Below are 113,716 nucleotides of genomic sequence, written 5' to 3'. Positions count from 1 at the left end.
TAGAGCAAGGAAGAAGAAAATTACAAATACATAAATTCTGAAAAGAGGTCATTGACTTTGTCCTTGAAAGAGCTCTTACTGAGCACATATAGAAAGAAAAAAAAGTAATACAAAGGTGATGAATGATTAAACATTAAGCTATAAACATAGCCAGAGATTTCTACTAAACTTAAGAATGCTAACTCACTTACTTAAAGTTGTAGGGATACTGCGCAATACAACTGATTCAATTGTGAGACCTGGTCCAAACCCTAACAACACACCCCATTCAAAGCCGTCACCAGTTGTAGTTTTTCCTTCCTCCATGGACCTCTTTCTCATCTCATTCATGATAAACAATACTGTGGGGCTAGACATGTTACCATATTCACTCAATATTTTCCTTGATGCTTTTAGCTTGTCTTCTTTCAATCCAAGTGTCTTCTGGACGAGGTCCAATATTGCAGGGCCACCGGGGTGGCTTACCCAGAAAATGGAGTTCCAATCAGTAATGCCTACATTGCTGAATGCTTCTTCCAAACATTTCCCAATATTAGCAGCAATAGTTCTAGCGACATCCTTGGTTAAACTGATTGCAAGACCTGTTTGGCGCAAGTGACCTGCCACCATTTCTTCTGAATCTGGAAGAATTCGGGTCCCTGCTGAGATGAGTTGGAATAATGGACGTTCGATTGAGATATTAGGGTCAGCACCAACTACCAAAGCTGCAGCACCATCTGCAAAAATAGCCATCCCTAGTAGGGCATGTAAGTCTGTCTCATCGGGTCCTTTGAAGCCACTAATGGAGTTCAGCTCTGAGCAGACAACGAGTACACGAGCTCCTTTGTTATTCTCTGCAAGATCTTTGGCTACACGGAGCACTGAGCCACCACCATAGCATCCTAAATGGTACATCATCACACGTCGAACAGTTGGGGAAAGGCCAAGGAGTTTGATAAGTTGGAAGTCAACACCCGGTGCATCAACACCAGAAATGGTAGTGAATACGATGTGAGTGATCTTTGATTTTGGCTGCCCCCACTCATTGATAGCTTTGGTTGCTGCTTCCATGGCCAGCTTAGGTACCTCAGTCACCATAATATCTTGGCGTGCATCAAGGGATGGAGCTGTTGGATCATAGAGTGAAGGATTCTCTGCGATCATTTCATCACTGAGGAAAGTGTGGCGTTTTATAATTGTCGAACTTTTACCTATTAACAACACAAAAGAAAGGTTATCATTTTTAGAAGATTAAAAAGTCAATTTATACGAGACTATAGGAAGTGCAATCACTGAAAGAAATATGTTCTAGGAAACGACAGTACTTACAGATACGTTTGAACTTCTCCTTCAACTCAACCTTGTCTTCACTTTTGGTGGTTCTGAAGTAGAAATCAGGGAAATCAGTCTGGTACATGATGTTGGATGGATTGGCAGTGCCAATAGCCAGCACGGTTGCTGGACCCTCGGCATGCTGAGCTTGATAGATGTCTCCAAGGGAACCCATTGCTTTTTGTTTTGGTTTGCTGTGAATTTTGAATTGATCGATCACAAGAGAACTGTGAAAGACCAGGAAGAAGATCGGGAACAAAAGAGAATGCGATGATGAAGTAGCAGAGCTATTGCATGGGTATTTATAACGAATGGATGTTTGGATGGATTTCCTTAGTAAATTGATTAAATGGTCGCTGTGATGACTTGAGCCAGTTCCTGGATGACTAATTCAATAAAGGCAAATAAGAATGAGATTTTAAAATGGCTAGTCTTCATTAGACTTGGCGGGGTTTCCAAAGCCCATATTAAAAAGAAAAAAAAAATCAATCGAAAGATTGAGATGGAGTCAATAAAAAAGGCAAAATCTTTCTTTGACCAGAGAGGTTACTGTGAAAGTTCTTCAGAGTTTACGTAGTTGTTTCATACAGGACAGATAACCCCAGAAAACTTCTGTGGATGAAACACCAAAAAACAATGAATCTTGATTCTCTCCTACGTTACACTTCATCTTGACTGAAATTCTTTCTTTTTTTTTTACGTCACCTTTCTTTTTTAGAGGTTTTTATATGAATGGGGTGACTTAGCATCTCTCAATGGCAGACCATGAATGGGTCCGTTTCATTTTCATTGAGAAAAGGAGAGATGAAAAATATATCTTAATTAGTAATCCATTGTATGTGGATGAAGGTGATGAAGTATCCTCTCTAAAATTATATTTATTAATTGTTTCCTGAACCGGCTGACAACTCCACGGGATTGAGGACCTCTACAAATTTTTTAAATTATTTTCCCACACATTGAAGCGTAGTAATATTAATACCGCCACCTCCGTTGGTCAGTCACCCTCATATTCTGTAACAACTAGCTAATTAATTTAAGCCTAATATGCTCTATTTTGTATTTGTTTTCAATTTTTTAAATTTCCATGAAGAATTCTTCACATTTTATGAGTTTTTCTTTAGTAAGATGTGACAATAACAAAAACCAAGGAATTGAGATTTTTAGTTAATAATAGTTATGTGATAGGAGACACAGAAAATAATAGAGTATATTACCAATAAAAACGAATGAGCTATATTTTCTTTAATATGCATGCATGAGATGCATTTAATTATTGTTAAAAATAATTATGTGATAGGAGAGAGAGAGAAAATAATAGAATATATCACCAATAAAAACGAATTAGCTGGAGTTTCTTTAACATATATGCATGAGACGCATCTTATTTTTTTAACAAAGATGAATGTGATTTATATTCGTAGGAAAACTGGAAACATATCATAAAATCCGAAGACAGTGATATCTAATCCATTTTGAAATTTGAATAAATAAGAATATCTTCAGAAATGCAAGTAAAAAGGAAAATTGACATTGGATCGGGTAAGGCTGAGCTAGGTTGGCTCAAGGGCTAACCTAAAACCAGCTGACCTTTTTGTCATTTTCCATCTTTTATCTGATTCTCTTCATTTATTTCTAGGGTTTCAGAGTTGCTTGATGTTTTCATTTTTCATTTCATAAGGGCTATTTGTAAAACTTACATTTATTTTTTCAATCTATTAAAAGTAAGCATTTTGCATACCTAGCCTTTAGATGTGACATTGACCAAAATAAATATACAGTTTCTTTTCTTTCTTTCTTTCTTTTTTTTTTTTTTTTTCTAATAAACTGATTTTATTCATTGAAGTAAGTTGAAAAAAAATAATAAAATACTAGTTGATTTCCTTCAAATATGGAGTGGAAAAATAAAACTACAATGTTTTATTACCGAAACTCTAAAAATATGAGAGAAATTAGCATCAAGTAATTTTATTAGTGCAAGTGTGAATAGGGTTAACTTTCCTTGTCCCCTAATTCCTATGAAGGAATTTGAAGGTGTACCAAAGCACTAATCATTAAATAAAAAATAAAAAAGAAAAAATAAAAAAACAGAAGAAGAAGAAACAGATAGAATTAGACATGATTTGCATTGTTTCTGTTCCCCAAAAAATTATAGAAAAAAAAAAAAAAAAGAAGAGGAAAAAAGGAAAAAGAAGATATAAGAACATTACCATAAAACCCCTTTTACTTCCATGTTTGCGGACTTTACCCAAAAAAATGCATATATTTTACCCACAGCCTTAAATCATGTATCAATTAAAACTAGCTAATACAAAATAAATACCTCAAACAGGTAAAAATATCAGCCGAAGAAAAGGAAAAATACTATTAAAAAAGAAGTCCACCCCAACCAATGAAGCACTAATTAATGAAGGGATTTGAATATTTTTAGCTGAAGCAACGTGACAATTCCTGGGATAATTCATGCACTTAAGGGTATCGTCACATAATTAAGTCAAGTGGAAAGCCCAGATACAACAATCTTCACTATACCATACCAAAGTGTTTTTTATCAACAAAATTGAAATTTCCACGCATAAGAAGATATCGATCCTTGTGAAGCTGCATGCATGGTAGCGTCTGCAGTCAAACAAAGATATTGCCCTATTTCGTTGACTGTATCGATCTACCAGCCTCTTTTGACTGGACTTCAGAAAAACAATAAACAATGACAGTAGGGTCACCTTGCCAACATATCAAGGAAGTCATCTGATCTTCTGAACAGGTTAAGATAAGGCGGCCATGACTTGGTTGTAGAATTATATTGTTCTCCTTGTCTTGTCTGTACAACACATGTTAAATTGTAGATTAATGAGACGAAGTCGCGTTATTGTTAAAGAAATGGTTGTATTTGTCAAACCTTCAAACCATCCTTTCATTATATATACCCAAGCGTTGGGTCTTCTACTTCATCATCGCCGCTTGCTGTTGGGTTTTCATCTAGCTTCATTCGTCTTTCCTGTCTTTCAGAGTACTTCTCTTGTGATCACCTCACAGCAAAGTAATGGGTTCTGTTGGAGACATCTATCAAGCTCAGCATGCCGAGGGTCCAGCAACCGTGCTGGCTATTGGTACTGCAAATCCATCAAACACCATGTACCAGACTGATTTCCCAGATTTCTATTTCAGAACCACCAAGAGTGAAGACAAGGTTGAGTTGAAGGAGAAGTTCAAACGTATCTGTAAGTACCATCATTTCCTTCCCCCGTCTTCTTCAGATTATGGCAAAGCCGATAGTTTTGTATAGACTTAATTTTTGGTTTTCTAAAAATGATGAGACTTTTGATGTTGTTGATACAGGTAAGAGTTCCACAATTATAAAACGCCACACTTTCCTCAGTGATGAAATTATTGCAGAGAATCCTTCACTCTATGATCCAACAGCTCCATCCCTTGACACACGCCAAGATATTATGGTGACTGAGGTACCTAAGCTGGCCATGGAAGCAGCAACCAAAGCTATCAACGAGTGGGGGCAGCCAAAATCAATGATTACTCACATTGTATTCACTACCATTTCTGGGGTTGATGCACCGGGTGTTGATTTTCAGCTCATTAAACTTCTTGGCCTTTCCCCAACTGTTCGGCGTGTGATGATGTATCACCTTGGATGCTATGGTGGTGGCTCGGTGCTTCGTGTAGCCAAAGATCTTGCAGAGAATAACAAAGGGGCTCGTGTACTCGTTGTTTGCTCAGAGTTGAACTCCATTAGTGGCTTCAAAGGACCCGATGAGACAGACTTACATGCCCTACTAGGGATGGCCATTTTTGCAGATGGTGCTGCAGCTTTGGTAGTTGGTGCTGACCCTGATACCTCAATCGAACGTCCATTATTCCAACTCATCTCAGCTGGGACCCGAATTCTTCCAGATTCAGAAGAAATGGTGGCAGGTCACTTGCGCCAAACAGGTCTTGCAATTAGTTTAACCAAGGATGTCGCTAGAACTATTGCTGCTAATATTGGGAAATGTTTGGAGGAAGCATTCAGCAAAGTAGGCATCACTGATTGGAACTCTATTTTCTGGGTTAGTCATCCTGGTGGACCTGCAATTTTGGACTTGGTCGAAAAAACACTCGGCTTGAAGGAAGATAAACTGAAAGCATCAAGGAAAGTGTTGAGCGAATACGGAAATATGTCTAGCCCAACAGTACTATTCATCATGGATGAGATGAGAAAGAAATCCATGAAAGAAGGAAAACCCACAACAGGTGATGGTTTTGAATGGGGTGTGTTATTAGGGTTTGGACCAGGTCTTACAATAGAATCTATTGTTCTGCGTAGCATCCCTGCAACCTCAACTCCTTGACTTGGCAATGAATGATTGAAATGTAAAGAAACTTTGGTTTCTAGTTATACCTTCATGGTTTTATTTTTTTTTATTTTATGTAATTTTATTAAATGTTGCTATCTAAGTACTTTGTAAAGACATAATCTAAATAGATTAAAATAAAAGAAAAGGCATGGTACCATACTTCACCCCATTTTGTATTTTTGTTACTCTCCGAATCATTTTATGTGCTTCTGGTTTCAAAATCTGGTCCTCACCACAGATCTTATGAGTACATCTATTAGATTCTGAAGTATAAGCCCTTCTATTAGGTTTTGTTTACTAATTTTGGTCCCTATTTTTAACTCTTAAACCAGAATATTGCTCTCCTGTTTAGATCTAACTATTTCTCTAAAGTTTGGATTCATTGATTTTGTGAAAATCCCTATCTTATATTTGATGCTTTTGTGAAAACCCTTAGACTTTCTAGGTTTCAAGCACTGGTTTACGTTTGGTGGGAAGCTCAATCTGACAACGATAAATCGATGCTTTATTGGTTTTGGGTCTTGAGTTCAGAGTGTGATTATTCTTTATCTCAGTGGTTACTCTTCTTCTTCTTCCTTGTTCGAATTCCTATCTATTTTGTTTCTCTTTTACTTTTTCTTTTGTGCGTGATTCTTCTGCTCGAACTGACGTATGCCTTGTACCCTCCCCTTTAAACCCTTTTAGAGACCTATCTATGAACAACATTGATGGGGACATTCAATTTTCAATCTCTAAGTTGAAACAAATTAGAAAGCCTATAAGTTTCACATTTTCAATACTAGGTTGTTGGTTTGCTAGTCCTCCCTGCAATATCTATATTTGATCTATGTTTCAGGATTTTGAAAAATAATCAGTTGATAGGCCCCATTCTGTTAACCTTGTCTCATATTCCAAGCCTGAAAATCTTGTAATTAAGTTGATTCTCATGGCATCTTTTTCTCCTTTTATTTCCGTTTCAAGTATATATGGATGAGAGTCATGAATTCCATTGCCATGCACTGTTCAGAGATCTAGCCAGAATAACTTGACCGGTGAAATTGTACCTAGACTTATCTACTAGAATGAAATGTTACAGTATATATCTTCGAGTATCTTAAGTTAGCATTAGGGAGATTCCTGTGGGGAAAACATTCAAAGGCCTTACTAGCAGTAACTTTTTTTACTTTTAAATTTTGCATTCATATTAAACAATTTTTTTTCTTTCCTTAGTGTCATTTCAGATATACTGGAGCCCAAACTTTCATAATTAGTGACGGTTATAACCATTGCCCAAACTTGCATCTTTCACCACAGTTATTTCCGTTGCCCAAATATTCATTTTTTGTGACGGTTGTAACCATTGCCAAAAATGTTTTCCCAGTGAGTACCAAAAAATTGTCGCCCATTTTTTGCGACAGTGGTATAGACGACAGAATGGAAAGTGTAGTGCTTTATTTTGAGCAACTATTTTCGTCTTTTGGCGACATTTTTGCACCATCACAAAAAAACAACTTTTTCAAATTATGATTATCGTTCAAGTGCAGATTTTTTTTTTTCCTTTGGAAAAATTCTAGGGACACCCAAAAATGAATAGCAAAAAGCATAGACACCCCATAACATGTCAACTTGGTAAACACACTCCAAAATGTCTCTTAAATTTGCATAATGGAACAAATTCCGTTAAGTTATGATTGCATTATCTCTTAATTCCTAAGTTGCTCTTATTGTCTTGTGAATTTACAATATTGTCCTTAACCTTGGATTTTTATGTATTCATTTCCGAACATGTTTAAAGTATTCCACAATACGATGATTTGATATATTCTCGTGATAATTTTTACTTGTATGTCACTCATCTTAAATGAAATGATCATCCCAAGCAAGGCTTACTATATTTCACGATACAACACAATATTAGTCTTATATGTTTCCATATTGGATACAAATAATATGATATATCTATGTACATCTCTCTTTTCCTAAAGGGCACATATTGAATTGCACTAGAATATGTTGAGCAGTACAATAAAATACTCGATACAAGATGATACGTTTCTTAAAATCATCTGACCAATATAATACTCCACAACGATACTTTAAACCTTGATCACAAAGAAGTAACCTCCTATTAGGTGAAGCGCAACAGCACCCTTTGACATGAAAAGCATCATTCTCAAAGATCAAAGAATAAAATATGACCAGCATAGCGTAACAGCACCCTTTGACATGAAAAGCATCATTCTCAAAGAATAAAAGCGCAACAGCACCCTTTGACATGAAAAGCATCATTCTCAAAGATCAAAGAATAAAATATGGCCCCCAGTGGGTTTTGGGTTTTTTTGAATTTTTGCTTCTCTAGTATAGTTCAAACTAAGTTCAGAAAATATTATGCCGACTATCCTTTTGTCTTTGCTATCCTCTTTCCCTTTATTTTTTTTTTTTGGGGGGGGGGGGGGGGGGGTGGATGTTAAAAGAAGTGTTAATTTTTGTAAAATGAGTTTAATTTATGCGGTGAAAATTTAAGAATTAACTACACATAGCCCTTTAAAATGGAAAATAAGAATTCGCATGGAATCAGTGTTCAAAATTTCAAAGGGAAAAAAGTCTTTGAAAGGTAGACGGAAATAGAAGGAAAAAAAATAGAGGATGTGCTGGCAAGAACCTATAGAATCTCTTTTTTTTTTTCTTCTTCTTCTCTCTTCTCCTTCTTCTTCTTCTCCCTTTTTTTTTTTTTTTTTTTTTTCGGAAATTTAAACTTGAAAGGCTCGAAAAATTGTTCCACAACTCATGTTCTGACAAATTTTTTTCCTTATTCAAATTGTGATACATTCTCTCCATTTTTCAGAGTATTTTTGAACGAATGCTTGGTGTACTTTATTGAATCACAAGGAGGAAGAAAATTACAAATACATAAATTATGAAAAGAGGTCATTGACTTTGTCCTCGAAAGAGGTCTCACTGAGCACAATATAGAAAAAAAAAAAAAGTAATGCAAAGGTGATGAATGATTAAACATTAATCTATAAACATAGCCTGAGATTTCAACTAAACTTAAGAATGCTAACTCACTTACTTAAATTTGTAGGGATGCTGCGCAATACAACTGATTCAATTGTGAGACCTGGTCCAAACCCTAATAACACACCCCATTCAAAGCCGTCACCAGTTGTAGCTTTTCCTTCCTCCATGGACCTCTTTCTCATCTCATTCATGATAAACAATACTGTGGGGCTAGACATATTACCATATTCACTCAATATTTTCCTTGATGCTTTTAGCTTGTCTTCTTTCAATCCAAGTGTCTTCTGGACGAGGTCCAATATTGCAGGGCCACCGGGGTGGCTTACCCAGAAAATGTTGTTCCAATCAGTAATGCCTACTTTGCTGAATGCTTCCTCCAAACATTTCCCAATATTAGCAGCAATAGTTCTAGCGACATCCTTGGTTAAACTGATTGTAAGACCTGTTTGGCGCAAGTGACCTGCCACCATTTCTTCTGAATCTGGAAGAATTCGGGTCCCTGCTGAGATGAGTTGGAATAATGGACGTTCGATTGAGGTATCAGGGTCAGCACCAACTACCAAAGCTGCAGCACCATCTGCAAAAATTGCCATCCCTAGTAGGGCATGTAAGTCTGTCTCATCGGGTCCTTTGAAGCCACTAATGGAGTTCAACTCTGAGCAAACAACGAGTACACGAGCCCCTTTGTTATTCTCTGCAAGATCTTTGGCTACACGGAGCACTGAGCCACCACCATAGCATCCTAAATGGTACATCATCACACGTCGAACAGTTGGGGAAAGGCCAAGGAGTTTGATAAGCTGGAAGTCAACACCCGGTGCATCAACACCAGAAATGGTAGTGAATACGATGTGAGTGATCTTTGATTTTGGCTGCCCCCACTCGTTGATAGCTTTGGTTGCTGCTTCCATGGCCAGCTTAGGTACCTCAGTCACCATAATATCTTGGCGTGCGTCAAGGGATGGAGCTGTTGGATCATAGAGTGAAGGATTCTCTGCGATCATTTCATCACTGAGGAAAGTGTGGCGTTTTATAATTGTCGAACTTTTACCTATTAACAACACAAAAGAAAGGTTATCATTTTTAGACGATTAAAAAGTCAACTTATATGAAACGATAGAAAGTGCAATCCCTGAAAGAAAATATGTTATAGGAAACGACAGTACTTACAGATACGTTTGAACTTCTCCTTCAACTCAACCTTGTCTTCACTTTTGGTGGTTCTGAAGTAGAAATCAGGGAAATCAGTCTGGTACATGATGTTGGATGGATTGGCAGTGCCAATAGCCAGCACGGTTGCTGGACCCTCGGCATGCTGAGCTTGATAGATGTCTCCAAGGGAACCCATTGCTTTTTGTTTTGGTTTGCTGAGAATTTTGAATTGATCGATCACAAGAGGACTGTGAAAGACCAGGAAGAAGATCGGGAACAAAAGAGAAAGCGATGATGAAGTAGCAGAGCTATTGCATGGGTATTTATAACGAATGGATGTTTGGATGGATTTCCTTAGTAAATTGATTAAATGGTCGCTGTGATGACTTGAGCCAGTTCCTGAATGACTAATTCAATAAAGGCAAATAAGAATGAGATTTTAAAATGGCTAGTCTTCATTAGACTTTGACGGGGTTTACAAAGCCCATATTAAAAAGAAAAAGAAAAAATCAATCGAAAGATTGAGATGGAGTCAATAAAAACGGCAAAATCTTTCTTTGACCAGAGGGGTTACTGTGAAAGTTCTTGAGAGCTTACGTAGTTGTTTCATACAGGCCGGACAGATAACCCCAGAAAACTTCTGTGGATGAAACACCAAAGAAACAATGAATCTTGATTCTCTCCTGCGTAACACTTCATCTTGACTGAAATTCTTTTTTTTTTTTTACGTCACCTTTCTTTTTTAGAGGTTTTTGTATGAATGAGGTGACTTAGCATCTCTCAATGGCAGACCATGAATGGGTCCGTTTCATTTTCATTGAGAAAAGGAGAGATGAAAAATATATCTTAATTAGTAATCCTTGGTATGTGGATGAAGGTGATGAAGCATTCTCTAAAATTGTAGTTATTAATTGTTTCCTGAACCGGCTGACAACTCCACGGGATTGAGGACCTATACAAAATTTTGAAATTATTTTCCCACACATTGAAGCGAACTAATTCTAATATCGCCACCTCTATTGGTCAGTCACACACTTGCGGAAAGATTAGATTAAAACAATTTCCCAAACTTCATAAAAGCCTCCAACAATCAATGTAATTAAAAAACGATTTCCCATTACTTCTTGTTTTGCTTTGCTGTGAGGTGATCACAAGAGAACTGTGAAAACCTGGAAAGAAGAATGAAAACACAAGAGCAAGCGATGATATACTAGCGGGGCTAATGCATTGCTGTTTATAATATAAGAATGATTGGATGTATTGGGAAATACATGCATTTCGTCAATAATTATGGAATCGTCTGATTAAATAATCATTTTGAGATGAAGAAATGGTCATTGACTCATTGTGATATGTGCTGCTTTCTGCTGGAAGATCAATTCAATAAAGGCGTACAAGAATAAGTTTTTAAAATCAATGTCAGTGCAAAAATCAATCTTGTCGGTTCTCCAAAGCCTTTATCTTTATGATTTCTTCCAAAAGGTTGGTGAGTGAGTTGAAAGTCATTATTTATAAAGTCCATGCATATATTTGGAAGTCCAGTCTGTTGGAAGGACATTTCTATAATTATTTTATTGCTTGATGGGTGGTGCTTCTCCATCTTTACTTAAGACTGAAAATAATCAGTCAAGAGGGGGAGGGTCAACGAAATATGGCAAAATCAATCCATGATCATGGAGGTTAGTGTTGGTTCATGGAAAGATGTTGCCTAGCCATTTGAATTATTTGGATTATTTTGAAGAAAATTAGAGGTGAACATGGTCAAGATAAATCCAATACAATTGTAGACATGTCATTGAACTTTTACAATGGAAAGGATTCTATTTTAAGGGTTACTAAAGGGAATGTGAAATCAAAATGCTTACAATTGTATCACACCTCCTAAGAGATTAGGGCACAATTAATAGTAACAAGAAATTGTTGGAAATTAAGCTTCCGCTGCTAGTATATAATGCATCCTTTCTCTTTTCTTTCCTCTTTTATATATATTTTTTTTTTAATTTTTATTTTGAGTGAAAGAACAAGAATTTATTGCTATAAGGAGAATAACTAAGCACCAGATTATTTGAAAAAAAATTAGCAGCAAGAGAGAGAGAGAGAGTTTCAAGTGCAAATGCTCCATGGTCGCGGCTGATCCAACTTGCTTTGAAATGGGAGCCAGCAGGCAATTCCAGTTTTCAATTTTGCTACAAGGGCTCATTCTATTAAGTGTGCATGGAATCCACTACAGAATTATGGTGAGTTTGGTTGTATTGTGTGCAACTACCGTTGTGGGATGAGTGACAGTGGTTCCTTGACATGGTGTGATTATTGTAATTAGTAAATTTTTTTGTTCCGCTCTATTAATACAAAAAAAAAAAAAAAAAAAAACAAACAAACAAAAAACAAAAAACAAAAAACAAAAAAACAAAAAAAAAAAAAAAAAAAAAAAAAGAAAAAACAAAAAAACATGATTTTATTAAGAACCCAAAACTTTGCATTGTGACATTTATATTTTTGGTTGAAAGATATTATTTCAAAGAAGATATTCCATTATTAGGTGCAAAGGGTATTATAGAGACAAGGTGAAAAAAACTTACAGGGAGGGGAGGTGAGAGTATCTCTCTTTGTCAAAAGAGACCTTTTAAGCTTGGCCTTGGTTTCTCAAAAAACTTTTGAACTTTGGGGTATTTCTGTCGTTTTCTTTCAATTTTGTGACTCTTTATCAACATATTTTCCAGATTATTACCCTTTTTTTTTTTTTTTCCCTTTTTGTCGTTTTCCATCTTTTATCTATTTCTCTTCATTTATTTCTAGGGTTTTAGAGTTGCTTAGATGTTTTCATTTTTCATTTCATAAGGGCTATTTGTAAAACTTACATTTTTTTTTTTTCAATCTATTAAATGTAAGCATTTTGCATACCTAGTAGCCTTTAGATGACATTGACCAAAATAAATATACAGTTTCTTTTCTTTCTTTTTTCCTTTTTTAATAAACTGATTTTATTCATTGATGTAAGTTGAAAAAAATAATAAAATACAAGTTGATTTCCTTCAAATATGGACTGGAAAAATAAAAATACAATGTTTTATTACGGAAACTCTAAAAATATGAGAGAAATTAGCATCAAATAATTTTATTAGTGCAAGTGTGAATAGGGTTAAGTTTACTTGTCCCCTAATTCCTATGAAGGAATTTGAAGAGTGTACCAAAGCACTAATCATTTAGGGGGAAAAATATATATATAGGAACATTACCACAAAACCCCTTTTACTTCAATGTTTGCTGACTTTACCCAAAAAAAATGTACACATTTTGCTGACTTTACCCAAAAAAATGCATATCTTTTACCCACAGCCTTAAATCATGTATCAATTAAAACTAGCTAATACAAAATAAATACCTCAAACAGGTAACAATAGCAGCCGAAGAAAAGGAAAAATACTATTAAAAAAGAAGTCCACCCCATACAATGAAGCACTAATAATGAAGGGATGAATATGTTTAGCTGAAGCAACGTGACAATTCCTGGGATAATTCATGCACTTAAGGGAATTGTCACATAATTAAGTCAAGTGGAAAGCCCAGATACAATAATCTTCAGTATACCAAACCATAAGTGTTTTTTATCAACAAAATTGAAATTTCCACGCATAAGAAGACATCGATCCTTGTGAAGCTGCATGCATGGTAGCGTCTGCAGTCAAACAAAGATATTGCCCTATTTCGTTGACTGTATCGATCTACCAGCCTCTTTTGACTGGACTTCAGAAAAACAATAAACAATGACAGTATAGTAGGGTCACCTTGCCAACATATCAAGGAAGTCATCTGATCTTCTGAACAGGTTAAGATAAGGCGGCCATGACTTGGTTGTAGAATTATATTGTTCTCCGCCTTGTCTTTCTGTACAACACATGTTAAATTGTAGATTAATGAGATGCAAGTCGCCGTTATTGTTAAAGAAATGGTTGTATTTGTCAAACCTTCAAACCATCCTTTCATTATAAATACCCAAGCGTTGGGTCTTCTACTTCATCATCGCTTGCTTTTGGGTTTTCATCTTCATCCGTCTTTCCTGTCTTTCAGAGTACTTCTCTTGTGATCACCTCACAGCAAAGTAATGGGTGCTGTTGGAGACATCTATCAAGCTCAGCATGCCGAGGGTCCAGCAACTGTGCTGGCTATTGGTACTGCAAATCCATCGAACACCATGTACCAGACTGATTTCCCAGATTTCTATTTCAGAACCACCAAGAGTGAAGACAAGGTTGAGTTGAAGGAGAAGTTCAAACGTATCTGTAAGTACCATCATTTCCTACCCCTGTCTTCTTCAGATTATGGCAAAACCAATGGTTTTGTATAGAATTAATTTTCGGTTTTCTAAAAATGATGAGACCTTTGATGTTCATACAGGTAAGAGTTCCACAATTATAAAACGCCACACTTTCCTCAGTGATGAAATAATTGCAGAGAATCCTTCACTCTATGATCTAACAGCTCCATCCCTTGACACACGCCAAGATATTATGGTGACTGAGGTACCTAAGCTGGCCATGGAAGCGGCAACCAAAGCTATCAACGAGTGGGGGCAGCCAAAATCAATGATTACTCACATTGTATTCACTACCATTTCTGGTGTTGATGCACCGGGTGTTGATTTCCAGCTCATTAAACTTCTTGGCCTTTCCCCAACTGTTCGGCGTGTGATGATGTATCATCTTGGATGCTATGGTGGTGGCTCGGTGCTTCGTGTAGCCAAAGATCTTGCAGAGAATAACAAAGGGGCTCGTGTACTCGTTGTTTGCTCAGAGCTGAACTCCATTAGTGGCTTCAAAGGACCCGATGAGACAGACTTACATGCCCTACTAGGAATGGCCATTTTTGCAGATGGTGCTGCAGCTTTGGTAGTTGGTGCAGACCCTGATACCTCAATCGAACGTCCATTGTTCCAACTCATCTCAGCTGGGACCCGAATTCTTCCAGATTCAGAAGAAATGGTGGCAGGTCACTTGCGCCAAACAGGTCTTGCAATCAGTTTAACCAAGGATGTTGCTAGAACTATTGCTGCTAATATTGGGAAATGTTTAGAGGAAGCATTCAGCAAAGTAGGCATCACTGATTGGAACTCTATTTTCTGGGTTAGTCATCCTGGTGGACCTGCAATTTTGGACTTGGTCGAAAAAACACTCGGCTTGAAGGAAGATAAACTAAAAGTATCAAGGAAAGTGTTGAGCGAATACGGAAACATGTCTAGCCCAACAGTACTATTCATTATGGATGAGATGAGAAAGAAGTCTATGAAAGAAGGAAAACCCACAACAGGTGATGGTTTTGAATGGGGTGTGTTATTAGGGTTTGGACCAGGTCTTACAATAGAATCAATTGTTCTGCGTAGTATCCCTGCAACCTCAGATCCTTGACTTGGCGATAAATGATCAAAAATGTAAAGAAACTTCGGTTTCTAGTTATAACTTCATGTTTTATTTATTTTATTTTTTTATGTACTTTAATTATATGTTGCTATCTAAGTACTTTGTAAAAGAGATCATATAAATAGATTAAATAAAAGAAAATGCATGTTACCATACTTAAAGGCTATATGTCATTATGTCACGCAAATCAAGCCATTACTCAGTTTGTTGAGAAGTGTTAAATTGAATTTTCACAATACTTAGTTTGTTACTTTGAATTTTCTTTGGTTTTTTTTAATTTTATTTTTAATTATTGTTTTGATATGGCATAATTTTCTTATATGAAAGCTATTAGTGTACTTTACATTCAACCCAAAGTTACAACTTTTGAGAATATCATTTGAGCGAACACTACTAGAAAAGGGCTTTTCGGTAATGGTTTTTTCCTTGATAGTTACAAAAATGTTGCAGAAAATAATATTCACGGACAGTTTTCTCACAACCATCAGGAATGAAAAAATAAAAAATAAAAAATGAAAGAAAGAAAGATATGGCAACAATCCTAAAAACTGTGGAGAAATATATATAATCGGCGACACTTAATGAAAAGCGTTGCAGTTTGTGTGTCTTTTCAACAACGCTTTTTGAACCATCGGAGAAAACAACATTTGGTGATGCTGATGGATAACCGTCGGGGAATATTGATTACGGGGACAGTTTTAGATGAACGTCGGTAAAAATGTATAAAGGAGATTGTAAAGGCAAAACATTTTAGGCGACGGTTCTAGAGAAACATCGGCGAAAATGTTAAAGTAGATTGCAAATGTGAATATTTTTTACAACAATTTTACTGGCAATAATTGTGAAATCCATTGGAACCCCCTCCCCCCCCCCCCCCCCCCATCCCAAAAAAAAAAAAATAAAAACCTGTTTGATTCTCCTGCTTTTTTTTTTTCTCTCTCTGATGTTTTATTGCTCTACATATCTTATGCCATATATATGTGTACAGGTGAAATAGTACGCAGTCTTCCCAAATAGATCACAACACCAAAACAGAAAGAACTCTCGTAATCTAATAAGTAGAAGGCAAGCAAATAAAACAAAATCTGGACAGAACAAAATCAGATTTAATCAAATTTAGAGTGGAACCACATAGTATGATTATGAGTTATCATTATCACTGAAGTGGTCGGTCATGCATATCTTGACAAGTTCTTCATGTAATTTTTTCCTATCTAATCTTTAGGAATGACATCAGCTCAAGAACTACTTTGAATTAATTGGCAAACTTGGTTTGGTTGAAATTGTCAATACTTCAAATTCTCCCAATCTTTTAAGTCCCCAAGAGACAACAATGAACTTGTTCCTGTTCCTGGGGTATCAACAAATGGGGGGTGGAGAAAAGAAAGGGGCTTTTGTTGTCTTTGGTGTCTTTCATTGGTTAAAAATGACTTGTTCTTGCACTAGAAAGTTTTTAAGAGATTTTGGCCTTGGCTATCTAAATGAACATTTATTTCATTTGGGAACAGAGGTGGGCAATTTTCACTCAATGCTTCACAAAGTTTGGTCTCTTTTGAGATATTTCTTATTCATAATACTAGGAACTAGTTGCTTAAATTTTCAACTCGTGAGTATTCTCCCATGCTGGTTGGAAGGCAATGATCCATGTAGCAAATCCCATTTATTTGGGACGAAGCTTCTTGTTGTTGTTGTTGTTGCAGTATCCTTCACTGATGTCATGTAATATGCATATAATATCATTGAAACTTTTTTGCAATTTTATACATCATAATATCTTTGTTCAAGTAGGAAATCCATCATCAGATCCTGAGTTATTGTGTGTTCTTTTTTGCAGTTGTTTGGATTTTGAGTTACTGAGGATCTCATCATGTTTGCATTTTTAGGAAATAGGGGATGTTCTAAAATTGCTAAGCAAACTGAGACACTCAGCTGTGTATTTTGTTTTTGGATTCTAAATTATTTTGTTGGGTGTGGTGTTGTACAACATGTGTTGGCTTGTTTTTTTGTTTAGTTCTTGAAATAGCAAATAACATTGTATATAACCAGGTGGATGAATGAGTTTAAAATAGGATTGCAGGTTCTTGGCCATAATTATGATTATTGTTTTTTTTTAAAGATTATGTATGTTTTGTGAAGGTTCCGAAATTGTCGCCAAAGGTCTAGACGCTTCCAATACACTATTTTTGACGATGATTCCTAAATATGTGTTGCTAAAAATGTTCGATTTGCCCACACATTGGCCATCGTCAGGAACAAGGATTTTTGGCGTTGGTTACCACCATCTCCCAAACTTTCATATTTAGTGACGGTTATAACCATCGCCCAAACTTGCATCTTTTACCATGGTTATCTCGTCGTCCTAACACTCATTTTCCGTGACAGTTATAACCATAAACGAAAATGTTTTCTCAATCAATACCAAAATGTTGTCACCCCTTTTTCACGACAGCAGTATAGACTACGGACGCAACAACGGAATGGATAAGAGTCGACTTTATTTTTTGTGACAATTTTCATATTTTTTGCAAAGCTTTTAAACCGTCACCAAAAAATGACTTTTTTGGCAGTGGAATTAAAAAGTGTGAAAGTTTTAAATCGGAAAAAAAAAAATTATGTTTCAAAGCCTCCCAATGTTGGACCGAGGTGGGCCGGATTTCTCCAAACCTAATACTAGTCTTGAATGCTCCCAACTAAGCCTTGTCTTGTCTTGATCCTAACTTAGGTGTAAAAATATTGTCCTTGACCCTAAACCCTAATAAGCAATGCGAGGCCCAATGCCATCCTGATTGTATACAATTGGGTTGGGTCAAGAAGGATTGTCTCGACCCTGATTGGCCATGTCCTCGTCCCTAACCCTATTGGAACCTTGGCCCTGACATTAACCTTTAATATGAATCCTAACTCTTGCAAATCTGATATAAAAAGTATATATCTCAATTAAATTGAAAACGATATACATAGTCACACAATGAAACTTCCAACATCTCACCTATTATATAACCAGTAATAAAATATAAAAAATAATAAAAACTATTATTATTATCCATGTATTGCATAGCAGGAAATTAGAACTTTTATCGTCTAACTTGTTAAATCTAAATCATTTACTACAAAAATAGAAAGAAGAAACAGATAAATAAATTACAAAAAGAAAAATTCCACCTACAAATTTATTTTTTTTAAATTATGATTATCGCCCATGAGCGGATTTTTTTTCCTTTGGGAAAATTCCAAGGACACCCCAAAATGAATAGCAAAATGCATAGACACCCCAATAACATATCAACTTGGTAACACACCCCAAAATGTCTCTTAAATTTGCATAATGGTACAAATTCCGCTAAGTCATGATTGAATAATCTCATAATTCCAAAGTTGCTCTTAATGTCTCGTGAATTTACAATATTGTCATTAACCTTGGATTTTTATGTATTCATTTCGGAACAGATTTAAAGTATCCCACAATACAATTTGATATATTCTTGTGATGATTTTTACTTCTACGTCACTTGTCTTAAATGAAATGATCATCCCAAGCAAGGTTTGATGTATTCCACGATACGACGCGATACTAATCTCATACGTATCCATATTGTATACAACCAATACGATATATCTATGTACATCTCTCTTTTTCTAAAGGGCACATATTGAATTGCACTAGAATATGTTGAGCAGTACAGTAAAATACTTAATACAAGACAATACGTTTCTTAAAATCTTCTGACCGATATAATACTCGGTAAGGATACTTTAAACCTTGATCACAAGGATGTAACCTCTTATTAGGTGTAAGCACAACAGCACACCCTTTATTATGAAAATGGACCGTGCATCATTCTCAAAGATCAAAGAATAAAATATGACCATTAGAGCCTTGAGTTGATTTAGAAATTTCGACTTCTTCCAGTATCAGCTCAAACTTGTTAGATTATGTTCAGAAAATATTATGCCGACTAACCTTTAGTCTTTGCGATCTTCTCTCCCTTTTGTTTTTTTGGTGGGGGGAAGTATTTAACGAATTTTGACACAATGGCTGATTAAAAGAAGTGTTGATTTTTGTAAAATGAGTTTAGTTTAGGCAGTGAAAATTTAAGAATTAACTATGCATAACCCTATAAATTGGAAAATAAGAATTCGTATGGAATCAGTGTTCAAAATTTCAAAGGGAAAAAAGCTTCTGAGAGGGGAAGGGAAAAGAAGAAGAAAAAAAAAAAAGGTTCTTTAAGACCTTTTCTTTCTCTTTTCTTCTTGTCTTTTTTTTTTTTCTTTTTTTTTTTTTTTTTTTTTTTTTTTTTTTTTTTGTATATTTAAACTTGAAAGCCTCAAAAAATTGTTCCACAACTCATGTTCTGACAATTTTTTTCCTTATTCAAATTGTGATACATTCTCTCCATTTTTCAAAGTATTTTTGAACGAATGCCTAGTGTACTTTATTGAATAGAGCAAGGAAGAAGAAAATTACAAATACATAAATTCTGAAAAGAGGTCATTGACTTTGTCCTTGAAAGAGCTCTTACTGAGCACATATAGAAAGAAAAAAAAAAAGTAATACAAAGGTGATGAATGATTAAACATTAAGCTATAAACATAGCTAGAGATTTCTACTAAACTTAAGAATGCTAACTCACTTACTTAAAGTTGTAGGGATACTGCGCAATACAACTGATTCAATTGTGAGACCTGGTCCAAACCCTAATAACACACCCCATTCAAAGCCGTCACCAGTTGTAGTTTTTCCTTCCTCCATGGACCTCTTTCTCATCTCATTCATGATAAACAATACTGTGGGGCTAGACATGTTACCATATTCACTCAATATTTTCCTTGATGCTTTTAGCTTGTCTTCTTTCAATCCAAGTGTCTTCTGGACGAGGTCCAATATTGCAGGGCCACCGGGGTGGCTTACCCAGAAAATGGAGTTCCAATCAGTAATGCCTACTTTGCTGAATGCTTCTTCCAAACATTTCCCAATATTAGCAGCAATAGTTCTAGCGACATCCTTGGTTAAACTGATTGCAAGACCTGTTTGGCGCAAGTGACCTGCCACCATTTCTTCTGAATCTGGAAGAATTCGGGTCCCTGCTGAGATGAGTTGGAATAATGGACGTTCGATTGAGATATCAGGGTCAGCACCAACTACCAAAGCTGCAGCACCATCTGCAAAAATCGCCATCCCTAGTAGGGCATGTAAGTCTGTCTCATCGGGTCCTTTGAAGCCACTAATGGAGTTCAACTCTGAGCAAACAACGAGTACACGAGCCCCTTTGTTATTCTCTGCAAGATCTTTGGCTACACGGAGCACTGAGCCACCACCATAGCATCCTAAATGGTACATCATCACACGTCGAACAGTTGGGGAAAGGCCAAGGAGTTTGATAAGCTGGAAGTCAACACCCGGTGCATCAACACCAGAAATGGTAGTGAATACGATGTGAGTGATCTTTGATTTTGGCTGCCCCCACTCATTGATAGCTTTGGTTGCTGCTTCCATGGCCAGCTTAGGTACCTCAGTCACCATAATATCTTGGCGTGCATCAAGGGATGGAGCTGTTGGATCATAGAGTGAAGGATTCTCTGCGATCATTTCATCACTGAGGAAAGTGTGACGTTTTATAATTGTCGAACTTTTACCTATTTTAACAACACAAGAAAGGTTATCATTTTTAGAAGATTAAAAAGTCAATTTATACGAGAAGATAGGAAGTGCAATCACTGAAAGAAAATATGTTCTAGGAAATGACAGTACTTACAGATACGTTTGAACTTCTCCTTCAACTCAACCTTGTCTTCACTTTTGGTGGTTCTGAAGTAGAAATCAGGGAAATCAGTCTGGTACATGATGTTGGATGGATTTGCTGTGCCAATAGCCAGCACGGTTGCTGGACCCTCGGCATGCTGAGCTTGATAGATGTCTCCAAGGGAACCCATTGCTTTTTGTTTTGGTTTGCTGTGAATTTTGAATTGATCGATCACAAAAGAACTGTGAAAGACCAGAAAGAAGATCGGTAACAAAAGAGAAAGCGATGATGAAGTAGCAGAGCTATTGCATGGGTATTTATAACGAATTGATGTTTGGATGGATTTCCTTAGTAAATTGATTAAATGGTCGCTGTGATGACTTGAGCCAGTTCCTCGATGACTAATTCAATAAAGGCAAATAAGAATGAGATTTTAAAATGGCTAGTCTTCGTCTTACTTTGACGGGGTTTCCAAAGCACATATCAAAAAGAAGGAAAAAAAATATTAGTCGAAAGAGTGAGATGGAGTCAATAAAAACGGAAAATCTTTCTTCGACCAGAGAGGTTACCTTGAATGTTCTTGAGAGTTTACGTAGTTGTTTCATCCAGGACAGATAACCCCCAGAAAACTTTTGTGGATGAAACACCAAAGAAACAATGAATCTTGATTCTCTCCTGCGTGACACTTCATCTTGACTGAATTTTTTTTTTTAATATGCATGCATCTCATAAAAATAGTTATGTGATAGGAGAGAGAGAAAATAATAGAATATATTACCAATAAAAACGAATGAACTGGCTTTTCTTTAACATGTATGCATGAGATGCATCTCATTCTTTTAACAAAGATGAATGTGATTTATATTCGTAGGAAAACTGGAAACATATCATAAAATCTGGTGACAGTGATGTCTAATCCATTATGAATAAATAAGAATATCTTCAGAAATGCAAGTAAAAAGGAAAATTGACATGGGTCGGGTAAGGCTGAAGGCTGAGCTAGGTTTGCTCAAAGGTTAACCCAAAACCAGCCGACCTTGTCAAAACTAATTATTTTATAACCCAAACCTTTCTTCAAGTTAAAAAGTCAAATTGGGTTTGGATTTGATTAAAAGCAGATTTGAACTAGTTTAGGTTGACAGAGTTTATTGACATTCTATGTTAAGCTGCCATTCTCTGTAAAAAGATGTAGAATTTTTCATGATCTTTATTAGAAAAATGAAAAGAAAAAAAAACTCTAATCGGATTGAATTTTTTTCTTCTTTAGTAAAAAAAAATTGTAACATTTTGAGGAAAGATTAGATTAAAACAATTTCCCAAACTTCATAATACCCTCCAACAATCAATGTAATTGAAAAACAATTTCTCATTGCTTCTTGTTTTGCTTTGCTGTGAGGTGAACAAGAGAACTGTGAAAACCTGGAAAGAAGAATGAAGATGAAAACACAAGAGCAATCGATGATGTAGTAGCGGGGCTAATGCATTGCTGTTTAAAATATAAGAATGATTGGATATATTGGGAAATACATGCATTTCGTCAATAATTATGGAATCGTCTGATTAAATAATCATTTTGAACTGAAGAAATGGTCATTGACTCATTGTGATATGAGCTGCTTGTTGCTGGAAGATCAATTCAATAAAGGCGTACAACAATAAGTTTTTAAAATCAATTTCAGTGCAAAAATCAATCTTGACGGTTCTCCAATGCCCGTATCTTTGTGATTTCTTCCTATAGGTTGGTGAGTGAGTTGAAAGTCATTACTATAAAGTCCATGCATATATTTAGAAGTCCAGTCTGTTGGAACGACATTTCTATAATTATTTTATTGCTTGATGGGTGGTGTTTTCTCCATCTTTACTTAAAGACTGAAAATAATCAGTCAAGAGGGAGAGGGTCAACAAAATATAGCAAAATCAATTCATGGAAAGATGTTGCCTAGCAATTTTGAATTATTTGGATTATTTTGAAGAAAATTGGAGGTCAAGATAAATCCAATACAATTGTAGACATGTTATTGAACTTTTACAATGGAAAGGATTCTCTTTTAAGGGTTACTAAAGGAATGTGGGAATCAAAATGCTTACAATTGTGTCACACCTCCCAAGGTATTAGGGCACAATTAATAGTAACAAGAAATTGTTGGAAATTAAGCTTTCGCTATTTATTTATTTTTTATTTTGAGTGAAAGAACAAGATTTTATTGCTATAAGGAGAATAACTAAGTAACAGATTATTTGGAAAAAAATTAACAGCAAGAGAGAAAGTTTCAAGTGCAAATGCTCCATGGCCACTGCTGATCCAACTTGCTTTGAGATGGGAGCTAGCAGGCAATTCCAGTTTTCGATTTTGCTACTAGGGCTCATTCTATTAAGTGTGCATGGAATCCACTACAGGATTATATTGTATCGTGTGCAACTACTGTTGTGGAATGCGTGACAGTGGTTCCCTGACATGGTGTGATTATTGTAATTTTTTAAATTTTTTGTTCCGTTCTATTACTACAAATGACATTTTCACAAAAAACAAAAGAACATGATTTTATTAAGAACCCAAAACTTTGCATTGTGACATTATATTTTGGTTGAAAGATATTATTTCAAACAAGATATTCCATTCTTAGGTGCAAAGGGTATTATAGAGACAAGGTGAAAAAAACTTACAGGGAGGGGAGGTGAGAGTATCTCTCTTTGTCAAAAGAGACCTTTTAGGCTTGGCCTTGGTCTCTCAAAAAACTTCTGAACCTTGGGATATTTCCGTCGTTTTCTTTCAACTTTGTTACTCTTGATCAACATATTTTCCAGATTATTATCCTTTTTATTTTTTCCTTTTTTGTCGTTTTCCATCTTTTATCTGTCTCTCTTCATTTATTTCTAGGGTTTCAGAATTGCTAGATGTTTTCATTTTTCATTTCATAAGTGATATTTGTAAAACTTACATTTTACTTTTTCAATCTATTAAAAGTAAGCATTTTGTCAACACAGAGCTGTTCTAGTGATGAAACCAACACCTATTAGTGAAGAGATTGTGGGTTCGACTCTTACTGAGGCATATGAATATCCTCATCCCCGGCTTAATAAAACCCGCTTGTACCCAAAAACGGTGAACAATACTGTAGGGCTAGACATGTTGTCATATTCACTCAATACTTTTCTTGATGGCTATTGTTTATCCTCTTTCAAGCCAAGTGTCTTTTGGACCAAGTCCAATATTGTAGACCCAATAGGGTGGCTTACCTAGAAAATGGAGTTCCAATCTGTAATCATTTAAAGTCAGTTGAAGAGTGTACCAAAGCACTAATCATTTAGAAAATAAAGAAGGAAATGAGATATAAGAACATTACGATAAAACCCCTTTTACTTCAATGTTTGCTGACTTTACCCAAAAAATACATATATTTGTAAATCATGTACCAATTAAAACTAGCTAATACAAAATAAATACCTCAAACAGGTAAAAATAGCAACCGAAGAAAAGTAAAAATACTATTAAAAAAAAAATCCACCCCAACAATGAAGGGATAGGAATATTTTTAGCTGAAGCAACGTGACAATTCCTGGGATAATTCATGCACTTAAGGGTATTGTCACATAATTAAGTCAAGTGGAAAGCCCAGATACAATAATCTTCACTATAACATACCATAACTGTTTTTTATCAACAAAATTGAAATTTCCACGCATAAGAAGACATCGATCCTTGTGAAGCTGCATGCATGGTAGCATCTGCAGTCAAACAAAGATTTTGCCCTATTTCGTTGACTGTATCGATCTACCAGCCTCTTTTGACTGGACTTCAGAAAAACAATAAACAATGACAGTAGGGTCACCTTGCCAACATATCAAGGAAGTCATCTGATCTTCTGAACAGGTTAAGATAAGGCGGCCATGACTTGGTTGTAGAATTATATTGTTCTCCTTGTCTTGTCTGTACAACACATATGTTAAATTGTAGATTAATGAGATCAAGTCGCGTTATTGTTAAAGAAATGGTTGTATTTGTCAAAACATCAAACCATCCTTTCATTATAAATACCCAAGCGTTGGGTCTTCTACTTCATCATCGCCGCTTGCTTTTGGGTTTTCATCTAGCTTCATTCGTCTTTCCTGTCTTTCAGAGTACTTCTCTTGTGATCACCTCACAGCAAAGTAATGGGTTCTGTTGGAGACATCTATCAAGCTCAGCATGCCGAGGGTCCAGCAACCGTGCTGGCTATTGGTACTGCAAATCCATCAAACACCATGTACCAGACTGATTTCCCAGATTTCTATTTCAGAACCACCAAGAGTGAAGACAAGGTTGAGTTGAAGGAGAAGTTCAAACGTATCTGTAAGTAACCATCATTTCCTACCCCTGTCTTCTTCAGATTATGGCAAAGCCAATAGTTTTGTATAGAATTAATTTTCGGTTTTCCAAAAATGATGAGACCTTTGATGTTCATACAGGTAAGAGTTCCACAATTATAAAACGCCACACTTTCCTCAGTGATGAAATAATTGCAGAGAATCCTTCACTCTATGATCCAACAGCTCCATCCCTTGACACACGCCAAGATATTATGGTGACTGAGGTACCTAAGCTGGCCATGGAAGCGGCAACCAAAGCTATTAATGAGTGGGGGCAGCCAAAATCAATGATTACTCACATTGTATTCACTACCATTTCTGGCGTTGATGCACCGGGTGTTGATTTCCAGCTCATTAAACTTCTTGGCCTTTCCCCAACTGTTCGGCGTGTGATGATGTATCATCTTGGATGCTATGGTGGTGGCTCGGTGCTTCGTGTAGCCAAAGATCTTGCAGAGAATAACAAAGGGGCTCGTGTACTTGTTGTTTGCTCAGAGCTGAACTCCATTAGTGGCTTCAAAGGACCCGATGAGACAGACTTACATGCCCTACTAGGAATGGCGATTTTTGCCGATGGTGCTGCAGCTTTGGTAGTTGGTGCAGACCCTGATACCTCAATCGAACGTCCATTGTTCCAACTCATCTCAGCAGGGACCCGAATTCTTCCAGATTCAGAAGAAATGGTGGCAGGTCACTTGCGCCAAACAGGTCTTGCAATTAGTTTAACCAAGGATGTTGCTAGAACTATTGCTGCTAATATTGGGAAATGTTTGGAGGAAGCATTCAGCAAAGTAGACATCACTGATTGGAACTCTATTTTCTGGGTTAGTCATCCTGGTGGACCTGCAATTTTGGACTTGGTCGAAAAAACACTCGGCTTGAAGGAAGATAAACTAAAAATATCAAGGAAAGTGTTGAGCGAATACGGAAACATGTCTAGCCCAACAGTACTATTCATCATGGATGAGATGAGAAAGAAGTCTATGAAAGAAGGAAAACCCACAACAGGTGATGGTTTTGAATGGGGCGTGTTATTAGGGTTTGGACCAGGTCTTACAATAGAATCAATTGTTCTCCGTAGTATCCCTGCAACCTCAAATCCTTGACTTGGCGATAAATGATCGAAATGTAAAGAAACTTTGGTTTCTAGTTATAACTTCATGGTTTTTTATTTTTATTTTTTTTTATGTAATTTTATTATATGTTGCTATCTAAGTACTTTGTAAAAGAGATCATATAAATAGATTAAAGAAAAGAAAATTCATGTTACCGTACATAAGCCTATATGTCATTAATCATGTCAAGCAAATCAAGCAATTACTCAGTTTGTTGAGAAGTGTTAAATTGAATTTTCATAATACTTGTTTGTTACTTTGAATTTTCTTTGAATTTTTTTTTAATTTTATTTTTAATTATTGTTTTGATATGGCATAATTTTCTTATATGAAAGCTATTAGTGTACTTTACTTTCAACCCAAAGTTATGAACCTATTTATACCATTATCTTGACAACTTTTGAGAATATCATTTGAGCGAATACTACTAGAAAAGGGCTTTTTGGTAACGGTTTATTCCTTGATAGTAGTAGAAGAAGAAGAAAGATATGACAACCGTCCTAAAAATTGTGAAGAAATATTTATAATTGGCAACACTTGGCAACGCTTATGGATAACTGTTGGGGAATATTTATTACGGGACGGTTTTAGATGAATGTCGAAAAAAATATATAAAGGAGATTGCAAAGGAGAAACGTTTTAGGCTTCGGTTCTAGAGAAATCCAACGATGAGATATGTTAAAGTATATTGCAAATGTGAATATTTTGGTAACGAGTTTACTCTAAGCGAAAAAGAAAAAAAAAAACTGTTTGATTCTCTCTCTCTGGTTCCCCACTGCCGCATCAACCTCCTTTGCCATCGATCAAAAAGGTTGAGAGAAGCTTTTAGATTAGATTCCAACACTCTCGGTTTTTTTTATTTTTCTCCTCCCAAGCCTCTTAAGAGAGAACAGGAAACGGTTCAGTGGATGTGGAAAGAAAATACCAGAAAATCTATTCCTCAATCAAGTGTTTTTCGGAGAATCCAGACTGGAATTGGTTCATCTGTTTTTTCCTTCTGTCGTCAGCTCTTTTCGTTACTTAATCTTGGTCAGTAAGTTATCATACTTTCCTACTTTTGATGGTTTGCATTTTGTATTTTTGTTACTCTCTGAATCATTTTATGTGCTAGTGGTTTCAAAGTCTGATCTTCACTGCAGATCTTATGAATACATCTACCAGATTCTGAAGTATAAGCCCTGCTATTAGGTTTCGTTTACTAATTTTGGTCCCTATTTTCAACTCTTAAACCAGAATATTGCTCTCCTAGTTAGATCTAACTACTGCTATAAAGTTTGGATTCATTGGTTTTGTGAAAACCCTATCTTATATTCGATGCTTTTGTGAAAACCCTTCGACTTTCTAGTTTTTAAGCACTGGGTTTATGTTTGTTGGGAAGTTCAATCTGACAATGATAAAAATCATAGGGTGATTATTCTTTATCTCAGTGGTTACTCTTCTTCTTCTTTCTCATTCCTCTCAGTGGTTACTCTTCTTCTTCTTTTTCATTTCTACCTATTTTGTTTCTCTTTTACTTTTGCCTTTTATGCGTGATTCTTCTGCCCGCACTGAAGTATGTGTTTATCCCCTCCCCTTTAAACCCTTTTAGGGACCTGTCTACGAAAAACATCAATGGGGACATATATACCATTTTCAATCTCTAAGTTGAAACAATTAGAAAGCCTGTAAGTTTCACATATTCATTTTCAATACCAGGTCCTTGGTTTGCTAGTCCTCCCTGCAATATTTATTGATCAAGTCTCAGGCTTGAAAATAATCAGTTGATAGGCCCCATTCCATCAACCTTGTCTCAGATTCCAAGCCTAAAATCCTGTGTTGTTCTCGGACCTTTCCCTTTGTTTGTTTCGTATTTGGATGACGCGGTTCCTTGCTCGTTCAGGTGTGCCGAATCTGCCGGTGACCGTTTCGGTGGTCGTCGCTGCGTAAACATTTGATGTCTGTACAATTCATATATTTTCTTCTGAAACCATTGGATTTATTCATTTGGTGTCTTCTCTCCCTGTTTTCTTTTCTCACTCGGTGCTTTTATGGTATAGCATCTTCTGATCCTGAGATGGTCTTAATACAGGGAGACAATTTGATAGGTTCACTCTTTCCTGACATGTGCCAATTGACTAGGTTATGGAATTTGTAAGTCATTTCATGTGCTCTCCGATGTTTTTTGGTGGGGAGAGTATTTAACGAATTTTGACACAATGATTGATTAAAAGAAGTGTTGATTTTTGTAAAATGAGTTTAGTTTAGGCAGTGAAAATTTAAGAATTAACTACGCATAGCCTTATAAATTGGAGAATATGAATTCGCATGGAATCAATGTTCAAAATTTCAAAGGGAAAAAAAGCTTTGAAAGGTGACGGAAATAGAAGAAAAAAATAAAGGATGGTCTGGCAAGAACTTATAGAATCTCTTTTCTTTTTCTTTTTTTTTTTTTTTTTATAACTTTAAACTTGAAAGCCTCGAAAAATTGTTCCACAACTCATGTTCTGACAATTTTTTTCCTTATTCAAATTGTGATACATTCTCTCCATTTTTCAAAGAATTTTTGAACGAATGCCTAGTTTACTTTATTGAATAGAGTAAGGAGGAAGAAAATTACAAATACATAAATTCTGAAAAGAGGTCATTGACTTTGTCGTTGAAAGAGCTCTTACTGAGCACAATATGGAAAAACAAGTAATGCAAAGGTGATGAATGATTAAACATTAAGCTATAAACATAGCCTGGGATTTCTACTAAACTTAAGAATGCTAACTCACTTACTTAGAGTTGTAGGGATGCTGCGCAATACAACTGATTCAATTGTGAGACCTGGTCCAAACCCTAATAACACACCCCATTCAAAGCCGTCACCAGTTGTAGCTTTTCCTTCCTCCATGGACCTCTTTCTCATCTCATTCATGATAAACAATACTGTGGGGCTAGACATGTTACCATATTCACTCAATATTTTCCTTGATGCTTTTAGCTTGTCTTCTTTCAATCCAAGTGTCTTCTGGACGAGGTCCAATATTGCAGGGCCACCAGGGTGGCTTACCCAGAAAATGGAGTTCCAATCAGTGATGCCTACTTTGCTGAATGCTTCCTCCAAACATTTCCCAATATTAGCAACAATAGTTCTAGCGACATCCTTGGTTAAACTGATTGCAAGACCTGTTTGGCGCAAGTGACCTGCCACCATTTCTTCTGAATCTGGAAGAATTCGGGTCCCTGCTGAGATGAGTTGGAATAATGGATGTTCGATTGAGGTATCAGGGTCAGCACCAACTACCAAAGCTGCAGCACCATCTGCAAATATTGCCATCCCTAATAGGGCATGTAAGTCAGTCTCATCGGGTCCTTTGAAGCCACTAATGGAGTTCAGCTCTGAGCAAACAACGAGTACACGAGCCCCTTTGTTATTCTCTGCAAGATCTTTGGCTACACGGAGCACTGAGCCACCACCATAGCATCCTAAATGGTACATCATCACACGTCGAACAGTTGGGGAAAGGCCAAGGAGTTTGATAAGTTGGAAGTCAACACCCGGTGCATCAACACCAGAAATGGTAGTGAATACGATGTGAGTGATCTTTGATTTTGGCTGCCCCCACTCGTTGATAGCTTTGGTTGCTGCTTCCATGGCCAGCTTAGGTACCTCAGTCACCATAATATCTTGGCGTGCGTCAAGGGATGGAGCTGTTGGATCATAGAGTGAAGGATTCTCTGCGATCATTTCATCACTGAGGAAAGTGTGGCGTTTTATAATTGTCGAACTTTTACCTATTAACGACACAAAGAAAGGTTATCATTTTTAGACGATTAAAAAGTCAATTTATATGAAACGATACGAAGTGCAATTACTGAAAGAAAATATGTTATAGGAAACGACAGTACTTACAGATACGTTTGAACTTCTCCTTCAACTCAACCTTGTCGTCACTTTTGGTGGTTCTGAAATAGAAATCAGGGAAATCAGTCTGGTACATGATGTTGGATGGATTCGCAGTGCCAATAGCCAGCACGGTTGCTGGACCGTCGGCATGCTGAGCTTGGTAGATGTCTCCAAGGGAACCCATTGCTTTTTGTTTTGGTTTGCTGTGAATTGATCGATCACAAGAGAACTGTGAAAGACCAGGAAGAAGATCCGAAACAAAAGAGGAAGCGATGATGAAGTAGCAAAGCTATTGCATGGGTATTTATAACGAATGGATGTTTAGATGGATTTCCTTAGTAAATGGATTAAATGGTCTGTGATGACTCGAGCCAGTTCCTGGATGACTAATTCAATAAAGGCAAATAAGAATGAGATTTTAAAATGGCTAGTCTTCATCAGACTTTGACGGGTTTTCCAAAGCCCATATTGAAAAGAAAGAAAGAAAAAAATCAGTCGAAAGAGTGAGATGGAGTCAATAAAAACTAGCCATTTTCTTTGACCAGAGAGGTTACCGTGAAAGAGAGTTTACGTAGCTGTTTCATACAGGACAGATAACCCCAGAAAACTTCTGTGGATGAAACACCAAAGAAACAATGAATCTTGATTCTCTCATGCGTAACACTTCATCTTGACTGAAATTCTTCTTTTTTTACTTTACCTTTCTTTTTTAGAGGTTTTTATATGAATGAGGTGACTTAGCATCTCTCAATGGCAGACCATGAATGGATCCATTTCATTTTCCTTGAGAGAACGAGAGATGAAAAATATATCTTACTTAAGTAACCATCGCATGTGGACGAAGGTGATGAAGCATTCTCTAAAATTATATTTATTAATTGAGGAGCTCTACCAAATTTTGAAATTAAATCACATTCAAATCCAGTTTAATTATTTTCCCACACATAGAAGCGTAATAATACCGCCACCTCCGTTGGTCAGTAACACTCATATTCTGTAACAACTAGCTAATTAATTATTTAAGCCTACTATGCTCTATTTTGTATTTATTTTCAATTTTTTAAATTTCCAAGAAGAATTCTCCTCGTTTTATGAGTTTTTCTTCAGTAAGATGTGGCAATAACAAGAACCATGGATTTGAGATTATTAGTTAATAATAATTATGTGATAGGAGACACAGAAAAACGAATGAGCTACCTTTCTTTAATATGCATGCATGAGATGCATCTAATTATTGTTAAAAATAGTTATGTGATAGGAGTGAGAGAAAATAATAGAATATATTAACAATAAAAATGAATAAGCTGGCTTTTCTTTATGCATGAGATGCATCTTATTTTTTTTAATATATCATAAAATCTCAAGACAGCTTTGATGTTTAATCCATCTTGAATAAATAAGAATATCTTCAGAAATGCATGTTAAAGAAGAAAATTGACATTGGATCGGGTAAGGCCGAGTTGGGTGGGTTCAAGGGCTAACCCTAAACTTGCCGACCTTGTCAAAACTAGTTATTTTGTAACTCAAATCCTTTCTTCAAGTTAAAAAATCAAATTGGGTTTGGATTTGATTAAAAGCAGTTTGGACCAGTACGTTTAGGCTCACAGAGTTTTATTGACATTTTATGTTAAGCTGCCCTTCTATGTAAAAAGATTAAACTTTATCATGGTCTTTATTAGAAAAAAAAAACTCTATTCGGATTGATTTTTTTATTTTTAATATAATAAATAAATAAAAAGATGGTCACATTTTGAGATAAGATTGGATTAAAACAATTTCCCAAACTTCCTAATACCCTCCAACAATCAATTTAATTAAAAAACAAACAAATTTTTGTTACCCAAAAATAATTAAATAAACCCATTTTTTTATAGAGAAAGAAAGATTTGGCCCCATTTTGTTGACTCCATCTTTTATTGACTTGCCAATAATACTTTTGATCCACCCACCAAAATAGAAGAAGATATCACAAAATTATGTGCCTTGGAAACCCTTCAAACCTCTCAAGGCCTCCTTGACTTAGCTGTAGAATGGTACCAACCTCCATCCTTTTGTCGGGCTAGTTTATCATCACTCATATTCATTCTTAATTTTCTCCAGTCTTCACAGTATTTGCTAACAATATTTCTAGCACTTCTCCAACAACCTTGGTTGACCCCAAGGTTGCCCTAGCCGCCACACCATCTCCGGCCATCAAGAGTATTTTTCAGAAGACACATGGATAAACAACAACCCCAAGTGAACCCTATTCCTCAGAAGCAGATAATACTCGGTGTTTAACTCTTATCTAGAACATAGGTAATCTTAGAAGTCTATATTGTATCCAATATAGTTTTAGCTTCAAAAGTCTATATTATCTCAAAAACAAACGGTTTTCAGAATTGTAACTTATCACAAACATACGAGAAACACAGTCAATGCAAAATCTTAATACCTAACTACACTTGTGTAAATAGAACTCTACTAGAATGTAAGATTCTTAGACTCATGACAAACAATGACTCTAGTTTATATATATAGAGATGTATCAATATCACTGAATCAAGGAAGCACAATTATTATCTCCGTAAACATAGGTTGCACAAAACAACCAAACCACATAACCCTAATAGGGAAAACACTATCCGCAACATCTCAACTTTTCCTAAAAATCTCTTGGACAAACTTAAGGACTGAAGGATTCTCCCCTCTAGGATGGGATCTAACATACATAAGTGATTGGACAGATGAATGATTTATGAAAATTTTCATGCAACCTACCACATGACCGGCCAAAGCCTTTGATCTAAACTGGTTTAGAAGAATTCTAGCTTCCCCAGAATCTCAACACCGGTTCCAATCTCTTCAGCTTCATCAGAAATAAACAAGAGAGGGTAACATGATCACCCCCAAAATGGTGAAAGTCAGAAGAAATATCTTCTAGTTTGGAGAATATCCTTGAATTGATCACTAATAGTGCATGATCTGAATATAAGAACAATAAAAAACACGTCGAGAGAAATCATGAAACTGATGCAGCTACCTTTTAATTTATTGCAAACACTATGAACCAAGCATGTCTAGTTCCTGTGTTTAACACATCTAAGTACATTTATTTCCCAAAAAGGGAACACAAATCGATTCAAAAGCATCAATCATAGTTCAAACTCTTGCGGCCAAACCTAGATTAAGATTATTTTCGATCTTGATAAAAATAAATCTAGCTTTTATTGAACAAACAACTATTATGTAAATTACAACTGTATGAATCCAGGAATTAGGCCACTGGGTTTGTCCTTCAAATGAGGATCAAATACACGTAAACAGAGAGCTCTTACTGAGCATAGTAGAAAGAAAATAATGCCAACGAAATGGTTGGTTATAAAGCCATAAACAGAATCTGAGACTTGATGTTTACTGAGCTGTGGTTGTTGGAATGCTTCGCAATACTATTGATTCTATTGTAAGACCTGGTCCAAACCCTAATAGCACGCCCCATTCAAAGCCATCGCCAGTTGTAGATTTTCTTTCCTTTATAGACTTCTTTCTCATCTCATCCATGATGAATAACACAGTAGGGCTAGACATGTTACCATATTCATTCAACACTTTCTTGATGCTTTTAGTTTATCCTCTTTCAATCCAAGGGTCTTCTCAACCAAGTCCAATATTGCAGGCCCACCAGGATGACTTACCCAGAAAATTGAGTTCCAGTCAGTAATGCCTACTTTGTTGAATGCTTCCTCCAAGCATTTCCCAATATTGGCGGCAATAGTTCTGGCCACATCTTTGGTTAAACTAATTGCCAGACCTGTTTGGCGCAAGTGACCTGCTACCATTTCTTCTGAATCTGGAAGAATTCGTGTCCCTGTTGAGATAAGTTGAAACAATGGACGTTCAACTGAGGTGTCAGGATCAGCACCAACTACCAAAGCTGCGGCACCATCTGCAAATATTGCCATTCCTAGCAGAGCATGCAAGTCTGCTTCATCGGGTCCTTTGAAACCACTAATGGAGTTCAACTCTGAGCAAACAACGAGTACTCGAGCTCCTTTGTTGTTCTCTGCAAGATCTTTAGCTACACGGAGCACTGAGCCACCACCATAGCATCCAAGATGGTACATCATCACACGTCGAACAGTTGGGGAAAGACCAAGGAGTTTAATAAGTTGAAAATCAACTCCTGGAGCATCAACACCAGAAATAGTAGTGAATACAATGTGAGTGATCTTCGATTTGGCTTGTCCCCACTCATTGATAGCTTTGGTTGCAGCTTCTACGGCCAACTTAGGTACCTCAGCCACCATGATATCTTGACGTGTGTCAAGTGATGCAGCTTTTGGATCATAGAGTGTCGGATTCTCTGCAATCATTTCTTCAGTGAGGAAGGTGTGGCGCTTTATAATTGTCGAACTTTTACCTGATCAATAGCATAAAAAAAATTATCATTTTGAGAAAGTTAAAAATCATTTTCTATTTTTTTGAATGAAATGAGAACATTTGCGTTGGGAAAAAATTGCATTGTTGGATTAAAAGGAAAAACTTCAGCTAGATTATCTAATATATTACCATAGGAAATGATAAGTGGTACTTACAAATACGTTTGAACTTCTCCTTCAACTCAAGCTTGTCCTCACTCTTGGTGGTTCTGAAGTAGAAGTCAGGGAAATCAGTTTGATACATGGTGTTGGATGGATTTGCAGTGCCAATGGCCAGCACTGTTGCTGGACCCTCGGCATGCTGAGCTTGATAGATGTCTCTGACCGAACCCATTGCTTCTTGTTTTGCTTTGCTGTGGGGTGATCACAAGAGGAGAACTGAACTGTGAAAGCCTGGAAAGAAGAGTGAAGATGAAAACACAAGAGCAAGCGATGATGTAGCAGCAGGGCTAATGCATTGCTATTTATAATATAAGAAGGATTAGATAGATTGGGAAATACAAGCATTTCGTCAATAATTATGGAACCATTTGATTAAATTATCGTTTTACATGTGCGACAAGGCAAGAACTGAAGAAATGATCATTGACTCATTGTGTTATGAGCTGGTTTGCTGCAGGAAGACCAATTCAATAAAGGCGTATAAGAATGAGACTAATGAGTTTTAAAAATCAATGTCAGAGTGCAAAAATTAGTCTTCGTTTTCTTTTCTATAAATTTGACGGGTTCTCCAAAGCCCATATCCTTGTGATTTCTTCGTACAGGTTGGTGGGTGACTTGAAAGTCATTATTATAAAGCTCTCATGCATACACTTGGAAGTCAAGTCCGTTGGAAGGACGTATTCACTCTTTCTTTCTATAATTAATTTATTGCTTCATGGCAGGCGCTTCTCCATCTTTTCTTAAGACTGAAAATAATCACTCAAGAGGAAGAGGGTCAACAATGTATGGCAAAATCAATATTTGACCATGGAGGTTAGGGTTCGTTCATGAAAGGATGTGGCCTAGCAATTTCAATTGTCAATGAAAATCATTCAGGGGTACTTGTTGCTGAAATGGTTAGTAAAACTGTAATTGTAGTCGAGGGCAAGGTATCAAACAGCTTCTTAACAAAAATGGTCGAAACGACTCGTAGAAAAATTATTCACCCCCTCCCCCTCCCTCTTTCAAGGCTTTGTTTATGTAAAAATTTCATAATCTTAGAAGGGATTTGTGAGCCTTAAGGTAGGGATGAACCATCATCTACGAATTTACCCTTAAAGAAATCCTTCACAGGTTTTATCAACTATTTAGGTCAAAACTAGTGCAATCCAACTAATTGGACATCCATCGCTCTGATGAAGAAAGATTTTATTTCAACGGCTGTAATTGGTTCCGAAATAATATGAGGATTCTTTTGGAGAAAATGGGAGGTGAACATCATATATTTAGGTCAAGATAAATCTAATACAATTGTTGACATGTCATTGAAATTTTACGAAGGAAAGGATTCTATTTCAAGGATTACTATTGGCCAAAGGGAATGTGGGAATTAAGATGCTTATAATTGTGTCACTATCTACACCCAGGGGATTAGGTTGCAATTAATCATACCAAGAAACTTTGTTGGAAAACTTCTGCTGCTAGTATATAATGCATCCTCTTTTCTTTTTTTCTTTTTCTTTTTTCTTTTCATTTTATTTATTTGAGAGAAAGAACAGAATTTTATTAAGAACCCAAAATTTTGCATTGTAACATTTATATTTTCGTTGTAAGATAAAAATTTTCCATTATAAGGTGCAAAGGTTATTTTAGAGACAAAGTGGAAAACAAAAAAAAACACTTATAAGGGAGGGGAGGTGAGAGTTTTTCATTTTGTCAAAAGAGACCTCTGCAGACTTGACCTTGCAGACATGGCCTTTAAGGTCTCTAGGAAAACTTCTGAACCCAAGGGTAAATTTGTAGTTTTCTTTCAATCTGTGACTCACTGACTCTTTAACAACGTATTTTTCAGATTATTACCCGTATTATTTTTTTTTTTTTTCCTTTTGGTTGTTTTCCATCTTTTGTCTGTTTCCCTCCATTTATTTCCAGGTTTCAGAGTTGGATGTTTTCATTTTCCGTTTCTTAAGGGCTATTTGTAAAACTTACACTTTTTTTTCAATCTATTAAAAATAATCATTTTCCATACCTAGCGTTTAGATGTCATTGACCAAATTATATATACAGTTTCTTTTCTTTTCTTTTTTAATAAACCGATTTTATTCATCGAAGTTCAAAAAAAATAAATAAAAAAATACAAGTAGATTTCCTTCAAACATGGAGTGGGAAAATAAAGTATAAAAATAAATATACAATTTTTATTACCAAAACTTTAAAGATATAAGAGAAGTCAACATCAAATAATTTTATTAGTCCGAGCGCGAATAAGGTTAAGTTTACTTGTCCCCTAATTCCTATGAAGGAAGTTGAGAATAATTCTTGTTTAACATGCAGTTTACATGGCCGGAAAAGTAATAGAATCTATAACAAATGATGAATGGTTGACATTCACTTTATATTGATAACCACTAAGTTATTAACAGAAATTGAGCCATTGTCTCATTTTTAAGCTACTTAGCCTTAACTCAATAAGCTGAATGTCTAGGGACACTACGCAACACAATTGATTCGATTGTATGACCTAGTCCAAACCCTAATAACATGCCCCATTCAAATACATCACCAGTTGTAGCTTTTCCTTCTTCAATGGACTTCTTTCTCATTTCATCCATGATGAACAATATTGTAGGGCTATACATGTTTCCATATTCACTCAATACTTTCCTTGATGCCTTTAGTTTATCCTCTTTCAAGCCGAGTGTCCTTTGGACCAAGTCCAATATTGCAGGCCCACAAGGTAGCTTACCCAGAAAATGGAGTTCCAATCGTAAATGCCTACTTTGCTGAATGCTTCCTCCAAGCATTTCCCAATATGGCAGCAATAGTTCTTGCCACATCCTTAAACTGATGGAAAGACTTATTTGGCGCAAGTGTCCATCAATCACTTCTTCTGAATCTGGGAGAATTCGAGTGCCTTCTGAGATGAGTTGGAATAGCGGACGTTCGATTAAGGTGTCAGTTAGCACCAACTACCAAAGCGGCTGCACCATCGGCAAATATTGTCATCCCTAGTATGGCATGCAAATCTGTCTCATCAGGTCCTTTGAAGCCATTGATGGAGTTCAGCTCTAAGCAAGCCACGAATACTCGAGCACCTTTGTTATTCTATGCTAGGTCTTTTGCAACTCGAAGCACAGAGCCACCACCATTGCATCCAAGATGATACATCATCACACGTCGAACAGTTGGGGAAAGGCCAAGGAGTTTAATGAGCTGAAAGTCAACTCTTGGTTCATCAACATCAGAAATGGTAGTGAATACTATGTGTGTGATCTTCAATTTGGGTTGTCCCCACTCATTGATGGCTTTGGTTGCTGCTTTCATGGCTAACTTTTGTACGCCAGGCACCATAATATCTTGGTGTGTGTCAAGTGATGGAGCTGTTGGATCATAGAGTGAAGGATTCTTTGCTATCATTTCATCAATGAGGAATGTGTGGCGTTTTATAATCGTCAAACTTTTACCTGTTTCAGCAACATAATGAAAGGTTATCAATTTGAGAAGAATAAAAATCAAATTTATACGAAATGATAGAATTTGTAATCACCGAAAGATCAAATATGTCGTAGGAAGCCATGTTACTTACAAATACGTTTGAACTTCTCCTTCAACTCAAGCTTGTTCTCACTCTTGGTGGTTCTAAAGTAGAAGTCAGGGAAATCAGTCTGGTACATAGTGTTGGACGGATTTGTTGTGCCAATGGCCAGCACCGTTGCTGGACTCTCAGCATGTTGAGCTTGATAGATGTCTCCTATTGGGTTTGTGATGAAAATCACTTTATCTTTTGAGTTCAAAATTGAACTTGGTGGATCCCACTTAGTGTTAAACATGGGTTAGGTGTTTGGTATCATTAAGAAAGCATTGGGAGAGGTAAATGGGGTGAAAAAAAGAGAATTTCTAGTAAGTTCTAAAGTGGATTTTGAACAAAAAGGGGATTGAACTTTTGGGGTCTTCTTCTTGTGGTTTTGCAAGAAAGGGATTTCTTCTCTCTTGTATTTTTCTCCATTGCAACTCCATTGAAACTTGAGCTTGGATTGAAGGGTTTTCTCGAAGAGCTTGAAGGTGGAAGGGCAAAGAAGTTTGAGAGGTGGTGTGGCCGGTTGAAATAAAATAGTGGCTTCCCTCTCCATGGATATAGTTAATCTCAAACATTTCGGGTTAGTGAAACACATAAAATTATTGTGTGTTGTTTGCATTTCTCTTTCATTCTTGTGGTGGTTTGTTGTTATTTGCTTTGTGATTGTCTTCAACTTATTTGCACTAGAACCTTGGTTTATTTTTTTTTAATTTGGGTGATTCGTTCAATTACCCGGATTCTTGAATTGGGTTTTGTCTTCTACATCTCCAACCAAACCCATTGCTTGTTGTCTTCTTTGCTATGAAGTGATCACAATAGGAGAACTGTGAAAGACTTGAAAGGAGAAAGAAGAGGAAAACACAAAAGCAAGCAGTGATGAAGTAGAAAACAATGCATGTTTTTTTATAATGAAATGATTGGTAGATGGATCGACAGTGTTAAGGAGATTACATAATTGTCACTAAGTATCTTTTGTATGCCCATATGGATAATTTTATTGTAAACGTGTATTGGATTTATTATAAATAAAGGTAGTTGTGAACTGGTTAGTTCACATTTCACTAACATGGTAGTTGTGACAACCATTTCTTTAATAATAACGTAACTCTGCCTGATTATTAATATGAAGCACCAAAATAATTGCTTCATATAACCCTACCTGTTAGTATGTTTTTTGGGATGAATAACAGGTAGGCTTATATGAAGCAATTATTTTGATGCTTTACGTTCCACACACGTTAAATAATAAATAATCAATTAGTATTAATCAATGCTGAAATGTTAATCTCCAAGAACACTCGGACAAAAGACGTTACGTAAGCATTTGTATCTCTAAATAAATTTGACGACTTCTCCAAAGCCCAGCTTCCTTGGTGGTTTTCTTGTGAAGACCTGAAGTTCATTACTGTGAAGTCAGTAATGAACTTGGGAAAAGAGGAGAAAAAAAATCCTCGATCACTAGCCATTGTTGACCGTCACTGAGGAATCTTTTGTTGGTATTCGTTAAATCCATATTATACAACAATCATATATCACTGCACACGTTAAGTGATAAAGAAAACAAATCTGAAATCTTTGCATCTGCCAATCAATTCAATCATTCTGTCTTTATAAATACCAATGCATCAGCCTTGCTACTTCACCATCTTCTTCAATCATTCTTTCTGATCTTTCATCACAATACTCTTCCGTCTAGCATTACTTCACTGCTGTTGCTCCAAAATCTGCCTGCATGCTGTTTGGTCCACTGCTGGCCCGAACCAGATTCCTGTGGATCAACTCTTCTTCTTCTTCTTCTTCTTCTTCTTCCCAAAGGATATTACTAATATAGGTGCCGCCAGATGGGTGCAAACTCAAGACTTCCCCATGGGAGCCCTCCCCATGGGAGGTTGGGCTTTTAACCGCTAAACTAAACTACCATTGGCAATGTGTGTGTGGATCAACTTCATACCTCTGTTATTGTGAAGACACATCTTGATCGTAGGATCTCTTTTATTGAGATGAAAGGTTGAGATTGACGGTGGTAGATAACTTAATCAACAAGTTATGAACTCAAATCTTCCTAGAGAAGCTTTGAGCATGTTTCACCTTCTCCCACATTGATCATTAGTTCAGATTCATGTGGGCTCAGATGTGACATCTATCCCTTTAATCTCCAAACAAATCGTAAGGGAACAACACTCGAAAAGACCTGAACAAATGGGAGGCTTCCTGATGGGCGTTGGGCATTTAATGCACCTCAGAGCTTTTAATGCTAAATTTAATGTTCTGACTAACGTTTGGATAAAGATGAGCCGAATCCCTTCGCAGTGTTACTTTTTTCAAGAAGTGACATTTCGAGCGCCACGTAAAGTCTATGCTGAGAAGTCCCAATGTCACGTGGCATTCACTGAAGGACGTTCCTCAAGGCCAACATTATTCCGAGAAGTGGCTTACCAAAAAGTGCTTGAGCAACTCTTCAAACCGGGTCTATGTAAAGGTCCCCAACCGACCAGTTTGTACCGGTTTTACAGTCTAGACCATAGTGTCCATAAAAACTGCCAAAGCGAGGAAAAACAAAAAGCAATGGGACCTAATGGAGATGTCTATGAATGTCAGCATGCCGGAAGTCCAGCAACTGTGTTGGCTATTGGCACTGCAAATCCATCCAACATCATGTACCAGACTGATTTCCCTGACTTTTACTTTAGAACCACCAAGAGTGAGGACAAGCTTGAGTTGAAGGAGAAGTTCAAACGTATATGTAAGTAATTATCATTTCGGCAACATACTTTCTTTTAGTGATTGCAAATCCTATCATCTCATATAGAATGATTTTGAATTCTAACCTTTTTGGTGTTCTTGCTATAGGTTTATTGATTGCAAATCCTATCATCTCATACAGAATGATTTTGAATTCTAACTTTTTTGGTGTTCTTGCTACAGGTTTAGTGATTGCAAATCCTATCATCTCATACAGAATGATTTCGAATTCTAACTTTTTTGGTGTTCTTGCTACAGGTAAAAGCTCCATGATTAGAAAACGTCACACCTTCCTTACCGATGAAATGATTGAAGCAAATCCTGCACTCTACAACCCAACAGCTCCATCACTTGACACACGCCAAGATATTATGGTGGCTGAGGTACCTAAGTTGGCCATGGAAGCTGCAATCAAGGCTATCAATGAGTGGGGACAACCCAAATCAAAGATCACTCACATAGTATTCACTACTATTTCTGGTGTTGATGCACCAGGAGTTGACTTCCAGCTCATCAAACTCCTTGATCTGTCCCCAACTGTTCGTCGTGTGATGATGTATCATCTTGGCTGCTATGGTGGTGCCTCTGTGCTTCGAGTTGCCAAAGATCTTGCTGAGAATAACAAAGGTGCTCGTGTACTCGTTGTTTGTTCAGAGTTGAACTCCATCAATAAATTCAAAGGGCCTGATGAGGCCGACTTGCATGCCTTACTAGGAATGGCAATATTTGCAGATGGTGCAGCAGCTTTGGTAATTGGTGCTGACCCTGACACCTCAATTGAACGTCCATTATTCCAACTCATCTCAACAGGGACTCGAATTCTCCCAGATTCAGAAGAAATGGTCGCTGGGCACTTGCGTCAAACAGGTCTTTCAATCAGTGTAACTAAGGATGTGGCCAAAACAATTGCTGCAAATATTGGGAAATGCTTGGAGGAAGCCTTCAGCAAAGTAGGCATTACTGATTGGAACTCTATTTTCTGGGTAAGTCACCCTGGTGGGCCTGCAATAATGAACTTGGTCCAAAAGACACTTGGACTGAAAGAAGACAAGCTAAAGGCATCAAGGAAAGTACTAAGTGAATTTGGTAACATGTCTAGTCCTACTGTATTGTTCATCATGGATGAGATGAGAAAAAAGTCTACGGAGGAAGGGAAAGCCACTACCGGTGATGGGTTTGAATGGGGTGTGCTATTAGGGTTTGGCCCTGGTCTTACCATTGAGTCAATTGTATTGCGTAGTGTCCCTACAACTTCAGCTCAGTGAGCAATCATTAAGTTGCCTACAGATGAGAAGAAGTCTCACCAATTTCTATTTGTTTCAAATGTTCACCATTTCATTGTAATATTTTTGTTTATTTCCCAATATTGGCAGCAATAGTTATTGGCACATTCTTAATTAAACTGATGGAAAGACCTATTTGGCGCAAGTGTCCACCAACCATTTCTTCTGAATCCGGGAGAATTTGAATGCCTGTTGACATGAGTTGGAACAGTGGGCGTTCGATTGAGGTGTCAATTAGCACCAACTACAAAAGCAGTTGCACCATCAGCAAATATTACCATCCCTAGTATGGCATGCAAGTCTGTCTCATCGGGTCCTTTTAAAGCCACTGATGGAGTTCAGCTCTGAGCAAACCATGAGTACTCAAGAGCACCTTTGTTATTCTATGCTAGGTCTTTTGCAACTCGAAGCACAGAGCAACCACCATTGCATCCAAGATGATACATCATCACACGTCAAACAGTTGGGGAAAGGCCAAGGAGTTGAATGAGCTGAAAGTCAACTCTTGGTTCATCAACATCAGAAATGGTAGTGAATACTATGTGTGTGATCTTCAATTTGGGTTGTCCCCACTCATTGATGGCTTTGGTTGCTGCTTTCATGGCTAACTTTTGTACGCCAGGCACCATAATATCTTGGTGTGTGTCAAGTGATGGAGCTGTTGGATCATAGAGTGAAGGATTCTTTGCTATCATTTCATCAACGAGGAATGTGTGGCGTTTTATAATCGTCAAACTTTTACCTGTTTCAGCAACATAATGAAAGGTTATCATTTTGAGAAGAATAAAAATCAAATTTATACGTACGAAATGATAGAATTTGTAATCACCGAAAGATCAAAATATGTTGTGGGAAGCCATAGTACTTACAAATACGTTTGAACTTCTCCTTCAACTCAAGCTAGTCCTTACTCTTGGTGGTTCTAAAGTAGAAGTCAAGGAAATCAGTCTAGTACATAGTGTTGGACGGATTTGCAGTGCCAATGGCCAGCACCGTTGCTGGACCCTCAGCATGTTGAGCTTGATAGATGTCTCTTATTGGGTTTGTGATGAAAATCACTTTATCTTTTGAATTCAAATTTGAACTTGGTGAGTCCCAATTAGTGTTAAACATGGGTTAGTTATTTGGTATCATTAAGAGGGTCTTGGGAGAGGTAAATGGGTGAAAAAAATAGAGTTTCTAGTGAGCTCTAAAGTGGGTTTTGAACAAAAACGGGAATATTGAACTTTTGGGGTCTTCTTCTTCTTATGGTTTGCAACAAAAGGATTTCTTCTCTCTTGTATTCTTCTCCATTGCAACTCTATTGAAGCTTGAACTTGGATTAAAGGGTTTTCTTCAAGAGTTTGAAGGTGGAAGGGTTTCTTCAAAGAGGTTTGAGAGGTGGTGTGACCGGTTGAGGTAACATTAATGTATTATTCTCAAATCTTGTACTAATTTAAAGATTAAAATGGTGAAATTCCCTCTCCGTAGATATAGCTAATCTCGAACATTTCAAATTAGTGAACCACGTAAAATTCGTGTGTGTTGTTTGCATTTTTCTTTCATTCTTGTGGTGGTGTGTTGTTATTTGCTTTGCGATTGTCTTCAACTTATTTGCACTAGATCATTGGTTTATATTTGTTAATTTGGGTGATTCATTCAATTACCCGGATCCTTGGATTGGGTCTTGTCTTCTACATCTCCAACCGAACCCATTGCTTGTTGTCTTCTTTGCTATGAAGTGATCACAAGAGGAGAACTGTGAAAGACTCGAAAGGAGAAAGAAGAGGAAAGCATAAAAGCAAGCGGTGATGAAGTAGAAGAGACAATGCATGGGTCTTTATAATGAAAGGATGAGCAGATGGATCGACAGTGTTAAGGAGATTACATAATTGTCACTATCTTTTGTATTACCATATGGGTAATTTTATTGTAAACGCTATATTGAATTTATTATAAATAAAGGTGGTTGTGCACTGGTTGGACTAACATGATAGTTGTGACAACCATTTCTTTAAAAATAACGTAACTCTGCCTGATTAATTATTTTATTATTTAACATGTGTGGAGCATGAAGCACCAAAATAATTGATTCATATAACCCTACCTGTTAGTATTAATCAATGCTGAAATGTTAATCTCCAAGACACTAAGATAAAAGACGTTACTTAAGCATTTGTATCTCTAAATAAATTTGACGACTTCTCCAAAGCCCAGCTCCCTCGGAGGTCTTCTTGTGAAGACCTGAAGTTCATTACTGTGAAGTCATTCAATAGATCATGCAAGGAGACCTGAGTCAATAAAATATGGCACCGCGGAGTTTACTATGACTTGAGAAAAAAGAAATCCTCGATCACTAACCATTGTTGACCGTCACTGAGAAATCATTTGTTGGTATTCATTAAATCCATATTATACAGCAATCATATATCACCTCATTTGAATTAGTCGTCAAGGATCGCCTCACATATCTGACTCGGTTTTACAGCAATTAATATTGTTTCTGGTGGTTCCTATACACTGCACCTGTTAAGTGTTTAAGTAAAGAAATATGAAATCTTTGCATCTGCCAATCAATTCAACCATTCTGTCTTTATAAATACCAATGTATCAGCTTAGAGACTTCACCACTTCAATCATTCTTTCTGATCTTTCATCACAATACTCTTCCTTCTAGCAATTACTTCACTGCCAAAGCAAGGCAAAACAAAAAGCAATGGGATCTAATGGAAACGTCTATGAATGTCAGCATGCCGAAGGTCCAGCAACTGTGTTGGCTATTGGCACTGCAAATCCATCCAACATCATGTACCAGACTGATTTCCCTGACTTTTACTTTAGAACCACCAAGAGTGAGGACAAGCTTGAGTTGAAGGAGAAGTTCAACCGTATTTGTAAGTAACTATCATTTCGGCAACATACTTTCTTTCAGTGATTGCAAATTCTATCATCTCATATAGAATGATTTTGAATTTTAACCTTTTTGGTGTTCTTGCTACAGGTAAAAGCTCCACAATTATAAAACGTCACACCTTCCTTACTGATGAAATGATCGAAGCAAACCCTTCACTCTACAACCCAACAGCTCCATCACTTGACACACGCCAGGATATTATGGTGGCTGAGGTACCTAAGTTAGCCATGGAAGCTGCAACCAAGGCTATCAATGAGTGGGGACAACCCAAATCAAAGATCACTCACATTGTATTCACGACCATTTCTGGTGTTGATGCACCAGGAGTCGACTTCCAACTCATTAAACTCCTTGGCCTGTCCCCAACTGTTCGACGTGTGATGATGTATCATCTTGGATGCTATGGTGGTGGTTCTGTACTCCGAGTTGCCAAAGATCTTGCTGAGAATAACAAAGGTGCTCGTGTACTTGTTGTTTGCTCAGAGCTGAACTCTATCAGTGGATTCAAGGGGCCTGATGCAGCAGACTTGCATGCCTTACTCGGGATGGCAATATTTGCGGATGGCGCAGCAGCTTTGGTTGTTGGTGCTGATCTTGACATCTCCATTGAACGTCCGTTGTTCCAACTTATCTCAGCAGGCACTCGAATTCTCCCAGACTCAGAAGAAATGGTAGCTGGGCACTTGCGTCAAACAGGTCTTTCAATCAGTTTAACTAAGGATGTGGCCAGAACTATTGCTGCAAACATTGGAAAATGTTTGGAGGAAGCATTCAGCAAAGTAGGCATTACTGATTGGAACTCTATTTTTTGGGTAAGTCACCCTGGTGGACCTGCAATATTGGACCTAGTCCAAAAGACACTTGGACTAAAAGAAGACAAGCTAAAGGCATCAAGGAAAGTACTAAGTGAATTTGGTAACATGTCTAGTCCTACTGTATTGTTCATCATGGATGAGATGAGAAAAAAGTCTATGGAGGAAGGGAAAGCTACCACCGGTGATGGATTTGAATGGGGTGTGCTATTAGGGTTTGGCCCAGGTCTTACGATTGAGTCAATTGTATTGCGTAGTGTCCCTACAACTTCAGCTCAGTGAGCAAACATTAAGTTGCTTACAGATGACAAGAAGTCCCACTAGTTTCTATTTGTTTCAATTGTTTACCATTTCAATGTACTATTTTGTTTATTTAGCACTATATGAGATTAATAAATTTTACCATGTAAAAGCATGTACAACAAAATAAAAGTAAGTTTATTTTATCATCTTAAACATATATACTCAATTCAAGAGAAAATATAGGTACAAAATCAAAATCTAACAAGATGGATACCTAAATCAGATACAATCACCAGAATTTGGGAAGCTGCTTTCTTCAAGATCACTGCAATAGTTGGTGTCTTTTTGTAATGCAAAGTGAGGTGCTGGTAAAATGAGGCATTTTTACATGGAGTAGTTTGGAAAATATAATGAGGTTTTTTTATTCACTTTCTTAAAAATAATGAGATATTAAGCTTTTCAACATTCAAGTTTTTGTCCTTTTGATAGAACAAATTCTTCCAATGTAAATAGTAATGTAATTTCGCATATATACTCACAAAATATGCATGTAATAACATTTTTTTAATATTGACTGGATGAGTTCATTTTCAACTTCGTTTTGAAACCCTATTACTTTCCTTTCTTAAAATCATTTTTAGAATAAAATATGTAACTAATAGAAAAGGGAGAATTTGTATGTCTACTTTGTACTTGTTATTCTCTATTTAGTCTTTCCTTCCCTTTCAACAGTTTCTCTCTTGATTCCCCCAAGAAAAATATCTCTCATTCTTGCCTGATATTTTAAAATGGCAAACTAGCCTTTGTTTTTAGGAAAAAAAAATCATCTGTTGTGCAAATCGTCTTCAGTGCACAACGGTGCACTCTCTTGGAGTGCCACATGTAAAATTTTAATCGTACGGTTAAAATTGTTTGGGAGTCATTTTACCCAAACAGACCCATTTTCTTGGTTACCTTTTACACCCGAATAAGAAAACATTTTAGACCCGAATCAAAACAGGAAGTTTGTGTCACAAGGGTTCCAAAGATCAGTCTCAGGGATGTTTTCTTCCTCGTCGAAGGCATCTTCGTCGTCAACAGGTTTTATTTATTCTGGTTCGAGTTTCTCCACAGGGTCTACTGGTCTATTCCATTTAGCTTTTTGAGACATTGAGAGGGAACTTTCTCTATGCTTGAAGCCTAATTAGAGAGCGAAGGAAAGAGGGATTCATCAACCCCTAAAAGCATGAATTTTTTTTTTCCCTTGTTTTTATCCATTTAATCGATTATGTTGATTTTTATTTTTTTAACTGTTTTTTTTTTGTTTTTTTTCTTCCTTTCACCCCTCTTTGTAGGAATACATATCTAGAGTTTTGGATGCATTTTTTTAATGTTTTGTATTTTTTTCTTTCATCTTCTATTATAAAAAAATTTTATATTTTTTCTATGTCTTTTATAGGAAGCCATTAAATGTGATTAGATGTATTTACTTTTTCTTCTTCGTTTACCAATATCCACTAAACATGATTAGAATTTTTTTTTTTTTTAAATCTCTCTTTTATATGAGTGCATCAAATGAAAAATGTAAATATAAATAAATAAAAAATAAAAAAAACTTCTATGAAAGAGAGGAAACACATATAATGGATTCTTCTAAACGAGAAAGAAAAAAATGGAGAAAAAATTGATCAAAAAAGAAAGAATTTATTTTAATAGGCTAAAGGGACAAAATATAGGGTAATTAGACCATTTAAAAATATCAGGGGAGAAGAAGAGGCAAGATTCACCTTTTGCAAGAGTTCACCTTTTTTCAGGAAATCAGATGTGAAATTTTTGAGAAGGGAGGTAAGAATAAATAGAGTGGAAGCACAAGAAAAAGATAGAAATTTTTCCAACAGAAAATTAAGAGTAAATAGAGTGTAAGTAAAAGAAAATACAGAAACTTCCCAATATCCGTCCATATCAGTCCATATCGGTGTCTTTTAAATTCTTTTAAACATAATAAAGTTTGAATGTGCAAAAATTCTCCTTGGCTATTTTTTAGTGTTTCTTGGTGTTTGATTTCTTTCCTATTCATGGCTTTGTCAAAGATGGACGAAGAGGCCAAGGCAAATATGACTACAAATAGTTTCTTAAATGTTTTATTTTAGGCAACCAAAAAAAAATGTTTTTTTATTTTTTTCCTCAAACTTGTATACAATATTTATCTATTTTTTTAACATGAAGCATTGGTTACCAAACGAGAGATAAAAGAATGATTTTGTTGAAGGGGAAGACCTATTACATTTTTTCCACATAAAGATTTATTTTTAGGATATGACCTATTACATTTCAATTTAGGATATGACCTATTACATTTTTTCCACGTAAAGATTTATTTTTATTACCGAAAAATAAAAACAAAAAAACTACACATGATGATAGACATGAAACTGAAACAAAAAGAGGAAAGTCGACTATTTCTACTTTCAGCATCGCCATCAATGGGAAGGTTAACTTACAAACCAAACAAAGCAAGATAAAAATGAAACAACAGCGGAATTTTCTGAATTAATTCCACAAAAGACAACAGTAAATATTCAACATTATCCAAGAACAAAATGAAATACACAGAAACACCTTCCAAAAATCTTAATTTTTATGAGAAGTTATTAAAACAGAAGAAATCCTATACATTTCACATATACAGCCAATCCAAACTTAGCCCAGTGTCAGGAACCATCGCAGAACCGGATTTTCCTCCAAGACAATAATAAGCTTGTTTATAGCTACAATAAAGATCTTGCCATACATTGTTGACTCACCTTTCTCTTCTTACTTTGACTGACTACACAACGATGACTTCTAGGGTTACCTCACTAATAACTTATAAAAAAATTCATGAACTTTGGAAAATCCGTTAAATTTGGAAACAGAAAATCATGGAAGAAAAAAATGCCATCCTTTGTTGTTGTATGGTTCGTCCTTGATTGTATCGAAGTGTGAATACAATTACTCAAAAATTAAGATTGCAGTTAGAAATTTAGTGGAAATTATGATTTTTAAATTGGTTTGTAATATAATAGGGACGTTTGAGGTGTGAACCCTCACTAAAAACAACCACTCTTCGCCTTTATTGAGTTGGTCTTCACGAACTGCCTCACATTCTTCTTGTGCAAAGATTAAAAATTGGCTGCTTGACCTTGGAATAGGACACATGGTGAGTAATAAAATAATCAGATGGAGCTGCATTATTGTTAACGAAATGGTTCTGGGTCAAACCATTCAACCCTCCTTGAGTTATAAATACCCATGCATCGGTTCTTCCACTTCATCATCGCTTGCTGTTGTGTTTGTGTTTTCCTCTTCGTTCTTCGTTCTGCGTTCAGGTTTTAAACAGTAATCTTCTTGTGATCAACTCAAAGCAAAGCAATGGGATCAGTTGGAGACATCTATCAAGCTCAGCATGCCGAAGGTCCAGCAACTGTGCTTGCCATTGGCACTGCAAATCCATCCAACATCATGTACCAGACTGATTTCCCCGACTTCTACTTCAGAACCACCAAGAGTGAGGACCAGGTTGAGTTGAAGGAGAAGTTCAAACGTATTTGTAAGTACTATAGTTTCCTTCAACATATTTTCTTTCGATGATTGCAAATTCTATCACTTCTTTCTTATAAATTGGATTTTTTTTTTTTTTTTTTTGGAAGGTTATAAACTTGATTTTCAATCTTCTCAAAATGATAATGTTTCTTATGTTGCGCTAAAACAGGCAAAAGTTCAACGATTATAAAACGCCACACCTACCTCAGTGACGAAATGATTGCTGAGAATCCTTCACTCTATGATCCAACTGCTCCATCACTTGACACACGCCAAGATATTATGGTGACTGAAGTACCTAAGTTAGCCATGGAAGCAGCAACCAAAGCCATCAATGAGTGGGGACAACCCAAATCAAAGATCACTCACATAGTATTCACGACCATTTCTGGTGTTGATGCACCAGGAGTCGACTTCCAACTCATTAAACTCCTTGGCCTGTCCCCAACTGTTCGACGTGTGATGATGTACCATCTTGGATGCTATGGTGGTGGCTCTGTACTTCGTGTTGCCAAAGACCTTGCAGAGAATAACAAAGGTGCTCGGGTACTTGTTGTTTGCTCAGAGCTCAACTCTATCAGTGGATTCAAGGGGCCTGACGCAGCAGACTTGCATGCCTTACTCGGGATGGCAATATTTGCTGATGGCGCAGCAGCTTTGGTTGTTGGTGCTGATCCTGACATGTCCATTGAACGTCCGTTGTTCCAACTTATCTCTGCAGGTACCCGAATCCTCCCAGATTCAGAAGAAATGGTGGCTGGACACTTGCGTCAAACAGGTCTTGCAATCAGCTTAACCAAGGATGTGGCTAGAACTATTGCTGCTAATATTGGGAAATGCTTGGAGGAAGCATTTAGTAAGGTTAATGGCATTACTGATTGGAACTCAATTTTTTGGGTTAGTCACCCAGGTGGACCTGCAATTCTGGACTTAGTGGAAAAGACACTTGGCTTGAAAGAAGATAAATTGAAGGCATCAAGGAAAGTATTGAGTGAGTATGGTAACATGTCTAGCCCTACGGTATTGTTCATCATGGATGAAATGAGAAGGAAGTCAAAGGAGGAAGGAAAAGCTACAAGTGGGGATGGATTTGAATGGGGTGTACTCTTAGGGTTTGGACCAGGCCTTACCATAGAGTCAGTTGTGTTGCGCAGCATCCCTACAACTTCAGCTCATTGAGTATTGATCCAACAACTTACAAATGAGAAGTCTCACAGAGTCAGTCTTTTTATTGAATTCTACCTTCTAGTCATATAGATGCCAAAATCCAAAATCCCTAAAATTTGGGAACCTATCTCCTTCAAGATTACTGCATTGATTGGTGTCTCCAACTTCTCTATTCCATGGGTAGAGTCTCTTAGGACTCTTCATAACATTATTCTTGTAATATGCCTATCTTTATATGGGGTTAAATCTTTGATGTATTTTCCCTTTAATTTTTTTCTTTTTTAAGCCTATCTGTATTGTTTATTTTGCATTCTCAAAGTTTATTGAATACGTGATTTATTCTTTGGGGGTGGAAATTGTATTTCATGTATTTGTACTAAAATAAGTGAGTTAAATGCACTTTTTTTCCGTAGAAAAAACATTTATTGTCTAACAAAGGCATTACAAGCAATGGCATCCTCATCACATAGATTTTGGAGCCATAGAGTTGTGATATCCCCCACTTGGCTAACTCAAAGGATATTGAATACTCAGGGCTTGAAACAACTACGGTTGCTAAGGTGTGGGCCCCCAAGTGAAAACCCATCCTGGGTCATCTGACTCTATAAGGACTTCACAATATAGGAGAATACAAAAGAGATTAGTAACATTAATAAGGAACCCTAACAAGCCCCAATGAAAGGCCCATGGCCCTAGGGCTTGGGAAAATAAGAGAATTGAACCATGAAACTACCAAGCCAAGAAAGGTGAGCAATACTGGAACCCATAGGAGGCAATTGCCAATAGTAAAACCAGCCAGTTGATAAGGGGGTTGATACACACTATCTTACTGCCTTATCATCCCGGTCGATGGCAACTAATGCATGCATGGTGAAAAATGGGAAGAGACACCTTGTCTTTATATAACCCTAATACGAAGAAAACTGCATTTTCATCATTTTGTGTAGACCAGAATTGAGCTTAAGAAAGAGAGGAGAGGAGAGCAAGGCTTGGCAGTTGGCTTGCCAGATTGGGAGCTTAGAGGCTTCTGGATTGCTAGGAAAACAGTGGGAAAGGTAAATTTCACTCTACTCTATCTCAATGTATTATTTTCATTAAGTTTGGGTAAGATGGGCCCATTAACAGGACCATTGATGCTAGAAAATGGTGGGAAATAAAGGGGGTTTTAGAATTAATAGTTGCTCATGTTTACTACTCTTAGAATAGCCTATTGATGTGTTTACCATGAGTGAGCCTAGGTGGACAGGAATAGAGTCACGCTAAGCATGCAACCTGGGAGTTTGGATCCTCTTCTGGAGGGGCTAAATGAGTTGGAGAATCTACCCACATGAATTTTCTGATATCAAACGCCTAGGTAAATCTAATGAGTTTCGGGACACATTTAGAGGGAAGTCCCACAATACCCTCGATCAAGTGCCATGCTCAAGTATAGTGGAGAACCTTCGTTGGAGAACACACACAATAACACAAAAATTTTACTTGGTTTGGACTTGACCCTAGGTCCGGGGTGTAGAATCTTACCATTATATACTCAATACAAACCTCTATCTTAAAAAGCATTTATTATTTTGTCTTCTTGTACTTATTTGGAAGTGCACTTTTTTTTTCTTTGGGATGGATGATTTGGAAGATGGAGTTGCACCAACATATTAGGATTGGCATCCATACCCATTTTTAAGAAATCTATGGTAGAGCGGACCCATCATTGATTTGAATCCTGCAGAGGAGAAGTAATACATATTTGGATGGCATAACATACATGTTGAATGTGATTGTTTTCCCCTCAAGAGTTCGGTGGAACACATCCTTTGAGAGTTCTATCTCTCTCTTAGATTGATACTACTTATTGAGAAATTGGGATTGTACCGAGGGTGTAGAGAACTGCAACCAACGTCTGGCTAGGTTGTGAATTGTTGAAGCTTCCATATATGAAAATTCTTCATCGCCATTAAAAAACATGATACGTTGTTTTTATACATTTTCTTTCATTTGATCTCATGTGGCATATGTTCAAACACATTAACTAAGTAAGATAGAAGCTTGAAATCAAATATCAGAAACAGCAACAAAGAGTTGAAGCACTCATGAAGGGAGAGAGAGGAGAAAAAGAGAGCCCATTCAATCCAAACAGCAGCTCTAATGCAATATGATAAAACCCTGAACCAATAAACCTGTACAATGACCAATAACAACACACGTAAAGCATGTAAATGATAACTATGACCCTGAACCAATTAATGTATTTTCCAAAACGAACCTAATACACGTGATTTTAAACCACATTACAACAAAAATATTACATGTGATTGAATCCTATAACCTGCGGATGCGGTGTTAACAAGAGTCCCTTTGACCAAACAGGGTCAAATGCCTCAGGCTGACAAACTACAGTTTAGCTGGGCTGCAACCTGACTGAATTGCTTTAGCTGGTAGTCATAAATGCCTACCGTTAAGGCAGTCATGTTTGCTTGTGGTTGTTACTTGTACTCAAAATATATAAGAATATCTATCATTCCCATATACTAACACTTATTTATTATTACTCTCTTCCTCAAACTTCCGCACCTGCCTAACCCAAAAAGACATAGGTTTACCCACCAGGCCACCTCCCTTTGTATTTTTTTAGAAACCAAATCACCTCTATTTTCCTAACCAAATCATCTCTAGTTCCCTGGTTCTCTTTCACACTGCATTGGTTCACGTCTTTGGATCAAACCAAATAACCTGAATTTTCCCAGAATTTCACAGAACTGAAATAATTAATGTTCCCATTATGAATCTACGTCCTTCAAATTCAATAAATTCAACTAATCAACCCTGCCTTCTCCTAGAACAAAAACTTTGAATCATAGAAGGAAAAAAGAAAGCGTGGGAAAGGAATTACTATGACTTCTACGGTTCTACCTCCCTCTAAAACCTTCTGTTTCAGTTCAATATTCGTTCAGGAATTACATCTACTACCTTATTTGTTTCGATTAAGTTGTCTTCTTGTCTGATGATTAACAATTAACCCAGCTTGCCAATCTCTACGGAAATGAACCATCTTGGAAGTCCTCATATAAGAACAATTTCTCCAGGTTATAGACGTAAGCATACACGTAACAGCTTTAATAAAAATAAAAATAAAAAGCCCTGCCTTTCTTGACTATATTTTCTATTTGACTTTAGAGTCACCGACCGACCTACAAAAATATAAGACACTGGTATGGGCTTTGGAAGCCCCGTCAAATTTAGATATAAATAAGGTTTTGATTGGAAGTTAAGTAGAGATTAGCATTTTGAAATTGATTTCTTACCAAGTCCATCTTAGAAACTTTCTTGTACGTCGGTATTGAATTAGTCCTTCAGTGGCTCACATTCTTCTTGCGAATGATTAAGATAAGGCCTTTGTTTGACTATGTTATTCAACTATACTATTCTCTTCCTTGCTATGACACATGCATAATGTTAACTTAATCAAACGGAATTGCATTATTATTAACGAAATGGCTGTATTTTCCATTCCATCCAACCTTCCTGTCATTATAAATACTCATGCATTTGCTAGTTATACTTTCATCTTCATTCTTCTCTCTGGTATTTCACAGTAGAGCTCTTCCATTAATCGCCTTGCAGAGAAAGAAGAAGAAAAATATAAAAGCAATGGGTTCAGTTGGAGACATCTATCAAGCTCAGCATGCTGAAGGTCCAGCAACCGTGCTTGCCATTGGCACTGCAAATCCATCCAACGTCATGTACCAGACTGATTTCCCTGACTTCTACTTCAGAAGCACCAAGAGTGAGGACAAGCTTGCGTTGAAGGAGAAGTTAAACCGTATTTGTAAGTACTATCATTTCCTGTGAAAATATATATATAGGATAATCTTGCTGTAAATTTTTTTCATCCTATTATTGCAACAACATTTTTTTGCGAAACTTATCATTTCATATGAAAAGATGCATGTATTAAATGATCTTCAACTTTCTAATGACTATTTTGATGTTGTTGAAACAGGTAAAAGTTCAACCATTATAAAACGTCACACCTTCCTCACCGAAGAAATGATTGCTGAGAATCCTTCACTTTATGATCCAACAGCTGCATCACTTGACACACGTCAAGATATTATGGTGGCTGAGGTACCTAAGTTGGCCATGGAAGCTGCAACCAAAGCTATCAATGAGTGGGGACAACCCAAATCAAAGATCACTCACATTGTATTCACTACCATTTCCGGTGTTGATGCACCTGGCGTCGACTTCCAACTTATTAAACTCCTTGGTCTTTCCCCAACTGTTCGACGTGTGATGATGTATCATCTTGGATGTTACGGTGGAGGTTCTGTGCTCCGTGTTGCCAAAGACCTTGCGGAGAATAATAAAGGTGCTCGTGTGCTCGTTGTTTGCTCTGAGCTAAACTCTGTCAGTGGCTTCAAAGGACCCGATGCAGCAGACCTACATGCCCTATTAGGGATGGCAATATTTGCAGATGGTGCAGCAGCTTTGGTTGTTGGTGCCGACCCTGACACCTCTATTGAACGTCCATTGTTCCAACTCTTCTCAGCAGGGACCCGAATTCTCCCAGACTCAGAAGAAATGGTCGCTGGGCACTTGCGTCAAACAGGTCTTGCAATCAGTTTAACTAAGGATGTTGCCAGAACTATTGCTGCAAATATTGGAAAATGCTTGGAAGAAGCATTTAGCAAACTGGGCATTACTGACTGGAACTCTATTTTTTGGGCAAGTCACCCTGGTGGGCCTGCAATTTTGGACTTGGTCCAAAAAACACTCGGCTTGAAAGAAGATAAATTGAAGTGTATCAAGAAAAGTGCTGAGTGAATATGGCAACATGTCAAGTCCCACAGTACTATTTATCATGGATGAGATGAGAAAGAAGTCTCAAAAGGAAGGTAAAACTACAACTGGTGATGGTTTTGAGTGGGGCGTTTTGTTAGGGTTTGGACCAGGTCTTACTATAGAGACAATTGTGTTGCGCAGTATCCCTACAACTTCAGCTCATTGAGAAGAAAAGAAATCTCATCTCTATGCTATTTAAGAGCTGTATATCAAATGCTCGTCCTCTGTTTATTAGTAGTTGTTCGATCCACACTTGAAGGTTAAAGGCTTCTTTTGTTGGATTCATAAATTGTTGTAATTTTCTTTCAATTTTGTTTATTCAATAAAATATTATGTTAAATTTTCTTAAGAAAAGATTTAGGTTCTTTTATTCTCTCAATCTTGTTGTAAGAACGGAATATGTGAACCAGGGCCTCCTGGCACCATCATGCTATAATGATTGCACTATGCTGGAACAATACTGGAAAATGGTAAAAACCATTTACTCCAAAGACATCAAAAAACACAAAGAAACAAAACTTAAGCAAAGATGACACAAAGATATAGCATTGGTTCAAAACCAATATGATAATTCATCACATATTGACATCTTTCTACTCTGATTTCTAAACAATGTTCTCATTGTTAATTAAGAATATATTTTTGTATTTTAAAAATAAGAATGTTCACCAAAGGAGACTTAATAAATGAATATAAGAGAAAGTCAGAGATCTAACAAATTCAAACATTAATAATTCATCTCCAAAAATTAAATCTGGGTAGTTATAAATCTTATTAATTATTATTTAAATCGTCTAAGAATGAATTATAAACTATGAACATTTCAAATATGACAGTGGCATGTTTGATCACCTATTCTAAGAAATCTTACCAAACAATAATCTCAATATAAAATGAAAACTTTTAATGATCCTAAGATCCCAAGTGGAAGGTTACATTTGTTATGATTTGTTTGAATGCATTATCAACAATGCATTCCAAAATATATACAAAACACAGCCCTAATTCCAAATTAGAAAATAATCAGTAAACAAACTATTACTTTTTCTTTTCTATTTTTTTTGGGTCAAAACCAAACAAACTAAATTGGTTATGAGTCCGCATACTTGATCTAAATTGGATCTAATTTGATCGATATAAATATCAAGACATCCTCTGGGTCTTTTATAGCTGTTCGTATGAAAGCAGGTTGGGCTCTATCAGCACCGCAGTCAGAACTGGAAGAGATGTATGACATCGTTCAACTTGCTTTTACTATAAGGATAAAGAATATCAAGGTTTTTTCTGATTATCAGGCCGTGGTCTCCAATTTACATGGTGCACCTAGTGCTTTGGATTGGAATTGTTCAAATTTGGTTCAGTTCATTAAGAACTTTTTGCTGGGGTTTGACACTTGTGTAGTAGTCCATATTTTGAGAGTAGACAATGTTTCTGCCGATTTGTTAGCTAGAGGTGCTCATTATTTGGGTATTTCTAAAGTTTGGTGGATGCAAACACCATGAGGCCTTGATCCTTTGTACTCTTCCTACTAGGAGGATTTCTCCATACTTGTTTCTTTGAATGAATTTCTTTTTCTATGTTTGGTCCAAAAAAAAAATTTGTTCTAAATAATGGAATTGAAATCTAGATCTGGATCAAGTCCCAAAGTGATTCTGGTCAGCCGATTTGGACCTTGTTACAATACGGTTTCCTTATACGGTTATTATGTCCAATTTAAATTTGACCATACCATTTAGTTCTTATTGGATTATTTCACGAGATAAGTTAAAATACCATATAAAGATCAAAATATATAATTTACTAGGATGAAATACTACAATCTTAATTGACATTATTAGATGGGTCTTAAGTTGTGGAGTCACTTCAAGGAGAAATATGAATCTCTCCTTTTTACAAGTCATTTGTCAAGCATTTGATTCATGAAGTTAGATATATATATATATATATATATATAGTGAAGAACAAGCACTTGATGCGTAGGAAGCTTATATTTAGTAAGAATCGGATTTTTTAGATATAGGAGACTAAGCCCTAGGGAGGGTAAGAAGGGGTTCGAGGCGGATCTAGTTGACATTAGTCTCATAACGATTCAATGTAATGTGCGGAGGAGGCCCCCCCTGTTTCCGCTGGCTGGGTTTTGACATAGTTTGATATAGGGTGGCGTGGGAAGGCTACGTTGGAGGAATGGATTAAATGATGGAAGGATAAGGGTAGGAATATGGCTTAAGAGAAGGCATGGCTGAGATGTTTTGTTCTGGTCATATATACAAATGGAAGCAAGGTATTTTTGGTAGTTATGCTCTTATTCTGGTTGAGGTGGAAAAGGAGGTGGAGTGTGTGTTTGAAATTCAAGTCAAATGAAAAGTACCTGACATCGGAAAAGTTTTCAGTCTTACTCAATCTATTGAGTATGAAGATGCATAAAATATGTGTGGATCTTGCAGACGCACATCTAGCAGTGTTATGTTCGTTCAAAGAAAGAAAGAAGAAGAAAAAACCTAAAAATCTTGTGGTGAAGGAGAGGTTGCTAGCACTGGAGAAGTTAACGCACGACAAGTCCAGGAGGTCTCGAGATTTTTCTAGAAGAATTGGTAGAAACTCCAATTATTTCAAAAATCTTTGGAGCATAAAGGCCATCTGATTCGTCTAGGTCCTATGAAGAAGGGTTTGGGCACGAAGCAGATTTAGGTGAGTCAAATTTTTTTAAATTTAAATATTGTAAAAAAATGCAGAGTGAGTTGTTGCCTACTCAAGGACTCACACTCCTCAAGATAAGGGGAGTCAAAGTTTGTCCCTTGTAGAAACTTTGATTCCCTTATCACCTAATCCAAGAGAGGAGATGAATTTAGGTGTCATGGACTCTAATAATTCACGGGAAGAAATGGATGATGAAGCGAACTCCAAATATTTAAATTTTGAAAATGCAGAATATTTAAATTATGGAAATTTAAAATAATGATAAAGCAATAGACATATTGCCAAAAGATGGGCCCACACATAGGAATTTGTGCAAGAGGGGGAATCTCAAGTTCGGTTTATGGGGAGAACTTGGAGTCTACCAAGATTTAGGGGTTGATCCAACGGTTGGGTCGAACGTTGCAGCGAGGCCAAGACGTTCTAGTCCAAATTATGGGATTAACCAATGGGAGAAAAAATAGAGCAATAACTTGGTGGGTAGGGGGGAAGAAATAGTCTTGCTTAGTGTCTGCGGGTGCAGATGAAGAAAATGTAATCTCAAAAAGTAGGCAAAAGGAGATGGATTTTGAAGAAATTACAAAAATTGATTGAGTCTTTATGGAGAAAGAAAACAGTAGAATGAACAATCAAACTTAGATAATAGGCTCTTTGATAAGGATGGGTTTTTTTACTTTTAAATTTTTTATTATGATATGTTCTTTTAGAATATCTAGGGGTGTGAGGAAGAAGGCAGAGGGATCAATGCTCTGCAAATGTAACTTTTCCTAATGTAAATGTTTCTTTTTATTTTGTTATTCTTAATACAAATGACTATTTAGTGAAAGAAAAAAAAAAAAAAGGGGAAAATTTAAACCAATTGAATTATTGACGGTTTTGTGCCTATTCATGTTCTTTCAATTTGCTTTCAGGAAGGGTTGTGAAGATCAGGATGCCATCATGGCAGAAGCCTTAGCAATTTGTAAAGCCATACAGTGGGGAGCTAATATGCAGATATCACAGCTTCTAATTGAAAGTGACAATCTATTTCTAATCAACATCCTTAACAGCGGATCTCAATCACCATGGAAGATCTATCATATTATTGATGATATTCAACGATGATACCTATCTATATCACAAATTCAGTTTCACCATATCCATCAAGAATGAAACTTTTCAGTAGATTCTATAGCCAAACATTTTGCCCTTCAACAGGAATTTTTCATTTCTCTTATTCTTCGACCTTGTATTAAATGATTTTTACTTTTAGATATTCTAGACTATAATATTTATGTGATTTCTCTCCCTTAATATCAATTTCTTTTATCAAAGAAAAAAACTTGATCCGAATTATAAAACTATTTATAAATCCAATACTTACCCATTTTTAAATTCTCCCCAAGATTATCCAAAATATTCTATTTGTATCGAGATTTAGATTACTCATTGACTTCCTCAGTTTGATGTCATATCACAATTCACAAGATTTTTATTTTTATTTTAAATTCAGTATTTTCTTGGCAAAAATAAAAAAATTCAGTCTTTCTTTTTGTAGAAATAAAAAAAATTCAGTATGACTGCGTGTTTTCCATGTACAAAGCAATGCCATCCCTTGTTGACTCTCTCCCACTATGACTGACTTCAGTCACCCCACCAACAGCAAGACACCACAAGGATGATGGCCTTCGACTTTGGAGACCCCGTCAAATTTGGAGATCAGAAAAAATAAATAAATAAGAAATTTGATTGAAATGGAGATTCACATAGCCTTATAAGATTACGTGAGTCACCTTTGTTGAATTATTCTTCCGTGAGCTCCTGTTTCTTCCGTTCCTTGCTTTCCCACAAGTTGAAATGATAAATTAATCAAGTGATTCCATTGATATTAACGATTTCTTGTTTTTCCCAATCCATGCAACCATCCATTCAGTATAAATAGACATGTATTAGCCCTGCTACTTCGTCATCGCTTGTAGTTCTATTTTCATCTTCATTTCTTGTCTCCTGCCTTCACAGAACTCCTCTTCCGATCACCTTAGAGAGAAAGAAGAAAAGAAAACCAATGGGATCCATGGAAAACATCTACGAAGCTCACCATGCTGATGGTCCAGCAACTGTTCTGGCCATTGGCACTGCAAATCCATCCAACATCATGTACCAGACTGATTTCCCTGACTTCTACTTCAGAACTACCAAGAGTGAGGACAAGCCTGAGTTGAAGGAGAAGTTCAAACGTATTTGTAAGTAACCATAATTTCTGCAACATAGTTTCTTTCAGTGATTGCAAATCTTATCATCTCATATAGAATGATTTTGAATTTTCAAAAACTAATAAGCTTTGGTGTTCTTGCAATAGGTAAAAGTTCCACGATCATAAAACGTCATACCTTCCTCTCCGATGAAATGATTGCAGCGAATCCTGCACTTTATGACCCAACAGCTCCATCTCTCGACACACGCCAGGATATTATGGTGGAAGAGGTACCTAAGTTGGCGATGGAAGCTGCAACCAAGGCTATCAATGAGTGGGGACAACCCAAATCAAAGATCACTCACATAGTATTCACTACTATTTCTGGTGTTGATGCACCAGGAGTTGACTTCCAGCTCATCAAACTCCTTGGTCTGTCCCCAACTGTTCGACGTGTGATGATGTATCATCTTGGCTGCTATGGTGGTGGCTCTGTACTTCGAGTTGCCAAAGATCTTGCTGAGAATAACAAAGGCGCCCGTGTACTCGTTGTTTGCTCAGAGTTGAACTCCATCAGTGGATTCAAAGGTCCTGATGAGGCTGACTTGCATGCCTTACTAGGAATGGCAATATTTGCAGATGGTGCAGCAGCTTTGGTAGTTGGTGCTGACCCTGACACCTCAATTGAACGTCCATTATTCCAACTCATTTCAGCAGGGACTCGAATTCTCCCAGATTCAGAAGAAATGGTTGCGGGGCACTTGCGTCAAACAGGTCTTTCAATCAGTTTAACTAAGGATGTGGCCAGAACTATTGCTGCAAATATTGGGAAATGCTTGGAGGAAGCATTCAGCAAAGTAGGCATTACTGATTGGAACTCTATTTTTTGGGTAAGTCACCCTGGTGGGCCTGCAATATTGGATTTGGTCCAAAAGACACTTGGACTGAAAGAAGACAAGCTAAAGGCATCAAGGAAAGTACTAAGCGAATTCGGTAACATGTCTAGTCCTACTGTATTGTTCATCATGGATGAGATGAGAAAGAAGTCTATGGAGGAAGGAAAAGCTACTACTGGTGATGGGTTTGAATGGGGTGTGCTATTAGGATTTGGCCCAGGTCTTACCATTGAATCAGTGGTATTGCATAGTGTCCCTACAACTTCAGCTCATTGAGCAAACATTAAGTAGCTTTCAAGTGAGAAGAAGTCTCATCAGTTTATATTTGTTTTACCATCTCAGTGTTAGTATCTTTATTATACTCAGCATCATATGAGATTAACTTACAAGATTTACCATGTAAAAGCATGTACAATAAAAGAAAATTAAGTTATTCACCTTCAAGACCTATGGTAATATAAAAAGAAGTGCCCGTAAAATGACGCATTTTTACATACAGTAGTTGAGAAAATATAATGAAATGTTTTTATTAGTCACGCTCTTCAAAATAATGAAATATCAAATTTTTGGCCATTTGATAGAACAATTTCTTCCAATGTGGATAATACTCTTTGTCTCATTTTCTTACAAAAGATTATGTAGACATGAAATTCAAACAAAAACAGCAAAGCAACAATAGCTCAATAAAGATGAAGCAACAGTTGAATTTTCAAATTATTTCTATCAAAGATATCTCTAGACAACAATAGATATTCAACCTTACCCTAGCAGAAGATGAAATGCACAGAAAAACCGCCAAAGAAAATCTTAATTTTTATGAGAAGTCATTACTATTCTGTAAGAATTTAACACAATGGAGATCTCAGTATATTCCACATATACAGCCAATTCAAACTTAGCCCAATGTCAGGAACCATTGCATCACTGGATTGACCACCAAGACAATAAGTTTGTTTGCAACTCCGACTGACTACGCAACCATGACTTCTAAGGTTTCTACACCAACTTGTAAGAAAACAACCCATATTCGGCTTTAGAAAAATCTGTCAAGTTTGAATTAGAATATCATAGAAAAAAGAAATGTATTCTCTTCGGTTTTAAAAAAGAAAGAGAAGAGAAATGTCATCACGTTGTCCTGGATTGCATCAAAATGTAAATTACAACTAAGCACGCAGTCACTCAAAATTAAGATTCTAGTTTTTTTTTTTTTTGTTCAAATAAAAGATTTTAGATGGAAATTTAGTGGAAATATTTATCATTTTTATATTGGTTTGTATTATAATAGGAACGTTTGAGGTGCAAACCGTTAGGATATTTTTTTTTTTTAAATCATTTTTCGCATTTACTGGATTAGTCTCCTCGGACAGCCTCACATTCTTCTTGTTCAAGAATTAAAATATGGCTCGTTGACATAATAAGGTTCATTAACAAAGGTATCCAATTTTATAATTTGATCCCATAATCAGATGGAGCTGCATTTTTTTGTTTTTTGATGGATTAAAAAAGGTAAGAAGTAACAACCATAAGGGAGGTTAACCACTGGGACCAGTAGGTCCACATCGTGGCACCTACACTTCCAAGAGGAATAGTTCTTAGTATCAAACCATTCAGCAATCCCTTCGTTATAAATACCCATGCATTGGTTCTTCTACTTCTTTATCGCTTGCTGTTGTGTTTGTGTTTTCATCTTTCATTCTTCTCTCTGGTTTTAAAGAGTGATCTTCTTGTGATCAACTTACAGGAAAGCAATGGGTTCAGTTGGATACATCTATGAAGCTCACTATGCCAATGGTCCAGCAACCGTGTTGGCTATTAATGGAGCTGCAAATCCATCTAACATTTACCAGACTGATTTCCCTGACTTCTACTTCAGAACCAGCAACAGTGAGCACAAGGTTGAGTTGAAGGAGAAGTTCAAACGTATTTGTAAGTACTATGGTTTCGTTCAACATATTTTCTTTCAATGCTTGCAAATGCTGTCATATTTTCAATCTTCTCAAAATGTTCGACAATTATAAAACGCCACATGTATATCAGTGATGAAATTACTACAGAGATTTCTCCAATCTATGATTTAACAGTTCCATCACTTGACATGCGCCAAGATACTATGGTGACTGCGGCACCTAAAGTGGCCGCATGGAAGCCGCAACAAAGGCTATCAATGAATGGGGACAACCCAAATCAATGATCACTCTCATAGTATTCACTACCATTTCTGGTGTTGATGCATCAGGAGGAGTCGACTTCCAGCTCATCAAACTCCTTGGCCTTTCCTCAACTGTTCAACGTGTGATGATGTATCATCTTGGATGCTATGGTGGTGGTTCTATACTACTGCATGCTTCCAAAGACCTTGCAAAGAATAACAAAGGTGCTTGTACATGTACTTGTTATTTGCTCATAAATCAACTCTATTAGTGGATTCATGGGGCCTGATGCAGAAGACTTGCATGCCCCACTAGGGATGGTAGGGATGGGACTATGTGGAGATGGCGCAGCAGCTTTGGTAGTTGGTGCTGATCCTGACATCTCCATTGAACGTCCATTATTCCAACTTATCTCTACAAGTACCCACATTTTCCCAAATTCAGAAGAAATGGTGTGGCTGGACACTCGTGTCAGGCAAGTCTTAAAATCAGTTTAAGCAAGGATTGGCCAAAACTACTACTGAGAATATTGGAAAATGCTTGGAGGAAGCATTTAGCAAAATTGGTATTAATGATTGGAACTCAATTTTTAGGGTTACCATAGAGTCAATTGTGCTACGCAGCATCCCTACAACTTCAGCTCATTAAATATTAATCCAACAGCCTATAAATGATAAGAAAACTCATATGCTAAAGTCCTAAATCCCTAAAATTTGGGAATATCTCCTTCAAGATTATGACATTGATTGGTGCCTCCTTAATTCCATGGACTAAGTCTCCAAGGAATCTTCTTCATCACATTTTTCCTCTTGGAATATGCCTTCCCTTTATTTGGGGTTAAATCTTTGATTTGTTTTCCCTCTAATCTTTTTCTTATTTTTGCAGCCTATTTTTAGTGTTTATTTTGTATTCTCAAAGTTCGAAGAAAAATGATATTTTCTAGAAAAACGAGAATTGTATCCTTGTGTATCTATGCAGAAATAAGTGCTCCACGAATTGATTCTATCATATATTATCCCTTTATAATTTGCATAGCAAAAAATTATTATCGTTATCACAACATTAGTTCTCATCCAAGAGCTATTCTTGTATGGATGACTGAGCCACTTAGATGGAATCCATGATAAATAACTCTCATATAATAGGTTGTGGTGGCTTGTACCTTGAGGGCTAGCCTGGACCTTGTGCAAACTAGCATGCAATGTGTGTACCCATGAATGACCCAGGTGGACAGGAGTACGTAGAGAGCCTCAAGCGGCATGCAAGGCATATGCAGCGCTAGCCAAGGGTTTGAGTCCTCTCCCGAGGAGGAGGTTTCCGAATAAGTGCCAAATGAGTTATGGGACTTTGTCACATGAAATATTCAAATCCAGGGACTAATATAAATCCAATGAATGCTCTTAGATTAGAATACTACTCATGACTAAATCCTAACTCATTGGGCATGGTAGTTTCCCTCCAAGGAGAGAAGCTGATGGATACAGCTTAGCTGGGCTGTAACCTGACTGAATTGCTTCTGTGGGCAGTTTATAGACCATGGTTGCCTCCTTAAGGGTGTAACTCCAAATTGCCAATCTCTGCAGAAATAAACCTCCTATGATATTCTCATATAACTAAGAATAACTTCTCTAAGGGGATCTCCGCTCCAAGTAAATTTGAGCCTAATTAATGTAGAAATGACAAAGTTCTCAAATTCATCAATGCCAAAGCGATCTCACCCATCAAAAGGTTATTAGAACTTGTAGTGAACCCTACAACCCATGCAAGTGGCGAAGGTATGCCCTCGGTTAATTCATTATAAATACCCTGTTAGAACAAACATCATGAAATCACGAATTGAAACAGAAATGAAATGGAAAGAACATTGAGAATTAACGTGGTTCACACAAATGTTGTGCATGTGCTACATGCATTCCATTATGTAGAAGAAGAAGAAGAAAAATGGAGATCTCTCAACCAATCGCCAAGACTTTACAAAATTCTTACCCGAAAATCTAAGGCAAAATTCCAAATATCACAATATAACCTCATTGGAGAACGTTAAATTACAGATATAGATTTTAATCAAGTAAACGGATCAATCCATCAAGTCAAGTTGTCCATACCACAAGGGCTATGTGCTCATGGATTCAAATCCTTTGCAACACCCAAGTGAACAACTATCTAGCAGCCAACTCTCAATGAGCAACATGTGTCCCCTATCTATTTCCAACCCTTGGATTATGAAATTTTCAATCCAACATGACAACTTTGGTCATCAATCAAACCAAATAATGAAGAATCCAAGGGTTAAAAATAGATAGGGTACACGTGGTACTCATTGAGAGATGGTTGCTGGATGGCCGCTCACTTGGGTGTTATAGAGTATTTGAATCAATGTCCCCACACCCCTACCGAAAACCAAGATCAGCGATGAGCTATGGTAGGCTGCTTCTATCATAGATCCCCAAATCGGGTCATTTAGGTCGCCGCCAAAATATATATATACAAGTCCATCTTCAAAATGAGGTAAAAAAGTTTGAATCATAACATAACAAACCCAAATGCAAGGTTCAAAGTATCCCACGATACGATACTAACCGATACATATCCATATTAGATACAATCTAGACGATATGTATCTCTATTGGATTGCACTAGGGGTGTCAATTTACAATTCGAACCGTTAAAACCAGACCAAATTAGCATGTTATAGCCCAAACCGGCCCGAACCGAACCTTAACAAGCTGTGTTTGAGTTGAGTAGCCCCAGCTGTGGTCCGCTAGCTAGAACCAATTGACTCCAAAACCGAACCAGCTCGTTAAACCCATTATAAATAAAATAAGTTAATATGTGAAATGAAACCCAATTCATTATTCATGTCACTATTCCCTCCATTATGAAGAAATTCTGAGTCGTTCTATTTTATTTTTTGTTCTCCTAGTGGAAAAGGACGAACTTTGTTCCCAGATTTGATAGATTTTGGTCACTTGTGTAGACTTGCTATTTCTCAATTGATAATCTCATAATGCAGAATGATCACAATGATCTGAACTTGCCTGTGTTCCTTTGTTTTATTCCATTGCAGATGTTACTTATAATATATGCTAATATGTAATTCTATGAAGACCTAGGGCTCATATTGTCTACATTGAATCCTTTGCAGAAACTATCTTTTCAATTAGTTACAACCCAATTTGGACCTTTATTTCTTGCAATAATTAAGAGTAACGAATTATTCAGGGATTGTCTTCAAAGCCAAAAATAATAATCCTATATGATTAGGTTACAAAAGTTTTAATTTAGTCCAAACCATTAGTCCAAACCGAGTTCAAACCGATTCCAAACCGTTAGTCAATCGGAACTCAACCACACCAAACTAAAACCGGTCTGAAACTGTTATTTTGCTATGGAACCGTGTTTGGACTGAGTGTTTTTCAACCCAAAATCGTTAAATTCAAGCCAAAACTACCCCAAGCCACACTGTTGACACCCCTAGATTGCAGTAGAACACATTGACCAGTATCATATAATACTTAATACAAGATGATATGTCTCTTGAAATCATCCATACCGATGTTTTGAACTTGCCCAAATGTGTTGAGGATTTACTTTTGTTTCGGTTGTATTTGCAAAGATTTTGTAATTGACGTTCAAAGAGCCAACACCACCCCCAGCTGATTTTATGATATAAACGTAGGCACACACGCAACAGGTAGAGCCTAGAAGCCACCGCCTTCCACGAAACAACTAACAACTTCATGGGCACCTCCACGGTCAAAGTAAGGTTTTCGCAATATTTTGTTGACTCTATCTTCTCTTTGAATTTAGAGTCACAGCCACTGACCAAACTACAAGAAAACAGAACACTGATATGGGCTTTGGAAGCCCCGACAAATTTAGATATAGAATTAGATAAGTAAGGTTTTGATTAGAAGTTAAGTGGAGATCAGCATTTTGAAGTTGATTTCTTGCCAAATTCATTTTAGAAACTCTTTCATGTTCGTCATTATTGACTTAGTCCTTCAGTGGCTTGCATTCTTCTTGCGGGTGATTTAAGATAAGGCTTTGTTTGACTAAGTTACTCAATTATACTATTCTCTTCCTTGCTTATTCCACACATGATAAATTTTAAATTGATCAAATGGGTTTGCATTATTATTAACGAAATGATTGTCTTTTCCACACCATTCAACCTTCTTGTTGTTATAAATACCCATGTATTGCGTTTGCAAGCTCAACATCACAGGCAGTTATCTTCTAATCTTCATTATTTTCTCTGGTCTTTTACAGTAGTTTTCCTCTTCCATTAATCAGCTTGCAGAAAAAAAAGAAGAAACATATAAAAGCAATGGGTTCAGCTGGAGAGATCTATCAGGCTCAGCATGCTGAAGGTCCAGCAACTGTGCTTGCCATCGGTACTGCAAATCCATCCAACATGATGTACCAGACTGATTTCCCTGACTTCTACTTCAGAACCACCAAGAGTGAGGACAAGCTTGAGTTGAAGGAGAAGTTAAAGCGTATCTGTAAGTACTTTCATTTCCTATGATAATATATAGGATAATCTTGCTGTGATTTTTTTCATCGTAGTAGTGCAACAACTTTTTCTTCCAATGAAGGCAAATCTTATCAAATGATTTCCAACTTTCTGAAATTGATGATTATTTTGATGTTATTGAAACAGGTAAAAGTTCAACAATTATAAAGCGCCACACTTTCCTCACTGATGAAATGATTGCCGAGAATCCTTCACTCTATGATCCAACAGCTGCGTCACTTGACACACGTCAAGATATTATGGTGGCTGAGGTACCTAAGTTGGCCGTAGAAGCTGCAACCAAAGCTATCAATGAGTGGGGACAACCCAAATCGAAGATCACTCATATTGTATTCACTACTATTTCCGGTGTAGATGCACCAGGTGTTGACTTCCAACTTATTAAACTCCTTGGTCTTTCCCCAACTGTTCGACGTGTGATGATGTATCATCTTGGATGCTATGGTGGTGGTTCTGTGCTCCGTGTTGCCAAAGACCTTGCGGAGAATAATAAAGGTGCTCGTGTGCTCGTTGTTTGCTCTGAGCTAAACTCTGTCAGTGGCTTCAAAGGACCCGATGCGGCAGACCTACATGCCCTATTAGGGATGGCAATATTTGCAGATGGTGCAGCAGCTTTGGTTGTTGGTGCCGACCCTGACACCTCTATTGAACGTCCATTATTCCAACTCTTCTCAGCAGGGACTCGAATTCTCCCAGACTCAGAAGAAATGGTTGCTGGGCACTTGCGTCAAACAGGTCTTGCAATCAGTTTAACTAAGGATGTTGCTAAAACTATTGCAGCAAATATTGGGAAATGTTTGGAGGAGGCATTCAACAAAGTAGGCATTACTGATTGGAACTCTATCTTTTGGGTAAGTCACCCTGGTGGGCCTGCAATTTTGGACTTGGTCCAAAAAACACTTGGCTTGAAAGAAGACAAACTAAGTGTATCAAGAAAAGTGTTGAGTGAATATGGTAACATGTCAAGTCCCACAGTATTGTTTATTATGGATGAAATGAGGAAGAAGTCTCTGAAGGAAAGAAAAACTACAAGTGGTGATGGTTTTGAGTGGGGTGTTCTATTAGGGTTTGGACCAGGCCTTACTATAGAGACAATTGTGCTGCGTAGTATTCCTACAACTTCAGCTCATTGAGAAGAAAATAATCTCATCCCTATGATATTTAATAGTTGTATATCAAATGCTAGTGCTTTATTTACTGGTATTTGTTCCTCACTTGAGGGTCAAAGGCTTCTTTTCTTGGATTCATAAAGTTGTAATTTTTTGAATTTTGTTTATTCAATAAAATATTTTGTTAAATTTTCTTAAGAAAAAATTAATTTATCTTTCTGTTCTAGATCTTATTCTAAGAAGCAAGGGAAGATGTGAATGAGGGCCTTCTAAGCACCAGCAAGTTATCATGGTCCATTAAATGAAAACAATAGTGAAAATAGTAAAAAATCATTTACTCAAGACATCCAAAACACAAAGAAACAAAACTCATTCAAGCAAAGATGACACAAAATTTTAGCATTGGTTCAAAACATGTTTTTTCACCACATCCATTGGCAAAGTTGAAAATTACTCATCAATTTTTTTTCTCCGATCACCAAGATGACTCATCATTTGATGGAAGATAGTTTTCAAGTACAGAATTGGTCCGAGGCTGAAATTTCCCAATCCAACCTAGGTTGCACGAAAGTCTTAAAAAAACTCAACTGAATCAAACTCATTAACATCCTTGTATTCTAATTTTAAACAATGTTCTCATTGTTAATTAGAGAATACATTTTGTATTTGTAAGATAAGAATGTACATTATTTTACCCAAAAACAAAATGTACACCAAAATAAGACTTAAACAATTGAATATAAGAGAGAGTCAGACATTTAATTAAAAACAATCAAACATTAATAATTGATCTCCAAAAGTTAAATTTGGGTAGTTAATTAAAGTAAAAATTACAAATTATTATTTAAAATCGTTTCAGAATGATGTATTGTACCTACAAAGTTATAAACTCTTTTTAAGATTTCAAATACAACACTTGGTAAATTTTTATATGCTTTGTACCCGAGATATTCCTGATCTGAAAATGACACTACTCGGTAACAAAATCGGTTGATCCATTTCTTTCACTTTAGAATCATTCTTTGGAATGCAATCTAGGTTGATAAACTATTCTAAGAAATCATAACAAACAGTAATCTCAATATGTATTTTAAAATTTTAATGAATTTTTTTTAGTGCATTCCTAGAATGCATACCAAACAAAGCCTTAAATTCTATATTAGAAAATAATTGGTGAACAAACTATTCAATATTGTACAAATTGCTTCCCCCTAGTCAACCATACAGTCCCTTTCAGGACAAATAGAAAACTACCAAGCTTAACAGAAACAAAATCAAAAATGGTGTTCTCAAAATGGAAATTGAAACCTCAACTAACTAACTTTGAATTCGCAGAAAAGATAACTTTACTGCTAATCTTTTTTCTCTAACTTTCTCCCAAGCATTTAAATACAGTTGTTTTTCTTAAGATCTTAGTTAGGAAAAAATGATGAAATCCAACAGAATGTTTCCAAAAAGCTTTAGTAGGTATGAGCACAAGAAGTTCAGGCTCTGGGCAGTTATTGGATTCTTCCTGCTTCCAATAAGCTTCTTCACTCTCCTTAGAACTTCTTTTAATCCTCTTCCAAATTGTAAGTCATTTCTTCCTCTGTTGTTGCAGGAAAATGAAATCTATAAATAGATATATAGGTTATGCATCTATTAATTCCATCCTCTTATTTTGAATTGGTTTTGAACAGGATTGGAGAGTTTTGCAGAAATAGATACCAGGATGCTTTAAAGTTTTCCTCACTAATTTCATTTGTTCTCTATGTGAAGTTTCAGGTAGAAATGTAGTAGTGAGGAAGCAAATTTGCAATGTTTCAGACCCAAAATTTGATTACTGTGATGTTGAGGGAGATATTAGGATTCGTGGGATATATTCCAAAGTCTTTCATGCTTCATCTCAAATGTATGATAGGGTAAGAAATGGATCATGGACTATAAAACCTTATCCTCGAAAAGATGATCATTTCATGATGGATTTCATAGAGAAATTTTCAGTGCATGCGATTGTGGATGATGAAGAAGCCCCAGCTTGCGATGTAAATCATAGTGTTCCTGCTCTTGTGTTCTCCATTGGAGGATATTCCTCAGGAAACCATTGGCATGCTTTCACTGACACGCTCGTTCCTCTTTTCCAAGCTTCAGCTCAATTTCATGGTGAAGTTCAGTTTCTTATAACTGATTTTGGAGAATTCTGGATTACAAAGTACCAAGCAATACTAAAACAACTCTCAAGGTATGAGATCATCAATATTGACACTGACTATAATGTTCATTGCTTTCCAAGAATGATTGTTGGTCTTAAGTATTACAAGGACTTTAGGATTGATCCTTTAGCAGCTTCAAATGGGTATTCAGCAAAAGAATTCAGAAAGCTCATAAGAGATGCCTACTATTTGAAGAGATCAGATGCAATCAACATTGGTCTTCAACCAAAAGAGAAACCAAGGCTTCTGATCATAACCCGAAAAGAAACTCGAGCATTTATGAATGTCGATGAAATAGTCGAATTGGCTAAGAACATGGACTTCGAAGTAGTTGTAACTGATGCTACAGGTATGGATAAATTCTCACACGTCGTGAATTCCTGCGATGTGATGATGGGAGTTCATGGAGCAGGGCTCACAAACCTTGTTTTCCTTCCTAACAATGCAGTGGTGATACAGATACTTCCTTGGGGCACACTATATGAATGGTTGGCTTCAAATTGTTTTGGGGAGCCTGCCATGGATATGGACTTAAGGTATCTAGAGTATAAGATAAAAGCAGAAGAGAGCTCTTTAATTCAACAGTACTCACTAGATCATCCAATTTTTAAGAATTCCAATTCAAATGAAAATGTTGATTGGGAATCCTTTAAATCTATCTATTTGAAGCAAAATGTAAAGGTTGATGTGGGCAGATTCAAACCTACATTGGCAAAAGCTCTTGAGCTTCTCACTCACTAGATTTGAATGTATTCTCAGCCTAAAAACCTTGTAGCCCATCTCTGAAAATAGATCTTGGAATAAACCCATTGTATACTTTGATGGTGTAACTTTGAAGATTCAACTTATGTTTAGATTCTCTCTCTTTTAAAAGTTAATTAGACAAAAGGGTTTTTTTACAAGGCTATGTATGGTGGCATGATTTTGTTTTCAATTATTGAAAGAGGAAGAAAACCATGTATGATGCAAGGTTGTCTCCTTCCAGTGATCATGATATGATCATATATACACCAACGAATCAGAATTTCATGAATATAACTTGTTCGAAGAAGGAAAGAAATTTTTCTGTACAGTCTTTCTTCAACAATTTTTACTGAGTCAATACCTAAACCTTAGACTACAATTTTGATCCACCAATCATTATGCAAGGCCTGCTCCAAGCAAGTTTATAAAAACATCATGCTTCTAGTTGACCTTTTGAGGGGAAGTTGTGAGACGTGACAACTTATCAACATATGGGGACCATGATACATGCAAAAATCCTTTTTTAAAAAAGAATAAAAAAATCACATTTGTGTCCTCAATAAATGGAGATGAAGAACACCATGCCAATTGCCACCTCATTTTGAATTGAATTGAGAACCACCCTCCCTAGTCCATCAAACAGGACTGATGGCATATAATAACCTTCCATTTATGAGCAAGAATTCAATTTCAACTCTTCTCTCTTACTTCTCCAAAGCTTTCAAATACAAGATGTCTGCTGAAAGCTTCAATTGGTATAAGCACAGGTTGTGGTCATTAATTGGATTCTTCATCTTCCCATTATGCTTCTTCATTCTTCTTATACCTCATCTTGGTCCTCTACCAATTAGTAAGTTGTTCCTTGCTCTTTTCTTGCCTGCAATTTTTTCTGTTTTAACATAGTTTGCGAGCTTTGAATCTATCTTAAGACCCATTGATCTCTAAAATGAGTAAATTCATCACCAATTGAAGTGTTGTGCAAGCATTCCTAGTTTTCTAATCTTTTATATCTTTCAGTAAATTTGCAGCACTCCATGGATGCTGGTCTCACAGTACAAGGAATTGAGAATTCAAACACATCTCAGCCATCAAGTAATCGAAGTTCTTTTTAACCAGACATGCTAGTGCTCTTCCATTATGCTGGCTAATTTTATTCTTTTACATGTGAAATTTCAGGTGCAGAGGTAATAGAGAGAAAGCCGATTTGCAATGTTTCAGACCCAAAATATGATTTTTGTGATGTTGAAGGTGATATTAGGATTCATGGGAAGTCCTCCAAAATCTTTGTTGTTTCATCCCAAACGGATAATTTGCTAGGGAATGAATCATGGACTGTAAAACCTTATCCGCGAAAGAAGGACCAATACATGATGGGAATGATCAAGGAATTCTCAGTAGTTGTGACTCTGGGTCATGAAGAAGAAGCCTTGCCTTGCAGTCTAAATCACAGTGTTCCGGCCATCGTCTTCTCGGTTGGAGGATATGCCGGAACAAACTACTGGCATGCCTTCACAGATATACTAGTTCCTCTCTTTGCAGCTTCAGCTCAATTTCATGGTGAAGTTCAGTTTCTTGTGGCAAATTTTGACGAACGTTGGATTATGAAGTACCAAGCAATACTAAAGCAACTTTCAAGGTATGAAATCATCAATATCGATGCCGAAGATAATGTCCACTGCTTCCCATATTTGATGGTTGGTCTTAAGCATTTCAAGGAGTTAAGGGTTGACCCATTAACAGCTTCAAAAGGGTACTCCATGAAAGAGTTCAGGAAACTCATAAGAAATGCCTACTCATTGAAGAAGTCAACTGCAATAAAGACTTGTCCTGATTCAGAAAAGAAGCCAAGGGTTATGATCCTCTCAAGGAATGACACCCGAAAATTTTTGAATATCAAAGAAATAGCCGAATTGGCTAAAAGCATGGGTTTTGAAGTAGTTATTGCTGAGGCAATGGCAGATTTGGATAAATTCTCCCACATTGTGAACTCATGTGATGTGATGGTAGGGATTCATGGAGCAGGGCTCACAAACCTTGTTTTCCTTCCCAGCAATGCAATAGTGATACAGGTACTTCCTTGGGGTGGATTTTTTGAATGGTTGGCTTCTAATTGTTTTGGCGACCCTGCCTTGGATATGGGGTTAAGGTATATGGAGTATCGGATAAAAGAAGAAGAGAGTTCTTTAATAGAACAATACCCACTTGACCATCCAGTTTTTAAGGATACTGAGTCAATTCATAAGGGTGATTGGGTAGTATTTAAATCTGTTTACTTGGATAAGCAAGATCTGAAGCTCAATATCAGTAGGTTTAAAGCTACATTGTTAGAAGCCCTTGAGCTTCTCCATCTAGATTGTGTTCATTAACTGTTCGAAATTATGTCTACAAGAATTCATCAGAGAAGGATCCACACTGGAGATATTTGTTTGATTGGGAGAACTCTCCAAACCTGCATATTTGGATGTGGGTAGATACAATAAACTTCTGCTCTTTCTGTATTTGATTGTGTTTTGTTTGAGACTATGTTTGCAAGAAATTGTTTTCAGCGAAAAAGGAAAATTGAAATCGCTTGCTTCTCATTCTAAATGACTTCTGAATGACAATAACAGGTATATATGATTTCTGGTGATTTTAAGACAGAAAAGAATGTTGTCTGATCATGTGGATCCTGTGTCTAGACATAGGATCATGCAAATAACCACCCCATCCTCGAACTAAAAAAACTTCTGGTTCCTTCTATACTCACATTGGCCCCATGCTTGTCAAGGATTGCATGACCATTGGGCTGCAAGGGTTCTTAGATTGATAAATGCTGGGAAAGAAGAAAACAAAGCAATCACAATTTTGATTTTTAACTTGTTTCAACCCTTTTTCACAATTGCATCATAATAGGTTTTGAGCTCCAATGATTTTTTTGGTATCACTGTTTCTTTTAATTTCATCTGATCCACAGGAACCAGATAGATTTTGAAAGCTCCAAACATATTCTTGTCAGTATACTGCAAAATCTCTCTCGATGGATTACTGATCTTCAGTTATCTCCTTGATTTCAACTTCTCCTCCTTGCTCCCCTCAGCTTAATGCTTTTGCTACCATTCTTAATTTTACAGATTTTCTTGCTACTAATTATCATTATATTTCATTTGCTGGCAATTTTAACAGTCTTAAGATACAAGCCGGACTTCATGTATTTTATTTCAAAATCAACTTTACCTTATTTGGGTTGGAGTATGGCATAGCAGGAGGTGAGATTGCGATAAAAGATCCTCTCAAAGAAACAGAAGGCTACTGTGTTAACCTGGTTTGCTGTCTTTTGATAGAGCTGGTGACTCCAGCTTGACTATCCTTCTAAAAGTATATCTCTCCACGGACATATAGATCCTTTGAGGCATAAAAAACAAAAAAAATTGCAACCCAAATCTGTACTTCATGAACAAGATTAAGCATTGCTAAAAGGCAGAAATAAATAATTTTACTATTTCTGGCTGTAGTTCAGATCACAGTCACGTTACACCATAACCCTTTTCAGCTGCGAGTGAGAAAACCACGAAGAGAACCAGCTGTTCCACGTTTCTTAGCCTGGTGAGAGCATTCAAAAGGGGAAACAGTTTTAGGTTTCTCTTCACAGTAATATAACTGGAACATAGAAAGATATATTTATCCTCACCTTCTCACTGTTAAACAAGTCTTCTGCAATTGCTTCCATATGCTTTCTTTTCTTCTCTTCTTTCACATACTCCCCCAAATCTTCACCCCCATAATCAGATTCTCTACCAGCACAAATCAGAGAATGAAATATGTAAGCTTCACGGTCTCCCACAACCAACAAAAATATCCAGACAACGAAATGGAATCAAGAAATGTGCCTTACTCGTACGGATGTTTTGAAAAAGGAATTAGATCATTGAAGCTATTCCCAGACTGAACTTCTCTCTACAAGACAACATAACAGTGAACAAAACCGTTATCAAATATCCTTCTGTTTCCTCATTGCTCATGAAAGATAAAGATTCAAGAATGTCAAGACAAAAATATGATTAGGACTTGCAACGAATAAATAAGACTTGCTACTAGTGGAGCCCAAACTGGGATATGTTGAACTAAACTTGTTTGTGGGTCTTAAGTCGTCAACTATAAATGACAACCTAATGACAACTAAATTTGAAGACAGTCTAATGTCTTGGTACCAGTTAAGGGAAGTTAGGTATTATGCTTTATTTGCTTCGTTCTTATTTCCCTATTGAGTCTCTTAATACAAATTGACTGAAGTGGGAGCTCCAACACTACATGGAACTCCCAAGGATTCAAATACATCAAATCTTCTTTTTTCTCTTTTATTATTACTTACATGTTATCAGAGCAAGATCTTTATGGACTGCTAGAACCTTCATTGCATCCTGTCTCTGCTCTTTCAAAGTTTCAACCATCATTAATTGATTCATTTCAGTTCAAGGTTTGAAAGTTTTTTCAGCTTTTTGCCTGGAAAGGGAAGTGCAACCTATGCTGCATTTTGGGAGCCTTTTAAACTAGTTCAGCATTGAAGATTGAGAACTAGGTTTCCTCCACTTCATAGCGATTTATTTATGGATTCAAGAGCTAAGAATGAAGTTTTGGATCAATTTTTAGGGCAGAAGTAGAGAACAAGTTTTCCAGGTTTTGCAATTTTTGCAGAAGAGATATGAAATCGACTTTCTATCAGGGTTTCGGATGGAATTTTTTTTTTTTTCCTTGGAGATTGATTCTACTGAGTTAGAAAATGAAAATCAAGCTTGTTTTAGTTTTGAGATCAAGAATCAACTTTTCAGGGCAATGCAGATCCTAACTAGGGCCCTCAGATTTACTACGCTGTCCTTAGAAGCCTAGTGAAGCCCCAAGGCTTGCTGCCAGGCAGCACTAGAGCTTCAGGCTTGCTGCCCTGCAGCACTAGAAGTCATTATTCTTTTTCCATACTCTAGCTATTTTTCAGTTTTCCAGTAATTACAATGGCAGCTTAATAACTTTGCCCAACTTTAAGTCAAGGACAGTAAAGGAGTAAAGGACATTTAGGTTATTTGCCTTTATTTGAAGTCAGATTTTTATTTCAAACAAAGCCAGTGATTTGGAGCCCATGGTCCTCATAGACGTCTAATTATAAAGACCTAATAAATTGCTGTTTAATTTCCTAGTTTCAATCTGATTCCAAGTCCTAATTTCGATAAGGATTCTTTTGTGAGGCTATTTTAAGCCACACCCCCCCCCCCCCCAAAAAAAAAAAAAAAAAAAAAAAAAGAGATTGGAAAAGACACCAACTTATTTTATGAAATTCTCTCAGCCTTGTGCTCTGAATTTATGATCTCTTTACTGTTTTGTAATGAGAATAGTGTCGTCAACTCTTGGCAAGGGACTCCAAGTGTTAACCTGCAGCAGTCGACTCCAGCACCTCTGCAGTTCAAGACAAGGCTCCTACATTCAGGTAGCTAGCATACCCCCATTGGCCCATTTCCCTTCTCTCTCACCCTTTTTTCTTGAATTTTCGGAATTCTTATAACCCTAAAACCTTGGCACCCCAAATCTTGTAGTTTAGTCATTTATTCCCAACCAAACTTCAAGGATCATATCGCTGTATCATCACGTACTTTCCCTTGATGATTCAACCCATTCTGACCAGCCAAACCATAGAATTCCAAATTCCAATACCTTGGGATTCAACCATGGGAAATTCGACCAACTTTGTGAGCCTCTCCTAGGCATTAGAACCTAGATCCTATCCAAGTTGCCAGCCAAGCTGAGAAACCTAAATCCCAAAAACCTGACTCAACAAGTTTACTCTGAAATCTTCCCTAAGAGGAACTTTTCTCCTTAACTAAACATTCACCATTGCATTCACAGCCCTATCAAAACTATGTAAACCCCCTCATCTCCCCCCCCCCCCCCCCCCCCCCCCAAAAAAAAAAAAAACCCTTTTTCCCAAAAACGACCCCAATAGCCTGCAACCAAAATTTCAAGAAGTCTTCCTTAAGACTGTAAAATGTTGGTTTTGCTAAGATTTTGGAAGGGCTTGGCCCTCATTCAACTGGGGCTACATAAAAGTGAAACCAACCTTCCAAGGTTGTGTGATGAGATTGACGTTTTCAGGTTTTCATTGTGTCTCCTACAGAACAAAAATGTGAAGAATAGCAGAAGGCAGAGATGCATGAGACAAGATTTAGCATGGTTCACCCTAAGGCTACGTCTATGGTTGAGCATATGATGGTTTCACCATAAAGAAGGAATAAGTAACAGTTTTACAGCCTTCAATGTTTTCGATCGAAATCTCAAACAAATGAGAAATATTTATAATGAAACCAGAAGAAAACCCCAGCCTAGGAAAAAGACCAAAATATCCTACCCAGAAAAAAGCCAACCCCCTTAACAATTTGGGGCCAACAACCAATCATTTTGAAGCTCTCAAAATTCTAAACACAACACATCCGCCTACACAGTGGTGGTGTTCACTGTTTTTTGACATTCTGGGTGTGTGTTAAGACTCCAAAATAGGCACCAAAAGAATTCTAGCTAGGCCAAATTGGTTTTCATCAATAACAAAGTCGCAGTCAAGCTAGGGTATTCAAGATCCGGGTTAGGATTTTAAAAAGCCCAGCCCCAACTGATCTTGTTTCAGCCCTAATAAGAATCATAATTAATAAGGGGGGAAAAGAAGAAGAAAAATGCTAATTCCCTTACACCATGGTAGACAAACAACAACTAATAACTTGATACACAATGTAGATGGTACTTGTATATAAACACTATATTCCAGTATGCTGAGGAAATTCTTCTTCCAACAAATCACGCTTGTCCTCCACAGATGCTAATTTAATTTGCCAATTAAGAAGAATGGATGCTGTCAACAGGGAGATTCAATTATTGTTGATCTCATAGGCGTGTACATCATGATTCAATAGTCATTCAGGAGGGAGATTCCAAATTGGTATTGATATACAAAGAATCAAAATATTTTGAACCTGACTTGCTGTCTAACCAAATAAAGTCAAGTCCATACATAAAAATAATCTTTTTTTTTTGGGAGAAATATCAGAAAGTAGAGAAAGGAGATAAGTAGAATAGCACAAGTGCATAAACAAATTGCAGTGCAGGAGATAGAATATTATCAGTTACCTTTCTGAAGCGCTTGAAATTGACCACTCTGCTATTTGTGGTAGAATAAATTGAAGCAGGTATCTGAGTATCTTTAACGATCAAATCTTGACTGTATATAATATCTAAGAATTGGTTCTTAGATGTATCTGATTCATCAACCTTGTCCCTTCTGGTGATAACATCTTTATCCTCGTAATTGAAGCTTGGGATTGGCATGTAGTCTGATTTAGTACCAGCATGCCCTCCAGGTATCTCTCCTTTGACTTCTGATTTGTTATATTCAGATATTTCCTCTTCAATCTCGGTTTTTATGGCTGCTTCTGCTTGGACTGCTTCAGCTACACAATCAGATGCTGCCATGTCCACTTCCTCCTCAGAATCCGCCACTATAGTCTCATCAGTGGAGCATGAAGAAGAAATGACAACTGCAGAAGGACAAATGAATAAGGAACCTAACTTGATAGAGAATGTGTTTCCTTTATATAATAAAACTAAGAGAATACACTTCAAGAAGAATAAATTGTAAGATAAAGGCCTTGAGTAAAACCATTAGAAAAACAGAGGATCAGCAAGGATTTCCTTAGGGGGAAAAAAAAAAAAAAAAAAAAGAGGAGGGGGGGGGGGGGGGGGGGGGGGGGGAAAAAAAAAAAAAAAAAAAAAAAACAAAACCCACCCCGGGGGGGGGGGGGGGGGGGGGGGGGGGGGGGGGGGGACACCCCACAACACAAAAAAACGAACAACCCGGGGGGGGGGGGAGGGGGGGGGGGGGGGAGAGAAAAAAAAGAAAAAAAAGAAAAAAAAGGGCCCCAAGGGGGGGACACGCCCCCCCCCCCCCCGGCGCCCCCCCCCCCCCAAATTGGGGAAGCCAAAAAAAAAACGGGCGGGCCCCCCCCCCCCCCCCCAAAAGGCCCCACCAACCCCCCCCCCCCCAATCCCCCATTTCTTTTGAAAACCGGGCCCCCCCACCGCCAAGGCATCTGAAGACAGTATGCTGGAGCTTGAAAACAGAATGAACTTCGTCCTGGTCAGACAAGGAAAAAGACCTCAAGATATCCAGAAGACACCAGATTCATCAGGCAGGAAGAGGAGTGGCAAGAGCCACTCCGAAATCTGGACTGAGCAAAGAAGAAGAGGCCAGGTGAGACAACTTCTTAGGATACAGAAGGGTGCTTATACAATTGCTGCAGTAAAAGCGGTTAGCAGAGGATGGAGGAGCTCCACCAATGGCTGAGTAGAGCTATAGATTGACAGTAGGAGAGTTTGAACTGCAGAGTTACCATGAGCAGAACCATTCTAAGTGGCAGTAGCTGGGTAGTGTTCATTTCTTTGCCCTTTTAACCATTGATTGAAGTTTTCATAAAATAAACCCTACGGCACGTCCATGGCATGAAGTAGGTATTCTTACAGGCAGCAGACTGAAATATGGCCCTTTTACTTAAATCAGTTCTCCACCACATATGAGAAGGGGGGAGAGGGGGAAAAAGAATTTATTAATCAGTCTCCACTCTCCATGTGACTTTGACACAACTCAGTGAGAATATACGGAGTATTTGGGCATCTTACAGATGTCAATTTTGTACAAAGTATCTAGGAAGTTTGCCACCAAATATGACCCATAGATTAACAGATGAGAAGATTTTAAGGGAAGTTAATGTAAATCAAATAAAATCTCTTTATAAAGCACCAGACGAAAACATTTACCAGAAAAGGGAACAAAAGAATTTCAAGAGTTATTTTGTAAAGAAAAGCCTACAAAATTTCTCAGAAACACGTGAGAAAAAACGTACCAGATGGTGGTTCCACACTCGATGGATCCAGATACCCAGATAAAACAGCAGAAACCAAATTCTTGTCAATTACTCTGGACAGAGAACGGACATGATGCAAGCGGTCAAACTCATTTATTGATCCTTGAGGGATCACTAGTACCACTTGATTATTTTCTCCATCTTCAGAGGCCTAAAAGAATGAGCAAATTATGAAGTCTCAGAAAGCAAGACTAACAAGGAGGGGGGAAAAAAAGTGAATCTAAAATGAAATTCAGGTATCAATTGTAAATCTCTCTTTTCTAGAAAACATATTAAGTAGGGAATAATCTACAGCACAAATATGAGAACAGAATTGTTGTAAAGGAAGTGATAGTTGTACAACAAAAAGACGGGGGGGAAATACTGAAGATCAACTACCCCCAACGTTCTTGTAGGAAAAGTGCACCATAACAGATGGCCCAAACAGCTTGAGTACATTCTTGGGAATAAATTGAAATACTGCTGCATCCCTCCACGAACGTGCTAAAGGTGAGAGCCTTGTGCACTAGCTATGGCTTTTTATTATGTTAGATAGATATTAAAACCTATATAACATTGTACCGTTGATTTGCTCACCATGCCCTCAGTTTTCGCTTTGACACTATCAATATCTAGAACCACATTCCATCACTTCAGACGGACCTCCCAAGCATCTTGCACAACAACTCATTAACATTTCCACCTTCCCCCCCCCCCCCCTCCTCAAAAAAATAAAAAAAAAAACAACCAACCTTCCATCCAGAAGGCAGTGGGGAGGCTTGTCAGCCTCTTCCAACACAAGTGCCTCACAAAAAAAGCTCATTACAAGGAAACCACAGGGAGAATGATGCTGCTTGCACATACAATGCAGGCTCCAATGAAGAAAGAACCTTTTAATTAAAACCTACTTTTGTTGGAGAACAGACATGCAGACTGACTGCAGCCAAAAATAGCTGCTTTTTCGTACAAGCAAATAACAAGACCATAGCATACCCACCAAAAAAGAATAATCAAACCTCAAGCAAAACACTAATGTATTCCCCCAAAATCTTTCATAGAGAGTACAAGCACTATCAAGGTCAGTATCACGTACTTGGCTACCAGCAAAGAATTCATCAACAGTAAGTGCCTTTGCGCCACCAACATCCAATAATGACTTCAACCTATCACCATATTTATACTGCAATCAGAAAATACACATGATTACATCACTACCAAAAAAAAATTTACAAGTTATTTTGGATGGGTAGAAATGTAAATGTTTAATTATAACTGCAACTGGGCAGCAATATTTCTATATACTGACCTTTTTGATCAGGTAATGCTATATCCTTAGTCATAATAAGCATTTTTGGATGAATAAAAGTTCATCACTGCAAGGAGAGAAAATACAAGGAAACCCCCAGAAAAAGGGTCAAAAGAAAAAGAAATTACAGCAATAAGAACAAATACAAAATGCAACCCTTAGGAAGTGGGAACAGAGGGTTGCAGGCTTGCAGCAAGGTGGGAGAGCATCCCTACGAAATAACATAAGGTCGTTCCATCAGGAATCAACACACCCTGAGCAAGGTTTAAAGTATCCTACGATACGACACTCGCCAATACATATCCATATTGGATACAACAGATACGATACATAGCGATACGTCTCTCTATTGGATTGTACTAAATACATTGACCAGTACAATACAATACTCAAAATGAGACAATACATCTCTTCAAATCACCTGACTGATTTTGATACCCGATACCAATACTTTAAACCTTGACCACACTAAGAGTTTGCTTCTGATCTATCAGGTGACAGAGTCCCAAGTTTGCTAAAAAGATCCAAAATATGGTGAATGGCAGAGCACCACAGGCTTACCCACCCTTCCACAGTTACACTTACCAGCAAAGGTCATGTCAACCAAATACAACCTGAAATATGGTAAATAGCAGCACAAAACGCAAGCTTACCCACCCTTCCACAGATGCACTTGCCGGCAAAGGTCATGTGACTCATGTCAAACCAAATCCATTTCCTCTTGAATCACAAAATCTTTTCCCTTTCCAAAGCGGTGAGAACGAACGTGTAAAGAATAGATGGTCCAAACAGCACATTGGGAGCCTAGAATCAAGCAACGAATGAGAAAGGACTGCATTGAGAGGAAGTTAGACAGGGCCCACCAAACAGTGAAGATGTGACAAGGGATATGGACCTTAAATCACACCAAATTTACACCATGGAGATATTGAGCCACAAGCTATGATGAGATCCAAGACTTAGAGGGAAAGGGGACCAAACAACAATATCCCCAGAGCCATTAATATAGATCAAATGACTGGTTGCTAGTATTCCACCAAAGAAAGAAAAGAAGAACCAAACTGGTCTAGCAGCAACAGTCCATTGAACCAGATTCTAATTGGCCACGGCTAGACAAGCTGGAGCCATTGTAGCAGTCTAGATCGAGCCAGCCAAGGAGTGCTTCAAGAAGACCTAATAGTACCACACAAAGTTTCTTGCAATGAGCCTTTGGCCAGTCAACCTCAATTGTCTTTGAATAGTTTCTAATTGGATTGTCCTCGGACGTATAGAAGGCTGGATCATAAAGCCTTTAGTAGGTCCTATTCCCATTTCCCAATCAGTATCTACTTTCAACTAGTTACTATTTCATTAGTTCCTATTTTTACTTTCTAATTTTGTAAGTTGGCCAAAGTCATTAAAGCAACCAGAGAATGAGAATGACAATGAATTAGTGAATGAAATTTGAAGTTATTGGTTGCAGTTTGGTTTGGGAGAGAATTCACTGTTCAACAGCTTAGATAGCCATATTTTTCTTCTTCTCTGTCTTCAGCTCCTTTACTTTTCGCTCTTATGTGCTCTCTAGCTGGTATTTCAATATAACTATTCGACGAGAGTTGTTGCTGCCAAGCCCTCTGTTATTGACTGAACACAATCTCCATATGTGTTCCTGATGTCTGATGACCAAGTTCAAAACCCACCTTCAACCCAATGAAGCCCTCCTCCTGTGCTATTTTTCTTGTGCTAAACTGTTGCCAAGCCCCTGCTACCTTGGCAAGAAGACTCCAATATGCTGTTGAAGATCATCCATAATATCAGTCCTTAGTCTAATCAATCCTCAGCTGCAACCTGGTTTCTTCTGACTTGAGCATTGATTGGGGCTTATTCTAAGCTCTATTCATTACAGGATTTAGGATTTTATACTTTTACTATACCCTTAAAGAGGCCTAGACAATCCCCGTTTGACACCTATTTGTTGCTGCTACAATTTCAGAAATCCTACTGCAAGTACTTTAAGTTCTCTTACTTTGCAAACACTACTTCCACATCTGATTATTTTGTTCTACCTCATTAAACTTTGGAGCTTATTTTTGGGATGTAACCTTCAGTAGATAGTCTTACATTAATCATTGGGCCTTCCAAGAATGTTAGGATTGTGCTTTAGAAGGAACCCAACCGCAGAGTGGAGGTAGCAAAGCATTATGCTGAAAAGGATGTCTGCAACCATACACCATTCACTAAAGCCCAAACTGCATATGGCTCTAGCACCAACTGGATGCGGTGAACATGAACACCCATGAGAAGCCAGTAGCCTAGCGAAAGTCTAGCAGAGGCACCATCATCAATCAAGGAGATAAGAACAAAAGCAAGACGCCTAAGCTTTAGGATCTTTCACCAGCATGGTGGGAGATCCCGCGAGATATCTTGTTTTTTCAGCTTGGCAAGACAAGATGGAGAGCGAGAGCAGCCCCCCTCAAATCTTAGGAAGATGTCTTTGTGGGCCATCTCGGTAGAAGATATGGTGTTTGACCCAAAACCCATGGATATTGTGATGGTGTTTCCTTTGGAACCTTTTTGATTTGGTGTTGAACTATTTTTTGTGAGAGTTTGGTTGTGGACCTAAGCTTAGTTGGACCTAGTTTGGACTTCCCTCCATACTAGGTAGTAGTATGATGTATTGAAAGAAGCTCATCCAAAAATATTGAAGTTGGCCCATTAAATCCCTATTTTTGAATAGTTGTCCGGCAGTGGCATTTTGGTAAATATCTGTTTTGAAGGTTTTCGAAGCTTTATTTCTTTTAATTTCGTGGTAAACTATTTCCATTATGTTTCTAAACCTTTAGATAGTGTGGGATCGACCTTTGAACTTCCTCTTTGGCAACCAATCAACCATCGGGGTCGGTTTGGCGGTTTGGTGAAACCCTAGTAACTCTTGAACTCTTTGTGCTATTTGGGGGAACTCCATGTGTTTCACTCTCAATCTGTTTCTAAGCCTTGGGAGACGTGGGGATTCCTATAACCTCTCCTTCGAAGCCAAGAAAGATCCTCAGCATCTCTTCGATTTCTTCATCGGTTTCTCTTCTAAAATGTTGGTATTCAATTCGCTTCTTCTTTAATTCATTCTTTCCTCTCTACTTCTGATTTTCTGATCATGAGAAGGGTGTTACACTACTGTAATGACCTCTTCTTTAATTCTTTTAACCATAGAGTGAATCCCCCAATTCACTCTATGATCTTGAAGCCATATGGCGATGATCCTTGATTTTGATTCCACCAAAGCTCTTAATGATACTTTCCCTAATTTCCTACCTATCTTTATTATTGTGGGGAAGGTCTCATATTATTACCATGACCTTCCCTTGTGTCCTCATGATTGAGGAGTTGATCCTTGTTTTCCTTGGAACAATTGGCAACCCTTTTATTTTCTATTAATTCTTTGGACTCTCCCCAAAACCTTTCTTGATTGTAAATTCCTTGCCCCAAGGGTGAATCTTTATTCTCCCTAGTCTTTTCGTGGGATACACGGATTCTTGTTAGTAAATCCCTAATTGTATGATTTGAATTTGTTTCCCTTCACTTTAATTGAGAACCTTATTTTCTCTCATTGGTAGACCCTTCCTAATTCCATTCTTTATTTTGAAATACTAATGAGATGCTCCTTTATCTATCTTGGGTTGTTTTTGTGAGAATTAATTATGGGTAACTCTCATGAGAGGTAACCAATTCTTATGAGAGGTAACCATATATGAAACCCTATTGTTCTTTTATTTGTTGGAAACTTCCCAACACCTTTTCAGATTGTGCATTCTTTGTTTCTTTTTCCCATGGGTGAATCTTGATTCGTTGTTTCTCTTTCCTTTGGGTGATATTTGTGTTAACCTAAACTTGATCACTATATTTTCTTCATGATCCATGTTTAACCTAATTAGGATTTCTAATTATTCTTTCTTCGTTCTTGTTCTTGATTGAGATCAGGAAGAAGATGATGCATTCTTGCAACCATCTATTCCATGATCTCATTCTATTCTTTGAGATCTATGATCATCATCATGATCTTAACCCTAGCTAATAGATTCTTGAAACCTTAACCCTAACCCTTGAATGATCTTTCTGGAAACCTCTTGTTAACATAAACTAGATTTCCTATGGTTTCTTGTTATTTTCTTGATAACAATCATTCCCTCTCTTTCCGTGATCATAACCTTTTGATGAGCCATATGTTATGGTGAAACCCTAACCTCTTTGTTACAAACCTATTATGATTGATTTTTCGGACTATGATCTCCCCCATGTCTTCATTTGGGTTTGGTTGTACTTGGTCTTCAACCCCATGAGCAAAGCACCCTTGTATAGCAATATACTTGGGGGCGGTTACTAGTGGCGGTTGATTAAACCAAGCGACCTCCTTAAGCGACCGCCCGGTTCTCGCTTTGGGGAAAATGCCCTATTTTGCCCCCTGTTCGTTATAAATAGCATCCCTCGCCCTATTAACGCATTATTATGTTCGGGATTGCTATTTTGGGCGATTAGGCGGCGTGGAAACGTGCGGGATTCAGGTCGAAGTGTTGTTAATGATATGAAACCTTTTCTCTTCTATTCTTGGTGATTCTTATTAAGGTAATGAATCTCCATCTTCTATTCTCTTCTTTTTAACCTCTGATTGATATGAACCCATCCCCATTTTGTTAGTGGTTACCCAATTGATTTGTTGTATCTCCCTTTTCAATGTTCTTGATGAGATCCTGTCCGAAACGAACCCCGCATTTGTTTAATGGATGGATCCCATCAAGGGGAATGATTTGGGTAATAAATCTTTGTTAATTCTAGGGTTTCTTGTTACCCCCTTGTTCTAGACTTATTAAGCTTGAATTTCGGACTAAGATCATCCCAAAACGGATTGAAATCGGATGATAAAAAGTCTGATTTTCGGAGTTGGAAACTGTCGAACGGGGCGGTCGCTTGTGGAGGTCGCTAACTTAAGCAACCGCCACAAGCAACCGGCTGGTTTCCGAAGATCGTGTAGGTTTGATTTTTGAATTGTTTTGACTCTTGACTCTTATACATTCTTGTAACCCTATGCCTAGGTGTTCTCTGTTTCAAATAAAAGTCTTATAATAGTTTTTGGATTACAAGTTAGAGGACTTCTACTAAATTACAGGTAAGGACATGCATTCTTATTTATATGCAATTACATATACATGATGATTCTGTTGTTCTATTTACTATTCTTTGATCATGTAACTTGCTGTAGTTGTATAAAGTATGTGAATCTTATTGTACACTTGCTGTTTGTGGTATTCCTTGATGTACTTCATCTTTCATGATATTGCACAACTGTTCATGGTATGATAAAGAGTGTTGTAGTGTGATTGTGATGGAAGGGGTATTCCATTGGGATATCTTGGCTTGGGATATCGAGGTCTGTGGAATGGGACACATGCCTGCTGATGTCTCCAAGACTATCATGATTACTTGATGACATACTTAGGGAGTCTAGAATTGCATGGCTAGGTACCCCACATGCTATTACCCTTTCGGCAGGGGAATTGAGCCGGGTGACCCGTGGCAATGGTGACGTGACTATGTTTCATCCAACAGCGGTAACCAGTCCGTGAGGAGACTCGGTGGTCCACTTTGGTCATGTAATGGTAGGGTTGCATATGTTAGGGTTGGGCTCATGGACGTCCAAGGAGCGGACCGGGTGTCGCGAGGAGTCATGAGAGCATCCGCCCAATAATATGTGGATGACCATAGGGTTAAGGAGTGGAGTCCAACAGAGGTAGCCAGTCCGTGAGGATTCTCACTCCTAGGTTGCGAAGGATACTTGAACCGGTTGGTTGGTGCCATAGGGGAAGTATCTGGACTTCATATAGTATGTTACCATTATGACCTTGCATTGGATTAGAAACCCCGACATGCGCCGCACTCATTGCCAATGGTCGTGGTGAGAGGTGTTGACTTAACCCCCCCACGGTTTTGAGAGCCGTGTGGACTTACCCCTTTGCCCGATCCCTACGGGGTACCGTCCTGCCGGTCGGTGATGAGACTTACCCAAAGGAGGGCTGGTGTATATCTTAAAGCATGTCACCGTTAGAGACTTGCATAGTTAGATCTTAGTAGCATTCATATTTCGCTATCTCCATATCTTTCATTGTGCATTCGTGGATTGTGTTGACATATATTGAGATTGCTTGTTCCTTACGAGTTCGTTGGAACTCTTCCTTTCATTGTATGTATTATATAAACGTCGGATGGTTGCACACGTCGGTTGGAGATGATTCGTAGAAAGAGCCTTCTCGTTTCAAGCCGATGTGGCACGTGGTACATGGCTCGAGCTGGCCTCCCGAGATGAAGATTATCTAGTTATTTTTTGCTCCGCTGACTCGATATTACTTTGATTCTTGATTCTTTCCTTTGATTATTTCTGGATTTTCGGGTATGTGGCTCCGTCCTGTTTATTATTTTGCCTTTCTGCTCTTGTTCGTTTTGTTTTTTTTTTGTGACTGGGCGGGGGGGCCGGGGGGGCGGGGGGCCCGGGGTGTGACAGGGGGTAGGGGGGGTTTGGAGGGGGGGGGGGGGGGGGGGGGGGGGGGGGGGGGGGCCCGGGGGGGGGGGGGGAAGGGCCGGCCCGGGGGGCCCGGGGCGAGATCTCTCTCGAGAGCGAGATCTTCTACCATGTTCACCAGACACTAGAAGCATCAAAGATGGAAGGAGCAGTCCAAATAGAGTAGATTCGAAGCAGCACAGAGTATATTCAGTCAACCCAGATACTTCTCTTCTCAGTCACAAATTCCAGATCAACCCGAGGATGCCAATAAAACTGACCTCCTTCTCAAATCAAGATAACACTCCCCAACCCTTCCTTTCTTTCAGGATGTATACAAAGAAACAGCCCATAGTGTGAAAGAATCTGTTTACATCTGAAATTTTCCAAAGGCTACAAGGGACCCCAGATCCTTAATGGTAGACAGCAAACTGAAAATACCAGACAAGTATAAGAGAAGTAAGGGACAAATCTGATCAACTCAAGTCAAACAGCAAAGGAAAGAAGCTTGCCCTTCCATAGTTACAGCCTTTTCCTTGAGAGTTCTAACATACAAATATAGTGATAACTTATCAACTTGGCAAAATGTGGTCAATCTTTGTTGATCTGGCTGGGGTTGAACTTTGAAGAAAAAGTTTCTGCAGGGCTTTGATGATGTCCACATTGACCATATAGAGAAAAAGAATCCCATATAGAAGCCATTTGGACAAAATGAAATGCCAATCCAATAGCAAGGTATATGTACTAAAACTAAACACAGACATTTTTCAAGCAGCTGAAAGGAGTCAGAATCTCACCATGTGCATTGATCCCAATATAAAAGTATATCCTGCCAAACAGTTTTGTCGCACTTTAGGGTCTACAACTTTCACTGCAACCCCTTCCACCAACAGGGTTGGAACATACCTGAAGAAAGCACCTGGTTATAGTAGCTTCCTAAATTAGGTAATAGCATAAATTTAATCTGCACTGGGTGAAGACAGAACTTACGGAGTGCAGATTGGAATTTCAGTACAAATATTCTTCTCCGCAACAACCTGAATATTGTGTGTATTAGTAACCTCATCCTTAAACAACTACTGCAATAAGAAGAACAAAACTACGTGGTAAAGGAAAACAAATAGTAAATCAGAGAAACTAGAACTTTGACCTCATTTACAATTACAAGAGAAACAAAGAAGAAGAAGTGGAAGAAGAAAGAGAAAACCGAACCAACAAGGAGTAGCAGTTCCCCACGATTATGGACCAGACCACCAGAATCGCAGGCTTCTTCTATTTATAATAAAAGCCTTCAAAAGTACATACTTGGAGGATAAGTAACCACCTTCTAAAATAGAAACTTAGTTACAAAGAAAAAAGGGACAGACTAAACTTCTAGAAAATCTGTCCAAAAAAGCAAAGAACTAGAAAATCGAAAGTAACTAAACAGGAAACATCAGAACTTCATTGTGACTTCCTGAACTCAAGCAGCCACTAACTCTAACTTGTGCACCAAGGATTCTTCTCTAATAATAGAAACTCAATTACTTGAGCACCAAGGCTGCTTAATTCTCAACACTCCCCCTCAAGCTGGAGTATGTACAAAGAAAACTCCAGCTTGGACAATAAGAATAAACTTGAAAGGCAGCACCAATCTTGAACCATGTAGCAATAGCAGACGCCGATAAACTGAGAGAACTTCACCCAGGAGTTAATAACATATAAAAAAATAAAAATAAACCCTTTTCATGTCGAACGAACCATCCAATAACGAAAACAATCAGCAAAATTCCTAAGTACAACAGCATCTAAGGTATTATCCAAATAATGCCAGTAGTAGGGAGGAATCTCCACACTGATAGATAAAATATTGTAGCTTCAATGGCCACACATAACCTCTTGCAAAAAGGCTAAATAATAAGCAAAGGTATGGGCAAGTAAAAGGTTGTATTGGTTATTGTAGACAAAATAGGTAGATAAAAGACAATATTGGTTATTGTGGACCAAGTGCGTAGGTAAAAGGCAGTATTGATTTCTGTGGACCAAGTAGATAGGTAAAAGGCAGTACAGGTTACTACGGACCAAGTAGGTAAGGTAATATTGGTTAAGCAAAATCCCTAAGTACAACAACATCAAAGGCACTATCCAAATAATGCCAATAGTAAGGAGGAATCTCCACACTAACAAATAAAATATTGTAGCTTCAATGGCCACACATAACCTCTTGCAAGAAGACAAAGGTATGGATAGGTAAAACACAATATTGGTTATTGTGGACCAAGTACGTAGATAAAAGACAATATTGGTTATTGTGGACCAAGTACTTAGGTAAAAGGCAATATAGGTAACTGCAAACCGAGTAGGTAAGGTAGTATAGGTTACTACAGACCAAGTAGGTAGGTAAGGTAGTATAGGTTACTACAGACCAAGTAGGTAGGTAAAGGTAGTATAGGTTACTACAGACCAGGTAGATAGGTAGGTGGTGTTGTATAATACCATCTTAGGATAAGTAGGTGTTGTTGGTAAAGAAAAGCCTACCATCTTGTATAATACTCATATTTATGACGCACGCTCTAAGCATATCTTCCAAAATTTGTATGGTCCTTTCCGATTGTCCATCAGTCTGAGGATGATGAGCAGTACTCAAATTCAGCTGAGTACCCAGAGCTTTCTGCAGACTATTCCAGAAACGCGAAGTAAACCTCGGGTTTCTATCCGACACAATGCTAACAGGAACACCATGCAGTCTCACCACATTATCAACATAAAGTTGGGCCAACTTATCCATAGTATAGGTGATCTTCATCGGAATAAAGTGTGCCGATTTGGTTAATCGATCCACTACCACCCACACTGAGTCATTCCCTTTGTTAGTTTGGGGTAGACTTGTGACAAAGTCCATAGCAATGTCTTCCCACTTCAAACTAGGTACTGGAAGAGGATGCAGAAGGCCAAACGAAAGTTGCCGGACAGCTTTCACATGTTGACAAGTTCCACATTTAGCAATGAAGTCTTCTACATCATTCTTCATGCCAGACCATCAAAAATACCCTTTCATATCATGGATCATGGTACATCTTCACACTTCCGGGATGAATAGTAAAGATGGACTGATGAGCATCAGTTAAGATTTCTTTTCTAAGGTCTTCAACAGCAGGAACACAAACTCTTTATCTAAAAACAAGAGCACCATCAAAGGCTAGGGAGAAATCTTCCACGTCCTTAGTCTTCGAAGTGATCAGGTCAATCTTCTTCAATTCCGGATCAGTCGACTGCAGAGCAACAATTCGTCCCTCAAACTCGGTCGAACTGACACAGCATGCCTAAATAGCAACGGAATCTTTCGACAAAATCTCAAGTCCAAATTTAACAATGGAGAACAATAAAGGCTTACTGAGAGATGTCAGATCCACACTTTCTCGATTACTCTTTCTACTCAAAGCATCAGCAACCACATTAGCTTTTCCTAGATGATACTGAATATCACAATCATAGTCCTTCACCAGTTCTAGCCATCTTCTCTGTCTCATATTCAACTCCTTTTGAGTAAAGAAATACTTGAGACTCTTGTGGTCAATGAAAATCAATATCTTTTCACCATAAAGATAGTGACGCTAGATCTTCAGAGCAAAAACCACAGCTGCCAATTCTAAATCATGAGTAGGATAGTTATGCTCGTAGTTCTTCAACTGCCTAGAAGCATAAGCTACCACATTCCCATGCTGCATCAGAACGCAACCCAAACAAACTTTAGAGGCATTGGTATACACTGTCAAACCTCCAGACAGTCACCGACCCCACCCGCCGGATCTTGCAAAGGTATAGAACCCGAAGGTCCGAGAACCCGAAGGTCTAGTCGGGTAAATTTGTGGAGTGTCCGGATAGAAGTCCATGATCCATACCCTGAACCCATGGATCTGGATTCTCTGACTGAAGAGCCTGCCTTGCTTGGTAGTTGGACTTCTGGAAGGCAAGTGATGTCTGGAGATGTCCGAAATGAGGGTAAGATCTCCCCCATGTCTTCTTTAGGGCTAGGTTGTACTTGGACATCAACCCCCCTAGCAAAGCACCCTTGTATAGCAAAATATATAGGGGCGGTTGCTAGTGGTGGTCGATTGAACCAAGCGACCGCTTGGTTCTGGTTGCGGGATTTTGCCCTATTTTGCCCTATTTTGCCCCCCGACTTCTATAAATAGTAACCCTCACCTATTTTACGAATATTTTATTCGTGGTTACCGTTTTTGGAGGTTAGACGGTTGTGGAGAAGTGCCGAAAGCAGATCTGAAGTGTTGTTAGAGTCCCAGAAGGTTCTACTATCATCCATAGTCAATCTAGTTGAGGTAAGTGATTCCCTGTTCACTTATGCTTCACCACTTGCTATAATAAAAGTAGATTTGTACTTCTCTTTGGTTGTTCTTGATCCTTTTATTGCATCGCCTACCTTTTTGTTAATCTTGGTGAGATCAGATCCGAAAACGAAACCCTGCTTTCGTGAAAAGGGCTGATCTAATCAAGAGGGAGGTTTCTGGATAACCAAATTGATGTCTTTGTTTAGGTTTAGTATCACCTGTGGTTATGGGAGTAATAGATTTGAAATTCGAACTATGATCATTCAAAATTCGGATAGAAAAAGGATGATCAGAAGCCTGAGTTTCGAATTGAAACTCTCTTTTGGGGCGGTCACTAGTGGCGGTCGCTCAACTTAAGCGACCGGCTAGTTTCCAACGACCAAATGGCTTTTGGTTTTGATCCGATTTGATTCATTTGACTTTTACCTTATTGTAACCCTGTGTATATGTGTCCTCTGTTTGAAGAGAAAGTTTTATAATTGTTTACGGATTACTTTTTACGGACGAATTACTTATATGCAGGTAAGGGCATACAATCCTGTCTTTATGAATTGACTTGAACATGCTAGTCCAGTGTCTGTTATGATTAATCTTTCTTTTCATATGCTGCTGCAACCATGTTTCATCTGTTGATCTTGTTATATAATTGTTGTTTGTATTGTTTATACATGCACTTTGTTGATTATGAATGTGATATGATGTTGGTTGATAGTACGTGGTTCTGATGGAATAGATATTCTAATTGGATATCTTAGCTTGGGATATCAGAAGGCTGTGGTATGGGACACATGCCTGCTGATGTCTCCAGCACCGTCATAACTATTGGATGACATACTTAGGTAGAGTCTAGAGTTGCATGGCTAGGTACCCCACATGCTACTACCCTTTCGGTAGGGGAATTGAAACCGGATGACCCGTGATGACAGTGATGTGACGTTGGTCCATTGTTAGTCATTTAAATGGTAGGGTTGCATATGTTAGGGTTGGGCTCATGGACGTCCAAGGAACGGACCGGGTGTCGTGACTCGTGAGGAGTCATGAGAGCATTCCGCCCCAACAATATGTGGATGACCATAGGGTTATAGAATGAAGTCCAATAACGGTAGCCAGTCCGTGAGGATTCTCATTTCTAGGTTGCGAAGGATACTGAACCGAGTTGGTTGGTGCCATAGGGGATGTATCTGGACTTCATGTAGTATGTTACATGTATGACCTTGCATTGGATTAGAAACCCCGACATGCGCCAGTACTCATTGCCAATGGTCGTGGTGAGAGAGTGTTGACTTAACCCCAGCCATGGTTTGAGAGCCAGGTGTGGACTTTCCATTCTACCCAGGATCCCTACAAAGGTAACCAGTCCTTGCCGGATCAGAGTGACTAGACCTACCCAGAGGAGGGCTGGTGTTATATCTTAAAGCATGTCAACTGTTAGAGACTTGCATAGTTAGATCTTAGCAGCATTCATACTTTGCACTCATACATATCATATATGCATTTATGATTTGTTGGACATATGGATGGGAATTGTTATTGTTCTTATTGAGTTCTCCAGAACTCATTCCTTTATTTGTATATGTTTTATTAGTCTGCGCAGATGGAGGAAATGTGTCAGAAGATGGATTGGTTTCCTATGAAGGAACCTTCCCGTATAAAGAAGATGTGGCACCGAAAATGGGAAATGGAGATAGCCTATGCGGGAGCTCCTGTGAGTGCATGGAATGCTTTTATTGCACCCATTGATGGGCGGAGGAGACAAGTTGCCAGACAATTTGCTCACCGTATAGAGGAGAATTGGAGGACCCCTCATCTTGATAAACTTGAGTCTAAGTTTATAGCTTTAGAAAAAGAAACTGGAAAGAAAATAATTTAACTCTTTTTTATTGCTTCCGCTGAACTCGTATTCTTTTGATTTATTTTCTTTCATTGATTATTTTATTGGAGTATTTGGACTCCTGTAATCCTTTAATTCATTAATTGAACTATTATTGCTCTTGATTGTCTTTATTTGTATTTATTATTGTTGATAGACTAAAACCGTGGATCCTGTGACGGATCACTCGCACGGGTTGTCGGGCGGGTAACCGAGACCGGCGGGTGGGGTGTGACAGCACATCTTATATATCTATCGTGTAAGACTAGGAAGTAAATATGCAATTTGTCAATAATTCATTCATTTGACATTAATGAAAATCTTATATCTAATTGTGAGTCTTTAAATTGTGCCAACCGTTTGGGGTTAAACACGAAGTTAATTGAGGCGGTGATGGCCATGGTTGTAAAGTTGGATTAGGACTCAATGCTCCAGTCCCTCTGTAACAATGAGGTGAGATGGTAAGGACCTAGGACTTAGGAATTGCATTTGAATTTTGAAAGAATTTAGCCAACCATTATTACAAATGATTGTATATCAAGGTTTTAAGGGACGAATTCGGGTCCTTTGGTTCAAAGGTTATTGTGCAGGGACTAGAAACGCACAGATCCAGTAAATAATTTGTTAGAAAACAAGCTTTAAATAATCAAAATAGCAGTTGAACTTGAACAGAGAAAAGAGAGAAGAAGAAGAAGAGAAGAGAGATGAAGAACCAGTAGAAAAGACATGTGATTCTTAGCTAAAGAGTCTAGAATCACAGAGCACTTTTATTTATAGCTTCTAATGAATCTAATACAACTTAAGAGACAAGTAATTGTCCTCTAGAAGAAGGAAACAAACTATTACAGCTTTAGTAACTTCCTAACTCCTAAAATAGAAAGTTCTGAAAATAGAAACTACCACCAAATTAGAAACTATGCTTTCTAAAAACTCCCAAAACTTATTTAGCAAGATTCCCACACTAGAAATAGAAAATATAATCAAAACAATAGCATAATACTGTTCACGTGAACAGTAAAACTCTCAAATTTACGTATACTTCAACACTCCCCCTCAAGCTGGAGCATACAAATCTCCCATGCCCAGCTTACAACAGATAGACTAAAAACTTGGTCTAAACAAAGCTTTGGTGAACAAATCAGCTAGTTGATCAGTAGAGCTCACAAAAGGAGTTGTTATAAGCTTCTTCTTCACTGCATCACGCACAAAGTGACAATCTACATCTATATGCTTTGTTCTCTCATGGAACACTAGATTACTAGCAATGTAAGTGGCTGCCTGATTATCACAAAACATTTTCATAGGGGCAGAAACGGGAAATCCTATTTCCTCTAACAATGAACGAAGCCACATCAATTCAGCAGCGGTGTGGGCCATAGCCCTATACTCAGCTTCAGCACTAGATCGAGCAATGGTGGACTGTTTCTTACTCTTCCTAGTCACAAGATTTCCACCAAGAAAAGTACAATAACCTGTGGTTGACCGATCAATGACGGATCCAGCCCAATCTGCATCAGAAAAGGCAACCAAGTCCATACTCCGATTTGATCGATAGATGAGCCCTTTTCCGGGCGCACTCTTGAGGTACCGAAGCACTCTCATCGCTGCATCCCAATGAGCCTTCCTAGGAGACTGCATAAACTGACTCAACACACCAACAAAATAAGAAATATCAGAACGAGTAACAGTAAGATAAATAATTTTCCCAATAAGACTCTTGTAACGATGGACATCATCTAACAAGTCACCATCATCACGTCCTAACTTCAACTAAGGATCAATGGGAATGTCGCTAGGTTTAGAAGCAAGCATGCCAGTCTCAGTCAAAAGATCTAACACATATATTCTTTGTGACAAACATACTCCTTTTTTACTGCGGATCACTTCAATCCCCAAGAAATATTGTAGATCACCTAAATCTTTGGTTTGGAAAGATTTTTGTAAGTGTGCCTTAACTGTATGGATTGCATCAACATCATTGCCTTAAAGGACAATATCATCAACATAAATTGCCATAATGACAACACAATCACCCTACCGTCTAACAAACATAGAGTGATCAGAATAACACTGTACAAAACCAAAAGACTCCACAGTCTTGCTAAATTTCTCAAACCAAGCCCGTGGAGACTGTTTGAGTCCATAAATTGCTTTATGAAGCCTGCAAACACGAACACTGTCCTCCCCCTGAGCAACATACCCTGAGGTTGCTCCATGTAAACTTCTTCATGAAGATCAACATATAAGAATGCATTTTTTATGTCAAGCTGAAAAAGAGTCCAATCATAATTCACAGCCAAAGATATCAAGACACGGACAAAATTAAGTCTTGCCACAAGAGAAAAAGTCTCAAAATAATCTACACCATATGTTTGTGTATAGCCCTTAGCCACCAAGCGGGCCTTAAGCCTTTCAACCGTACCATCAAAATGGTACTTAATAGTATACACCCACCGATAGCGGACCACATCTTTCCCAGGAGGTAAGTTGACTAAAGACCATGTATGACGAGAATGTAAAGCATCCATTTCCACATCCATAGCAGCTCTCCAGCCAGGAATTTTCAGAGCTTCGGTATGATGGGTTGGAATATGAACGATAGACATAGACAAAGCAAGGCAACGAAAGCTAGGAGGGAGATGAGAGGTAGAAACAAAATTGGAAACGGGATAAACAATGTTAGAGTGTAAAGTGCAAGTACGAGTACCTTTCCTTAAAGCAATTGGTAAGTCACCTGAACGCAGAGTGGGATCTCCACTAGAAGAATCCGCCGGTGGAGAGGATGAAGAAGGAACATCCGTAGGGCCAGCTTCAGGCTCCACTAAAGGAGAGCCGCTAATATTGTTAGGAGGAACTCTACTATCCACAATATGTTCTGGCAACTTATGTCTTCGCTGATAAACCTGTAGAGGAACATTGCTAGTGGAAGGAACTAAAGAGGGAATAGGAGGAGTATCATCCAAAACACAGTTTCAACATGACACGATTGACTTAGATAATAAGGAGTGTCTTCAAAAAAGGTCACATCCGCACTTGTAAATTGTTTGCGAAGAACCGGATCCTAACAGCGAAAACCTTTTTGAGTGCGTTAGTACCCAAGAAAAATACACTTAATAGAACAGGGGGAAAGTTTATCCAAAGGATGTGGTATGTGAACAAAACACACACAACCAAAAATTTTGGGTGGAACTGAAAACAGTTCTCTATTGGGAAAAACAATTGAAAAAGGAGATTTTTCAGAAAGCAAAGGCATAGGCATGCGGTTAATTAAATGATCAGCAGTCAAAATTGCATCACACCAGTAACTCTTTGGAACATTCATCTGAATCAAAATAACGCTTGCAACCTCCAAGAGGTGACGATTTTTGCGATCAGCCACTCCATTTTGTTGGGGAGTGAATGAACAACTGATTTGATGAATCATTCCAAAAGAATCACACAAGTTAGATATATCATTTTGCACATATTTTAAAGCATTATCAGACCGAAAAATTTTAATAGGAAGAGAAAATTGAGTCCGAATTTCATGAATAAAATTTTTAAATGTAGTTAAGAACTCTGTCCGATCCTTTAAAAGATACAACCATGTAAGACAGGAGAAATCGTCCACAAAAGTAACAAAATATCAAAAACCATGCCTATTACTAATTCTACAAGGGCCCCAAATATCGGAATGAACAAGAGAAAATAAGGACTCACTACGAGAGATAGAGCGTGGAGGATAGGTGGCACGATGATGCTTCCCTAACTCACACGCTTCACAATTTAATCTAGACACTGATTTAAAAGAAGGAAATAAAATTTTTAATCTAGGTAAAGACAGATGGCCTAAACGACAGTGCCACTGGAGAGCATCTACACAATCATCAAAAAGAGCCGCAATAGGGGTAGCATAGTCCAGATAGTAGAGTCCGTTCCTTTCACACCCTCCACCAATCGTCTTCCTCGTGTGAAGGTCCTCGGAAAACACAATAAGTGGGAGTAAAAGTCACGGAAGCAGTTTAGTGCTTTAGTTAATAGACTAACAGATAATAAGTTAAAAGGAAAGTTAGCAACATGAAGTACGGATGATAAAGTAAGAGAAGGTGTAGGAGAAACATTTCCAGAGCCTAGAATAGGTGTGGAAGTCCCATTAGCTATGACAACAGAATTTTTAGTGGTAGATTTAGAAAAAGAGCTAAAAAGTGATGACTTACCAGTCATATGGGAAGAGGCCCCTGAATCGATGATCCAAGGGGTGGGAGTAGAAGTGAGAAGTGCTGTGTTACCTGCATGAGAAAGTGTGGCAGCAAAAGTACTAGTGGATGTGGAAGCGCCAGTTTCAATATTTTGCAATCGGCGAAGGATTTGGCTTACATCATCTCTTAGAGTCTTAGACAAGTCCCCTGAAGAAGATCCAGAACCACTATCGTTGTTTGCTACAGTATCAGTACCACCATCAAAAACGGCATGATTGGCAAGGTGTTTGGCCCACTCTGGTTTTCCATGTTTGGCCCAACAAGCTTCCACTAAGTGCCCTGTTTTACCGCAATGAGTACAAAGTCGAGATGTCTTATCAGACAGTTGAACACCACGACCTCCAAAAGACCTACTAACTCCCCCTGAACCACGACCACGTCCCCTTCCATAAGAGGTAGTGAAGGCTGAATTTTCTCCTTTAGAACTTTTTTTTTGGAGAACTCCCTTCAGGCAAGGCAATACGTTGAAGTCTAGAATATGCTTCACTAAGATTAGGGACATGCTCACCAGCAAGAAGATGTCCTTTGACAGATTCAGTTCAGGGTTCAATCCTGCAAGAAACTTAGACAAAAAATTCATTCCGTTGGGCCTTAAGCTTCTCTATATCAGTGGTGAGAGGTTGAAAGACATTCAACTCCTCCATCATGCCTTTAAAGGAGTTGTAATAATCCTGCAGAGACTTGTCAGTTTGCTGAAATTGAAATAGCTTTTCATAAATACTAAAAATTCGAGTCATATTTTTAGCTTGGGAATAAGTCTCTTGCAAATCATCCCATATTCCCTTTGCAGTCTTATGGAACATAACATTGGTTGCAATATCAGGTTCCATACTATTCCACATCCAAATTTTGATGATCGCATCATCTTGGATCCAACTAAAATAAGATTTGTCAGTCTCAGCAGGAGGTTCATCCTCAATGAACTTAAGCTTACCTTTAGCAAGTATGTACACCCAAACCGCTTGTGACCATAACAAGTAATTAGAACTACCATTGAGCTTGATAGATGTAATTTGAACGTTTACATGATCTCCTTGAGATCCTTTTGATTCAACCGTACTCATGATTGAGTCACGTGTAAGTGAAGACATTAAACTGAGGTAGATATCACTCAAATCAGTTTTCCAAAACTTGAAGTAGAAAGAACACACAAAAAAAGTCTGCAACCTTAGGACAGAATAGGAGAAAAAAAGAGCTAACAAAGGTATTCAAGTTTTGGAACGTGTAAGAGTAAGGTACTAGGTAGAGAAGATCAGTTCACATGAATATCTGATCTAACAATCCATAATATACAGCATTAGGTGGCTGCACACCAAGGAAACAAAAGAAAAAAAAGAATTTCAGAAGAGAATATTGAGAACAACACTATTTTGATTCAAAAAAGCTCAAATACCATGTTAGAAAACAAGCTTTAAACAATCAAAATAGCAGTTGAACTTGAACAGAGAAAAGAGAGAAGAAGAAGAAGAGAAGAGAGATGAAGAACCAATAGAAAAGACATGTGATTCTTAGCTAAAGAGTCTAGAATCACAGAGCATTTTTATTTATAGCTTCTAATGAATCTAATACAACTTGAAAGACAAGTAATTGTCCTCTAGAAGAAAGAAACAAAATATTACAGCTTTAGTAACTTCCTAACTCCTAAAATAGAAAGTTCTGAAAATAGAAACTACCACCAAAATAGAAACTATGCTTTCTAAAAACTCCCAAAACTTATGTAGCAAGATTCTCACATTAGATATAGAAAATATAATCAAAACAATAGCATAATACTGTTCACGTGAACAGTAACGTGAACGGTAAAACTCTCAAATTTACGTATACTTCAACATAACTCATTATTAAATTTTACAAATTATTTGATTATTGAGTAATAACTTAATGTTTTTATCATAATGCAGCTGAGAAGTGGGTTCTCTGTGGCAAAAGCGCAAAGAACCTTAGGAGAGTGCCGATCAAGGTCCTCTCACAGACTTGCTCCACCTCTAGATGTGAAAAGGAATTGGAGCACCTTTTCCTTGATCTACTCGAAGAGGCAAAAGAGATCGGGATCTCAGCACCTAAATGACCTTGTCTTCATCCACAATAACATGAGATCGAAGATGCAGCATATATGAACCTAGTTGGAGATGATGGGAAGCAGAACACCATCGATCTCACAGATATCTTCCTTCTGTACTGAGATGATGAGGACCCCCTTGTCAATTGGGTGAGGGACAAGGGTGAGTTGGTATTGGACTAGCCTAAAAGGAGGCCTGACCCACATATTGCCTGGTAGGCAAGCATTAATGTTGATGAGTTCATGGCTGACAAGGGTCAGGTACATGCACAAGAGGCAACTAGTATTGCAAACGAGGATTGGATGATGGACCCACATACAATGAGGTTGTACCTTCCACATACACATAGGATATGGACGAAATCCAACCTCTTAGTCAAACTCAAGTCAGGGATGATGACGATGGCGGTGATGATGTTGAGGGCTGTGATGATGATGATGATGATGACAATGATGATGCTGATGGTGATGGTGGTGGTGGTGGTGGTGGTGGCGGAAGATTTCCAGGGCATATGGCAGTTTCACTATCGGAGACACAACGGAGCCCTATTAGATTCACCATGGAGTCACAGTTTACCCATGACACCCAAGATGAGCACTATGGTGGCATACCTCCTCATAGGACCAGGAGCTCCACATAGGAGGGGTTACTCTAGAGGGCACTATGGCCACTTCCACCCACCAGGGCAGAAGAATGCTGACGTGCCTAGCTTAGCAAACTCAATAGGATCCATGAACTTGGGTGGCAACGAGAGTGTGGGGTCTGCACCATATGGGGTTTATGGGCCTAGCTACGGATGTGGATATGGATATAGGGGAGTGTATAGCAAGGCATATGGTGGTTCATTTGCTAATTCGAGTGGTATGTCTTCATATGGATATGGGGATGGATCAAGGGGACCATTTGTGGAGTCCATCGTTCGATATCCATCAAGGCCACCAATACCAAAGTCAAAGCCAAAGCCAAAGTATCCAGTTTCAAGCACGGTTATAGGAGTCATTTCCCTCATGAAACATTACCTAACATAGGATCATCTATTTTATGTGCATGATCTCACATATATCAGGAAAATGAATGACTTCTCGGATAACTATAGGCATAACATGAGATGGGCTAAGTATGTGTAGCATTTAGAGAGCTCCCAGGCTCAAGGGATGGATCCAACCTGCCACACCAACTATCATTAGGTTAGAGTAGGCTTCCTGTGCATTGTTAACTTCTTAGTTCTTATATGTATCTCCTCATTCATTGTAAATTGTAAGTATTTACTATTGAGTTCTACACTCTGCTTGTACCGGTATATTGAACTTTAGTTGTATTTTTTGTTGCATTTTAATGAAAAACAGAGTTCCCTTGCATAATATCCATATTTACATTTGTTAAAATTCATGTTCCAAACTTCCAGTTTCATCTGCATACAGCCGATCAAGAACACCACTTTGAGTTAGGTTTTAGGCAAAAATAACAGTTCCATTGTGTTTATTGGACTCAAATTAGGCTAGACACCAAAAACCAAGCCAAAATAACCCCACAAAACCCACGAAAACAACAACAACAATAAGCCTTGTCCCAACTAAATAAGGTCGGCTACATGGATTTTTGCCTTCCAATCAGTTATGTTCGAGGCCATGCTAGATACCAAGCTTAAGCGATGCATATCCTTTCTCACCACTTCTCTTAGGGTTATCTTAGGTCTACCCCTAGCTCTTTTAGTTCCTTCAATCTGGATTATATCACTTCTCCGTACAGGGGCATTTATAGGTCTCCGTTGAACGTGGTTGTGCCACCTCAAACGACTTTCTCGAAGCTTATCACTTATGGGAGCAACTCTCAAACCAACTCTAATATGATCATTCCTTATCTTATCCATCTTAGCATCCTCATTTCTGCCACACGATGATTTTTTTAACTGCCCCAACACTCGCACCGTACATCATAGCTAATCGAACAACAGTTCTACAAAATTTTCCTTTAAGCTTTAATGGAATACGCCGATCACACAAGACCCTAGACGCACATCTCCACTTCATCCACCCTATTTTAATTCTTTGGGAAACATAATCCTCTAAATCACCTCTTTTACTTATGATTGAACCTAGGTACCTAAAACAATCACTCTAAGGAATCTTCTTATCATCAAGTATCACCACATCATCGTCTACCCGATCATGACTAAAGTTACAAAGTAGATATTATGTCTTCGTTCTACTTAGTTTAAAGCCTTTTGATTCCAAAGCTACTCTCCATGATTCTAATTTGGTATTAATCCCCACTCGAGTCTCATCAATCAACACAATATCATCAGCAAAAAGCATACACCAAGGGACCTCATCTTGAATGTCTTTGGTTAATTCATCCATTACAAGTGCAAATAGATATGGGCTTAAAGTTGATCCTTGATGTAGCCCAACTGTAATTGAGAATTCATTACTTTGTCCCCACTATTCTTACACTTGTCACCGAGCCATCATACATATCCTTAACTATATCTAAATATTTACTTGCAACACTTTTTTTTTTGTAGTACTTGCCAATTAACGCTCTAGGGACTCTATCATAAGCTTTTTCTAGGTCAATAAATACTATATAAAGGTATTTCCTACATTCTTTATACCTTTCCATAAGTCTTCTAATTAGGTAAATAGCCTCCATTGTAGATCTTCCCGGCATCAACCCAAAACTGATTCTCCATAATTGTAGTTAAGTGCCTCAAATGGGTTTCAATTATTCTCTCCCATAATTTCATAGTATGGCTCATTAATTTAATGCCCCTATAGTTATTACAGCTTTGAATATCTCCTTTATTTTTGTAAATTGGAACCACAACGCTTCTCCTCCATTCATCTGGCATTTTTCCTGTGCTCATAATCTTATTAAACAACCTAGTCAACCAAACTAGTCCATAGGTTCCTAAGCTCTTCCATACTTCTATTGGGATTTCATCAGGACCTTGTGTCTTGTGAGTTTCATCCTCCTTAGTGCTTATTTTACTTCGGACATCGAAATTCTACGTATATAAGTTTGAAAATTGGTGCCTTGGTGAAAGGTGTGATCTTCCGAATCATAAGTGCTTGAAGTATGCTCATTTAGTAGACTAGAGAAATAGATTTCCCGTCTTTTCTTAATGTCCTCATCACATACTAGTACTTTACCATCTCCATTTTTAATACATCTAACACGGTCAAGATCTCTATTCTTCCTATCCCTCATCTTAGCTATCTTATAAATAGATTTTTCCCCTTCCTTCGTGCCCAACTTAATGTATAACTCTTCATATTTCTTTTTCCTTACTTTTCCCGCAATTTTCTTAACTTCATTTCTATCCAACCTATACCTTTGAAGATCCTCAACATCCTTAGTTCTTTGCCATGTCTTAAAACTAGCTTTCTTATTCCTAATGGCGGCTTGAACCTCACTATCCCACCACCAAGTCTCTCTATAAGAATGGAGCTTTCCTTTTGATTCACCTAGAACATCTTTAGCCACCTTCTTAATACACCTAGCCATCTCATTCCACATTGCATTAGTATCCCCCGTAAAATCTCACTTTCCTTGTTTGACCACTTCATTAACGAAGGATTTCAAGCACTCTCCTTTCAAGTTCCACCATCTTATCCTGGGATAGTTAACATTGGACCTGTTATGAGTTTTTGGGGTTAAGCACATATCCAAGACCACAAGTCTATGTTGTGCAATTAAGCTTTCCCCCGGTATCACCTTGCAATCCTTGCACAATAATCTATCAATCCTTCAAGTTAAGAAGAAATCTATTTGGCTTCTATGATGTCCACTTTTGAAGGTAATTAAATGTTCATCTCTCTTTTTTAAGTAAGTATTAATAATAGATAGATCAAAAGCAATAGCAAAATCTAAAATTGAAATCCCTTCCTCATTCCTCTCTCCAAAACCATATCCTCCATGTACACTCTCATAACCTCTTTGGTCTTTTCCAATATGTCCATTTAGATCACCTCTTATGATAATCTTTTCTCCTTAACGAATTCCTCGCATTAATCCATCCATATTTTCCCAAAATTCTAGCTTTAGACTTTCATCTAATCCTAGTTGAGGTGCATATGCACAAATTATATTTACAAACTCTTTCTTCATTATAAGCTTGATAGCAATAATCCTATCACCCACTCTTTTAACATCCACCACATCATTTTTTAAATCTTTATCCACTATTATACCTACTCCATTTTTATTTATTTTATCCCCAGTGCATTGAATTGAAATAAACCAAAAAAAATCAGAAATTTTGAATGATGACTAAAAGAAACATAAGGAGGAAAAGGTAAGATGGCGAAGAAAGAAGCTCAGGGCATTCAAAAGCATCTAAAATTTATTGTTGTATAATAAATGATGCACTGGCCAATAACACTCCATAACACAACATTTTGACCAAGGAAAATAGATCAACGAAGACGATGTCAGTCAAAGAAAGAATACAAAGAAACCAACATTAAACTTGCAGATCGTATGATATGAGGGCACCATAAAAACTATAACAAATTAACACAAATGTATGTGCGTGGGTTGGTGGGTTTATTTGTGCATGCATAAAACTTGAAGGTACCTCCACCCACTGACTGAGGATGACAGGTTTACGAGCCACAACAGCACTGACAATATCTTCGTTGACTGGGGAAGATTCATCAACCAGTACGTGTGTGCACTCTGCGCTCCAACTGTAAGTAGTACAAGCACCTATATACATAACGGACAACCAACAGTAATTCTGATTACCGGGTAAAACAAATCTGATCCACTGACTAAAGAAGAGTATTTAACATACAAGATCCAAAAAGGTAGACTGAAAGAAGAAAAAAATGAATCAAGTTATCCTAATGTCATCTTTTAAGTCCACCACCAAATAATTTAAGAATGCCTGTTTATGCTGCAAACCATTTCGGACAGTAAGTTCCAGGAAGTGAAATGCTAGTAAGCAGACCTATAACTGGACAACAGGCAATGGTTTTCTAATGATTTTAAGCTTCAATTATGAGACTGAAGGTTACATCTCTTTTTTCTAAACAGCAACAGTCTTGCAACAAAGTCAGAATCAGATGAGATGTAATGAAGACCAAACTCCAACGATTATCTTACAAAATCTTCACCTGCTATGAACAATAGAACTTCTAAATTGCTTTCTTGGGCATGGAATATTATGGAGCTTTCTGCAGATATCAATGTACAGTTTCAAACCATAGCCAAAGTTGTTGATAATGATCTCAAAGAAGCTCTTCTAAATATAAGAATATGTTCCAGATTATATGGTTTATATGAAAAGTTCTTTTCTTTAAAGCAGCATGGCAGATGAGTCGGAGACTCAGACTACTAAAGCACTTGTGGGAAAACTCACTGTAGCCACTTTCTAGATTCAACCGATAATGACATTCATGAATCTCAGAGCTTTGAATTTCCAGTTGCAAAACTTGTCCAGATTAGACTATTAACTTGAGCCTGGCAACAGTTAAATATTAGCCAATGAGAGACTCCCTCTATGAATGAGGCTTGCTACAAGAATAATCATAGTAGTCATGGTGCCTAGGTGATCCAAAGCAAGGTTTAAAGTATCGGTATCGAGTATCGTATCGGTCAAGTGATTTTAAGAGACGTATCGTCCTGTATCGTGTATTGTATCGCTTTAACTAACGTATTTTAGTGTAATTCGATGGAGAGACGTATCGAGATGTATCGAATCGGTTGGGTCAAATATGGATACGTATCGGCTAGTATCGTATGGTATCGTGGGATACTTTAAAACTTGATCCAAAGCATTGGAGAGAGCCAAAAAACAAGGCACCACCAGTAGGCAACCAAGACCCTGGACACCTAGGCATAGCCTTGACAACCATGGATTCAATAGTTTTTATCCCACCACGTCCAAATCTAAATCCAGAACTTCGTCTAAGGACAATTCTGTTTTCAACCAACGGTTAGTCCCTTAAAAAAATAGCATTCCTGTCCTGCCAATGCACTTAAGGAGGCTCAGTCATTCCTGTTCGTGCTATTTTTCTTCCTCCACCTCCAACCCCCAAGAGGGGGGGGGGGGACACTGTTGATGTAGGTAACTGCACAAGCTTACAAAAAAGCCTAGAAAATCTGGTTAGTCAACCATAACTTGCTTAGGTAACATTCCTTTCATGCTATGATCAGAGGTTTATGCATTTCCTTGTCCACAAATAACCATCACTTGCCTCAAAACAAAGGCGTCAGCTCAATACAATGTCAAACCTTCTTGCAATAACTGCCTGATGAATCTATATTTTTCGTATGGTAGCCAGTGACTTGATTACCATCAAACATTCTAAAACATGAACATGCCCTTCAGAATAGAAATACTACTTATGAAAACCATGTACCCAATGCATTTACAGTCCTAATCGCTGTGCAATGTCAATTATATTTTCTTTAAAAGGCAAAACCTAAGGAACAAAAAGAATTCATCTTATTATAGGCTTACAGCTTTTCATGCAGAACTCAATTCGATCACTATTCCAGAAGCAAGACACACATAAAAGAGTCTGAAATCTATTTAAAGTTTTCTGAAGTCGTATTACACTTTACACACTGATCTGCTAGATTATATAGCAGTAAACATTATGATGAACACCATCAGTAGGAATAGAATTCAGTCTTTGCAGTCAACCTAACTCCAACTCCACCCCCCCCCCAAAGGAAAAAAAAGAAGGCATTTGAGGCAAGATAACTATTTATATCCTACGAGCATGGTGGGAGATCTCGCGAGATATCTCGTTTTTTCAATTTGGCGAGACGAGATGGAGGGCGAGAGCAGCGAGTTGGGATATCTCGCTCGAGATCTCGCCATATCTCGCCATATCTCGCTATATCTTGCCATATCTCGCCCTGGATCTCGCCGGAACTCTCAATTTTCACCTTTTTATGGATTTTGGCTGAATTTTCACTTGCAACTACTCTTAACACATCTACAACAAGGAAGATCAATCATTATTTACTTGTCTTATGAATTTATGATTTAATGACTTATATAGAACTTCTAATGGTTTTATAATTATTTTATTCTTGAAAATTGAAATTTTGATACTCATATGGATGGAATTTTGATAATATTTAAGTTAATTGATGCATTTGATATACTTGATTTTCATTTATATGCCTTAAAGGTTCTATATTACATGTTGTATAACATTGCATTCCCTAATTCTACTACATTTCGGTTTCACACTATGGGTAGACTTAGAAATCATACATAGGGTTGTTTCTAACAAATCCAAGGCCATCAACGTGTTCAAAAGGCCTTAAATAAACTAAATACCAAGTTTCAACTCAAATGGGACCCTAAAACCCACCGAGTTGACGCCAAAAAGTTGTATATCTCGACCGAGATCTCACCAAGATGGTCGAGATCTCTCTTTTTCAAGGTGGCGAGATCTCTCTCGAGAGCGAGATCTTCTACCATGCCTACAAGAAGATTTGTGGATCCTTTCACAAACTTGTTAGTTGCACGCCCAATCCAAGAAGGATGACCAAATACAAACTCAAAGAAACATTATCCCCAAAAAATTTGTTGTCTACTGTGACTCAATATGACAGCAAAGGAAGTCAAGAAACTTTAAGATCGTGATGTGCTGATATACACCCATTAGGAAGGGGATACCTTTTTCTTAAGGCTCCATTTGCACAAGGAAATTGAAGTACAAGAAAGCAGTAAAGTGAAAGTAAGGAAAAGCAAAGCAAAGAAAAGAAAAGAAAATTTCACTTCCAGCTATATAGCTGGAAGGAAGATTCACCAAAATGGGGATATCCTCTACATTCCTCTCACTGCCAAAAGATCATACAAATGGAGAACTAATGCACTTTTTGAAAAACAGAAACTGAGAGATGAAATTTCCCTCCTACCAGATATGAGAAGTCCATAAAAATAAAAAAATAACATGTGCGCATTTTGTTCACCCCCCCCCCCACCCCCCTTCTTTTTCAAAACAAAGGGATGTCTAAGTGTAAAAAGAAATGTAAAAAGATCTGTGAATCCTGAATAACTTACAGAAAAGAATTACAAAACTGGTTTTTCAGAAAAAGAACAATCAGATGTCAACAACCAAAAATGACATAAAAATTGAGAGAGGCTTTGATCTAATATGGGATGATTCACAAACCTATTGATGAAATTTTGTCTTCAATGTAATGATTCACTTGGGAGGGCTTTGAGCAGTGAATGAAAAACACCAGTCGAACATAACAAAGCCTACAACAAATAAGTTGCTGATTTCAGAAGAGGAAGCAAATTCATTTGGAACAGAATCACAGTAATCTAGATGGAACTAAATGTATTAAACAGAAAAAATACAAAATAAATTTCTATGAAGGCCACCAAGTTGGTGGTGACAACTGTTTATGACAGCTAATCTAATCTCCCAGAAATGTATTCATGCAAGAACTGCACACATTTCCAGATGTAAATTAAAAATCACCTGTAGGTAGCATTACCAGTTCCAAATATCACCAGATCCCCTTCTTTTAAAGTAGCCTCCTTATTTGGTTTCTCATGAACTTTTGCATTTGATCCCAGTTTCTTGTTTATAAATGTGCCATACTTTGAGCAATCTCTAATGGAGACTTGTGAGGAGCAGCCTGCAGATATTTTCTTTAGAGGATCAAAGGAAGTCATTGCATCCACAATTAACTCAGCATGAATCCGGGAGACACCCTTGTCTGAATTTATAATCACATCACAACCTACAAAAATCAAGTGTAGCATTAATAAATATTAACAACATGAAAATTCGAGTATTCAACTCTATTAGTCTGGGATAAAGTACCAAATTACTATAAGGATAGTACCGGTTCAAGTGCTCATATCTGGGAAAGACATCATTATCTAAAGAATATAAATAGAGCTTTCGAAAAATATCTCTTCAAATGATCAGCAGGAAAAATTCTAGCTTATTAAGTTCATAAAACCTTTAGGGCTTTGTGCCACACATATTGGTTCTAATCCCACCTTCAACCTAACCAATTAACAGTTACCTGTCAAAAAAACAAAAAGGAATATGTAAAAATACTGGCTGTTGTCTTCCATGTTCATATTGCATGAGTTCTAGATTGGCATTTAAAAGAACTTCTTGCAACAAAGAGAGTTATTTCCCAACTATTTTTTTGGCAGGTAAATGTAATATTGTGTTGTCGGGTGACTTTTGTCTGCTAACACGGTATGCCTTCCCCATCCAGTGGATGTATCAGCCACATGCCAGTTAAAGTGGTTTTCAAACTTCACAGGTATCTCTGTGTTACCTACCAATCATGATTTAGTAACTCGATTTCAGCCTGATTTGACTGTCACATGTCAAATAAAGGACCTAAATAGACCATGAAATCCAAAATGCAGCCAACACAATTATCACATCAACAAATGCATGAACACTTCAAATGAGCACCGGAACTAGGAGTATAAATAAGTTGGAAGCTATTATGCTCCTCTGTCTCCTGTCCATCTAGTCTAGATTGAAAAATAGCATTGTGGTGCTGACCCCTAGCATAAGCAAGAGTACTGAGTTGGGAAATCCATGTTCAATTTCAATTTCAAGTGCTGGGGGAAACATTGTAAAATCAAGGGAAAATTATCAAAGCATCTATCTTAATGAGGAAACCAAATAATAGGGCACACAATTGAAATTTGCAAAATCAAGGGAAATTATCAAAGCATCTATCTTAATGAGGAAACCAAATAATAGGACACACAATTTAAATTTGCAGACAATATGATAAAAATGGAGAAACTGATGATTTATCTAAAAAGTTCAGAAATCATTTGCTGAGGCACCACCAGGTTTGGGACATAACATGAGCATGCTGAAATACTACAGATGTTTACGGAAATTTTTTATGGAGTTGGTAGCATATTGACCCACCAATGGCATTCTGATGGGCAAAATATGCAGTAATAACTTAGAAAACTATTACTCTCTGATAAGTGATAGGGCTCCAGTTTTCATGCAGAAGCATACTCCATGATAGCTCCACAGAAGTCCATATAAGCATGGAGAAGTTCCACATATAATAGGCCTTGGGAATCCATCCAGCAGAAAGGATCATTTCCATGATAAAGTTGCTAAAATAGTATGAAGCAGCAGATGAACCAATGCACATTTGCAACACCAAAAGAAAGTTTAAATTATTGAAATGTTATTTTGTGTTTCATTGTCAAAGGGATGTAACTTGTAAGAAGTGTGAAAATGAAACATGGCTGTGAGAAAATGTAGGATGGTGGAGTGGTGTTAAATAAAGTGAAAGAAAAAAGAGCTTCCAACTTTGATGGGCAATTGCACCAAGGAAGAGAAGGGGGAAAAAATGGGTGGATGGCTCTCTCAGAAGTTACTCTTTCATTTGTCCAAAGGGCTTTATTCTCATAAAATTCTACCTAAGATTACAGTATTATGCTAAAATGCACCATACGGAAGAAGAGTTTTGGTTCTAATAACTTGGTATTATTATTTATAGGCTGAAGACAGCTGCATTTTATAGAGCTGGAGTATGACAGCATGCATCAATACTTAATTTGGGAGGCTCAATTGAGTTGCATTATTATAATAGAAAGGGAAGAAAGATTTCTAAGACTACAGCTTCAACCTAAACCCAAATCTTTGAGAATGTAGAGCAAAACAAAACAGTAGCATTCTATGCCAGTAATTAAATTGAATAAAGCTTAGATGGCCTGCAATATCAACAGCAAAATGAATGAGAAATTCAAATGGCAAAGGAAAGTAACCTCCTATCAATGAAGAAAATGGGTATAGAGGAAGGCATATATACAAATAAATGAACAATCGGAAATGAAAGAAAATGCGGTACATTAATCCACTTATTTATAAAATTCGAGCTTAATGCAATTTTTTCATAAAAATTTGAAAATTTTGCTTGTGTAAAAGTGGTAAAGAAGGACAAGCTTATTCACATGAGTTCTATCTCAGGAATACCTTTTCGACCCACTTTATATTTCCCTTTTGAGAAGATAAAATACTTCTGTTCACCTGCCAAAAGAATCATGAATATGATAAATCAGTGGGACTGAAATTTTGCACTTTTTACTTCATTTACCTTCAAATATCAATTCGAATGACACAACACATTCCCAAGTAATCCTAACATGGGTATATTTCGATTTTAATTTTTCTTATGCTGAAGACAAAAATCATCAAATGCATACCCATGATATCCTATGAATGCCTATAAATCCAGCATGATTAATATAAAAAATTCAGTACAGTTAGAAGCACAAGCCAACTAGGCAAACTCGTTAAGCGATATTGGCACTATAGACTAACAAAAAAAACCTTCGGAAAGTTTGTTTTCAAGTCCAATTGCCAGCTCTACAGTAGGAATTACTAGCAAAGGGAATGGCAATGCTGAACCAGAATCAACTAAGTAATCAAACCCACATTAACCATCAATTTTGCAGCACAGAAAAAGGAAACTCTATAATATACATTTGAATTCTCAAAATCTATCAATGAAAAGCTCCAAAGTACGAAAGATAATCTATTGGTTCAAACAACGCAACAGCGGTCACCAAGGAAGATTATTACCTGGGAGAGATTCAGCGGGGAACAGTCCCCAAACCATGTTTATCTGGCGTTGTTGCGCAGTAATTAAATTCTTGAGAATTACGGAAGATGGTTCTCTGCAAATGGCATAGAAAAACACAACGATGAGGTGCAGGCCTAGCAGGGCAGCGGGAACATTACAGGTCAAGATGAGAGTGAAAGATAGTGCCAGCGTACTCTACACTCCCAACCAAACATTAGTGTACGACTTTTATTTGCTGCAGCTGCGTCCGCAGCCAACGGACGTGATTACGCCAAGTGTAAAGTAAATGATCCGACCGTGTTAAATAAATTGCAGGAATACGAATGTAAATATGTTTTCAGTTTTTGCTTGATAAGGATGTATTTGTGAACAAGATCTGATTACGTTTGTTTAACAAAAACACTTCCCAGAAAATAACTTGTCTTCTGATTTGCATTTGC

General features: G+C 37.5%; 15 protein-coding genes and 4 pseudogenes across 17 annotated transcripts in view; 11 read left to right on the top strand and 8 right to left on the bottom strand.

Annotated features, from left to right (window-relative positions):
• The window catches only part of LOC149000518 (chalcone synthase-like), a 1,666-nt gene extending 40 nt beyond the window's left edge, over positions 1 to 1,626 (bottom strand). The window contains exons 1-2 of the mRNA XM_089139379.1: positions 1,309 to 1,626; positions 1 to 1,190 (exon numbers count right to left, since the gene is read on the bottom strand). The exon at positions 1 to 1,190 is cut by the window's left edge and continues 40 nt beyond it. Coding sequence (XP_088995505.1) covers positions 184 to 1,190; positions 1,309 to 1,486 — 1,185 coding nt within the window. The 5' untranslated portion in view covers positions 1,487 to 1,626 and the 3' untranslated portion in view covers positions 1 to 183. The remainder of the gene's footprint in view (positions 1,191 to 1,308) is intronic.
• Positions 1,627 to 4,281: 2,655 nt separating this feature from the next.
• Positions 4,282 to 5,824, top strand: LOC149000517 (chalcone synthase 2-like). Its single transcript, XM_089139429.1, has 2 exons — positions 4,282 to 4,532; positions 4,651 to 5,824. Exons 1-2 carry the CDS (start codon positions 4,355 to 4,357, stop codon positions 5,655 to 5,657), a joined length of 1,185 nt encoding a protein of 394 aa, XP_088995555.1. The 5' UTR covers positions 4,282 to 4,354; the 3' UTR covers positions 5,658 to 5,824.
• A 2,536-nt stretch (positions 5,825 to 8,360) lies between these two features.
• On the bottom strand, positions 8,361 to 10,102 carry LOC149000516 (chalcone synthase-like). The gene is made up of 2 exons (XM_089139819.1): positions 9,834 to 10,102; positions 8,361 to 9,714 (listed from the first exon to the last, which is right to left on the bottom strand). The coding sequence occupies exons 1-2, from the start codon at positions 10,009 to 10,011 to the stop codon at positions 8,708 to 8,710; spliced, it is 1,185 nt and encodes a 394-aa protein (XP_088995945.1). The 5' UTR covers positions 10,012 to 10,102; the 3' UTR covers positions 8,361 to 8,707.
• A 3,726-nt stretch (positions 10,103 to 13,828) lies between these two features.
• Positions 13,829 to 15,441, top strand: LOC149000515 (chalcone synthase 2-like). Its single transcript, XM_089139423.1, has 2 exons — positions 13,829 to 14,095; positions 14,211 to 15,441. Exons 1-2 carry the CDS (start codon positions 13,918 to 13,920, stop codon positions 15,215 to 15,217), a joined length of 1,185 nt encoding a protein of 394 aa, XP_088995549.1. The 5' UTR covers positions 13,829 to 13,917; the 3' UTR covers positions 15,218 to 15,441.
• Positions 15,442 to 19,620: 4,179 nt separating this feature from the next.
• LOC149000514 (chalcone synthase-like) lies at positions 19,621 to 21,241 on the bottom strand. The gene is made up of 2 exons (XM_089139424.1): positions 20,983 to 21,241; positions 19,621 to 20,863 (listed from the first exon to the last, which is right to left on the bottom strand). The coding sequence occupies exons 1-2, from the start codon at positions 21,158 to 21,160 to the stop codon at positions 19,857 to 19,859; spliced, it is 1,185 nt and encodes a 394-aa protein (XP_088995550.1). The 5' UTR covers positions 21,161 to 21,241; the 3' UTR covers positions 19,621 to 19,856.
• Positions 21,242 to 25,045: 3,804 nt separating this feature from the next.
• Positions 25,046 to 26,675, top strand: LOC149000513 (chalcone synthase 2-like). Its single transcript, XM_089139395.1, has 2 exons — positions 25,046 to 25,300; positions 25,417 to 26,675. The coding sequence occupies exons 1-2, from the start codon at positions 25,123 to 25,125 to the stop codon at positions 26,421 to 26,423; spliced, it is 1,185 nt and encodes a 394-aa protein (XP_088995521.1). The 5' UTR covers positions 25,046 to 25,122; the 3' UTR covers positions 26,424 to 26,675.
• Positions 26,676 to 28,952: 2,277 nt separating this feature from the next.
• Positions 28,953 to 30,595, bottom strand: LOC149000512 (chalcone synthase-like). Its single transcript, XM_089139396.1, has 2 exons — positions 30,310 to 30,595; positions 28,953 to 30,191 (listed from the first exon to the last, which is right to left on the bottom strand). Exons 1-2 carry the CDS (start codon positions 30,485 to 30,487, stop codon positions 29,185 to 29,187), a joined length of 1,185 nt encoding a protein of 394 aa, XP_088995522.1. The 5' UTR covers positions 30,488 to 30,595; the 3' UTR covers positions 28,953 to 29,184.
• A 2,878-nt stretch (positions 30,596 to 33,473) lies between these two features.
• LOC149000511 (chalcone synthase 2-like) lies at positions 33,474 to 35,157 on the bottom strand (annotated as a pseudogene). Its single transcript, XR_016170687.1, has 2 exons — positions 34,878 to 35,157; positions 33,474 to 34,702 (listed from the first exon to the last, which is right to left on the bottom strand). The product of XR_016170687.1 is annotated as a chalcone synthase 2-like (transcript).
• Positions 35,158 to 37,967: 2,810 nt separating this feature from the next.
• On the bottom strand, positions 37,968 to 38,692 carry LOC149000510 (chalcone synthase pseudogene; annotated as a pseudogene).
• A 1,411-nt stretch (positions 38,693 to 40,103) lies between these two features.
• Positions 40,104 to 42,562, top strand: LOC149000509 (chalcone synthase 2-like). Its single transcript, XM_089139866.1, has 2 exons — positions 40,104 to 41,182; positions 41,440 to 42,562. Exons 1-2 carry the CDS (start codon positions 40,639 to 40,641, stop codon positions 42,444 to 42,446), a joined length of 1,551 nt encoding a protein of 516 aa, XP_088995992.1. The 5' UTR covers positions 40,104 to 40,638; the 3' UTR covers positions 42,447 to 42,562.
• Positions 42,563 to 42,919: 357 nt separating this feature from the next.
• On the bottom strand, positions 42,920 to 44,159 carry LOC149000508 (polyketide synthase 5 pseudogene; annotated as a pseudogene).
• A 974-nt stretch (positions 44,160 to 45,133) lies between these two features.
• Positions 45,134 to 46,694, top strand: LOC149000507 (chalcone synthase-like). Its single transcript, XM_089139597.1, has 2 exons — positions 45,134 to 45,337; positions 45,445 to 46,694. The coding sequence occupies exons 1-2, from the start codon at positions 45,160 to 45,162 to the stop codon at positions 46,449 to 46,451; spliced, it is 1,185 nt and encodes a 394-aa protein (XP_088995723.1). The 5' UTR covers positions 45,134 to 45,159; the 3' UTR covers positions 46,452 to 46,694.
• A 3,021-nt stretch (positions 46,695 to 49,715) lies between these two features.
• Positions 49,716 to 51,605, top strand: LOC149000506 (chalcone synthase-like). Its single transcript, XM_089140031.1, has 2 exons — positions 49,716 to 49,980; positions 50,143 to 51,605. Exons 1-2 carry the CDS (start codon positions 49,803 to 49,805, stop codon positions 51,150 to 51,152), a joined length of 1,188 nt encoding a protein of 395 aa, XP_088996157.1. The 5' UTR covers positions 49,716 to 49,802; the 3' UTR covers positions 51,153 to 51,605.
• Positions 51,606 to 54,690: 3,085 nt separating this feature from the next.
• LOC149000505 (chalcone synthase-like) lies at positions 54,691 to 56,340 on the top strand (annotated as a pseudogene). Its single transcript, XR_016170689.1, has 2 exons — positions 54,691 to 54,960; positions 55,135 to 56,340. The product of XR_016170689.1 is annotated as a chalcone synthase-like (transcript).
• Positions 56,341 to 60,626: 4,286 nt separating this feature from the next.
• On the top strand, positions 60,627 to 62,183 carry LOC149000504 (chalcone synthase 2-like). Its single transcript, XM_089140212.1, has 2 exons — positions 60,627 to 60,892; positions 61,009 to 62,183. Exons 1-2 carry the CDS (start codon positions 60,715 to 60,717, stop codon positions 62,013 to 62,015), a joined length of 1,185 nt encoding a protein of 394 aa, XP_088996338.1. The 5' UTR covers positions 60,627 to 60,714; the 3' UTR covers positions 62,016 to 62,183.
• A 5,937-nt stretch (positions 62,184 to 68,120) lies between these two features.
• On the top strand, positions 68,121 to 69,762 carry LOC149000503 (chalcone synthase-like). Its single transcript, XM_089139541.1, has 2 exons — positions 68,121 to 68,397; positions 68,556 to 69,762. Exons 1-2 carry the CDS (start codon positions 68,220 to 68,222, stop codon positions 69,560 to 69,562), a joined length of 1,185 nt encoding a protein of 394 aa, XP_088995667.1. The 5' UTR covers positions 68,121 to 68,219; the 3' UTR covers positions 69,563 to 69,762.
• A 1,099-nt stretch (positions 69,763 to 70,861) lies between these two features.
• LOC149000502 (alpha-1,3-arabinosyltransferase XAT3-like) lies at positions 70,862 to 72,584 on the top strand. Its single transcript, XM_089141048.1, has 2 exons — positions 70,862 to 71,109; positions 71,297 to 72,584. Exons 1-2 carry the CDS (start codon positions 70,965 to 70,967, stop codon positions 72,469 to 72,471), a joined length of 1,320 nt encoding a protein of 439 aa, XP_088997174.1. The 5' UTR covers positions 70,862 to 70,964; the 3' UTR covers positions 72,472 to 72,584.
• A 520-nt stretch (positions 72,585 to 73,104) lies between these two features.
• Positions 73,105 to 74,840, top strand: LOC149000501 (alpha-1,3-arabinosyltransferase XAT2-like). The gene is made up of 3 exons (XM_089139175.1): positions 73,105 to 73,324; positions 73,492 to 73,566; positions 73,651 to 74,840. The coding sequence occupies exons 1-3, from the start codon at positions 73,123 to 73,125 to the stop codon at positions 74,838 to 74,840; spliced, it is 1,467 nt and encodes a 488-aa protein (XP_088995301.1). The 5' UTR covers positions 73,105 to 73,122.
• NBS1 (nijmegen breakage syndrome 1) lies at positions 74,739 to 113,459 on the bottom strand. Its single transcript, XM_089141047.1, has 13 exons — positions 113,276 to 113,459; positions 112,667 to 112,720; positions 110,165 to 110,429; positions 109,850 to 109,938; positions 106,285 to 106,415; positions 90,200 to 90,246; positions 90,007 to 90,115; positions 82,474 to 82,560; positions 81,381 to 81,552; positions 79,612 to 80,018; positions 76,346 to 76,407; positions 76,142 to 76,244; positions 74,739 to 76,053 (listed from the first exon to the last, which is right to left on the bottom strand). Exons 1-13 carry the CDS (start codon positions 113,310 to 113,312, stop codon positions 76,000 to 76,002), a joined length of 1,617 nt encoding a protein of 538 aa, XP_088997173.1. The 5' UTR covers positions 113,313 to 113,459; the 3' UTR covers positions 74,739 to 75,999.
• Positions 113,460 to 113,716: the final 257 nt, after the last annotated feature.

The sequence above is a fragment of the Hakea prostrata genome, chromosome 11 (genome assembly GCF_041222555.1).
Source record: "Hakea prostrata isolate BN-2017 chromosome 11, UWA_Hpros_2, whole genome shotgun sequence".
Lineage (NCBI taxonomy): Eukaryota > Viridiplantae > Streptophyta > Magnoliopsida > Proteales > Proteaceae > Hakea > Hakea prostrata.
The sequence above is the reverse complement of the archived record's forward strand: the minus strand, read 5'-3'. Positions and strand labels throughout refer to the sequence as shown.

Coding starts and splice junctions, on each gene's coding strand:
- LOC149000517 (XM_089139429.1), top strand. CDS start 4,355: ATGGGTTCTGTTGGAGACATCTATCAAGCTCAGCATGCCGAGGGTCCA. Junction 4,533..4,650: donor GGAGAAGTTCAAACGTATCT/GTAAGTACCATC, acceptor TTGTTGATACAG/GTAAGAGTTCCACAATTATA.
- LOC149000516 (XM_089139819.1), bottom strand. CDS start 10,011: ATGGGTTCCCTTGGAGACATCTATCAAGCTCAGCATGCCGAGGGTCCA. Junction 9,715..9,833: donor GGAGAAGTTCAAACGTATCT/GTAAGTACTGTC, acceptor TGTTGTTAATAG/GTAAAAGTTCGACAATTATA.
- LOC149000515 (XM_089139423.1), top strand. CDS start 13,918: ATGGGTGCTGTTGGAGACATCTATCAAGCTCAGCATGCCGAGGGTCCA. Junction 14,096..14,210: donor GGAGAAGTTCAAACGTATCT/GTAAGTACCATC, acceptor ATGTTCATACAG/GTAAGAGTTCCACAATTATA.
- LOC149000514 (XM_089139424.1), bottom strand. CDS start 21,160: ATGGGTTCCCTTGGAGACATCTATCAAGCTCAGCATGCCGAGGGTCCA. Junction 20,864..20,982: donor GGAGAAGTTCAAACGTATCT/GTAAGTACTGTC, acceptor TTGTTAAAATAG/GTAAAAGTTCGACAATTATA.
- LOC149000513 (XM_089139395.1), top strand. CDS start 25,123: ATGGGTTCTGTTGGAGACATCTATCAAGCTCAGCATGCCGAGGGTCCA. Junction 25,301..25,416: donor GGAGAAGTTCAAACGTATCT/GTAAGTAACCAT, acceptor ATGTTCATACAG/GTAAGAGTTCCACAATTATA.
- LOC149000512 (XM_089139396.1), bottom strand. CDS start 30,487: ATGGGTTCCCTTGGAGACATCTACCAAGCTCAGCATGCCGACGGTCCA. Junction 30,192..30,309: donor GGAGAAGTTCAAACGTATCT/GTAAGTACTGTC, acceptor TGTCGTTAATAG/GTAAAAGTTCGACAATTATA.
- LOC149000509 (XM_089139866.1), top strand. CDS start 40,639: ATGGGAGGCTTCCTGATGGGCGTTGGGCATTTAATGCACCTCAGAGCT. Junction 41,183..41,439: donor GGAGAAGTTCAAACGTATAT/GTAAGTAATTAT, acceptor TTCTTGCTACAG/GTAAAAGCTCCATGATTAGA.
- LOC149000507 (XM_089139597.1), top strand. CDS start 45,160: ATGGGATCTAATGGAAACGTCTATGAATGTCAGCATGCCGAAGGTCCA. Junction 45,338..45,444: donor GGAGAAGTTCAACCGTATTT/GTAAGTAACTAT, acceptor TTCTTGCTACAG/GTAAAAGCTCCACAATTATA.
- LOC149000506 (XM_089140031.1), top strand. CDS start 49,803: ATGGGATCAGTTGGAGACATCTATCAAGCTCAGCATGCCGAAGGTCCA. Junction 49,981..50,142: donor GGAGAAGTTCAAACGTATTT/GTAAGTACTATA, acceptor GCGCTAAAACAG/GCAAAAGTTCAACGATTATA.
- LOC149000504 (XM_089140212.1), top strand. CDS start 60,715: ATGGGATCCATGGAAAACATCTACGAAGCTCACCATGCTGATGGTCCA. Junction 60,893..61,008: donor GGAGAAGTTCAAACGTATTT/GTAAGTAACCAT, acceptor TTCTTGCAATAG/GTAAAAGTTCCACGATCATA.
- LOC149000503 (XM_089139541.1), top strand. CDS start 68,220: ATGGGTTCAGCTGGAGAGATCTATCAGGCTCAGCATGCTGAAGGTCCA. Junction 68,398..68,555: donor GGAGAAGTTAAAGCGTATCT/GTAAGTACTTTC, acceptor TTATTGAAACAG/GTAAAAGTTCAACAATTATA.
- LOC149000502 (XM_089141048.1), top strand. CDS start 70,965: ATGATGAAATCCAACAGAATGTTTCCAAAAAGCTTTAGTAGGTATGAG. Junction 71,110..71,296: donor TTTTAATCCTCTTCCAAATT/GTAAGTCATTTC, acceptor CTCTATGTGAAG/TTTCAGGTAGAAATGTAGTA.
- LOC149000501 (XM_089139175.1), top strand. CDS start 73,123: ATGGCATATAATAACCTTCCATTTATGAGCAAGAATTCAATTTCAACT. Junction 73,325..73,491: donor TCTTGGTCCTCTACCAATTA/GTAAGTTGTTCC, acceptor TATATCTTTCAG/TAAATTTGCAGCACTCCATG. Junction 73,567..73,650: donor AAACACATCTCAGCCATCAA/GTAATCGAAGTT, acceptor GTGAAATTTCAG/GTGCAGAGGTAATAGAGAGA.
- NBS1 (XM_089141047.1), bottom strand. CDS start 113,312: ATGGTTTGGGGACTGTTCCCCGCTGAATCTCTCCCAG. Junction 82,561..90,006: donor TATTGGGATCAATGCACATG/GTGAGATTCTGA, acceptor TTCTGATTGCAG/TATAAATATGGTGATAGGTT. Junction 76,408..79,611: donor ATTTCAAGCGCTTCAGAAAG/GTAACTGATAAT, acceptor GTTGTCTTGTAG/AGAGAAGTTCAGTCTGGGAA.